At 36.8% G+C, this 144,179-nt stretch overlaps 11 protein-coding genes and 1 non-coding gene across 14 annotated transcripts in view; 8 read left to right on the top strand and 4 right to left on the bottom strand.

Moving 5' to 3' along the window:
- The window catches only part of LOC106138470 (trichohyalin-like), an 11,322-nt gene extending 10,263 nt beyond the window's left edge, over nt 1–1,059 (top strand). The window contains exon 9 of the mRNA XM_060951719.1: nt 946–1,059. Coding sequence (XP_060807702.1) covers nt 946–1,059 — 114 coding nt within the window. The remainder of the gene's footprint in view (nt 1–945) is intronic.
- A 2,256-nt stretch (nt 1,060–3,315) lies between these two features.
- On the top strand, nt 3,316–15,947 carry LOC106138469 (uncharacterized). The gene is made up of 10 exons (XM_060951720.1): nt 3,316–3,522; nt 4,002–4,148; nt 4,853–5,287; nt 5,555–6,197; nt 7,115–7,268; nt 9,866–9,957; nt 10,614–10,723; nt 11,104–11,199; nt 12,125–12,292; nt 14,680–15,947. The coding sequence occupies exons 1-10, from the start codon at nt 3,418–3,420 to the stop codon at nt 14,974–14,976; spliced, it is 2,247 nt and encodes a 748-aa protein (XP_060807703.1). The 5' UTR covers nt 3,316–3,417; the 3' UTR covers nt 14,977–15,947.
- A 2,826-nt stretch (nt 15,948–18,773) lies between these two features.
- On the top strand, nt 18,774–38,231 carry LOC106138467 (axoneme-associated protein mst101(2)). Its single transcript, XM_060951827.1, has 11 exons — nt 18,774–18,857; nt 20,465–20,616; nt 28,727–28,807; nt 29,898–30,062; nt 30,705–30,867; nt 31,745–31,925; nt 32,733–32,920; nt 33,470–33,634; nt 34,181–34,393; nt 37,647–37,738; nt 38,100–38,231. Exons 1-11 carry the CDS (start codon nt 18,774–18,776, stop codon nt 38,212–38,214), a joined length of 1,599 nt encoding a protein of 532 aa, XP_060807810.1. The 3' UTR covers nt 38,215–38,231.
- LOC106138508 (acyl-CoA Delta(11) desaturase-like) lies at nt 22,695–23,736 on the top strand. Its single transcript, XM_013339678.2, has one exon. It carries the CDS (start codon nt 22,722–22,724, stop codon nt 23,718–23,720), a length of 999 nt encoding a protein of 332 aa, XP_013195132.1. The 5' UTR covers nt 22,695–22,721; the 3' UTR covers nt 23,721–23,736.
- LOC106138507 (uncharacterized) lies at nt 34,840–36,955 on the top strand. 2 transcript variants are annotated; one of them, XR_009657406.1, is made up of 3 exons: nt 34,840–34,976; nt 35,413–36,640; nt 36,823–36,955. XR_009657406.1 is itself a non-coding variant. In XM_013339677.2 (2 exons), exon 2 carries the CDS (start codon nt 35,437–35,439, stop codon nt 36,550–36,552), a length of 1,116 nt encoding a protein of 371 aa, XP_013195131.2. In that variant the 5' UTR covers nt 34,840–34,976; nt 35,413–35,436; the 3' UTR covers nt 36,553–36,716. The 2 variants fall into 2 exon arrangements, 1 of the variants encoding a protein (XP_013195131.2); XM_013339677.2 differs by lacking the exon at nt 36,823–36,955 and having other exon boundaries at nt 35,413–36,716.
- A 2,175-nt stretch (nt 38,232–40,406) lies between the features above and the next one.
- On the top strand, nt 40,407–42,181 carry LOC106138515 (uncharacterized). The gene has a single exon (XM_013339685.2). The coding sequence runs from the start codon at nt 40,408–40,410 to the stop codon at nt 42,178–42,180; it is 1,773 nt and encodes a 590-aa protein (XP_013195139.2). The 5' UTR covers nt 40,407; the 3' UTR covers nt 42,181.
- Nucleotides 42,182–42,693: 512 nt separating this feature from the next.
- Nucleotides 42,694–45,853, bottom strand: LOC106138516 (adenine phosphoribosyltransferase). Its single transcript, XM_013339686.2, has 4 exons — nt 45,566–45,853; nt 45,140–45,377; nt 43,799–43,908; nt 42,694–43,079 (listed from the first exon to the last, which is right to left on the bottom strand). The coding sequence occupies exons 1-4, from the start codon at nt 45,658–45,660 to the stop codon at nt 42,965–42,967; spliced, it is 558 nt and encodes a 185-aa protein (XP_013195140.2). The 5' UTR covers nt 45,661–45,853; the 3' UTR covers nt 42,694–42,964.
- A 215-nt stretch (nt 45,854–46,068) lies between these two features.
- On the top strand, nt 46,069–69,397 carry LOC106138509 (trichohyalin). Its single transcript, XM_060951880.1, has 10 exons — nt 46,069–46,370; nt 48,933–49,109; nt 62,303–62,476; nt 62,920–63,107; nt 63,472–63,556; nt 64,088–64,244; nt 65,673–65,791; nt 66,622–66,716; nt 67,752–67,854; nt 68,402–69,397. Exons 1-10 carry the CDS (start codon nt 46,269–46,271, stop codon nt 69,242–69,244), a joined length of 2,043 nt encoding a protein of 680 aa, XP_060807863.1. The 5' UTR covers nt 46,069–46,268; the 3' UTR covers nt 69,245–69,397.
- A 4,000-nt stretch (nt 69,398–73,397) lies between these two features.
- LOC106138505 (NEDD4-binding protein 1) lies at nt 73,398–86,084 on the bottom strand. Of its 2 annotated transcripts, XM_013339673.2 has the most exons (7): nt 85,891–86,084; nt 85,520–85,576; nt 83,741–84,532; nt 82,969–83,144; nt 75,553–75,654; nt 75,067–75,186; nt 73,398–74,279 (listed from the first exon to the last, which is right to left on the bottom strand). In XM_013339673.2, the coding sequence occupies exons 2-7, from the start codon at nt 85,541–85,543 to the stop codon at nt 74,027–74,029; spliced, it is 1,467 nt and encodes a 488-aa protein (XP_013195127.2). In that variant the 5' UTR covers nt 85,544–85,576; nt 85,891–86,084; the 3' UTR covers nt 73,398–74,026. The 2 variants fall into 2 exon arrangements, with proteins under 2 accessions (XP_013195127.2, XP_060807800.1); XM_060951817.1 differs by having other exon boundaries at nt 85,520–86,084.
- On the bottom strand, nt 80,716–80,787 carry Trnaq-uug (transfer RNA glutamine (anticodon UUG)). Its single transcript has one exon. It is a non-coding gene; the product is annotated as a tRNA-Gln (tRNA).
- Nucleotides 86,085–97,670: 11,586 nt separating the features above from the next.
- The window catches only part of LOC106138499 (protein Wnt-5b), a 53,202-nt gene continuing 6,693 nt past the window's right edge, over nt 97,671–144,179 (bottom strand). The window contains exons 3-8 of the mRNA XM_013339660.2: nt 113,472–113,728; nt 109,811–109,991; nt 103,637–103,748; nt 103,156–103,258; nt 98,159–98,316; nt 97,671–97,943 (exon numbers count right to left, since the gene is read on the bottom strand). Coding sequence (XP_013195114.2) covers nt 97,746–97,943; nt 98,159–98,316; nt 103,156–103,258; nt 103,637–103,748; nt 109,811–109,991; nt 113,472–113,728 — 1,009 coding nt within the window. The 3' untranslated portion in view covers nt 97,671–97,745. The remainder of the gene's footprint in view (nt 97,944–98,158; nt 98,317–103,155; nt 103,259–103,636; nt 103,749–109,810; nt 109,992–113,471; nt 113,729–144,179) is intronic.
- Nucleotides 142,079–144,179, top strand: part of LOC106138501 (uncharacterized) — a 3,947-nt gene continuing 1,846 nt past the window's right edge. Inside the window, exons 1-2 of the mRNA XM_060951767.1 lie at nt 142,079–142,359; nt 143,769–143,944. Coding sequence (XP_060807750.1) covers nt 142,164–142,359; nt 143,769–143,944 — 372 coding nt within the window. The 5' untranslated portion in view covers nt 142,079–142,163. The remainder of the gene's footprint in view (nt 142,360–143,768; nt 143,945–144,179) is intronic.

Below are 144,179 nucleotides of genomic sequence, written 5' to 3' on the forward strand. Positions count from 1 at the left end.
GTAGGTTATCCCAAGTTAAATCCCAACTAATATTAAAAATGCGAAAGTAAAATTAATAATCTCTTTCTATCTTACGCGTTCTCATTAAACCATGCAATCTTCTTGAACTTTTACGTAGGTATGTAATATTAGAGATGATTCAGGCTCGACCGCCAGTAAAATCTTCCGGCAGTCTAGGTGTTATACATCTACCTACAAATCGTAGTGATACATCCTCTTTAGCTCTGACGATGTTGTGTCACAGGTTGTATATGCTCCAATCCGTGAAATCTTTTATTGGCTTCGCGTGATTGGCTGTTGTTACTTGTGGCCTAGAGATGTCGCTATACACATTATGAGGATTATTGAGAAAGACATAGGATACTTTCATCCTAGTAAAAACTGTTTAATTCATGTGGGATTTGCGAAAAACCTATAACCTTTTGTAGGCGGCGCCAAATATGTCGCTTTTTGAAAGTAGTGATAATTCCCGCAGGCGAAACTGCGGGTATAAGCCAGTAAAAATATATACCTACTCCAAAATTTAGATAAATGTACTATTCCTTTTTGATATTTATATACGTAGAATAATAATTGAGATATAAACTATACTTAATTACTTATACTTAGGTACATATGTCTACATACATACATACATATTGTCACGTCTATATCCCTTGCGGGGTAGACAGAGCCAACAGTCTTGAAAAGACTGAATGGCCACATTCAGCTATTTGGCTTTATGATAGAATTGAGATTCAAATAGTGACAGGTTGCTAGCCCATCGCCTAAAAAAAGAATCCCAATTTTGTAAGCCTATCCCTTAGTCGCCTTTTACGACATCCATGGGAAAGAGATGGAGTGGTCCTATTCTTTTTTTCATTGGTGCCGGGAACCACACGGCATTGCCGGGAACCACACGGCATATGGCTCACTTATGAAAATTCATGAATTGTTAACTTTCAGGATATCGAAGCTAATGAACTAGATAATAAATACAAAGCGTTCACAAGAAAGCCGGAAATGTTTAAAGATACAATGGCTGATAGATACAGGATGTCTTCGGCAAGAATAAGGTAAGTATGCGCATTTTGTAAGTTTGCTACTTTTCTTCCGCTTTCGTCTCGTGTGTTTTCCGGAAATTTAGAATAAAACAATCCCATATATTCATCCCATGGATGTCGTAAAAGGGGAGTAAGGAATAGGCTTATAAACTTGGGATTCCTCTTGTATAAGCGATGGGCTTGCAACCTGTTACGGGGGTTCGACAGATATATTAAAATTTGAAATACCGAATCGCCACTTTCAGCTGAATGTTAAATTACTTTAGTGGAGTTTGAAACCAGGCACTGAATATTTTAATTACTCGACGTTCTAATAATTAGTTATATTTAAATTTTTTTTCAGTACAAATCCAGTACATCCATTTAAGAAACGGATCGAAACACAAAACGCCAGAAATACTAACCTTTTACTGCCATCTATAGAATAAACTTGTAAACGTATCACTTTTATCACTTGTACACAACGCCATCTATCAATAAAAATAAACTTTTCCTAAGATTTGTTTTATTTTTACCGTAGTGACGTGCGTCATTATTTAGTAATCTTGGGTGTCCAAAAAGAAACGTCAGTCATTAGTCGCGTTAAAAAGGTTCTCAATTTGACTATAATATATATGTACCTATATTTATCTTATATTCGTTCATCCGCCATTTTGATGCGGTTTTCAGAAAAGTGTTAGTTACACTACACTTAGGAGAAGGTTTTAGAAATTTAACCAAGTTCAAAAAAAAGATATCGTTTAGAATCACTTCTCTTTTAATAACCAAAGTTATTTTGCTTCTTTATAATGACAAGTGACATCGCAAAAAATGCCTTTATTTGCGAAAACGCGGCATTTTTAAACAAACCGTTGTTAAGATGTAAGAAAATATTCTTTACTTTGGTTATAAACATTAATAATTGTCCACACTATAGTCTCTTCTCTTGCTTACGCCCAATTTTCCTTTACGCTTCAGTGCTTTTGTCCGTTTTCTAATATTTGTCTTTCATCGTCATCATTTCATCGACAAACTAAAAATTTAATGATGCTAGAATTATTTTTTATTGATATTCATCCTGTCTCGTTAAAGGCAATATTACACGGGTCAATTTTCTTTCAATATTGCTTTCAATTTAATTCTTTCTATATCATTGAGACATCTATTCATTGGAGGTTGTTCCAATCGCTATATTACGTATTTTTCAATGGAATTGATGCAATTTGATTAATCTGTGTCACATTGCCTACACTTGCTACAACCATTAACTTCGGCTCTGATTGGGACAGTAATAAAAATTTACGACTTTTTCCCATAAGTGTAGGTAAGTAACTAAGTACATCTTTCCGCAAAAGGTTAAGTCAGAAGTACCCGAATCCGACGACTTTATATGAAGAAAGTTATGAATGTGGATGAAGCAAAAGTATTTAGGGGTATGGGTATAATGCTTCACAAATCATTACACATTTCGTCCCGTTTAATTATTAATACTAAAACATTCCATGGTGACATGCAATCTCCACATTAGCTTTGACACCTGAACGGGCCGAGGGTCTGTCTGGGTCTTTGTCTAAATAAAAAAGAATTTAGCCCGTTTAAGATACGTCTTGTCGTCTCGTCGTCTTATGGTCGTCTCCTTAGTGTCCAAGTCGATTGTCCTTTTTTTCACAGTCTGTCAGTCGGTTTTAGTCATCTAAAATGTTAAGTCAAAGAGGCTCGTTTGTCCATGTAGGCTGAACGGCCGCTACATTCCCACTTGAACGGGCCGAGGGTCTGTTATCTGTCTAGTCAGAATAAAAAAGAATTTAGCCCGTTTAAGATACGTCTTGTCGTCTCGTCGTCTTATGGTCGTCTCCTTAGTGTCCAAGTCGATTGTCCTTTTTTTCACAGTCTGTCAGTCGGTTTTAGTCATCTAAAATGTTAAGTCAAAGAGGCTCGTTTGTCCATGTAGGCTGAACGGCCGCTACAACACCTTTTTATCATAAGAGGAACATTTCATTTGTGTCACATACTGAAGTCATACTGTATAATTTTATTGAATAAAGACGTGTTTACTGCGAAATGGATAGTTATTCTACACATTCTTAAAAATGGGTAAAATGAATCGAGTAAGTCGACTAATCGATTGATCTGATTTTTCATCTCCACTTTTGAACTCCACATCCCTAATGAAATGTCAAATTTTTTGTGTCATCTGTCAAAAATAAACAACGAAAGTTTTCAAAAGTTTATTTTTTCACGCTCAATTTGTAAATTTTTGTTATAAATACAGGTAGTTATATTATTACATGCTTGCAAGTAATTTTATTTTGTTTGTGGGTAATTAGACTTTTTCGAGTCACGCTATCATTTCTAAGGTCTTACCACAAGTTCGTGTCTGCATTTGGTTATCAAAATGGATTACGAAGACAGAAATTATTCGCTGGCCGAATTAAAAAATTGTTCGTATCGAATTTTGCAACAAATTGCCAAGTCTTTGTTGCTGCCTTCGAATGTAAAGGTAAGAAACTGGAAAATTGTGACTGACTTCAAAACTTATATGAAGTTCAAAGTGAACCAGCTAGAGGAAACCTTCGAGTATGACGATTGTGTGTCCCAGCGCATCGGCTGCCTAAGATAGGGATATCATTTTAACAATAATAACATATTAACAAATCAAAAAGTACATTATAGATGAGCTTTGTAGGAAAGCCTATTACAGCACAGAGGATTATATTATTGATAAACATGTGTGTCCCATACTTGACATAATGACCTCTTATTGCATGCATGCATTGCATTTTTGACATGGTATTAACATTATTTGCACAATATGTAAACATCTTATTTTATCTATTTGACAAAATATTCATACTGAAATCATTAGTTTTTTACTCATTTACATTTTTTTATGTATACAAGGCACATTCGTCTACAATTTAGAATTAAGAGATCTATATTTGTAAATTGACATTTTCGGTTATGGTTATCTAATTTCAGAAAATCTATCTTGTACAAATGATTCACGCGAAGAAGTTCAGATCGGAAGGCGAACTGAATTCTATCATACAGAAGGTGAAGCAGGAGCGCCAACAGGTCACACAGGAGCGGAAAAAGAATGAACACATGATGGAAACTTACATACAGGTGGCTCAGAATCTCTTTTTTTATTTATTAAATCCAACTTATTCTATTTTTACAGGTTTAATCCCAATACAAAAGAAAATCCTTCTAATAAACTAACTATTTACACCATTAACATATAAATAATAATAAATAAATATATACGGGACAAATTACACTGATTGAGTTAGCCTCGAAGTAAGTTCGAAACTTGTGTTACGAGATACTAACTCAACGATACTATATTTTATAATAAATACTTATATAGATAAACATCCAAGACCCAGGCCAATCAGAAAAAGTTCTTTTCTCATCATGCCCTGGCCGAGATTCGAACCCGGGACCTCTGTTGTCACAGACAAGCATACTACCGCTGAGCCACAGAGGCCGTCAATTATTAAATCCAACTTATTCTATTTTTACAGGTTTAATCCCAATACAAAAGAAAATCCTTCTAATAAACTAACTATTTACACCATTAACATATATTACATTAAGACCAAGTGCCGCGTGGTTTCTGGCACTAATAGAAAAAAGAATAGGACTACTCCATCCCTTTCCCTGTCGTAAGAGTTGACTAATGGATAAGCTTACAAACTTAGGATTCGCTTAATAATAGTATTGAGATTCAAATAGGGACAAGTTGCTAGCCCATTGCCTAAAAAAAAATCCTAAGATTATAAGCTTATTCCTCAGTCACCTCTTAATATATAAAATTCTAATTCCAGGCTGATGAGGTATCTTCAACCAACAGCAGGCAATCCCCATCCATCTCCATGACTCCTAAGCGACGCCACCCAATGGTGATCCGTTGTAGTGCCGAAAACATCCCCCACGCCATCGCGAAGTACAATCTGAGACAAAGCAATGTCACTCGCCACACAAGAAAAACTTACCCGTCCCCTAAAAAAAGCGACAGGATTCTACGTAGCTTCAATATTAAAACCAGAACTGACACTAAGACAGAAAATATTATAACAACGTCGCAGAGCAACAAAAATAATAATTTTGCAACTAAATCCGTGTTCAGTATAATGAAATCTCCAAATATGGCGGCGAGAGAAACACCAGATCGGAAAATACAAAACATTATGTATAAGCCTGTTTTGAATAACAATTTGGACTCAAAGAGAAGTCAGTTGACGCCGAAAGTAAGAAATGTGGTATGTATTATAGAACACTTAAAAATCAACTATTACAACTGTTTTGCCAGATAGTAGTAAATGTTAGACAGTTTGAACCGGAGTCACTAACAAAAAATACTTAAAATTTAAATTAATTTGTTTTTGTCATAAAAACAATTTTTTATCACACTAAACGTAGTTTACGCGGCTTTTTCAAACATGAACAAAGTAGCATTTCTGTGTGCCAAAAAAAAAAAAAACTTATCATTACATCATTTATTACAAAAAAAATACCCAATTTTTCAGGAACGTGCTCCAGTCGGGCCTGCAAAACGTAAAGCCCGCACCTACTCTGAATTATACCCTCTACCATTACAAGAACTACCAATGATCTCTTACGAATACGTTGACAGCATCGTATTACGTGGTGAAGACGGAAAACTTACCAAAATCAACGCGGTAGTCCAAAAACGAGGTGAAAAACCACAAATCGAGGTAACCGTACAAGACATCATAAACTGCAATATAGTGCAGACCTATAAAAACTCTAGAAATGATACAAAGACCTCAACTCATGTTTCATTTAACAAATATAACGGGACAAATACAAATTTAACTAATTCAACGAACAAATTGAGTAAAATCTCAAGGAATAATGTGAATGAAACGAATAGTTTAGTTCCTGCTTCTACCAATCCGGTCCAAGATAACGAATTGAAAAGTGAATACCTGAATCAAAGTGATGAATACGATGATACTAATGTAAACGATTATACACTACATCGTAATAAAAACCAAAATAAAGTGGGGAACCAGGGATGCTCTGATTTTGGTGGCACGAATGAACACGTCATGTTGCCGAGGATCAATGCGGTTTTCAGTAGATTCAATGAGCATAAGGATATCTCACAGCCAATTTATGTACAGATTACCAGTGATTCTGTGAGATGTAAGTTTTTAATTTTTATTATTTTCTTTATATTTCTTTACATACAACATTTATTTACATATTTCTTTATTCTTTGTGGTTCCCGAGACTTAAGATTACTAAAGTCTAAAGTGAAAGGGAACTTGGAGAAAGGCTTATAAACTTGGGATACTTCTTATAGGCGATGGGCTAATAACCGCTGTCACTATTTGAATCTCAATTGTATTGTTGACTGTATGTATGATATAAAACAGCAACCGATTCCTGGTACCGATACAAAAAAAGTATATTACCACTCCATCTCTTTCCCGTGGATTCGTTAAAGGCGACTAAGAGATGGGCTAACAAACTTGGGATTCTTCGTTTTGGCGATAGGATAGCAACCTGTCACTATTTAAATTCCAATTCTATCATTAAGGCCGAACAGCTGAACGTGGCCTATCAGTCTTTTCAAATTGGCTCTGTCTACCCCGCATGGGATATAGACGTGACATATACATACATAAAAATCACGCCTCTTTCCCGGAGGGGTAGGCAAAGAATACCTCTTTCCACTTGCCACGATCTCTGCATACTTCCTTCGCTTCATCCACATTCATAACGTGACATATGGTCACGTTTATATCCCTTGCGGGGTATGTTTGTAAAAAGATGTTTGTAAAACACCTTACTGTATTATGTGTTACTACTGCAAATTATTAAATACTAGAGGCCGCCCGCGACTTCGTCCGCATGGAAACCCTATCAATCCCGCGGGAACTCTGGGATAAAAAGTAGCCTATGTGTTATTCTGGGTCTTCAGCTACCTACATACCAAATTTCATGGTAATCGGTTCAGTAGTTTTTGCGTGAAAGAGTAACAAACATCCATACAAACTTTCGCCTTTATAATAGTAGTAGGATATTTTTTTTTTCAACAAATTTGTCTATATTCGTAGATCTACCGGAGCCTGTCTACATGCCGTCGAGCGGTCTCCTGCGCGCCGCCGCGGGCCCGCTGGAGAGCCTCTACAACCTGCGGCGGCCGCTCGCCCGCAACCCGCCCGCCGCCGACACCCGCTGCGTGTACAGCACCCCGGTCATTGCCACCGCGTGAGTTGTATACACAGACACACATACAGACATACATTACATACATACATTACATACATACATTACATACATACATTACATACATACATTACATACATACATACATTACATACATTACATACATACATTACATACATACATTACATACATACATACATTACATACATTACATACATTACATAACATACATTACATACATACATACATACATATGGTACCGTCTATATCCCTTGCGGGGTGGACAGAGCCAACAGTCTTGAAAAGTACTGATAGAGGCCACGTTCAGATGTTTGGCTCAATGATAGAATTGAGATTCAAATAGCGACGGGTTGCTAGCCCATCGCCTAAAAGAAGAATCCCAAGTTTGTAAGCCTATCCCTTAGTCGCCTTTTACGACATCCATGGGAACGGGATGGAGTGGTCCTGTTCTTTTTTTTAGTGGTGCCGGGAACCACACGGTACATACATACATAACAGTAGAATTGTAGGCGATGCGCTACACAAAGTAACCTGTCACTATTTGAATCTCAATTCCGCCATAACGCCATTAGCTGAACGTGGCCGCCTGTCTAGCAAAGAAAATAGACTTGACTATGTGTATAGAATAGAACGGAATAGATTTATTTCCAAAATTGGATACAAGGTATCACTTATTGACGTCGTCACATCACTTAAATCTAATTATAACTACTACCGCTTCCGAAGCGCACGTGTAGAAGAAGCGGCGGAACAAACTACACTGCAGCGTTTTCATCAGACGTCAATTTACAAATATAGATCTCTCAAATCTAACTCGTATAATCAATAACCCCTCTGTTCCGTTGTTAATACCGGCTATGCCCTTTTTTTTTTCCTAGCATGCCTGCCACTACTATATTTTGGTATTTTCTAGTGCGTCTGTAATATGTGCTTTCATTCATTCTCGTGTTTCATATATTATTTCATACATAATTATAATCACTCTTTTATTCTTTACCGGCAAGAGACTTTAAGGCCACATTCAGCTGTATGGCTTGATGATGGAATTGATATTCAAATGGTGACAGGTTGCTAGCCCGTCCCTTAAAGAAGAATCCCACGTTAATTAGCCTTTCCTTTGATCATCTTTTACAACCTGCATGGGAAGAGAATCAGCTGTTGCGCACTATGTTTTTTTCTTCACGACCAGACGAGCATGGCATGGAACCTTCATATTATTTTAATAAGCTTAAACTGTGAGAGGAAGTAAGAGCAGCCTTCAGTCTTATTTTTTTTCCATCGCATCTTCATTTCTTTTAATGTTTTCTTTATATATAACACGATATTTAAGCGCAAAAAGGTAGAAGTTTAAAAAAAAAATACACTAAAAAATATTCAAATTTGAAATGCGCTTGAATATTCTAAAAATGTATTTTATCTTTCTCCATAGACTTTTATCGAAATAGATAACTTATTTCACGTACTGAAGGTTTTTCCTGGACTGTTATGAATGAACAGTTACAAGGTTGAGACGTTTTCTGGCCGTCAGAAAATCATACAACAAACATACATTAAATCAAATTTTTCCACTTACCACGATCGAGAAACCTAATAGTTATGCAAATTATTTAACTTTACCAAAACTGTGTAACTGCTTTTTTTCTATTTTTTTAATCAAAATCTGTCCTTTTTGCGTGAAAGAGTAAAATCACAAATATATCTATCCTCACAATATTTATAAGTAGGATTATCCTCAAACTTAATATTTAACATACCTACTACCTAAGTAATTGGTATGTACCTAGATAGATTTCATCTTTCCACTTGCCAAATACATACATGTAATCACAACACAAGTCTACAATCCTAGCGGGGTAGACAGAGCCAACAGTCTTCAAAAGACTGAAAGGCGACGTTCAGCTGTTCACTTGCCACATACCCTGCATACTTTTGGCATCATCCGCATTCATAACACTATTCAATCAATTAATTAATAAGTCATCTATTTCGATTTATATCTATGACCGTTGCTTCTGGTTTTGGCACTGATTTTGCACTTTTTTCACAAAATGGTTGACTGTTTGACCGCTTGGCTGCATGTTTATGGCTTGCAGGCTACCACAGCCCACTGCAGTGTCTTCGTTATTCACCGCTAGTTGTGAGTTGCTTTTACTAATATATTATTATCATATATACTTCCATACTAATATTATAAAACGATTTTTTTTTAATTTATTTTACGAAAAATAAATATAGGTCCGATTTTGATGACATTTCGCATGATGCACAGACAACTTTCAGAACATTAGGTTACATTATTCTAAAAATTCCCACGAGTGAAGTCGCGCGATATACTTCTATACAAATATTATGAAATGTTTAAGTCTGACGTTTTAACTTTCAAAGACTACTGGACTGACTATATCCGATTATAACGTTCCATACAGGCAGACAGAAAAAAATTGTTTTACTCTTTCTCTCTTTTTTAGTTTTCCGCTACTCTTCTTTAACCATCCTCTTATCAGTTTTTTGGATTAATATTTAACGTACAGACATTCGATTTTTACTGTCTTATTATATGTATACTATTGATGATTATTAAATGTTATATTGTCATTATTATTGTTTTTTTTTTATAATACAGCGTCCCAGCGGGTTAATAGCTTTGATTCGGAGAATGCTGCGAAAATCCGTGACTTAATGGGAGCTGCTGACTTAACATCTGATGAAGGTATGTGTATTGATACTTGGTTTTTGATATATTGTTAGGTATGCAGATAATATAAATTGTGATACATTTTTTACAAGACTATCATTCTTTACAAGACTGTTGGCTCTGTCTATGTCTGCATGTGATATAGACGTGTATATATGTATGTATTTATATTAATTATGGAATCTTCAAAGACATTTCGCTGCTATTGGTTGAGCGCTTTTTTTTTTTTTTATATGGGACTAATTACACAGATTGAGTTAGCCTCGAAGTAAGCTCGAAACTTGTGTTACGAGATACTAACTCAACGATACTATATTTTATAATAAATACTTATATAGATAAACATCCAAGACCCAGGGCAATCAGAAAAAGTTATTTTCTCATCATGCCCTGGCCGGGATTCGAACCCGGGACCTCCGGTGTCACAGACAGGCGTACTACCGCTGCGCCACAGAGGCCGACAAAAAGGCTTTGTATTCTCACTGTGATTGGCTGATATCGTGTGACGTTAGTGAATGTCGCCATAACGTCAATAAGCGATACTTGGTATCCTTTTTTGAAAATACTTAAATCAATTTCTTTTTCATTCTGCCCAGTTTTTGGTCGGTTAGAGTCGGGTCTTAGCCCTATAACAAGGAGCATTATTTTATGATATCATAATATATTTTCAGAAATGAGTTCAGTTTCGTCGACCGATCTATCCGCCGCCCAAGACCTTAGGGCCACCGTCACTATTCCTGAAATGGTGGAGGATGCATTAGAGCTGATAAGCCAAGATGGGGTGAGTGTGAACCATCCCTCAGCCATCATCGTGAGTCTTTCCCATCCCATACCCTACAAAGGTTGCCGAAGTCTTTTCTTGTAAAAAACTGACTGACCCAATCCAGTATCTTGGTCAAAGGCGCACAAAGTGCTCTTCTCCAGAGATTTGGAGACGCAACTGGAACTAAAAATAATGTTAGTGTGCTAATTAGTACGTTTACAAAGTAACATAATAAGTATGAACAAGTCTCCCTTTTCCCGTAGAAATTTCGGGAAATCCACTATTAACTCATAAAGGAAGTACAGATATTTAATTATTTGTCTGGTTCTTAAATATGGTATAAGTCTTCATTGCTTTCATAACGGATCTGAGACTAAAATGTATCAAAATAATTTCAGGATTACATGGAGCGCATCGGCATGGATGTGAGAGTCACGTGTGTTATCTGTACATACGTGTGTCCGAAGTTTCTGCTGGAATATCACCTAAGAAAGGTACGTACGACTTCAGTTACATTTTTATTAGATGTATTAGTTCTGCCCATTTCTGATTGGCCTGGGTCTTGGATGTGCATCTATATGTATAAGTATTTATTATAAAACTAGCGGCCCGCCCCGGCTTCGCACGGGTGGACATATTTTTGTGTTTTATATTTTGAAATAAACAAAGAGTAAAAACAAATTTATGCTTATGTCACTTTTGAAGGTCTATTCTATATCTGTGCCAAATTTTATCAAAATCGGACCAGTAGTTTTTGAGTTAATTCCACACAAACATACAAAAATACAAATCTTTCTTCTTTATTATTAGTGTGGATATAGTATCGTTGAGTTAGTATATCGTAACACAATTCTCGAACTTAATTCAAGGCTAACTCAATCTGTGTAATTTGTCCCGTATATATTTATTTTATTCAAGTGACATTTTTTAATTCAAATGAGACATTATGTTAACTTACTGCTTTTCGGGTCAATATTTCCTGAGAATCGCCACTATTTTTTCCCGTCAATTCCGTTCGGAAGTAGTTGTCTTGATCACTTCGGGGACGTCCTTTGGGGCTAGTATGGCAAGTGCGATATCGTTTTCATCGCGCGATAAACTATCGCTGTCCCGTTTCGCGTCATAACAGAAAGCGAAACAGCGATAGTGTATCGCACGAAGAAAACGTCGTCGCGCGTGCCATGCTAGTCTCCCTGCTGTAAAGGCAGGTCAAGGTAAATTAAATCGAAGAACTCACAAGAAGAATTAATAAGAGTAGATGAAGCAAATGAGGAATGCAAGGTTCAAGTGGTTCGGCCGTTGCTCTCGCTTAATCCCTTAATCGCTTCTTACGATACCCACGGGAAAATAAGGAGTGATTCTAATCTAAAGCGCCAGAAACCACACGGTGTGTTGTATTTTACTATTTCCCTATCACAGGAGCACGCGAACGAGATCTACCACCAGGAGGCGGACTCGTGGAGCATGAGCTACAGCCTGGGCGGGCTGGTGCGCGCCGCCAGCTGCGCGCGCCTGCTGTCGCACGACGCCGCGCTGCTCGTGCTGCGCGCGCACTGCCGCCATGACTGCTTGCACGTCGTCCTGCACGTGAGTCTTTCTGATCTAATCCGTTGTAATCCTGCCAATCTTGATAGTTTATTGATATTTTTTGAGTAAATTAGGCAAAGAACAGAAGCAGGAGTATGATCAGGGTTTTATTTTTATTCCTGCTCTTGCACGACGCCGCGCTGTTAGTGCTCCTCGTGCATTGCCGCCACGACTGCTTGCACGTCGTCTTGCATGTGAGTCTTTCTGAACTAATCCGTTTTAATCCTGCCGATCTTTATCGTTTATTGATATTTTTGAGTAAATTAGGCAAAGAACAGAAGCAGGAGTATGATCAGGGTTTTATTTTTATTCCTGCTCTTGCACGACGCCGCGCTGTTAGTGCTCCTCGTGCATTGCCGCCACGACTGCTTGCACGTCGTCTTGCATGTGAGTCTTTCTGAACTAATCCGTTTTAATCCTGCCGATCTTTATCGTTTATTGATATTTTTGAGTAAATTAGGCAAAGAACAGAAGCAGGAGTATGATCAGGGTTTTATTTTTATTCCTGCTCTTGCACGACGCCGCGCTGTTAGTGCTCCTCGTGCATTGCCGCCACGACTGCTTGCACGTCGTCTTGCATGTGAGTCTTTCTGAACTAATCCGTTTTAATCCTGCCGATCTTTATCGTTTATTGATATTTTTTGAGTAAATTAGGCAAAGAACAGAAGCAGGAGTATGATCAGGGTTTTATTTTTACTCCTGCTCTTGCATGACGCCGCGCTGCAAGTGCTCGTGCATTGCCGCGACGACTCCTTGCACGACATCTTGCATGTGAGTCTTTCTGAACTAATCCGTTTTAATCCTGCCGATCTTTATCGTTTATTGATATTTTTTGAGTAAATTAGGCAAAGAATAGAAGCAGGAGTATGATCAGGGTTTTATTTTTATTCCTGCTCTTGCATGAAGCCCCGCTGCTCGTGCTCCTCGTTCATTGCCGCGAAGACTGCTTGCACGTCATCTTGCATGTGAGTCTTTCTGAACTAATCCGTTTTAATCCTGCCGATCTTTAAAGTTTATTGATATTTTTTGAGTAAATTAGGCAAAGAACAGAAGCAGGAGTATGATCAGGGTTTTATTTTTATTCCTGCTCTTGCATGACGCCGCGCTGCTCGTGCTTCTCGTGCACTACCGCGAAGACTGCTTGCACGTCGTCTTGCACGTGAGTCAACCTGAACTAATCCGTTTTAATCCTGCCGATCTTGATAGTTTATTGATATTTTTTGAGTAAATTAGGCAAAGAACAGAAGCAGGGGTATGATCAGGGTTTTATTTTTATTCCTGCTCTTACATGACGCCGCGCTGTTAGTGCTCCTCGTTCATTGCCGCGACGACTGCTTGCACGATATCTTGCATGTGAGTCTTTCTGAACTAATCCGTTTTAATCCTGGCGATCTGTATACTTTTTAATTGTTTAACGATTGTATTAAGTGAAGAACGGAAGCAGGTGCATGATCAACGGTTTATTTTTAATCGAATCGTTATAAATTGCGCTCAACCATGGTTGCTTGAGAATCAGCTACAGCCTTGGAAGTGCAATTTCCGTCTCTTGCATGACGCTGCCCTGCTCGTGCTCCTCGTACATTACTGCTTGCATGTCGTGTTGCACGTGAGTCTTTTAATCCGTTTTAATCATGGCGATCTTCATACTTCTTCAGTGGTCTGTAATATGAATATATAAAGAACTTGAGTAGGAATATACTGATGGTTTAGTCTTATATTTACTCTTCCTCTCGCACAACGCTGTCTTCTCATGCGATACCGCCATGATTGTTTGCACGTCGTCTTGCGCGCGTGAGTCTAATTCGAAATCCGTGGTAATCCTGGCGATACATACATACATAAAATCACGCCTCTTTCCCGGAGGGGTAGGCAGAGACTACCTCTTTCCACTTGCCACGATCTCTGCATATTTCCTTCGCTTCATCCACATTCATAACTCTCTTCATGCAAGCTCGGCGGTTTCGGGTACTTTTGACCTGACCCTTTACCAGGACGTCCTTAATTTGGTCAAGATACGTTCGCCTAGGTCTTCCCACTCCGACCTTTCCCTCCACACTCTCCTTGTATATCTGCTTAGTCAACCTGTTTCATTCATCCTCTCCATATGACCGAACCATCTCAACATACCCTTTTCTATTCATGTAACTACATCTTCTTTCACATCACAACATTCCCTAATCACGCTGTTCCTTATCCGGTCACTCAATTTCTAAATCCTGGCGATCTCCATACTTTTTAAAGGTTTTACGATTGTAATGTGTGAATAAATGAACCAGCTATGATCTAGTTTTTATCTTTTATCAAAAAGCTTGCACGCTATGTTGTTGGACATTAAGCTCCACAAATCCCATTTTTCAATAATACAAATTACTCTTGTTACCTTTCAGACTCTACAGGACGACACGAACCTCCCAAAAAGTGCTTCGATCACTATTTACAACAAGGTCACAGGGGAACCGTACTCCTGGGACGGTGAAATCCAACCTCTACCCCACGACTTAACATATAACCAAGAAGCAGACGGACTTAAAATACAAGTGTCAAGGCTAGACTTACTTCCAAATAGTGCTAATTTAAAACTATTAAACGGCGAATTGGTTTTGAAATCTCCAACAAAAGTGGTCGTAGGTCAACCAGAATTAGACGATATACACATCGTTTTACATGTTAAGATATTGAATTAAGTTTTTTGATTACGATCCAATCAGGTAAGGTTCCTGTGATAATAGGGTCACGGAGGTCAGACCGCAGTCGCTTTGTGTAATTACCTGACCTCCCCAAGTTCAGTGTTGCCTCCAATAAATTTAAATACTCTTTCAACCTCTTTTGCTACGATTTTCATTCTACAACATTTATATGAATGTAAAAAAAATATTATAATTTTATAAACAATAGGTTTATAATTATTTTATATATTTTATAAAATAATATTGTCCTTTATGCAATACTACATTGATGACTTTTAGATTATAGCCAGTTATTTAGATCATTTTTGTTTTAAATTGACTGACTTGATAGATATTACTACAGGTACAGTCAATAATAAAATTAATACTTAAAATATCCCTTTTCTAATAATAAGTACTAAATTCCTTAAGTTAACTTTTTCCAGTTATAATTTTAATTGTATTTAATTGAACACTATACTCAGTGATAGTTATGTAGGGAAAACGACGATGTCAAATTATTTTTTAAAATGTTTTTATTTTATTTTTTTGCATAGGATTACGTTTCATTTTTTACTTTTATGTATTAGTATTAGTACAAAAAATACTTTTATAGTTAGCGGTAACCTAACCATAGCCTAATAGTGGGAATTCAATTTTAAGTGTAATTTAGGGTAAAGGAAGGGATTATCTATAACTACTTAACACGTTAAAGATGTTCGCGGGATTTAAAGGTAGGAAGTAATTAAACTACCGGATCAAAATAAAAATGAAGAAAACTCATAAATATTTCTCCATAACCAAAATACGCGTTTAGTGTTTTTAAAAAAATATTTATATAAATTGTTATTAGTTTTTTAAGTAGATTCTTCGCAACTAGTACTTCGAAAACGAATTATATCTGAAGTACGCCCATTCTTTTTTCTTATACGTTATTTTAAAAATGAAACAAGTTTAGTTTGTTTTTAAAAAAAAGCTTTTTCTTTAAAAAACAGGTTTTCAACATAGTTCATAATGTCTTATTAAAATTTTATTGTATTCTGATAGTTGTGAGTTTTTCCTTTCCTACCTTATAATGGAATGGAATAAAAAGCTCATTATATATTAAATGACCATTGTTAATTCAAATATTTAACTTTTGAACATACCTGTTGGGTATTTATTTTATTTTTGTAGAATCAAAAAGAAGAAAGTAATATGTTTTATTATTATTTAAGAAAATCTTGTCAATTTTAGTATAATAAATGTCAGTAAATTTTTTACTCCCCGAAAATTAATAATTTTAATGTTTTCAAAATTTGTATTAATCATGTTTTGTAATATTCTCATGCTTTTGTAAGTACTTATCCAGATCTCTCAAACTGAATCGATCATACTAATTGTTCAAAATACATTTGTCTTTTGCGAAAAAATATATTTTGTTATCGTAAGCCTTTTCTCGTGTGCCATATTTTTCTATTTTTGTAGCAAATCATGCTGTTTTCAGATTTAATTTTTCAATATTATATGGTAAGGCTGATTTGGAGTTATGTTTGATCTCAGTGTCGCTTATAAGGTTCATTAAAGTTTGGTATAAAAAGAGTAGTTTGATTTTTCTTAAAATAATTAACATAACTTTGGTCATGGTTGTTTAGGTATATCTGGGTGTCCTATAACACATACATTTACTTTAGGTTAATTACCCTAAGTATCAATCTGTTTATTTTTTTACACTTTCCTGTCGTGGGCCTGCTGGAAGAAATTTCTCTAGAAATAAGTAGTGCCCTTGTACTGAATTTCTCTTTATTTTAAGTTTTATTCTTATTTTCCTTGATGTCCATATATATTTATATATAAATATACATACATACATACATATCATCACGTCTATATCCCTTACGGGGTAGACAGAGCCAACAGTCCTGAAAAGACCGAAAGGCCACGTTCAGCTACTTGGCTTAATGATAGAATTGAGATTCAAATAGTGACAGGTTGCTAGCCTGTCGCCTAAAAAAGAATCCCAAGTTTGTAAGCCTATCCCTTAGTCGCCTTTTACGACATCCACGGGAAAGAGATGGAGTGGTCCTATTCTTTTTTGTATTGGTGCCGGGAACCACACGGCACTGCCGGGAACCACACGGCACAATTTTCATACATATTCGGCACATATATGCTTGTGTCAGGATAAACGGAGCGCACACTGAGTGGTTTAAGATTGAGAAAGGCTAACGCCTTTCTGCCTAACGGCAAGGATGTGTTGCGTCACCGTGGCTGTTCAACCTATTTATGGATAGTTGTTTGACAGATTTGAAAGAGTCTGAAAGTGGATTAAGGATGAATGAGTTACTCGTCGAATGTCTGCTCTATGCCGACGATCAGGTTATACTGGCGTCATCAGCGGAGGAGTTACAGGAGATGGTAAACTGTATGCATGAAGCTTTAAAAGAGAAAGGAATGAAAGTGAACGTAAGTAAAACTAAAACACTGGTTTTTGAAATGGAGAAAGAAATGACAGCATGTAATATTTTGATTGGAGGAGAAAATGTTGAGCAAGTGAAAGAGTTTGTATATCTAGGATCAAAGTTTACATCAGATGGCAAGTGTGATAGTGATATTGAAAGGAGAGTGAACGCGGGGAACATGGTGAATGGAGCTCTGCATGCCTTTATGAGCAGTCAGAAACTATCCAAAAAGGCTCGACTGGCTGTGCACAGGGGCGTGTTGGTCCCGACATGCCATACCCAACTTTCACTCCCATACATTAGTATGGGAGTGAAAGTTGGGTATGGCAAAAGAAGCACGAAAGCAGAATAAATGCAGTGGAAATGAGAACGTTAAGGAGTATGTTGGGTGTGAAATTGAGTGACCGGATAAGGAACAGCGTGATAAGGGAATGTTGTGATGTGAAAGAAGATGTAGTTACAGGAATAGAAAAGGGTATGTTGAGATGGTTCGGTCATGTGGAGAGGATGAATGAAAACAGGTTGACTAAGAAGATATACATGGAGAGTGTGGAGGGAAAGGTCGGGGTGGGAAGACCTAGACGAACATATCTTGATCAAATTAAGGACGTCCTGGTAAAGGGTCAGGTCAAAAGTGCCCGAAACCGCCGAGCTTGCATGAAGAGAGTTATGAATGTGGATGAAGCAAAGGAAGTGTGCAGGGATCGTGGCAAGTGGAAAGAGGTAGTCTCTGCCTACCCCTCCAGGAAAGAGGCGTGATTTTATGTATGTATGTATGTATATATATATATAAAAAAAAAACAAAAAAAATACACAAGTTAAAATATAACAAAGGTACAGCCTATTAACTCGCTGTAGACTGATGTGTGAAGACAGACAAGACAAACATCTAAGGCCCAGAAACTGAACTTGACGTTACGAGAGATCGAACCCGGGACCTCGTTTTATATAATATGTTATTTAACGAATTCAAGAAAGTAAGTCAATGTTTTGATAGACTTAAACATCACTGTTGCCATGTCAGTTACTTTTCAAACGTAATGTAAAAAGCAATATTATTTACTGGCGAGAAATTTATTTAAAAACATGTAACTAACTCTAAGTGAGAAGTCTTTAGTAGGTACCTTGCAACTTGCTTTCGTTGTATAAAGTATTTTTTTTTTATTTACAAACATCAGCATCATGTTTTTATTTAAAACTTTTAGAAATATGTATGAAAATTAAATTACTTAAATACTTTTTTATTTACAATACTGACAATTAAAAAGTAACTATTTATGAAGGACATCAATCAACTTTCTATTCATTTACATTGTGTTGAAATTTGTTGAAAATTTTATAATAATCGCTACCAGTTGAGAAGTTTATTATAAAATGTTCGAGCCACCTCCGCAGCCTCCTCGTCAGAAGATCCCTAAGGATGGTCTTGGGCCTAGGGGCGTCCCGGATTGTTATTACGTAAGTACTACCTTTCATAAAAAGATATTTTATAAGTAAAATAAAGAAGTATTTATGCGAGTCATGGGAAGTGGAATAATGTAATATCTCACTTCGAGAGTGAGGCGTGATGCATCAATAATTCCTTGCAGACATTTATTATCCTCCCGATTTTTTTTTTATTTTGATTTATGTCGCACGATAAACTGTCGCTGTCCCATTACAAATCATAATTAGCGAAATAGCGATAGTTTGTCGCGCGATAAAAACGGCATCGCGCGTGCCATATTGTTATATTTTTACCGTCGGGAAGACTCACCTTTGTAAAGAGGAAAATAAACGTTTTATTTTATTTATTTAACTATGGACCCCGTTGGCTGGCGTAATATCTAATGATAACAGGATCGTCATTGTCGCAGTCATCTGGTTGAATCTGCTATATCATTAAATGACTACCCCTATTATAAAGCCGCAACGACCTACTGTTAAACAAAAAAATTAAGTGAAATTAGCTGAATATTAACACCAAAATCAAGGTTACTTAAGTAAGGATTTCGGTAAATCAAGTTCAGTCAAGATGTTTCAACATTACCTACATTCGACGACTTGACGACCTATCCTTTAGTCATCGTAGTAGTCATTCAATTGAATAGCTAGTCATTCAATCAAATACCAGATTTAACCAGATGACTGCGACAGATATATATATAACTTAATGGTTACTTAATTAACGAAAACATTTTATTCTCTTGATAAATTTTCGCGATAAACATTGTCTCGTATCATGCTATATCCGCTTTGCTTTTTAAATTTTCAATTGAGCTAACTTATTAGATGAGAAATGGGATCTTAATAACTAAGTACCTACAACTGATGATGTGATTTCCAAATTGTAAAACTCCATCGTTTTTAAACTCAATGTTTAAACTTGTCACATATTTCGTCTTAAGCTTAAGCGTTTCGTTATGTAAGACTCGAAGGCTACGTTTAGCTTAATTAAGTCTTAAGCTAAACGTAGCCTTCGAGTCTTGGTACTATGGCTCTACCTACCCCGCTAGAACTGGGGGAAATCAATAGCAATCCATACTAATATTATGATATGAAAATTTTCTATTTGGGTGAATAAATTTAACATCAAATTTTTCGATGGCACATTCAAGTCAGAACAGGCATTCAACAAAGTATAATCCCAACTAATATTCAAAATACGAAAGTAAATTTATTTGTTTGTCTGTTGTCTCTTCACGCGTTATCTACTGATTTTTTTTTTTAAATTTTGAGTAAGTATGTATAATAACTAGCTGTCCCGACAAACGTGGGTATGAAAAAAATGATGTTGGCTGATTCTCAGACTGAGTATGTCTGAGAATCGCCCACCATCTATTTTATGCTCACAAAATTTCATGAGAATCGTTCAAGCCGTTTCGGAGAAGCACGGGAACGAACATTGTGACACGAGAATTTTATGTATAAGATGAGACTAGAGAAGAACATTGGGTACTTTTTATCCCGATAAAAAAGTACCCGTGTGATTTGCAAGAAACTTTTATCCTTTTGTAGGTGGCGCTAAATTCGCGCGGGCGAAGTCAGGGTTAAAATCTAGTCTCATAATTAACAACTGATTTCAGACATCCAGGGTATTGAACTCTACGTTTCGCTACGTGAAGTTTGTGAAGAAACTGCGCGCGGAAGAAGAAGAACAGAGGAAGGGCGCTGAAAATAAACTTAAAGAGTTGAAGGACCAGCAGTTGAGCGACTTCTTCATCAGCTGTGATAGGAAGTAAGTTGGTGGCATAATAATCAACAGTAGGTAAGTCCCGAAATGGCCCGAGCTTGACATAATGGCCAATGTGAGACAATGTGCATTCTTCCACGATTTAGATTTAAGTGATCTATGTATATTTGTAAATTGACGTCCGATGAAAATGCTGCAGTGTAGTTTGTTCCGCCGCTTCTTCTACACATGCGCTTTGGAAGCGGTAGTAGTTATAATTAGATTTAAGTTATGTGACGTCAATAACTGATACCTTCTATCCAATTTTGAAAATAAATCTATTCTATTCTATACATAAGTATAATCACGTCTATATTTCTTTGCTGGGTAGACAGTGAGTCTTGTAAAGACAGGAGGTCACGTTCAGCAAATGACTTTATGATGGAAATGAGATTCAAATAGTGACAGGTTGGTTTGAATAGCGTATCGCCTACAAGAGAAATTTCTATGTAGTTTAAAAGATATCCTTTAGAATGTTAATCAAGTTATGGGTCAAGTTTCCCTGCAAAGGTTTCGGAGGTCAGACGGGAGTCGCTTCGTGTAAAAATCTCTTCATAACCTAGGTAATCTAATGTGCTTATTCTATTATTCGCGTCTCAAGACAATATCGTTGTATAACGTGAAGTGATTATTTAACAGATGGTTTTATGGTAAGTTAGAAGGTATTTATGTAGGTATAAACCGAAATACGGAATGAACTAGGAAATAAAATTATATATTTATTGTTTTGCATTATGTTTTGTATTCTCATAAATCTGTAATTACTACACAATTAGGCTCCATAAAACCATAGACAGTAAATGGTCACTTATTAGTTAGGTACACTAGTTGTGCCCGCGTGGAATAGTTATTTTGGGCATCATTCAAGGATGAATAATTTTCCCCAATTTTTCCCACATTCTGTATTATTATTTTTTTATTTATTCACTCCTAATAGTTGCAGCGTGATGTTATATAGCTTTCGTCGATAAGCGATCTATTCAACACAAAAAGAATTTTTGAATTCGAACCAGTAGTTCCTGAGATTAGCGCATTATTTCAAACAAACAAACAATCAGCTTTATAATATTAAATATAGATTATAACGCCTACGCTACGCAGGCGTTCTGTTTATTCTAAGAACTAGTTATTTAATCAATACACGATCTATACAAACATTGTGCAGAGTACATTGTCCTGTATTGATATTCATGTGTATGTAGGTATGTATGTATGTACGTGAACATGCAATGCACGCACGACTCACTATTTTTGTACTTGGCTCGCCAGCGCAGACAGAGTCAGGTTAAATTTAGGTCTTATGTTTTATTTTGCAAATTATTCTGTACGTAGGTACTTAATGTGTAGGCAGTTATTTCTTTGCCTTCAAACAAAAAAGATACCTATAGGAACTAATCAATTCAAGTTGAACAAATACTGCGATAAATTGTCTTAAAATTTTTGTGAAAATTATATCTGGGGAAATGGGTATATCTCTTTTTGGTATGACAATTTATGTATTTAATAAATTTTATCAGTAACTTAACTTTCTCCTTAACGCGTAGAGTTCCGCGGAAGAGATCATTCAATCTTTAATCTTTATGCAGCTGAACGTGATTATTTGTGTGTATGTTCCTTAGTGAATCTTTGCGTTCAAGCATTAACCATTCCTTACAATCTAAGTAGGTATTATTTATTTGTTCAATCGACCAATAAATATAAACAATTAAGTAACCGAATGTTGAACAGTCGAAAATTTCAAATGAATTGATAGCAAATTGATATTTTAAACTTGGTCGGGTTGCTCTGGAAATCAAACCCGATACCACTGGATTGTTATGATGACCAAACCACTGACGTGATGCTCAGAATCAAAGAGCGAGGAAATTTCCTCACACATTGAAATAACTTATTAAAGTTACAGTTATCTTACAAACTCAGCTTATTTATTAAGTAATAGTAATTCGATTGTTTATATAATACTAATTACATTAAAGATAGTTTCCCTTCAACTCTGCGCCCGATACGGAGAGTATTAATGTGATCTTTAACCTTTTTATCGGCAGCCGGCCGGCCGGCTTGATACGCTTCATTTATTTTAATTTGTTGCTGCCCCAAGATTGTCAGTCGCGATGGAGTCCCACAGTGAGGAGGCCGTGCCGTTCAAACATAAGTTAGTCAAACACAATGTCATCAAATTCGGTTATATGCACTTAGCAGCTCTGTACGGAGTGTACCTGTGTTTTACTTCAGCTAAATGGCAAACACTATTATGGGCGTTTTTGTTGTTGGAATTCGCGAAGATCGGAATCACTGCTGGGGCGCACCGGCTGTGGTGTCACCGGTCCTACAAGGCTAAATTACCTTTGGAAATCATCTTGCTGATATTCAACAGCATCGCTTACATGAACACGGCCACTTACTGGGTAAGAGATCATCGAGTTCACCACAAGTTTGCTGATACGGACGCCGATCCGCATAATGTTAATCGCGGCTTTTGGTTCTCCCAAATCGGGTGGCTTTTCGTCAGGAAACACCCAGACGTCGTCGAAAAAGGAAAGACAGTTTTCATGGACGACATACATAAGAATCCTTTGTTGAGGTTCCAGAAAAAATACGCTTTCTTCGTCATCGGATTATGGGCGTACGTGATACCAACTGTGGTGCCCATGTACTTTTGGGGTGAATCTTTGAACAACTCGTGGCACATCTGCACCATGCTTCGCCACGTTCTGACAATCAATCAGATTTTCCTCGTGAACAGTATCGGTCACTCCTGGGGGAACAAACCTTATGACAAGAACATTAGGGCGGTGGAAAATATCGCTGTTTCTTTGATGTCGACAGGGGAGTGCTTCCACAATTACCACCACGTGTTCCCGTTTGATTACAAAGCGTCAGAGCTTGGTATGACTAAATTCAATGCAGCTACTATGTTTATCAACTTCTTCGCGTGGCTCGGATGGGCTTATGACTTGAAGACAATACCTGATGAGCTGATCATTGCGAGATCTAAGAGAACTGGCGACGGAAGAAATCTGTGGGGCTGGGGCGATGTAGATCAAACAGAGGAAGAAACTAAAGGTGTTAAGTATTTGTATACGAAAGACGCGAAAAAGATTGACGATTAGGAGTTCGTGTTTTTTTTACAAAATATGTATTGTAATCTTTAATAATGCCTATTGAAACTTATTGTCATAATGTTTTTCGTGCCAATGATTTTCATTTTATTGAATAAAATTAATTAGATGTAAAATAATTGTTTCTTTTTAACCGCTTAACGCGCTTCGTAAAAAAATTCGTCATAAAAAAACAGTCTAGTAGCTTTTCAATAATGAAAGGAAAAGTAAAATTCAATTTATTACTTAGCTCAATAAATAAAATCATAATTTTTTTCTCTTAGTTTTACGATATTTTTTCTTTGTTGTAATGAGTTCACTGTAAAAAGAAACTGATGCATAGATATCACCAATTCATTCACAAAGAAGTAAATAGTCCCAGGCAGAAGCTGCCCAGTCTAGTTTCAAAGTACACATCTCAACGGGGCAAACGACCGTGCGCCTGCCTTAGCCAATTATAGAACAAACTCGTTCCAATGAATGTGGGTACTTACTCGCCATTTACGACGTGATCGAGATGCCTGCGATGAAAAATGTCCATGTCACCTGTTATAGTCAAATACGAGGGCCCGGTTTTTAACACCAACCTAATTTTACAAAATACCTTTTTAACTTTAGTACCCAAGGACATCGGAAACAAAAACTGCTTCCGATAGTATATTAAGTAGTATTTGTTACCTGTCACTATTTGAATCTCAATTCTTTTATTAAGCCTGTCAGCTGAACGTGGCCTATCAGTTTTTCAAGACTGCTGGCTCTATCTACCCCGCAAGGGGTATTTGAATGAAGGCTTGATTATATGAATGAATGAATGAATATTTGTAGTACATGTAATAAAAGAATACTTTCTTTAAAAATTGGCATCATCTGACACGTTGTATGGCATGGTGTAGGAAAACAAAAAAAGAACCTCTTTCAAAGAAACAAACGAAGTATTATTTAAAAGTTGATCAGATCGATGAATTTGCTTAGAAAATTTAGGTTGTAAAGAAAATCGAATACTGCGATTGCGTGATTGAGAATCGGGCTCCATGAAGTATAACTAAATATTTATAGGAAGAAAGTGAATGACTGACTGACATATCGTCTAGGGACTTGAAATTTGTGGCGTGTAGGTTATTTAAGTAGTCAAGGGTGCACTAAGAGATTTTCCAAAATTCCCGCGGGAACGGGAATCATGGTTATTTTTTCGTTTTGCGCGGGCGTCATTTAGTTTATTTACGAAAGAAAAATAATGAAATTATGAGAATACGACCATTCAATTCCTTCCTGTGACTCAAAAATTCAAATTAGATTTTTAACAATAACATAAGACAAAGACTTCATCTTCCTACTTCCCACGATCCCTGCATACTTCTATCACTTCATCCACATTCATCACTCGTGAACCGTAATAGTTAGGTACCTATACAAAAAATGTTTTGGTCGTCTTAAAAATTACTTGTCGTAACCTACTTATTTTACATACAAATTGTATTATAATGTATTTTCGTACATAGTTCTTTCACAAGAATTAATTCGAAGGCTATCAATCTGATTCATTGGAAGATTTACATACAAAAAGGTTTATTTAGGTGACATTAAGACAGTACATTTTTTTACTTACGGATCGCATTGGCGGTCGTGCGTGATGCGCATAAATACCTACACATGTTCACATTAGTTTGAATACCAACCGACATTTTTACATTGAGGGAAAACATCGTGAGGAAACTCTTGTCTTGGGCTACCAGCCTGTCACTATTTGAATCTGCCGCCTTTTACGACATCCATGGATGGAGTGGTTTTGTATTCTATCCTAAAGTGCTGAAAACCACATGACATTATTAAAGCAACCAATAATACTTTTATCCCATGTGATAATATTCATCGTTATAATTAGGTAGGTACTATGGAGTGGAAAGATACCAACAGCTTTCTGATAAAAAAAAATATAATAAATATTAATTGGGATACTTAAACAACTACTTAAATAGCGGGCTACGACATCGTGTGATAATCTTTCAATAAGGTCTTTATTGTATAAAAATTTTTGCACAGCCATATCAGATACCTACTAGTTTCTGCGCGGGAGTTCCCTCATACATACATATGGTCACGTCTATATCCCTTGCGGGCTAAACAAAGCCAACAGTCTTGAAAAGACTGAATGGTCAGCTATTTGGCATAATGATTGAATTGAGATTCAAATAGGTTGCTAGCCTATCGCTTTAAAAAAAAGAATCCCTAGTTTGTAAGCCTATCCCTTAGTCGCCTTTTACGACATCCATGGGAAAGAGATGGAGTGGTCCTATTATTTTTTCATTGGTGCCGGGAACCACACGGCACACAGAGTTCCCTCGCGTGGATATATCCAGTATTATTGAGTTAATTTGGGAATTTATGCACCAAGCGGTTTGTATTTTAATCACCTCCTACGGAGAAAAGAATTGTTATTCTGCCTGAAAATAGGTTACTCTAAATTATCTTATATATAAAATTCTCGTGTTCGTTTTCGTACTCCTCAGAAACGGCTTGACCGATTCTCATGAAATTTTGTGAGCATATTGAGTAGGTCTGAGAATCGGCCAACATCTATTTTTCATACCCCTTAGTGATAAGAGTTGTCCACCTTTAACATTTTTAACTAGAAATTTATATGGCAAAACAACGTTTGCCGGGACAGCTAGTTATTTATATTATTGGGTTAGTCAGGTTTTTATACGTAGCGTCTTCCGTCTGACCTCCTCAACCTTTGCAGGGGAATCTAAACCGAATTGGAGCGTGGTTTCACATCCAGTTGCCTGAATGCACAAGTTGCCTCTCAATTTTTTCCCTCGCCGTAAGAGCATCGGTTAGTTTCTCAAAATGAACAAAGATATTTAGCCCTTATCGACTCGTGCTAAAAACATTGTTTATTGTTAACTTTGCTCTCGCCGCGCACTTTATCAATAATCACGCGACTCAGTATCTAAGTACTTACATTATTATTATACCCACTTGCTAACTTATTCACGCGACTTCATTCGCATGGGGTACCACAAATAGCACATGTAATAAAAACTGAAAAACTGACAGACAAAACTGAAAGACCACGTTCAACTGGTTGGTTCAATACATAAAGTATGAAATCGATGTGTATTAAATAGTTAAGTTTGTTTAAAAAAATAGATAAATTTTAGTTAGGTACTTTCGCATGAGAGTGAATAATGCTAAGATTAATGTAGTCCTGACGATAAGAAGATTTAACAATAACAAAAAATGTACGTGACCGGTACCGGCTTAATTATAATTCATTAATGAATATTTATTTCTGAGAATAATCGCGGCATTTTGAAAGGTGACATTCAATTTAAACATTCGAATATTTCGAATTTAACGTGATTGGGTGATGGGCATATCACTTTGTTTTTTTTTATTATTTAATATTATGCTTTGTCCTCTGAGTCACGGTCACTGGTTTTAACCTCTGTCTTAAAAAATCACAACAAATTTGACAGACATTCTTTATAGCTTAATGATAGGATTGATACATATTCAAACAGTGACAGGGTGCTAGCAAGTTCTTCTTTGTTTTCCTATTTTAATTGTTTAGCGATGGGTTTTATTCGCAATGTTAGTGAATTTTTTCTAGCCTGCTGGTTTCTTTTGCTTTTTATGGGATACAAAATAGACCAGGAGTTTAAGGGTTTCATTTTAAAGTCATAATTACAATTTAATATGTATTTAAATCTACCCTTAAATATTGTTATTATATTATTTTAGATAGGAGAAAATATGTTCCACAAATTTGGTAAATAAGGCTATTGTTTGTGCTTTTGTCATAGCCTTTCCCTTGATTGTCTTTTACAATTTGCACGTTGTAAAGAGAAGCAGCTCCCGCACAATTTGTTTTTCTTCGTTAGAAGATCATCACGTTAACAATGGGTAGCAGCAGTAACAAATAGCATTGGAAATATTGGAATAATAACTAACCTATCTACTTTTTTCTGATGTAAACACCAGCAGAGCGGAAAGAGAAATCATGGAAGTGGCAACATCCGCATTATAAGAGTTTACGTGCAATGGGAATATAATTTTTACAACTAAAAAAAGCTAGCGAAATGCGGACGAAGCGAAAGAATGCAGGGATCGTGACAAGTGGCAAGATGTCTCTGCCTGCCCTTCAGGGAGAGGCGTTATTTTTTGTATACATACATACATACATATGATCACGTCTTTATCCCTTACGGGGTAGACAGAGCCAACAGTCTATATATATGTATATGTAAAAAGCTGGATTCTAGACTTAAATGAGGTAAAGTTCTATAACATAGGTAATACCTATGTAAAAATGAGCGTGGGTGGTCAAGTCGGTAAGGTGCCCGGTTAAAAAGCTCCGAAAAAGCGGTTCGAATCCCACCGCGGCCATGTACCAATGACTAGCTTCTTTTTTAAGTTATGTAAGTATATTAGTTCGAATAGGAACCGATGCTCTTACGGTGAAGGGAAACATCGTGAGGAAACCTGCACATTCAGACAACTGGGTGTGCAACCGTATGATCCAACATGGATTAGGTTCTCCTGCAAAGGTTGCGGAGGTCAGACGGAAGTCGTTTTGTGTAAAACCCTGACTCACCCAATCCAGGATCCATAGTCAAGGGCTTACCCCGGGCTCCTAGCCAGTGTGGTGAGGATGCAACCGGGAATAAAAAACCAGGAAGAAAAAACGTATAACCTATGTAAGTACCTAGGTGGTTTTTATGAAAGTTTATGAGTACATAGTTTTCTACATCTACGCTCAAATCATTCATTTTTCCAACGCCGGAAACCGGTGAACCGGATGAGTTTTACACTACTACTAAAAACTTCTATGCTACCTACTTCTATCATCAAGCCAATAAGCTGAACGTGGCCTATCAGTCTTTTCAAGATTGTTGGCTCTGTCTACCCCGCAAGGGATATAGACGTGACTATAATGTATGTATGTATGTAAAAACTATGTTCTGGAATATTCCTGAAATAGGTACCCTGTACCCTGTGTGTGTGTTAACTTGCAGGTCTCTCATCAACAACGTGGCTCGTCGAGTCGACCTGTGCTTGCAGTCGTACCAAGAAGATCTGAAGCGAAAAAGGATGAGGTATGAATAGATAACATACATACATACATATGGTCACGTCTATATCCCTTGCGGGGTAGACAGAGCCAACAGTCTTGAAAAGACTGAATGGCCACGTTCGGTTATTTGGCTTGACGATAGAATTGAGATTCAACTAGTGACAGGTTGTTAGCCCATCGCCTAAAAAGAATCCCCAAGTTTGTAAGCCTATTCCTTAGTCGCCTTTTACGACATCCATGGGAAAGAGATGGAGTGGTCCTATTCTTTTTTGTATTGGTGTCGGGAACCACACGGCACATGAATAGATAAGTTGATAAAAAGTATATCTTCTTTTTGACCATAGACAAAGATCACACATAAATAAAATAGACAAGAACATTATAAGAACTGAAGTTTGTGACTGCTTGCTGCAGCAAGAAAAAAAGGCTATAATGCTCAGTGATTGAAATGTCAATAAGCTAGCACGCACTTTTTTTTCTTCGCTGGCAGACAAGCATGGAAATTATGTATGGAAAGTATATAATGTTGCTATTGTCATTGTTGTACTAGGCCCGAGTTGTGTTATAATTTATAATTATTTATTATCACAACGAAGCTCCGGTTGAAGGTTGTTTAACTTTCGCTCACACGACCTGATAACAAACACGTGACTGTTTACTCTAAATAAATAAATGAGAACGTTATTTGATATGACGGACACAAGGGTACTATCAAAATCTCTCATTACTATTAATTAACTACGTACCTAATCCCCACTAATAACAAAGGGAAACGATTTGTATTTTTATATGTTTGTAACGAATAAACTCAAAGCTGCTGAACTGATTTTCACGAAATTTGGTACAGATATAGTCCTTAAGTCGTGACATACGCTATTTTTTTTTCTAAAATTTTACACGGTCTTTTTGCGTCCCGTCCCAATTTGTTTGCGATACAAACGTCATTTGTTCCGATTGGTAACTTTTTCTAGTATTTCGCACTATACCCATACCTCCACTACTTATAGCCCCACCACACATAGCTCCACCAATTTTACCTTCGAGCTGAATCTCTGCAGGTTTAAATTGCCCGCCCAGTCCGTCCAACACAACTTATGTTATCTCTTATACAGATTAATGGACCTCCTTCAATTCGAAGAGGAGGAGAACATACGTAAGTTCGTCGAGCAGACACAAGCGGGCGCCGAGGCCGTGTGGCAAGACAAGAAGGACAGGCTGAAGTATTTGCTGGAGAAGAGGAAGAAGGAACACGAGGAGAAGTATAAGGACACACCGCTGTAAGTATTGCTGGCTACTGCTTATACTGCTACAGAAGGTAGATTGTTGTAATCGCAAGAGAAGAAGAGTCTTAAATTTATTGCTGGAAAAGAAACATGATGAGAATTACAAGAATACGCCTCTGTTAGTAATTCTGGCAAAGCTGTACGTTGCCGCTCTTTGCCGTGTAACAATGACTCTTTGCTGTATTACATACATTAGTTTGTTTGCTAACAGATCCTCTAACGGTGAGGGAAAACATTGCGAGGATCTGTACGCACATTCAGGTAAAAGTTGGAAAGCCAAGAATTTCTTAAGTCATGTGGCTTTCTTATTTGACAGCAACAACAATTCAGCTTTTAAGTCATATGTGGATTCTGAGCTCCTCTCGTAAACGGACGTCTAGTCACGTCATCGGACTGACTCTTCTTCTTCCTCGCTTTAGTCCCGGTTACATCCTCACCACTCTGGAGAGGAACCTGGGGTAAGCTCTTGACCATGAATCCTGGATTTAGTGAGTCAGGTTACTACTCGAAGCGACGTAATCGGCACTAACGTCAGAAAAGTGATGACGTTGGAAAAGGGATGACTTTGGGTATAAATAGAATTAACAAATAATATTAAAACAATATAATAATTTTCTTCTATTTTTAAACTTCTAGGTCGAAATGCGTACACGTCCTACCGTGCATATACAAGTTGCGAGCGAAAGAGGCAGAAGAGATACAACTGTACCAGATGAAAGAGAAGCAAGCTATGAAGATGGCAGAGAAGGAGTTCGACAAAATGTGGTACGAAGTCACCATGAAAGAGTCTGAAGCTCTGGTGAGGTCATAAAATAAGCGATTGCTGTATTTTTGTACGTAAGAAGATTTGATCAAAGTACATTCATTTAAGGCACTTAATATGAATGTACCTTGATCAAATCGAGATGCCGTGTGGTCGCTTTAAAAATAGGGCATTATTTTTATCAGCATTATAAAAGTTTTAATAAACTAATGCGTACTCTTCTTAAGCCAAACAGCTGAACGTGACCTATTATTATTTTCAACACTGTTCGTTCCTGTAATACCCTCCTTTTACAGATTCCTGACTACCATTCTCAAACCTACGGTAAGTCCTTTTCCGTGTTGGCTGCTCGCCTTTGGAATAAACTGCCCCTTCTTATAAAATTGTCCCCTTCTTCTAATTCCTTCAAAAATAAACTTAATAAATTCTTTCTCGAGTCTTGAATTGGTTTTGAAGTTAATTTAGAATATTAAATGTTTATATATTTTCTTTATTTATTTATTTGTATTTTACGTATATAATTGTTGTGTCTTAAGGATAATTCTAGTAAAAGAACTGTTGTTCACCCTTGCCTCAATTTTGTTTATGATCCTCTTACTGTCAGGTTGGCTGGAAGAGATCCCACTTAGGGATAAGCCCGCCTTTGTACTGTACTGTTTTTATTTGTAATGTACTCCTTTAGTGAACAATAAAGCATTTACTTACTTACTTACTTACTGTTGGCTCTGTCTACCCCGCAAAGGATATAGACGTTATTATAAGTATGTATGTTTTTTTTTTATTCGAGCTGCTTCGCGGTATCTAATGGTATAATAATCAAAGGCGTTAGCCGCTCGTTATATAGAAAAGCTTTCGAGCGTTTGACACTTGGCTAAGGGGGCAGATCAGGTCAAGAGTACTGTTCTTATTCCAGGCAGCTAGAATGGAACAAGACGCGATAGAACGTCTCCGCAAAGACCAGGAATGTAAAGAGTACGCCGATTACCAGTTGAGACAGAGAGAGATACAGCGCGAGAAAGAGAGGGAGATGCTGAAACAGGAGGCGTTGTGGCTGAGAAGCATTTGGGACCAGGATATTAAGAAGGAAGAGGAAGGTAGACTTTTTAAATAATATCAAAATACAAACACATACATACAGGGTATATGATCACGTCTTTATCCCTTACGGGGTAGACAGAGCCAACAGTTTTGATAAAACTAAAGGCCATGATGAGCTGTATGGCTTTATTATGGAGTTGAGATTCAAATAGTGACAGGTTGCTAGCCCATCGCCTAAATGAAGAATCCCAAGTTTATAAGCCCATCCCTTAGTCTCCTTTTTGGACATCCATAGGAAATAGATGTAGTGGTCCTATTCTTTTTTTATTGGTAAGCTTATTTTTAGTATAAAAAATACCAAAGACCAATAACGCGAATTGAAATAAATCGTCAGCTAGACCCGACAAAGCATTCTAGCCTCAGGATTCAGGAAGTTATTCATAAGCGAAATAGCCCTAAAATACAACTATAATAGTACAATACGATACGCTGTGGCTATTGAGAGGTTCCTTATATAATCGAAATGGTGAATAAAGATAAACGTGACCGGCAGATTTATCAACGCAGGGTCTTCTTGGTACCAATTGCTCTCCCGTGTAAGTTTATTGTAAAAGTCGACTTAGAGAAAAAATACCTAAGGGTCGCAGAGGTCAGATGGGAGTTCAGTATTATCCATTAATGAATCTTAGTCACAGACATATCTAAGGACTAATTAAGGACCGTGGACGAATGATGTAATCAGGCTATATATATATTTTGGGCTAAAAATCTTTACGGAGAAATTTAAAGATCTCGGAATAACTTCGAAAAAAACAAAAAAAAAAACACTGAAAACCTTTTTCGTAAAAATGACTTTCTTTCAGCCGAACGAAAACGTGCCGAAAGCCGTAAAGTGATGGCCGACGAGCGCAAAGCCATGATAGAGGAGCGCCAACAAATCGTGGCTCAAAGGGAGGCTGATGCCAAACTGATTGGAGACACTTGGGACTCTTTAGCGGGACAGGGCCTTGCTGACGAACTGGCTAAGATTGAACTGGCTAGGAGGAAAGAGGTTGGTACACTTTTTTTTTTTTTGTTTTAAATATGTATCGAACTCTTGCATAACTGGCTAGAAAGAAAACGGATGCTATTTTTTTTTCCTGTCGTCTATTTGAACTGATCGAAAAGGTAAGGGATTAGTCCCGTGCTGTTTTTGTTTGTTGTTCGAAATTTGAAATTAAACAATGATAGAGCGTCAACGGGCCGTGGCTCAAAGAGAAACCGATGAAAAATTGATTGGAGACACTTGGGATGGCTACGAGGAAAGAGGTCGTTGTTCTATATTTGCTTGCTGTTCGAATTACAAATAACCCTTTCACTTCACTAACTGCCTCCGATTGCCATTGGCCCGCTTTGTACCCTGTTGATAATGAACTGTCTAGGACATAAGTCTAGGAAGTAGCTAAGAAGTTTGCTCAAAACAATTTAAAATTGAATGTTTCATGTCGCCAATATAACTAATTTCGGTTTATTAACCTTTTTTATTTTTGGCATTTGCATGCCAGCCTAATTCTTTTAAATGCATTAATAAATTAATTCTACTATAATCTTATCTTTTCAGCGCGAACTAGATGAATGCAACCGCAAAATGATCGCGTTGAAGGAAGAGCTAGCTCGCGAGGACGTAAAAGACGATCACATGTACGTGGAAGAAGCCCAAAGGATGCAGGAAGTCGTGGACAAGAAGAGGTGTGAATACCAGCTGTGGTCACAGAAGACCAACAGAGTATGTAACTTAGCTTTAATACATGATAAAGTATTGACGATCAGACAAAACATACTCTGGAAATGTGGCAATCGAATCTGTTCTGATCTAAACTGAACTGACCCAATAAGGGTTGGGCTCGTCCTACAATGGTTGTGGTGATCAAACGGGAGTCCCTTTGTGTCTGTCCTGTCTTAAGCACACACAGCAGGCTTCTCTTCAGATTAATTTTAAAATTAAAAAGCAGTGGACTGTAAAAATAACATAAAAACGTTAGTGTTTTCTTTTTCATTCCCGGTACCTATGTATGTTAGTACATTCTAAGGAGCCTGTGTGCATCAAAACCCTAGTTCAGCTAAAGGCAACAAGTGATGTTTTTTTCTTTTTAATTTGGAATATTTGTCTTTTAATTTATTCCTACAAAGAGGTGGAATTCAGAGTTTAAGTTCTCTATTCCATTGATTACATTATAACTAAACTGTCACTTATCCTAACATTTTATAACCATATAACTACTTAGGTAGGTATATATATAACTTTATGAAACTGATTTTTTTGTAAAAATAGGATGTCCGTAAAGCCATGATAGACCAAATCAAGGATCGCAAACTCGCTCGTGAGAATTTAGCGAAGAAGATGAAGGAAGAAGACGATTACCAAGAGCAGCTGTTTGATCAGCTGAACCGACTCGTCGACCATAAGAAGTTGACAGACGCGCAGACGAGGAAGGAACATCAACGGGCGCTGGTGCAACAAATTGAATATAATAAGCTCTTGAAGGTAGGTTATTGCGTAGTATCCATGTGTAACGTATAAAGTTATGTGTGAGTTTTACTTTCATAAAAAAACGATTTCGATGAAATATAACCTGGAATAATATGTATTTTTTATCTCGAAATTCCCACGGGAAAAAAACGCCGGGGCGCAGCTAGTATTATTTAAGTATTCAAACATCTCAGTTAAGTTTAATGATAGTACCTAACGATTGCTTGGAGATTAATTCCATTAATTTGAATTTTATGGAAATCTCATTATTCTCATCATTACATCTTATGCCACAATATTATTTTATCATAACAATATCCATTTGAAATTGGGAAACCAAGTCCAATTTGAAATAAAAAAATAGTTGTATCGTGATTAATATCACCATGGGGTTTAATAAACTGCTACAAATTTTGATTGCCGGCAACACCTTTAACATTTGACATTGACTTTTGATTTATGTGACATTGACAACATTATTTTCTGTCATTTTTATACAACTTTTGTTGATAAAAATATTTAGAAAATAAATAGCAACAAAGTGAAGAAATTTATATTTATATAGAACATCTTCAATTCTATCTATTTTAAATCAGAAGTAAGTATTCGTAATCGTAAGGTGTACCTATACGTTTACTCAAGTTGTTCGTAGAATATTGTGAAATATTTAAGCTGGCACTCATGTCAGACAAAAAGCTGAAATACCAAAACGAGATAAAACAAAATATTATTCACCTATCTACCTCTATGTATATAATCTAAATTATGAAACTATATCTATATTCCTATTTTTTGTATTAGAATGTAAAGATAATAATTACTTGATACTGTGATATTATATTTTGATAATTTAATACTTTGGTAAGTACCTACAAAGGATAGGAACCTACTTTAATATAAAATTAAGATAAGTACAGTAACTAATACTTAATGAAAACAGTTCACTGTAACTTAGGAAATATTACATTGCAACTTTTGTAAAGTAAATAAGAGAAGCTGTAAAAACTTCTTTAAAGAAAACATTTTTTTTGCAGGTCAATAACCCGGATATAATCAATATGGCCGAGCGAAACGATGATAATTTTAATGATATAATGTTTGAGATAAATGTTCAACAAATACCTAGAGTAGTAAACAACATTGCTGAACCAAATGATGACAATTTTAATGATTTGATGTTTCAAATAAATGATCAGCAAGAACACCGGGAGATCGCATCTTTATCCAATGATTCCAATTTAGGATCATCACTTACAAATTATGGAATAGATCGAAATAATCCAGAGGAAAATCAACAGTATATCAGAGAAAATGAAGATCCACATGCAATTATCCAAGGTATAGGTGTTGATGCTATGTTTATAGATGAAAATGTAAGAGATGATAGTGGTTTAGCCAGTTCAATATCTAAAACAAAAGAGAGTGAATTTGTACCTCAAATAATAGAATTTGAAAAAGAAAAAACTGCAAATACTCAATCTCTGTTGAATGAAAGTGACATTGAAGATGTAGAAAATATCCTAATAGCAGAAGAAGCTACCTATGATGAAATACATAATTTATCTGAAGAATTGCAAGATATGGGATTATCTACATTTGATTTGGCAATAGAAAGGGGGTTTCATGACCAAGCTAAGATTTATTATGATGATGTTATATCAAAAGGTCAAAAATTAAGAACAAAATTTTTGAAATCTGAAGATGAAATAAATAAAGCATCAAGTGAAAAAACTGGTCAGAACAATGTAACTGAAACAGATATTTCAGGTTTAGGAAATGGTTACTACAGCAAACAGTTTGTATATCAACAAATTTACATGTTACAGATGGATTTCAAAGAATACTTGAACTGTATTGAAAGTAATGATTATAAGAAATTATTGAAAAAACTCCAGTATAAAAATAATAGACTTAATGAAGTGGAAAAGAAAATTGAAAGGAATATTAACACAAAGAAAAAACGAAATGATGCAATGCTAAAAGAAGAGACAATAAACATGATAAGGAAATTTATAGAGCATTTGGATAGTTTTGAAAGTCAGTTCAAAGATTTTATCTTAAAACTAGCCAAGGATATGAATAGTATTCCTGAAGAGAGTGGATGTGGATCTGTGAATGAAATACAAAACAATGACAATGATGATAATGCTGAAGGCGCAGTTGGTTATTCATAACGTCTTTAAATTACAAATGAACAGGATACAAGTTATAAAGGAACAATTGCTTTAAAAAGGCAATTATAAATATTACCAAAATTCCAATCTGGTTATAACTTAAAATGTGCCTTTTTTAAAAAGGAATTTCATTGTAATAAATTAAGAGATTCATGTTTTTTTTATACCCATAAATATTATTTATACAGTATACAAACTTTAGACATTATGTCAATACTAGCATATAAAGTTATTGCACATTATACAATTATAAATATTACCAAAATCAACCTGGTTATAACATAAAATGTGCCTTTTTAAAAGGAATTTAATTCTAATAATTTAAGAGACTCATGTTTTTATACCCATATATTATATATACAGTATACAAACTTTAGACATTATGTTAATACTAGCAGATAAGGTTTTTTACACATTACTTATATACATATACCTATACATTTTTTATTATTTACACAAATTGTGGATTTTTACAATTAACAGCTCCCCAAACTACTAACCAACAATGACAGACTGGATACTTTATAATGTATCACTAATCCAAGTGGAACAAGTAATACGATAACTTGCATGAATCAACTACATAAGTGGATAAAATATTTATGAATTAATAACCAGCTATGTATAGAGAAAACAACAATTTTCGTAACTGGTTATGAAACATGGTTACAGAACGACAAGTAAATTCCATTTTCGTAACTATTTATCAAACAAAAAAGAAAAACATTATTTATTTTTTATTTCCTCAAAGCAAACATGTTCGTATCTGGTTATCAAAGATCAGCTACGAAGGTGGTCGGTGTACAAGTCAGTATGAACTTTGACTGTATTATATGTTCTAAAAAGAAAAAAAAATTCCATCCATCAGCTAGATGCAATAATATGAGGAGACTAATTATTTTTGTTAATTTTTCACCTCGCGTCCCGCTTGCATGAAGAGTTATGAATGTAGAAATGTGTAACCTATGTCTGCCTCTTCCAGAATTTGATAGCTATGTGTTTTTCGTAGGCGATTTGTGACAATGCAATATTTTTTCTAGAAACAAGGTTTTGCGTTGAATTAAGTAATTAAAAGTGGATTGTTTATTTTCTAGGAGCGCGCTAGACAAGAGGAGTTGGACCAAATTAAGAAGTGCCAGCAGGCCACCGAGGATTACCAGAACGAAATAAAGAGAATGCTGAACCGGTTAGCGTATTATATTTTTAATGCTCACAATGTATTACTTATTTTTAACTATTGCATTGCATTAATATGTACCTACTTAGGTACTATTTAAAAAAAAATACAGTTATTAAACGGGCACGTACTTATAACGTACCTTTATTTTATCTCTATAATTTCGTATCATGTTACAATAGTCACCGAGCGACTAAAACAGCGGACTACTGCTCCGTCTGTACGGACAGAATTTCTTCTACTAGTTGTTGTTTCATAACGCATTCAGCGATTTATCCGGCAAGGCGGGTTGACCACGCAAGCTCTCTTACTTTAGGTATATCTACCTACCTAATAACTTAGAACTACGATGAATAAATTTTATTTCCAGCCCATTCTTCAGTGATGAAGTGCATCCATTTATGAAGCAAATGGCTAAAGGGTTGACGTTGCCAAAGAAGTGTCCTTGCGGGAAGCCGAATTATTGTAAAGACTGCGATGAGTGATGTGTTTTCTGTATTTTAATCAATTGTTTCTATTGAATTCTTATTATTGTTGCATAAAGTATTTGCTTTGCTGCGATTTTCTCTCTTTCTCTTTTACCACTCCAAGTAACCTTATAGCTAGAAAGAGAAAGAAGATAAGGCTAGGTACAGGTAATACTTTCAAAATATTGCGAATATAGTGGAAGGCATTGGCACCGTTGGGTTTTAGTAGATTCGTATTTACTAGGTTCTTTTCTTCGAAGCAATTCTGCAAATAAAAAGTACCTATCGCTATCATCTACATTCATTCCTCCACGTGCAAGCTCGCCAGGACCAATCCTGACTACTCATCTTCTTCCTCCTGGCCTGAGTCTCGGTTGCATCCGCAATACTTTGGAGAGAAGCTGGGCTATGCGTTTGACCACGGATCCTGAATTGTGTAAGTCACGAAGCGGCCGCCATCTGACCTCTTCAATCTTTACTGGTAAACCTAACCCGTATTGGATCGATCTGGTTACACATTAAGTTGCCTACACAGATACATTAGGTTACACATAGTCATTAAGTAAGAGGTTAGTAAGCAATGGTTAGTACCCATTAAGACTACTGTAAGTACATAACGTTCTGTCTCTCTGCGCATCAAGCATTTTAACCGAGCATAGGCACCGATATGACCATCTACGCTCCTCAACGTCAACTTTTTAAATTAATGTTTTTAAATCTGTGTTTTAGACTTTATAAAAAAAACTGCCATGCGAGATGCATGGTCTTAGTATGAATTGAGCCTTACTCGTAACAATTATTACCTCTAAGTTATTACCCGTTGAACTTGACCCGCTGGACCTAAATAAGAGTGACATTGCAATGAGTACACAAAGCAAGGAAGGTCGCGACGGGTCGGAAGTACTGCGTTTTGTGTGAGTGTTTGCTTATCTGTCTCTCCTAAATTGGTTTTCATGCAGGTAAAGGTAATGTTGTTAATTGAATACCTACTTGTAATCACGTTTATATCACTTGCGGGGTAGACAGATCCAGCAGTCTAATACTGAAAGGCCGCATTCAGCTGTTTGGCATAGTGATAGAATAGTGACAGGATGCTTGCCCATCGTCTAAAAAGAATTATCCCAAGCCTATCCCTTATTCACCATTTATGACATCCGTGGGAAAGATATGGAGGGGTCCTGTTCTTTTTTTCTATTGATGCCGGGAATCACACAGCTTACTGTTGCAAAAAATAAAATATACCTAGGTACACCTACTTACATAAAATTGTACCATTTTTAAAAATAAAATTTAAATTCCAGTGGATAAAAAAAATGCATGGGGTCATCTTTCATTTCACTAGATAATCTCTTCCCACAAGTTCATCTTTCCGAAATCTACCTTTTTTGTCTTTAACTACTTACCCGGCACTACCATCTTTTCTACCTAAGTATATCATTACTATATTCACTAAGTAAATGACGTAAAAAATCATTGACAATGAATTTCAACGGACAAGATGTAGATATGGTCTAATTTTAATGCGCGGCGCGTGCTCGCGATCTCATCGTTGACGGTAATATGTTAAATAGACGTGCGATATCGTTGTACAGACAAACACAAATAGTACAAAGAATTATTAAAAACGATTTTAAAAAAAAGGAAGATGTCTCTTAACTTGAACAGACAAGCACAGAAGTGCGCCAATGAACTCAATACTGGATGCAGTTTAAAATACAAAGGAAATTGCGGTAATACGGACTACAGGCATCGAAGATCATCGACTGATGGCGCAACTGAAGAAATACGCACATAAAAAGGCAAAGACACAAATGTTTCAGAAAACAAGGTTCGTACCTACATACGAACTTAAATAAATAGAACTACTACACATACTTAAATAACTAGGCTACAACAAGAATATGAAGGTTTCTACCAAAAATAGTTTTGTTCAGATACAAAGGATTCAACCCAATTAATAATCTCGAAAATCGCTCTAGGTAGGAATCACTAACTCATAGATGATTAAAATTTGGTGTGGAAAAAAATCCTATAAACACTTTCGCTTCTGACTGTACCACATCAAAGTTTCCCTGTAGGAAGGCTTTGATGTAAACAATAAAAAAATTAAAACCGCACTGACTCATATCATAGTTACAATTTTCCTCAATATCAAGAGCTTTAAATACTACAGCTTTGTGATTTCGCAACATTCAACAGTTGCCATTCAACATGTACATACTACTAGTGTTTCTAGCTTTGACTTCGGTCAGAGCTCACGATATAAACATCGGATCCAGTCCAGGAGGGAAGAAAGTCTTCGATGAGCATTTTCAAGCGAGTCCTGCCGTTTGGAGACAAGCGCAAAACGTTACTATCAATACAACCGATGATGAAATTATTAGCTACATAAAAGTTACAGACTTAAGGGAAGAAAAGGACGGAGACGCGAAAATAGTAGACGGAGGACAGGGACAGAAAAAAGTGACTATAGAATTAAAGAGCCCTACTGTTCTTCGGGGATATGATTTCCATGTGGAAGTGTATGCTGTAGAGAACAAAGAATTTCAGACAAACCCACTGAATAAGAATGGACCAGTACATGCTGATGAGTTTAAAACGAATACTGGCGATTTAAAGTCTCCTAATACTGGAAGCAAAGTTACAACAGCGAATTTAGACATGACAACAAAATTGCCTGCAGCGCCAAAACCTCAAAGTTTACCATCAATTACTGAAGTTAATGCACAAGGCAACACTAGAGCGACTCGTGACGCAGGAATCAAGAAACAAGAAGAAAATAAACCTAAAATAGATGCGCCATCCGTGATTGGACTTCAGAGTAAAGATACAACTACCGTAAAATTAGGTAAGAATAGTAACATACCGGTTACTGTCAGTACTAGGTTATTTACTCAAGATTTTGAAGATGAAGAAAACACGACTAAGTCTGTTTTGAAAACACCAAGTAACAATAGAACAACTCGTGACGCAGAAGTAAAGAAGCAAGAAGAAAACAAACCTAAAATAAATGCACCTTCCGTGATCGGACATCCAACCAAAGATGCAACAACCGCGAAATTAGATAAGTATAGCAACACACCGGTTACTGTTAGTAGCAGCCTATTTACTGAAGATTCGGAAGAGGACGATAAGACAAGGAAAACTCTTTTAAAAACAGACACTCATAATGACGAAACTAGACATGTTCGAGATACCCAAGATATTGGTACAACACCCAAGGATCTACCAAAAAGTGGAAGCTTTGATAGTAAAACAATTACCACAACTTTCAAAACACCAAGTTCCAACTACGCTAATAAGAATAGTCCGACTATTGGTCAACCTGCTTTAATAACTAACGATAGAGATGCAAGAGCGACACCTAAAGAGGATGAAAAATCAAATCCTACTTTGGTACCAAGCCAACATAACCCAACTGTCTACACTCCAAATTTTGAAGGAAATTTCCCAACCCTTCTTAAAGACGCTGAAACTAATAAAAAAGATGAATCCTCAAATAATAAGAATACTAACGATCAAAAGAGAAATGCGCGAGAAACACATGACGAAACCAAAGGAATAGAAACTCCAAAAATGCTAGCTAATGATTTTAAAAACGCTGCAAATGTGACAAAAGATGAGGAAAGGAAGCCTCGTGGTGTTGAAGAACGACCTAAAATTACTCCTAATTTTGAGGATGACAAAGGAGTTTCAACTACTTCTAAATCTTTTGATACTAAAACAGCTGAAAATGATTCAGAAAAGGATAATGATAAACAACACGCTCTTAATCCTTCAGTTTTAACTAAAGGCCAGAATTTCCCTGTTCCGTACCCCTATGAAACTACACCTAAATTGACGACTACCACCAAATCACCACATAAAAGAGATACGGAAACTTCAGAGCAAACAAAATCTGATAAAACAAGTTTTAACCCTAAATCAATTAGTGGTAAGACAACACAAAATGGTCAGAAGTCACCAGTAGTGTCTTTGCAATAAGTACATTGTTATACTATGTAAAAAGTTGTAAACTTATCAATTGTAACATAGATAACGCATCTATTTTTTTAAATAAATGATTTATCAAACAGAAATGTTTTTGTATTGCAAATTTTAAGGTCGAAATCATCGTCATCCTATATAGGTAACTACGGTAGTATGATAAGCATAAAGGTGCACTGACAAGATAATTCTTACAATGACAATTTAAAAAGGTGATTCAAATGAAGTGGTTTTAAACATCATTATTTGGTTTATGTAAAAATTGTCGAGTTTTCTAAACATATAACTTTTAATCCCTCACGGGGTAGAAAAAGTGGCACATGTCTACAACATTCTGCTGGATGGCATATAATGTACTTTGTAGGTTGGCTTAAATTCAAAGATAGTTACAGGTCGCTACTCTAAAATTAGTTTTAATGAGTAAATAATAATTCAGCTTTAAATCTGATATTGCTTACATGTAACATTATCTTTAAGTTAAAATTATGTGCTTACTAAAATTTACTAATAAAAGCCATAGATAATTATACATTTTATTATTCTAAAATATAAACATACAATCTTAACGTATATATAATATAACTTATAGTGGTCCTTTACTCGAAAATTGAGCAATTATTTTATTATGGAATGAATTTATTTTTCTTACACTCCGTATTCAGTTCATAACAAAAACCAATAACAATCAACAAAACATAACAAGTAGGTATTATTTCATCAAAATTTTTTAACACTTTATCGATAAAGTATAAATGTATAAAGAAAACAGTATACTTCACAGTTAATCAAACGTTACTAAGGAATGTACGGGCACATCATTAGGAATGTTTTTGCGACCATTCAGTGAATTCAGTTCCATCACGACAAGACAACCAACCACTTCGGCGCCACAGGACCTGATAACATTCAATATAGTTAGTTTCTTGATGAATTCATGCAATAGAATGGCACGCGCGACGCCGTTTGATTGCGCGAATAATTATCGGTATTTCGCTTTTTATTATGAAATGAAACGGGACTGCGATAGTTTTTCGCATTATAAAAACGGTGTCGCTCGTGTCATGTTACGGTGGCTAAACTTTTCTACAAGGAGATGAGAATATAATCGGCACTAACGTTAAGAAGGTACAGTCACGCCTCTTTCATGAATGGGTAACCCCCAATCCCCACGAACTATGTAGGGATACCTACAAGGATATGGGTAGAAAGAAACCTACATTTTCAATTGCCACAATCCTCAATCTAGGATTAAAGTCACTGGTGGCATCCTTTAGGTGAGGATGCAACCGGGACTAACGCCATGAGGTTGAAGACCCATCATTTGGGTAACTAACACATACTTTAAAACTACTGTGCCATGTGGTTCTGGGCACTTTCAAATAGGACCACTCCATCCCGTCATCTTTCCCATTGATGTCGTAAAAGGCTAATGAACTTGGGATTTTTCTTCTTAACTTCGGGCTAGCAACCTGTCACTATTTGAATTTTCATTTAGCCATACAGTTCATTATGGCCTTTCAGTGTGTTTTCAAGACCGTTTGCGACATGACAGTTAGCTCTGTTAACCCCGCAAGGGATATGGATGTGACTATTATGTTTAAATGTATACACCTACTTTAAAAGATTAGTAGCTGCAGTAATGGAGCCCCCGGTGGCTATAAGATCATCCACAATGAGGCATTTCTGACCGGGACGGATTGCATTCTTCTGTATTTCCAATATGTCCTGGAAATAGGAACAAAAATGATAAAGTTTTTATATAATGTAATTAAGTCTTTCCCACAGATGTCGTAAAAGGCGACTAAAGAAAAGGCTAGTCAATTTTGAATTCTTGTAGGCTATGGGCTAGCAACCTGTCACTATAATGAATCTCAATTCCATATTAAGCCAAACAGCTAAAGAAGGTCTTTCAGTCTTTTTAAGACTGTAGGCACTGTCTACCCTGCAAGGGATATAGACATGATTATATGTATAATGTGTTACTTCATTGTCAAGCCATCCACCTTGAATCAAGAAGTTGAAATTTCTCAGGTAAAAAAAATAGTTTTTGACCATACAAGAACGGGCAAGCTTTTTTCTAATTCAAATTATTCTTTAAATGCTTCCTACTCATTAACATAGAAATTTCATTTCTATGTTAATGAGTCATGAAGTGGCCATTCAGGAAGACATTTCAGTGCCAACTGCAAAAGAGTATATTTAGGTGGTAATTTAGTTTTTAAGTTTAATTGGTACTGACCATACAAAAATTTATAATATGTCTATGCTGTAGGTATGTTAATTTTCATTATAATTATTTAATGTTTAAACAATTGTTGTTGGAAGATAAACTCAAGTTCAAGGTAGTAACAGCCAGTTCGGTCAGATAGACATAACATTCAAGATTACACAAAAGAAAATAAATCTATTGTTTATTTGACACATAGTTTGTTCCTACATTAGATTGATTACTGTAATAATTATTAAGTTAGCAAAATTTGTGATTAATTTTAGGTACATAAGTTAGTAGCTCAACATTACTTTATTATTTACTATTTCAAACAATGTTTATTTCAGCGAGCACAATCCCTCTCATTTTAAAGTGGTTCTTGTTGCACCCTCTATTTTTAAACATTGGGTTCATTAGGTGAATTTAAGAAATTAATGTCATTTCTAAAGTTAGTCACCTAGTTTACATTATGGGTTAAACAAAATTTTATAAATATATTACTGATGAAGCAGACAGCCACAGAAATACCTCACTTCTTTTTCAACAGTTAAGGAAAGCCATACAGATGTTATTATTTAAGATTTCAAATATAATGACAGGTTGCTAGTCCATCAGATGATTACCGTTTATATTTACCATGACTGTTGATGAATGTTGTATGAATAGAGAGGCAGATGGCACACACTTTTTCCACTACCAGATGAGTAAAGGATTGTGGGCCACTGAAGCAAAAAAAAAAAAACTTACCGTTCCATATTCCAAATCATATTTGCATGAAACAACTTCCCCAGGCAGTTTTCCTTTCTTCCTCACAGGCAAGCAACCAACACCAAGATCCATGGCTAGAGAAAATGAGAAGAGGAAACCTCTGCTCTCCAGACCAACTATAGCTTCGGTTTGGGGGAACTTCGCTCGGATTACTTGTAATAATAGACCCTGAAGAAGTTTGCATGTGGAGCCATCAGAAATGGCGGAGAAGATGTCCCTGAAATAAGAAAATACTTACATGTAATTTTATTTTAAATTAAAAATGTACGAAAATATATAGTAAAACCTAAGGACCGAATGAAACGTATTTGATGTGATTTAAATTATGATGTGGCAGACATGGTGGCGATGTAGTGTTAAGTCTTAATTCAATTTTATTTTAAATTAAAGAAAGCGTTTTTTTACCAAAACAATATTCCTTTTTTCGGGAAATCTGGGTAGCTCTTCAATTTACGTTTAAATTCGGCTACTTTCTGGTTATAATCGGCATCTCCTTCCATTTTCAATCAAGACAAACTTATGTATTTATTAGATAGATAAATTAATTTCAATATTTACTAGGGTCTGCAATTCACATTGTCCCAAAAATTATACCAGAAAATCAATCCTACATAAAAAAAAACACCGTTTTCCCACCGCACAAAAAGAAAACATGTGTTTTTCTCGTAGCCGTATCTGTCACTGTCAGTCAGTTCAGTATTAGTCAGAAAATGAGTGACAACCTTTGAATCCTTTGATACCTCGACATTGTCAAAACCATCGTTTTGTTGATGGAGCCATAAACGTTAACATCAACAACCTTTGTTATTAGTTAAAAATGATGTCGTTACGTCACAGTCAATGTCACAAAGTGATGAATCTGTCAAGTCAACCAACAAAGTAAAAAAAAACAAACAAAACGAACAAAACAAAATTTAAAAAATGCAACGGTACGAATCATAATTTAGTTGATTATTTATTTTATGCACTTTTTGTATACTAGTCAAATTTAACCAGTATCACTGTGCTAATTTTAAGCAGTTAATTTGCGCTCTATTTTTGCTATTGTTTAAGAACTGGTAAAATTTTCCCGCGTTATTATCGAAAGTAAACTTTCGCGCATATTACAATGCTGTCGTCGTCTGATATAGAAAGGCTAATTACGGTGAAAAGGTGTGAGATAATACGAGAAAAGTCGGCTCTCGGTTTGGCTCGTTCCACCGCAGTACAAGTAAGTATTCAAAAACTTGTAACCTGTTGATTTCACCACGAAGATTGGTAAGTTCTTACTTATCGATTTTTCGTCACCGCACGCAGTTCCGCTGTAAGTTTTTGATTGAAGTCCGTTGAAGTGTGTTTATATCGATTCAACTACATGTTACCTACCGTAATTGTCCTGGGATAATGTATTTAGGAAGTAAATAATATAGTGGTAGTGCAAGCAGTAATGTGCCGTGACAAATTACTTTACAGGCAGGCGGGGTTATTATGCGGCATTTGTATGTAAATAAGTGAGTGTAGTGCTAAGAACTGTGTGATGAAAGTTTTAATACTTCTAGGTTTCAAGTAAGTTACTTTCTTTTTAGGCACCTTCATATTATAAAGTCACCCCATTTTCTTTATCTATATGTATGTCGGAAATATTTTCTGGGGAAGGTTTATATATCTATAAATGAATAAATGATACCCGTTTGAAGCTGAGACGGGTTGCTAGTTGGTTGTAAAATATAGCAACTTTATAATAATTCTTATGTAATTTAAATGGTGTTTTACCAAAAATAACTGTCAGTTCTTTTGTGTACTAAGGTCAGAGTGTCAGAAAAGGTGCAGACATTTTTGAGAAATTTATTTAAAAAGATAAGAACTAAAAAATATAGCTGAGATTCTATTTGTCTGATGTAGCAAAGGTGATTGTAATCTCCAGAAAATAGACTGATTAAATATTTTAGTTTTTGTATTTGTATATTTCTTGAACATCAAGACAACACTTATGAAGGTGTCAAATAAGATATGAAAATAGCAAATCATTTTTTATATAGGTATAATGTTGTGGGCAAAAGCTATTCTATTAATAAATTTGATTAAAGTTAGATAACTTGGCAACCCAAGCACTAAACTTTAATGCCTAATCAATATGTCTTGGCATTTAGTGAACCCATTCCATGGAAAGACTTATTCTGTTACATAAAGTTCTATCTATCTTAGGGAAGATATATTTTCAAAGTTGATTAAAACTGCAATTTTTTATTCTGACTGATATTGCAGATTTTTGTTATAAATAAAATCATGCCTGTTTCCCAGAGGGGTAGGCAGATACTACATATTTACCACTTCCTGCTTTCTTTGTAGAATTATTAATAAAAAATAACTGAACATGGCCTATCAGTCTTTTCAAGACTGTTGGCTGTCTACCCCACAGGGGATGTGGATGTGATTATATGTATGTATGTATTATTAATAAATCATCAATATTTAAATAAAAATGTGCCTCCTTGTGCTTACTACTTAAGTAAGTTTTATTTCATATAACAAAGAAAAAATGGGGTCATTATCATAGGTACTTGAGTTATTCTCAAAATTTAGTTGGTGTTTATAAACCCATCACCAACAAACCCAATTACGTGAATTATAGTTGTGCAGTATCCTAAGTCTGTATGTAATCATATATCAGTGTGACATAAGCCAAGCATTAACCCAATAGCAAGGTTGTAATTGTCTAAAAATGATCAAAGGGTATTCGTATAATTTGATTAACTATTCACAAGTGTTCCTACGTCAGAATAGGTAAAAGGTTCATTAATATGTAGTTCATTAATACAAGACTGTAGGAAATTACAGTACTTAATAAAAAATAGCCATTTTAAGCTTTACAACTTTGAACCTTACACCTTTTGGACTAGATTTAAAATGAGTTAATTTTTTATTTAATGACTATGATGACCATCTAAGCGTATTGGTCATCTACCCTTACCTTGTAAAAGGCAGTCTTTTTATTTCGTTTAAAAATGTTGAGCCTACAATGCCTAAAGTGTTGTAAAAAAATTGTAAACGTCCATTAACAATAGAATAATTGTTATAAGTAAATCAGCAAAATATGTGGCCTTTCAGTCTTCCCAAGGCGGCGGGTACTGTCTATCCCATGAGAGATAAAGACGTGATTATGTGTATGTATGTAAGATTATTTGGTGTTATTATGAATTAATACAGTTTTTGATACCATGATGTGAGACTGAGTGAGACATAGTTTAAGTAATATTGAGTTGCGTTCTCACTTTTCCAGAGGTTAAGAGGAGTTTTGAAAATGAATAGATTGAATTCAGTTTAAACAGTTCTTCAACAGTCATTTATATAAAAAATTGGTCGTCAGAATTGGCTAGTGCCGTGTGGTTCCCGGCACCAATAAAAAAAAGAACAGGACGATTCCATCACATTCCCATGGATATCGTAAAAGGCGACTAAGGGATAGGCTTATAAACTTGGAATTTTGCTTTTAGGCGATAGGCTAGCAACCTGTCACTATTTGAATCTCAATTCTATCATCAAGCCAAAAAGCTGAACATGGCCTATCAGTCTTTTCAAGACTGTCGGCTTTGTATACCCTACAAGGGATATAGACGTGACTTTATGTATGTATGTATGTAGAATTGGCTACTACTTTCCTTTAAATTAAGCGTTCAAATATAGTTCGTAAGCCAAACGACCATCCATGGAGTCCGGATTCAGAATGTTTTTCAACATCAACTATACATAAATTCTGTAACTTATTACACAGAACACACAAAAATTGTTTCAGATAAAAGATGCAGACGATAACAACGTGCCAAACTTGAGAAGGGTTCAATTCGACAAATTGGCCAGCAATGGCGAGACGGAAGATAAGGAAGAAAGAGAAGACAATACTCGTGAAGAAGACAGGCATAACAGAGAAATAGACGAAAGAATTCCACCGGATTTGGAAAGGTATATCAGGGTAAGTGAATACTTCTGACAATTTTGTATAGAGCATCCGTTGTCCAATAGGTAATGTGCCCGGTTAAAAGCGTGGTGCGCATAAAGGCACAGGTTTAAGTCCCATCTTCTTTCTATTTACTAGTGCACATTAGTTTGAATACCAACCGATGATCTTACGCTGAGGGAAAACATGGTTATTAAATCTGCGCATTCGGAAGGGAGTCGCGTCGTGTTTACACCTGACTCACCCAATCCAGAATTTATCAAGGGCGTACCCCGGGTCTCTTTCCGAAGTGGTGAGGTGAAGGTGTACTTATCTGGTCTTAGTCTTTTTAGTTGGTAATTGAGTGGTAATGTTACTCTATTTAGTTCAGACTTTTTAGATTTTACCTGTTTCTCTTGCGTTTTTTTTTCGTTTGTCTTATTAATCTGATCCATCTGGTTTGGTTCCTAGCAAAACCCCAGGACAATATCTAGTATAGATATAAATTTCTTGCCAGATTTGTTACTAACTGCATCCTACAAGCGTAGGAGCATCATTGTAGTTAGTTGATTTGGCATTGCGTTGAAGTCACGCTCCATCAGTGAGACTGCGGTGTAAACCAACGTGAATATTCTAATAATAATTAAATAATAATTAAATAATTAAATATTCTAATAATAATTAAATATGTCATTTAATTATTATTAGAATATTCACCTACTAGGGATTTTGTTTCGGATACATTTTGAGCGGGATTGTGAGCCTGTAGTTAATACGTCACTATGTATGCATTCTGGTTGAAGTCGTTATTCTTCCTTGCATCAGCGCAGTCGGTTAAAGCACTTTTGTTTCTAGGAAATTGCATGTACCTACCTAATGAAAATGTAGGGCTATCACCATGTAATTTGTCATTGCTTATTGGCAATGTTCCAATAAGACCTTTGCAGTTGTGTTTTATTGTCAACAAAAACTAAACCTTTCGACTCAGTGATAAAGTATATTTTAATTCAAGCCACTAAGCCTTAATATATGAGAATAATGAATTTCCAGACACTCCTTACGGGAAGCCTACAAAACAAAAATTACATGCAAAATGGTTGCGGTAAATATGCGCATATCCGAACGGCACGCATTGTTTTGTAACTGCTATTGCTCACGCAGCTATTTAATATTTGTATTAATTAAAATCGCGGTCAAAAGCTATATTCTTCTACTGGATATTTCAAAGGATATGGTGTCACTTCTAACAATGCACAGTCGGAACTGTGGACTCGCCCCGTTAATACATACATACATACATACATATAATCATGTCTATATCCCTTGCGGGGTAGACAGAGCAAACAGTCTTGTAAAGACTGATAGGCCACGTTCAGCTATTTGGCTTTAAGATAGAATTGAGATTCAAATAGTGACAGGTTTCTAGCCCATCGCCTAAAAGAGGAATCCCAAGTTTATAAGCCTATCCCTTAGTCGCCTTTTACGACATCCGTGGGAAAGAGATGGATTGGTCCTATTCTTTTTTGTAATGGTGCCGGGAACCACACGGCACTGTAAAGTTACATCCGAACTTTGATGAGGCATTGAAAAATTGATTTTTCGCTCTTTATCATTATAAACGTGAAACGGGACTGCGTTTATTATACGCGCGATAAAAATGGCGTCGCGCGTGCCATGCTATGGAGGCATGACGGATGACATATGTCATGTGAAATCATATTAATGTCTGATTTCTAAACGTTGGTCTTACGGTGGGCGGAATCTTCACATTCACGATCACGATCCAATATGAGTTGGTTCCTATGCATAGGTTGCGGAGGCCCACCAGAGACGTTTCGTGTAAAAACCTGTCTTACACAATTTAGCATCGTTGTTATAGAAGACGCACCCTAGGCTCTTCTCTGAAGAGGTGAAGGCGCAGCAGGTACTAGTAACTATGGCCAGGAGGATGATGATGGTTCTCCATCGAAATCATGTCAAACGGAAGAGTAAGAGAGAGAAAAGATTAGAAATATGTCATATCAAAGATTGTGTATAGCCGCTTCTGGATATCCGTCAACCAAGTACCTACTCTTGGAACGAGGTCTGGACTCTTGCGAATCAGAAGCTCTTCTCCAGGTATGACACAAAGGGGGCAAACGCCGGAATAAATGAGAATGAATAAAGCAATAGGCAACATTCAAGAACCAACCGTTGTGTGAAAGTCTATTACTAATAGCTACCGGAAATTTTCAATCAATAAAAATCCACTAAAGATAAGATATGAAGGAAAGATAAAAATGTCTAATTTACTGCCTTCACTAAACGAAAAAGGTTGGCCAAATATAACAAAGCATGTATACTTAGCAACAAAAGTGTCAATTTTGTTACAAGTCTGTCTGGATTTTTGAAGGCGTTCAGGTAGCCACGTTGAAAGCTTCTATTTCTTCTTGACCGTGTTCTTCATTAGGACTGAAGGTCGAGTCCCTCCTGAAACTCTTTGACGGTTTTTGAGGCTATTCGCTTATAAGCTGTTCTGTCTTCGGCTTAGTCGTAACTATATTACTTATTTCTGCGGGAATTTCGGGAATTGTCGCTTAATGCACCACTTAATATACTTAATGAACTTACATGTCAAATATCAAGTTTCTAAACCCAGTATTTGAGCTGTACGTTGTCTGTCTCCGTCAGTTAGTCAATGAAATGCAGAAGAAGTTATGAATCTTATTCTATTGAATCATTTATATAAGAGTAACTTTCCTAAATAGCTGTTATTGTTCAAAATGCTCACTGTCAGTTTTCAAAAGTCCATTATTTATGTAATACATAACGTTGTTTGGGTTTGTAATGCGATTATATGCATTGTTTCGCACAAAAAGTGACGAAGCGTTGCGATGCTTTGTTCGTGCTGTGAATTTAGTGGAAGTACAGTTGGTGACAAAAGTTATTAGTTTAGTGGTATTTTCATCGGTCGTGTTACGTTTGCTTTGAAAAAAAAATCAAAATTTCATAGATCTGCTTCAATTATCATTATCCTACTGGCAATAGTCCTGTTTGCGTCCTCAGCTCTCGAGCCCGGGGTCCGCCTGTGACCATGATACTATATCTACTTTAAGACTTCAATTACCATTTTGTAGTAATTGTGTTCGTTCATTTTTATCTTTCTCACTTTGCGTGTTCCCAATTGCACCCTTCGCCACTATGCTTCGGACTTCTATTTAAAGACCATTGGCATGCATATTATCTTTTGCAACGTCAAGCCTTTTATTATACTGTTATACAAAATTGACATCTATATCATCCTTTTACAACTGAAAATAATATAAAAGGTAACTATCCAAAGTTGAGGGTTTAATCTAGAAATAAATTAGGCCATCTATATCGCTAAGTAAGGTCGCATTGTAATTGAAAAATGAATCAATAATTTCACATAAGTACAAACCAAAAGTAGTTTTCCAGCGACGAAAATAATGGAAATGGTTAAATTAATATTTCTACTTAATTAGCGTTTTCAATTACACACAACCTCAATATCAACGTCCCTTACGACCTCAATAGCGTGACAGGGGGTAACATTGTTTCGCGAGAAATAATTTTAACGATCCAATAATAGCCTAATAAGAACGCGATGTACTTACGCGTATATGTATGTGTGTTCAAACTTTGCTACTAATTTATTCCTCTTGAACTCATGAGTTCGTCATAATCGCTAGAGAAATAATGTTTAACAAAGTGATCAAGTAAGGCAATTTTTTTTAAATGACACGTCATATAAATTTCTATTCCCGCGGGAATTTCGTGCTGTTTTAGTGTACCTCTAAACCACACAAGGAACCTGCGTACCAAATTTCAAATCTCTAAATCTAGACCCCAGTTTGGACTATGCTTTGACTTGTTATGTCAGTAAGTGTCCTCTTTTATTTATTTCGATAGATAATTATTACTACTATCCTTACACTTTTAGCAATCCATAGGAGAGATTTCGTGAATAAGTGACGTAAGTGTTTAATTAATTAAAACAAGGCGTTATTGATTTTCTTGTTATATATATTTTAACATACATACATACATACATATCATCACGTCTATATCCCTTACGGGGTAGACAGAGCCAACAGTCTTGAAAAGACTGAAAGGCCACGTTCAGCTATTTGGCTTAATGATAGAATTGAGATTCAATTAGTGACAGGTTGCTAGCCTGTCGCCTAAAAAAGAATCCTAAGTTTGTAAGCCTATCCCTTAGTCGCCTTTTACGACATCCATGGGAAAGAGATGGAGTGGTCCTATTCTTTTTTGTATTGGTGCCGGGAACCACACGGCACATATATTTTAAAGTGATAAAATAATGTGAAAGACAATGAGCTGTTACTGTAAAATGTTCGTTAATATTTCTAGAGCAAGTTGTCTAATTAATTTAAACGTTCCATTATAAGCTTAGTTCATTTCGTGACGTGACGTATGAATTCCCCGAGGAATCTGCCTAATTGCAAAAACATTAACACATCTGGCGCTGCCTGTACCAGGCTCCCATACCAGCGTAGGAGTATGCGCGAATTTGAATCGTCCTTCAACCAACACCAGATATTATGTGATCGTCGCGACAGTCGCATGTTTTTCATTAAAATATTGCTGACTGTTACCTTCAGGTTACGATAGAGAGTGATAAAAGATGTGAATTTGTGGTTTACTCGTCTGAGTAAGTGTTTCAACTTTTGCTGTATAAGTATGTATTTAGCTTTTTAAGATGTTTTCGTTCTTATAGAGTTTATGTTTTAGATGTAATTCATTGTTGTTAGTCTTGGTTTGACTTAAAGGCAAATAAACAATATCAATGATGAGCGCTAAGCTGGTTTGCAAAGGCAAAACTTGGATTCTTTTAGGCGATTGGCTAGCAACCTGTCGTTATTGCAGATAACCAATTCCATCTCAATGCCGTTAAACTAAATGCGGCCTTCATCACCAGTGGCTCTGTCTATTCCGTGAGGGATAGACGTTGGACGTTGTAGATGGAATGTTAGCGTGTGTGTGGTTTGTAAAGTACTTTTTTTTCTTCTGCAAATTAGGCAATGTTATGCAAATGACAATGGCAATGCAAATGACAAACACCGATAAAAAAATAATTGATGCATTGATGCGAGTTAAAAAAACCTCGTGGGTTTTTTTGTATGATTTGTTCTCGAAATTCCCCGGGTCATTGAGCTTTTACAAGCTTTACCAAGAGCTTGACTTTGGAGTCGATGGTCGAATGGGTAAAGTGCCCAACTAAATAAGCATGATGCACAGGTACTTCTTCTACCGCTGCGACCAATAACTCCTTTCTGAGTTATGCACATTAGTTTGAATGCATACATACATATAACCCGTGTGTTATATACAATAACACCCAACACAAAAAGTGGTTCCCGGCACCAATACGAGAAAGAATAGGACCACTCCATCTCTTTCCCATGGATGTCGTAAAAGGCTACTGAGGGATAGGCTTACAAACGTGGGATTTTTTTAGGCGATGGGCTAGCAACCTGTCACTATTTGAATCTCAATTCTATCATTAAGCCAAATAGCTGAACGTGGCCATTCAATCTTTTCAAGACTGTTGGCTCTGTCTACCCCGCAAGGGATATAGACGTGACCATATGTATGTATGAGTGTACATATAATCACGTCTATATCCCTGAATACTAACCGTTAACGGTGAAGGAAAACATCGTGAGTAAACCTGCGCAATGAACTGCGGCAACTCGACGTCTAGCCATGATCCAATATGGTGCAGGTTTCCCTGGCAAGGTTATGATGGTCAGATGGGAATCGTGACGCGAAAAACCTAACGAATCCAAGGTCATAGTCAAAGGTGCACGCTGGACTCCTCTCTAGGAGAGGTGAGGAAGAATTCTAAGAGTAACATAAAAGAAATATACATTGCTGTGTGGTTCCCGGCCTTGAGAACAGGAACGCTCCATATCTTTTCCATGGATTCGTAAAGGAATACTAAGGGTAAGGCTAATTCACTTGGAATTTTTCTTGAAGGTGATGGGCTAGCAAACTGTCACTATTTGCATCTCAATTTCATCGTTAGGCCATACAACAGAAGGTGACATTTCAGCCTTTTCAAGGCTGTTGGTACTGTCTTTCCCGCAAGGCATGTACATTTTCACCTCACTTTACAAACAAGATCCTAACTGGGTTAGGATTCCCAAGTAAACAAGGTCACAAAAGTCAGACTGGAATGTAGTGTGAGTTTTGTTCTTTGTCGTTACCTATTCCTGGTTTGACTCATTTTTTTTAACTGTTTAATATTCCGACCTAAATGTTTTAATAGCGGCAATAATTTAAGCATGTTACCACACCTTTCAACAAAAAAAACTTCGCGATAGCACGCCAATTTCCGGTTACTGTATTATACTTCCATTATATACCCATTTGGGTAAATAATCGCTAATAGACTTGTATATAAATGTGCTGACTTAAGGTTATATTATACGTACAGGCCAGTGAGACGATGACGCATTTGATTTTTGTGAACACAGAGCAAAGGCCGCAGTAAACCCTAAGGGCGCAGTTTCTTTGCTTAAAAAATGTTTGAAGTTTTTTTAAGTTAGGCTTTTAGTTGTGATACTAGGTTAGGCCCCGGAAATCGACATCAATGAGAAAGCATACTTAAAGAGATTTATGAATGTGAATGAATGAATGATCCAAAGGGTCTTTTGATCTTCATGTGAACACAATGTTCGAGAGGTTGTTACAAGTGAAAGAATTGAATATCTGTAATATTTTAAATGCAAAAGTTTGTAAGAGTGTGTGTATCACATCCACGCAAAAACTGAACGGATTTTGATGAAGTTGAGTAGGTATTCGGATTAATATAACCTGGAGTAATATACAGGGTACATTTTATTCCGTATTTCCCACGGGTGTGAAGCCCCGGGCATCTCGCCTTCTAAAATATAGTGTCATCTAATTGTAGGATGAGAATTAAATAGATATTGTTTCTCTTAAAGAATCTAGATTAAAGTCGTTACTGGATTTGGGGCAAAATAAACTTATTGGACTAAAAGAGTGCTATGGATTCTACATTTCCTTTGTTCCATCAAATAAGATTTATGTGGGCGAGTCACGCGTCGCAAAATATTTTTATCCGCCATCGCAAACAAAGCCGGGTGCGGCCGGGAGCGGCCGGGAGTGGTGGGTGGGAAACATTACACAAATTAAATCTAAGTGACCTATAAAGAGGTAAAAGTAGGTGTTGTAGTTTTACGGAAAAATACTCACAAGTCTAAAGTTTCAGAAAGATGAACGCCCATAGAGTTAAAATGCCAAAATGTAGAATTTCCCAGACTGTTGCGAATTGTCACTATTTGAATCTCAATTCTATCATAACGCCAAATAGCTCAATGTGGCCTATCAGTCTTTTCAAGACTGTTGGCTCTGTCTACTCCGCAAGGGATATAGACGTGATTATATGTATGTATGTAAGTATGTTGTTTTTTAGATTCGTGTCAAAAAACACTTAGAATATTTCAAAATGCAGTCAATAAAGCTATGACGATTGAAGTGAAATATAAAAACAAATATCACAAAATGAAGTTGGCAACCGATAAACGTATATTAGGTACGGTTAGTGGTTGCCAGCAGTAACATTAGTTCTTCAGACAACTCCTTCCTCCGTCCTTCGACTCATCTTTCACCTTCTACTTTAATACCTTCGTGACTTACGATTTGTTTTACCGCGCCATTGTCCTGAAACAATACATCGCTTCCCTCTATTTTATAGCTTGCTTTCAGTTCGCGAAAACCTGCCGAGAAATTAACACGTTCGTTCAGGCGTTAAGAGAATATATTTATTTTACCTTAACCATGTCATACGTAATACTGTAAAGTTATTTTATAGTGAAAATTTTGACGTAACTGTAGTAAGAAAATCTACAGAAGAATCGATTCATTTGTTTAGGCGTTAAGACTCGTATATTATTATTATTTTATATACTTGAACTGTGTCATGATTTAAGTGAAAATTTAGCCTTAATTATGTTTAACTTTTAATGCTTTTAAAAGTTTAAGTGTAGATATTTATCTGTAGGTATAAATGTAGTGTAAAAATGGAATTAACCGATTGTGTATTTGGTTGAAAAGTGGAACATGTTGTGGTTTGTGGAAATGAAACAAAATGGACAGCGCTCAACGACCAAACGTAAGCTGCATGAGTTTGAATATTGTCACGTGTATGTATATCCGTTGCGGGGTAGACAGAGCCAACAGTCTTGAAAAGACTGAAAGGCCACGTCGGCTGCATGGCTTTATGATGGAATTGAGATTCAAATAGTGACAGATTTATCTTATATCTGTATGTCCGACTGTGTATATGTTTCTTCTTCCTCCTGGCTTTAGTCCCGGTTGCATCCTCACCACTCTAAAAAGGAGGCCAGGGTATGCCTTTGACAATGGATCCTGGATTGGGTGCGTCAGGTTTTTACACGAAGCGACTTCCTTCGCAGGTTAACCTAACCCGTATTGGATCGATCATGGTTACACACCCAGTTGCCTGAATGTGCAGGTTTTCTCACGATGTTTATTATCACCGTAAGAGCATCAGTTAGAAATCAAACGAGTGTACCTTCATACATACATACATAAAATCACGCCTCTTTCCTGGGGGGGTAGGCAGAGACTACCTTTTTCCACTTGCCACGATCTCTGCATACCTACTTCTTTCGCTTCATCCACATTCATAACTCTCTTCATGCAAGCTCGGCGGTTTCGGGTACCTTCATAACTTCGAAAAAGTACATGGCCGAAGTGGGATTTGAATCTGTTTCTTTCTGCGCGCATTTTAACCGGACGCCTTACCAATTCGACCATCGACGCTTCAAAATTTATGTGTGTAGGTATGTATAGACATACTAAATACACATACAATACATAGGTATTTAATAGAGATAACTGAATGGTAGGCACTTTTGTATGTTTGTCTGGAAATCGCGTATAGCTCGGAATCATTTGCAAAGAATCAAACTCATGACCTTTCCTGGGTTGAAAAACATATTTCTTTTCATCGTGTTACAAGACAGTTGCGTGCCGAAATAACATAATAAATAAATGATCGTGAACCGAATTGGAACCTACCTTGAAGGACTATGTCATAACTTATGGAACCGCCGACATAAATTGACGAGAAAACAGAAGACAGGTTAAGCTAATTGTTAACAGTGAGGTTGTTTGTGATATTTTTCAAAAACATTTTATTTTTAGACTTTTCCTTGGGCCTTCGTATTCCATGTTACTTCCGAAGATCTTGTTTATTTATGAAAGACATTAATAGGAATAGGCTAAATTACTATTTTTCTACAGCTGTAATAATTTTGTTTCACGTCACTTTTTTAACATGTAGAAGTACCTACCTTCTGAAATGAACTTTTGCTTGCGACTTTGCCGCGTGGTTTCTTTTACTATGAAAAGTAACCTATATTTGTTCTCAGGGTCAACTCTATAACTTTCTCATCTTTTATCAAAATCGGTTCAGTGGTTTATGTGTGAAAGCGTAACAGACAGAGACAAGCAGAGTTACTTTCGCATTTATAATCTTATTAGCTGGCATTGCTCTTAAGGAATTAAGCCAACATAAATAATCTACTGCTTTTAATTTCTGAAATCATTTTTGCACACAGAGGTCCTTTCCTCAACCCAATGGTAGACTGTCAGATAATGCTACTAGCCTTAAGCCCGCCTATTGTACTTTACAATTTGTAAATGTGACACCCGTGTGTGTGATTTTATGGATGGATAGATATCCATCCATAAAATCAGGTCTATATCCCTTGCGGGGTAGGCATAACCAACAGTGTTGAAATGTTAAATGTTACAATAAAGAATTAATAAAATAGAAAAAGAAATTAAGCGTCAATTCTCTCCTCTCGTTAATTTATGTCTTTGGTCTGAAAATAGGGAACACACGCCAAGCTAGAAGCAAAACTTCGTTAGATGGTATTCGATTAGATAAGGCGAAAACTTTTTATTGCCTCGAAAGTTGGTCGCGGTTTAACTGCGATTTGTAAATGATCCTTGAATCGATTTAAATAGGCTGTTGGTGTCAATTTTATTATAGGTAGATTACATACATACATCTAAATATAATACTCGTATACTAGAGGCCGCCCGCGACTTCGTCCGCATGGAAACCCTATCAATCCTGTGGGATAAAAAGTAGCCTATATGTTATTCTGGGTCTTCAGCTACCTATATACCAAATTTCATCGTAATCGGTTCAGTAGTTTTTGCGTGAAAGAGTAACAAACATTCATACTGACATACTCACAAACTTTCACATTTATAATATTAGTAGGATGTTTATATCCCTTGCGAGATAGAGCCATCAGTCTTGATGACTGAAAGGCCACGGTCAGCTGTAGGTATGACTTTTTGACGGAATTGAAATTCAAACAGTGACAGGTTGCTAGCCCATCGTCTACAAGAGAAATCCCGTTTTTAAGTAATCCCTTAGTCGCCTTTTACGACATCTATGGAAATTATATGGTTCTTTTCTTAAGTGTCGGAAACTACACGGCGCCAGAAAATATTCGATTTTATCAAGGTATGTTAATGCCTTTTCCACATAAGTACAACATACAGTTTTGATACAAATGTCACTCGCCGTCTTCAATTAACTTCATAAACATCTCAATTACACATCGACTTGCATTATACGACGCGTGAAAATTGCAAAAAGTGTACAACACATATGTAGTTTGTAGTGCGCACAAGATGTGCATTTAATTGAGCCGTTAATTGTACGTGAATTATTGGGTGTAGACACGCGAGTATGTGACGTTATGTGAAGACTATTGGCGCGGAAAAGTCGAGTGATTGATCGGTTTTTAATTACCAATAAAGTTGGTAATTAAATTGGCCGTGCGGTTCCCGGCACCAATACAAAATGTATAAGACCGCTCAATCTCTCTCCCATGGATGTCGTAAAGGCGACTAAAGGATAGACTAACTAAGATAGGATTCTTTTTTTTGGCGATGGGTTTAGCAACCTGTCAGTATTTGAATCTCAATTCTATCATTAAGCCAAATAGCTGATCGTGGCCTATCAGTCTGTTGGCTCTGTCTACCCCACAAGGGATATAGACATGACCATATGTATGTATGTATGTATGTTGGTAATTAAAATACTAGCTCTCGCCTGCAGCTCCGACCATATGAAAAGTATCCCATGTCATTGTCCGTACTTCATAGTAGCCTATGTTCTCTCACTCTGATCGAGGATAATTAACTATACATACATACATACAAAAAATCATGTAGAATATAAATTCCTTTCTAGGGGTGCTTCGATCAAGTCAGGAAACTTTAGATCAAAAAAACTTCCAAGTTTTTTTTTACTTGATCGAAGTAGGGGTACATACATACATACATAAAATCACGCCTCTTTTTCGGAGGGGTAGGCAAAGACTACCTCTTTCCACTTGCCACGATCTCTGCATACTTCCTTCGCTTCATCCACATTCATAACTCTCCTCATGTAAGCTCTGCGGTTTCGGGCACTTTTGACCTGACCCTTTACAATAATTATAACCATAACGAACCATCTTAACAACATAATTAACTATATTTATAAATAAATATATAATAGCCACATAATCTGAACTTTTCCTTCATTTCCTCGTCTAAATTTTTTACTGGATTCTGTCCCGCGCCACTCATCTCCAGAGATGGCCCGCTGTGAGCGTTAATTCGTCTTTTCACCTACTTTGTATTCATATAAATTGATCAAAACTGAGAGTCTCTCCCTTATCTTTACGCATTCCTGGTTCACAATCCACCATAGAGCTCCCAGGCCTGGGGTCTACTTAACTGATGGGTTATGCCAGTGCCTCTGCTTGAATTAAATGAAAATCCCTTAATTTTTCTGTTCCCTTAGGAATTTTGATGTATTAAAAGGGGAAAAAACATAGCATGTATGAGCATGAGCATAGCTGAACGTGGCCATTCATTCTTTTCAAGACTGTTGGCTCTGTCTACCCCGCAAGGGATATAGACGTGACCATATGTATTTATGAATAAAAACATTATGACGCTATAATTTATACATACATATAGCCTCTACAGATAGTTTTTAACTCTATGAGATTAATGTGATATCGATGAGTTTCTAAGAAACATGCGATTAAGTGTAACTAAATAAGAATTTGTAATTATCGGGTATGCTCTGATTAACTGCTAGTCTGCATCTAAATTACTTTCGCGTAATGACTGTACCCATTTGTAGATTGATTGAAGATTGCACCGCATATATTTATAACTTACTAGCTGTGCCCGCGACTTCGTCTGCGTGGTATAATTATTTTGGACATCATTCAAGCTCTCAAGGTTGAATATTTTTCCCCGTTTTTTTCACATATTCCATTTTTTCTTTGCTCCTTATAGTTGCAGCGTGATAATTTCAATTATATCTATTTAAAAATAATGAGATAAGTTGCTTTTTATAGTGGTTTACGAATCGAAAGATTTTTGAATTTCCAAAGTGAAAGTTTGTGGTTAAGTAAATCCATACGTAAGGGACAGGCTTATAAACTTGAGATTCTTCTTTTAGGCGATGGGCTAGCAACCTGTCACTATTCGAATCTCAATTTAATCGTTAACCCAAACAGCTGCACGTGGCCTATCGGTCTTTTCAAGACTGTTTGCTCTGTCTACTCCGCATGTGATATAGACGTAATTTTATGTATGTATGTTAAATCCATGCCTAGCTGTGTACTTTCTGGCGTTTTATGCGTGTGAACGGTCTGAAAACTGAAGTCGCCGCAGATCGGGGATAGTGGATAAAAATGTATGAGGTGCAACGGGAACTGCGCAAAAGTGAGAGAGAGAGTTCACGGCATTTTCAAATGCTATCATATAAACTATTTCTATTTACATATATTTAACGGCCTCTGTGGCGCAGTGGTAGAACGCTTGTCTGTGACACCGGAGGTCCCGGGTTCGAATCCCGGCCAGGGCATGATGAGAAAAGAACTTTTTCTGTTTGGCCTGGGTCTTGGATGTTTATCTATATAAGTATTTATTATAAAATATAGTATCGTTGAGATAGTATCTCGTAACACAAGTCTCGAACTTACTTCGAGGCTAACTCAATCTGTGTAATTTGTCCCGTATATATTTATTTATTATTTATTTCTACCTATGAAAATATTTTGGTACCGAATGTTTTGATACTTACATATCTAAATAAAAAAGTCTTTTTTTTTAATTTTCAGCGCTACATCGGCCTGCCAGTGATGTTGAAAGCAGGGGAGTACTCACCCAACAACCCACTCATAAGGGCTGAGAGAAGTTCGGGCGATGTGTTATTGGGGCTGGGGGAATATGAACGCAGAAGGAATACGCTGCGAAAACTCAGGCAACAACAGTATCGGGAATATCTGGATCAGGTAAAAATAAATACAATAAAATGTATATGGGTTCAGGTTTGTTACAATTCTAAATCTTTATTGCAGCACAATAAATGACAGCAAATATACAATCATGTATGAAAAACATAGCTGGATACATATCAAGTAACCTGTAAATTGCGTATAAAACTTAATAGGCCATGTTCCGCTGTTAGGCTTAACGATTATTTAAGTAAGAAATGATGAATCATTTCGCCGCTTGCTATCTGAATAAAAAAGAATAAACCTTCGGGACAAATAACACAGGTTGAGCTAGCCTCGAGGTAAGTTCAAAACTTGTGTTACGAGAAACTCAACTCAACGATTGTATATTTAATAATAATGCTTATAAAGATAAACATCCAAGACTCAGGTCAGTCAGAAATAGTTTGTCTCTCAGTCATATAATGCCCTGGCTGAACATTATTTGCTATATATTACAGCAAGCTAAAAAGAAGCAAGAGGAGAAGGAACGCGCAGAACGGGAGAGAAGAGAGCGAGAGGAGAAAGAGAGGGAACGAGAAGAGAGAGATCGCGAGCGGGAAAGAGAGAGGGAACTGTTGGAGCGAGACAGGGAGAGTCCGAGGCGGCGCATGAGCGTCGGCTGCGGCAATAGTCCGTATTACATCAAGTGAGTATTTTTATTCTATTTATTATTGGTTCTTGACACAATAGGACCACTCCATCTTTTTTCCATGGATGTCGTTAAAGACGACTAAGGGATAGGCTAATAAACTTGGGTTTCTCTTTTTAGGCGAGAGCTAAGAACCTGTCAGTATTTGAATCTCAATTCTATCATTAAGCCAAACAGCCGAAGTGTATGTGTGAAAAACAAAAAGTGGCCTATCATTCTTTTCTAGACTGTTGGCTCTGTCTACCCCGCAAGAGATATAGCCGTGACTATATACATGTATGAAAACTTAAATGTACAAGAATTTCCATATAGATTTCCATACAAATTGTGATCTTATAAGACTTTGTTATCTTCATTTCAGCAAAGTAGACACAGGAGTGCAAGTGGATTCGATTCGGTGTCCTCTATCTGTCGCTGTGCAGACCGACGATGCTGATCTTTATCAGGTGAGAAACAGCTGGTTTTTATGAAATAACAGTTTCTCACCATAATTCTCAGTATAATTAATAGATTTGTGTTCAACGATGCTCAGTTGATCTTATTTTGTTTTGCGCAAGAAATAGCTTTTGTATTATTTTAGAATCACATAGAGGAGTTTTATTGGAACTTATTTCTAAAAGAGATGAAGGGTTTGTATGTTACCTCATTCAGAGATGAAAATTTGTATCTTTTTCTACGAAATTATTCTTCCTAGACGCCTAGAGGTGTATTTTTTTAATCCTCGGCGTGTCGACATCCCTGCAACTATGAACATGGCAATACTTGTACATTCAAGTTTTCATACATGTATATAGGTCACGGCTATATCTCTTGCGGGGTAGACAGAGCCAACAGTCTAGAAAAGATTGATGGGCCACGTTCGGCTGTTTGGCTTAATGATAGAATTTTTCCACTATACAATACAATATTTTGCCACTTTGACTCAGCCTCATTTGTGATTGTAATTTTTTGTTTTTGTTTTTCTTTTTAATATCTAGATGCCCACATCGCCAACAAAAACTCAGTTGACGGAGGCGGAGCGCGAGCTGTCTCCGCGGAATGTCGCTCCGGACGAGCGGAGACTCCAGCCGGCGTGGGGGGACAAGTGGAAACACGATTCGGTGGAAAGGAGACGGAGTTATGGAGACTTCGATGGTAAGAAATTACATACATACATACATACATATTGTCACGTCTATATCCCTTGCGGGGTAGACAGAGCCAACAGTCTTGAAAAGACTGAATGGCCACGTTCAGCTATTCGGCTTTATGATAGAATTGAGATTCAAATAGTGACAGGTTGCTAGAACATCGCCTAAAAAAAAAAAAGAATCCCAATTGTGTCAGCCTATCCCTTAGTCGCGTTTTACGACATCCATGGGAAAGAGATGGAGTGGTCCTATTCTTTTTCATTGGTGCCGGGAACCACACGGCCCACACGGTAAGAAATTAAAATAAATAAATATAATTAGGTAAATCTATACTAGTATTATAAAGCTCAAGAGTTTGTTTGTTTGAACGCGCTTATCTCGGGAACTATTGGTTCGAATTGAAAAATTCTTTTTGCGTTGTATAGACCATTTGTTGACATCAACAATATAGAGCCTACATAGGCTTTAGGCTATATAACATCACGCTGCAACTATAAGGAACAAAGAAATAATGGAAAATGTGAATAAAACGGGGAAAATTTCATCATCTTTGAGGGCAATTTATTCAATGATGCCCAAAATAACTTTTCCATGCGGACGATGTTGCGGGCACAGCTAGTATATACATATGGGACAAATTACACTGATTGAGTTAGCCTCTAGACCCAGCGGTTTAGCTGCGAAAGCGGAAGAGACGTGATTTTTTTACAAACTTTAATAACATAACAAATGATCATGACCACTTCCCGTGCGGGGTAGACAGAGCCAACGGTCATTAAAAGACGGAAAGGCCACCTTCAGCTAACTTCATTCGGTGTTCACAAACTTTCACCCCCAATTTCAGTATTTTATGGGTTAATTTTTGAAAAAAAAAAGTATCCAATGTTACAATGTGGATTTTAATAATGTAAATATACGGAACATAAAGACTTTCCCATTTATAATTTATATTAGTAAGGTTTCTCTTTCTCACACCTTCCAGACTACATACATATATTTTTTTGACGGCCTCTGTGGCGCAGCGGTTATACGCTTTTCTGTGACACCAGAGGTCCCGGGTTCGAATCCCGGCCAGGGCACGATGAGAAAAGAACTTTTTCTGATTGGCCTGGGTCTTAGATGTTTATATATATAATTTTTTATTATAAAATATAGTATCGTTGGGTTAGTATCTCGTAACACCAGTCTCGAACTTACTTCGAGGCTAACTCAATCTGTGTAATTTGTCCTGTACATATTTATTATTTATTTATATTTTCGAATACATGATCTTACAAAACATTCAAATAGACGTCATTTTACGTAAACGTCAGTCAGTTTTACGAATTGTACACAATGAGACAATATTAGTAGGTGTAAGTTAGTTAAAAAGAAAAAAAAAATCATATTTATGTATTCTCTTCTACTAGCATTTTAACTATTGTTTCTTCAGAAGGACCTCCTTCGCCTCGCCGCAGTGGTTCCCGGTTCCCGTCAGACCTGAGGCACTCGCACACGCCGTCCATATTCGACGCGGACGCCATTCACATGAGGAACTTGCAAGCGGAAAAGGTGATATATATAAATAAATATAAATATATACAGGACAAATTACACAGATTGAGTTAGCCTCGAAGTAAGTTCGACACTTGTGTTACGAGATACTAACTCAACGATACTATATTTTATAATAAATACTTATATAGATAAACATCCAAGACCCAGGCCAATCAGAGAAAGTTCTTTTCTCATCATGCCCTGGCCGGGATTCGAACCCGGGACCTCCGGTGACACAGACAAACGTACTACCGCTGCGCCACGGAGGCCGAATATAGTTACATATATACAGATATATTCACTTCTATATCCTTTGCGGGTAGATAGAGGAAAAAGTCTCAAATATAATGAAATGCCATGTTCAACTGTATGGATTAAGATTTAAATAGTGACAGGTGGCTAGCGCATCGCCTAAAAGAAGAATCCCAAGTGGATAAGCCTATCCCTTGGTCGCCATTTCCAACATCCGTGGGGAAGAGATGGAGTGGTCCTTTTTCTGTTCTTTTTTTTTCTATTGGTGTCGGGAACCACACGACACTTTACAAAGGTTATATAGTAATCTACCAATCAACTTTCCAACCGTTGGTCTGATTTCGATAAAATTTTATATCTGTATGTCTGTCTGTATGTCAAGAAAATTGTCTTAATTCTGAAAATTAAATAATTTTAAATAAAGCAAAGTATATGATTCAAAAACTTACAAAAGTATGGTTTTTCCCACGATTTTTATACTTTATTATATCGCCTTGAATTGTATTTTATTAGGCGTTAATATATTATTTATAATCAAGTTGATACTCTCAAATTTTTATACACATCCAACGTAAATGCCATTTGATTTTCAGGAGGCCGCAGAGCGTAGGCAGTTCTACCAACAAGAATTGAAGAATCAAATTATGGAGCAGCAGAGAATTAAAGAAGAGAGAAAAACTAGAGAAAAGTACGTATACATTACACATTCATCTATACTAATACTATAAAGCTAAAGAGTTTGTTTGTTTAAACGCGCTAATCTCAGGAACTACTGGTTCGAATTGAAACATTATTTTTGCGTTGAATAGACTATTTATCGAGGAAGGCTTTAGACTATATAACACATCACGCTGCAAATATAAAGAGCAAAGAAATAATGGAATATGTGAAAAAAAAACAGGGAAAATTATTTATTATTGAGGGCTTCAATGATGCCCCAAATAAATATTCAACGCGGACGAAGTCGCGGGCACAGATAGTTAATTATAAAAAAAAACATTTAGTGCAAAATATATAAATAAATGGCCTTGTGGTTTCGAACCACTTCATATCTTATTCCTTTACGGTGTAGATAGAGCTTACAGTCTCATAAGGACTGTAAGGCCACGTTCAGCTGTCTGGTTTGATGATGGAATTGAGATTCAAATAGTGATAGGTTACTAGCCTTATAGCTAGCTATAGCTAGTTCATACTTTAATTCAAAATTTTAATTCATTAGGATACTTTATATCGCTTAATAATTGTCAAAACGTATGGTTTAACATTGGTTGACGTCAAATAAATTACTTATAACTAAGTTTACTGCCGCTTCCAGGGCGTCAGTGCAGAAGAAGCGGTAACAAACTGCACTGCAGCATTTTCTTCAACGACGTCAACTTCACAATTATCCAAACTTAGAATAGAATGTAGATTTATTAGGCCATTCCCTTGTCTAGACTCTCCTTGTTTAGTCCTTGTCTAGTAATTTTAAAGCGATAGTCTTGGGCTCGACCGCCACCAAATGGAAGATCTTCCTGTAGGCCGGAGTGACGCCTGGGGAAAAGCGCGACCGACTATGTTATGTCGGAGATTGTATCTATGCTCCAATTTGTAAAATCTTTGCTTGCGCGATTTAGACTGTTCGCTGTTTTTTTTTACTTATAGCGTCTAGTGATTGGTTGTTGTGACTTGTGACCATTATAATTTATATTATTATTTGAAGTAATAATAAAATATCTTTCAGAATGCTAGAACAAGCTGAAATGCGTCGCCTCGAAGAACAATTGCGGATGTTGAAAATGGCGCAAGAACGCGAAGTCGGGAAACAGAGGGAAATTAACGCCGCGGTAAGATATAAGCTATAGATATGATAGATTACATATATAATCACGTCTATATCTCCTGCGGGGTAGACAGAGCCAACAGTCATCAAAAGACTGAAAAGCTACGCTCAGCTGCCCGGTTTAAGGATAGAGAGATTCAAATAGTGACAGGTTAAGAGAGGAATCCCAAGTATATAAGCGTTTCCCTTAGTCGCCTTATACTACATCTACTCTTTTTCATTGGTAAATGTGATATGATAGATTGGCTACTTCAAAATCACATTGGACTTGCTGACGCCAAATTATAACTTTTTTAGTATTAGAAATGTCATATCGATATATGTAGATGATGATGGAAAGATTCACTCGATCTATAAAAAAAAAAAGAATTTAAAAATCCGTTGTAGTTTTAAAGTTCTAAGTTTACATTGAAGTGGGACAGATGCGGGAAGAAACTTTGTTCAAACTATGTAGTGATAGTGACAAAAAAAATTTATTATGTCTCAACACAACAAACTCAACGAAAACATTCTACACACAGATTTGGAACATTTCTTTAAAACTGTTACAGATAAACGCTGAGAACTTGGAGTACACGAGAAAGCGCAGCGAACTACAAAAGGAGATCGATTCAGAACAAACTTCCCTGTTCCGAGCCGCCACGCACCCCCCGCTACAGCCACTCAGAATGACCACCTCTCACAGTGACTCCTTCAACCCCACGAAATTACCATTTTACTACCCCCGAGTTAAAGATAAACCGTTTTCCATGAATGATAAACCGTTTTCCACGAATGATAAACCGTTTTCCATGAATGATAAACCGTTTTCCACGAATATTCCAGACGATTCCATATTCTCGCCTAACTATGATGTCGATAGTTATCTTAGAAAAAACCTTAATTTTAAGAACGTTAACCGTTTCGATGCAAAGAAGGTTGCTGTTAATGACAAAAATAAATTTGATACTAAACATTACGATGGTACGCATAAAATAACCGAATTACATGATAGGAATAAGTTTAATAGTAATGTAGATGACGTGTTTGGTGCTTTAGAAGAGAAAAGTAGGAATAAAAATTTAGATTTAGACAAAAAAGTGATAGTAGAAAAAGCGTTGGTACACGCGCCTCAAGTTAAACTACCGAAATTATGTTTAGAAGATGACACGCCAATTCCGGTTTTACGACATTCGCCCGTATCGTCAGGCGATAAAGTCGATAATAAGTTGAGCGATGCGATGAAAAAGGTAGAAGACAAATGGAAGGTGCCAGCTGTACAGAAGAATATATTGAGGTCTTTGCCAAACGACGAAGGTAAGAATGTAAGTATTTTGACGCAATTGGGTTCTATAAGAAGGCAATTGCAATTGGAACAGTTGAAATTGGACAGGATGGGGAATGGCGACGCTTGATCTCTAATTTGTAGTTTTAAGATGCAATAGACGCGTACAGTCAACCGCAAATGGAACTATGACGCGGTAATATAGACGAATCTGTGTAAGTGGATGTGATGTTCACTGTACTATACTAGCTTCAGGGAAAAGTGTCCGAAATTAACATATTCGCCCGTTCATTCGTAAATGGATCTTAGTTAGTGGTACTTATACAATAAAGCACACAATCTTCAAATGTTTCTATATTTAAGGATTGTGTGCTTTATCGCAACACTTTAAGATCCATTTTTGACGGTATTAAAGTGAAGATGGTTTGTGTTTGATTTTGTTCTGATATGTAAATATGAACGCTTCCAAGCCTTATTTTTATATATGAATGGCATAACTATTGAATTCGAATTTAACATAAACATACTATAATCCTTTGAACTGTACCTAATGAGAAAAATATCAATAATTTGCGATTCCCATGACATGACACACAAAGTGCATTTTATAATTTACCTTTTTTGATTGTTTCAATTTATTAAACATGCTGTAATGTGATATGTAAATATTTTATTATAAATAGCTCTTGAACCTTGTGACCCGCTTTATAAGTTTAGATCTGGGCCGTTAAGTATTATCCATTAATTTATTTTACTAGCTCTAAGTGATAAATTTAATCTTCCTAAATTACCAAAAACATGTCCATTTGAAATAAAGGCAATTCATAATTTCAGAATTGCGGTATACCTTAAGTTTGAATGTTTTACGCACTTTATACTTATGACGTAAGTTTATCTGTGTCCAAGGTTTTATTAAAATTTATTTCTGATCTAAGTTTCATAAATAGACTGTTTTTTTTTTGTATAGAAAACTTTTATACAAGGGGCTAGATACAAACTGTTTTGTATAAAATCGAAAATTTGATAGTCTACCCCTTGTCCTTCCTATTGTAATTTTATCTTGTTATTGTCGAAATAGGATTAATATAAGCGAGTTGTAAAGCTGTTAATTAACACTCAAAAATTGAGATACAACAGGCTATTTGACAAAGTTCTAACAACTATCTTAGGGTATTTATTTGTTTAAAAGAAGCCCTAAAAAATAATTTTCTTTCTTTATTTTAGCTATTTTATTAAAAAATCCAAAAAGAAAATGCCATATTCAAATATGCCGCCAAAACGCGACTTTTAGCAATATGGCGGCCATGGCATGCTGTGACGTAAATTCCGCATAAAATATCATACAGAGCTTGTTGGTGTTTATAATAGTTTTGATTTTCTCTTGTTTTATTTAACTTGTTTTATGTAACTTTAATTTTGATGTAACTTTTGATGTGACTTTAACTTTAATAATGACGTGGCGTCATATGTGTGAAAATTATTAAAATTAGTTCCTATAAATGTGGTGCAGTGCCTCAATGCACTAATACAACAATAAAAACGCCAACCATTATTGCATCTACTTTTGGTAGCTTTCGACTGTCAGCTTTCTCGAAATTGGTTTCCATTATAAATACATTATATAAATACCTATGTTATCTGAGCAATCCTGAGCGATAAAACACTTATAAAATCTTGAAAAATTATAGCGAACACCAAGGAACGGTACGATACACAGCCTGTTTATGCGTAATCTACGTCACAAGCCAATCACGGTCGTTTTATTTACGTGACAGCTGCATAAAAAATCTAATTTTCGGAGACGGATTTTGTTAAAATAATGCAATATTTTTATCTCGCGTTATTACAAATCGCTCCAAAAAAATAATATTAAGACTGATGACATAAAAGAAATGTATATTTTTATTACAGTCAAATAGCCTATTACAAGCATCAGTTGTGACTTCACATTCGCCAGGACTTAGTTTCTTATGTTATTGTGAAATTTATGATTAGGTACAAAAATGATCACGAAATCGTCAAATTACGCCTTTTTCCCACAGACTTACCATCTTTCTCCTTGCCTCGATACCTGCGTACTACTAAATAATTAATAAATGTTATGTACCTATTACGTATTCTCCTATTATTCTTGTATCGGAATAAAGCAGTAGGTTGAATGATTTTTATCATAAAAGCAGTAGATAGTTGGCTGTTAGCACAAACTTGGTAGTGCCAAAACTATACTTCCTTAGATGCTAGCGGTTTCATCAATTTAATTGCGATTTTATTATTCCATAGTTTTGTTTGAGCTACTTCTGTATCATGTAATAATAATGTACGACAAACCTCATATTCAATAGCTCCGTCGTTTTCAAACAGATTGTAATCTGTAACCATTCCGTAACAAAATATGAAAAACTGATTGTATTCTTGTTGTTTTTTTTTTACACAAATGTAAAGTTTTTGGAAAGACTAATGGATAGAGCTTGGTATAAGGAAAGTGATATTATGAATAAGGTAATGTTATTTTTATATTAGTCAATTATATTTTTACACGACAGCTTTTTATGATAGCGCCAATTTTGTAATTTAAGTGCACTTAAGTATATTTCAAAGGTCACATATGCAGTGATAAGCATAAATGCTTCTAGGTAGTAATATTATATTACATACAGTAATATATTTTTTAACTTTTGCGATTCGATATAACACTCCACCTGATAGCCGTAGTTAATGGCATGCATCGAAACTGACAAACGAAATTTAATTGTAGGTATACAAAGTACTAATTAAAATCTGCTACAATAATTACTGCCTATACAGTTAATTAAATATGATCAACCTTAGTATCTAATTTAAACAAAGAATTTTTGTGGAATACGGAATTTAAAAAGGAATAAAAATTATTTCCCGCTATGTGCAAATTACATGATGAAAAATGGCAGTTATGATCAATTATATTGTAATATTATGCTAAGCGAAACGAAACGTTATTTCTGATTTTTAATAAAGTTCAATTTTATAATTTGAAAAGTTGTTTTATTTTTTTTTGTATGAATTTAGACCAAAGAAATTCTGTACCTGAATATAGGAGTTTTTAGACTATTTTTGTTGGAAGATATTGTATTAAAATAAGAATTGTTTATCTGTACTTACCTGGCACAAAAATCTGTAGTCTCATAAGCTTTATTATTTAGATCTATGTATAGCTTATCAACTAATCATAATGGGCTAATGAAGAAAAAAAATCAATTTTAGACTTTAATGATAAAGACAAAAATATTTAAAGTATAAACCATATACTTAATCTACCAAAGAACATTTTTAATAAAACAACAAATCATTTAAGACATATTCCTAATTTATTAAAAAAAAACTAGATATTAAATTTAAACTTCTATTACATACTTCGACGTTTCGAAAACAAATTTTGAAAAACAACAGTTTTGATAGTGTAATCGAAGATTGCAACAGTATCAAAATATATTTATGCACATATTGTATAATATTCTTAATTACAATGGTTTTGATATACTTACTTATTTGACGGCCTAGCTAGCTAGCTAGTCTGTGACACGGAAGGTCCCGGGTTCGAATCCCGGCCAGGGCTTGATGAGAAACGAACTTTCTCTGATTGTCTAGGGTCTTGGATGTTTAACTATGTAAATATTTATTATAAAAATATAGAATCGTTAAGTCAGTATCTCGTAATACAAGTTTCGAACTTACTTTGAGGCTTAAACAATCTGTGTAATTTGTCCTTTATATTATTATACATATACTATATATATACAATATATTTATATTAACAATATATGACCAAAAGTTCTTAATAATAACTTAAATAATTGAGTTAGGAGAAATATTTTTTGTACTTTTCATTCGAATACCAGATCTATGAAGCACAAGATTTCAGCATATTGTTTATCCAAATATTTGTTTTTAATCATTTACTCTGCAAGATAAATTTAAAAGGGGCCGCCCTATTAAGACAACAATAAAATATCGTTTTGCTATTTTTTCAACTAAAATACTTAGGGACTTTTCACATAATAATATTTAACCGATTTAGAAAAGCTGTAAAATGGTACCTACACATGTACACGCGCAGCTTTCATTTTAATAAAAAAAAAAATCCCAAGCTTGGAAAATAATAAATTATTTTTACTTTCCAAATTTCTTTTTAAATAAGTAATTTCTCTTAAAAGTAATTGTAGTTGCCACGAAATGTAATTAACTCATAATGAATAAATCAGTTTATATGAGTTTTTTGACTATTATTTTGTAGGAAGACATTTAATTGCACAAAGAATACAAATTGGCAATAATTATCTCAAATATCATCAAAATTTTGTTAAGAAAATACTAAACAATCGTGCCGGGTAAAGTCTTCTTCGTTATAATTTAGTTGTTAAATTTGAAATTCTTGATAAATTATAATCATGGAAATAAAACAAAAAAAAAATACTTCTACTCTTTTATAGTTTTCATGTTTTAAACAATTTCTGCGGATCTTATAATTATTTGTACAAACGGAACATAATTCAAAAACTATGTTATTAGAATATTTATAAAATTATAGCCAATTTTAAGAACTTAACTTTTATGTATGGTTTACATTGCATTGTCAGGTAGATAAGAATGATGTTAAGTAGATCTCATAAAATGTATGTTTACAATTAAAACTTAATATTTCTCAATAAAAAAAAGAGAAAGCATGTCTGTCCCGCCCTTCCTTAACGTACGCAAGGAATTTCGGAATTATTCTCATTTATAACGCCCTCAAGGGGGGTCTTACATTGTTTAAGAATATGTAAAATTAAACCTCTTATTAATAACTCGTAATTTTTTGTATTGAACTAAAGAAATCTTCGTTACAAACAAAAATTGGTAACATAAAATTTTAAAAATCTTTGGTTTTCAAAAGGTTTCACAGAAAACTTGTAGGACAATTATCGGAGGTCATATTTGCAGGAGTGGGGTGCCTTAAGAACTCTTCTAACGTCGGCCCGTTTCTGCCCAAAGGGTCTCTCGGGAACATGATCATGTCATTGACCCAGGTAAATGGGAGGAGTCTGTTCTCTATAACGTACTGCCATCTTGGATTCTCACAATGCAAGTCCCTGTAATTGTCTCCGGATACTATAACGCCGTCGAACTCTGCGGCGCATTGTACTATGTACCTTGGGATACCATAAATTACCATTAACTGCAAATTACAAAATAAATACCAAAGAAACCACAATTCAAATCCATAACAATAAAAGAAAATGGTAGCGAATAAAAAAACGTAGTGCGCACGCGCTGCTGCTGTTCCCTTGTAGATTGTAAGAATTGTTATAAGAATTAAGGGAATGGCTCCAGACTATACTACATTAGACTATTGACGCGGCCTTCGAGTTCATTAGATACTTATGACTCTGTCTACCCGCCTCCCATAATCTTTTCGCATTCCCAGTTGCAGCCTCCGCCACTATCTAGACGGCTTTTCGACTCTGTCTACTCCGTGAGGCATGAATACGAATATGTAATTATGTATAAACAATGTGCGTCAAAAAACCAGTACAACATGCAACAACTAGGTTGCGGAGGTCAGACGGGAGTCGCTTCGTGTAAAAACGTGACTTACACAATCCACCGGACAGGCTCGTGGTTGTAGGTACAACCCGACCTCTACAGACTAGAGGACTCAACTGGGACTAACGCCAGGAGAACGATGAATTCAAACTTCAAAAAATATTTTATTATTCATTTAAATATAAGTACCCGGTTGACCGAGCTTTGCTCGGTCTTCCAGAGATGGCGCTGATATTGTTTTTTAAAACGCGGTTTTTAAAATGTTTATATATCTTTCTCCACTTTTATGCCATACAGCTGAACGAGGCCCTTCAGTCTTCGAGACTGCTAGTTTCATCTATCCCGTAATGGGTAAACATATAATTCATGTATGTACAGCTAAGAAACTAATACCTATCATCGTAAGAGCAGACGCGCCGTCCCTTGATGTCTCTCGACGGAGTGTATATAACGAGGCCCTGTCGCTCCAAATCGTCCAAAAGACGTGGGTCTGAACTCATCCCGAACTTACACCTGTTGGGGTTTGTGCGGAGGAGGCACGTGTGAAGACAACAATATTAAAACAATAAGTTAATGTACCAAATATACCCTAGTAGCGAATAGTCCGTTTTGCAAAATGTCGCTAAATATTTCCTTGTAGCAAATTAACCCTTTTGCAAAATGTCGTTATCGCAAAAATTCCTTTCATTAAATTTTTAAATTGAATTCCATCGCAAAATTATCAATTTCGAATTACCAAAGGTCGCTTTATCACGCTTTTCCACCTACTAGGACATTCAATAATATCTTTGAACTATTGTTTTTAAATTTTCCTGGAAAAACTTTAGTTACAGACTTTTTAATTTAGTTTACTTTTGATTTATTTTCGAAAAGACTTGCCTGAACCTTGGCACAAATGCCTTAACGATATGCCCGCGCCTTAAGAAGTAGTCTATGCAGATCTTCAGCGCTTTCACTGAAAACTGCCTACCTTTCGTGTATCTGAAACATAGTGGTAAGAAATTAGACAATTTTATAACATGAAGCATGGACGTAGCCAGGTATGGGCAAGGGGGATAGTAAAATTACGTTATGAATATTGTAAATTAAACAGGTTTTAACGTCGTCAATAGAAGGGTCACCTACCCGTTAAAACTTGTGCAATTTACAATAGATATCTTACAATGTGAATTTAGTTTAATAGAAAAAGAAAATTTGCATCGAGATTTCACAGCGTCTATAATATCTCTCTCTCAGACGCCTTTATTTATTATAAAATGTCATTAAAGTTATATGTTAATAGAAAAACAAAAATGGAACATTGTATGAAGTCGGTTTTGTTTCATCCCCTTGTATGGATTCCTGGCTACGCCCATGGCATAAGTCCGATCGAATAAATTGCATATTAAAAGGTCAAAACGCTGCATTTATATCAGAATAATAACAAATATACCCATAAAATGTTTGCAATTAATTCAATCGGGCCTGATATAGAGTGATTGACCACAAAAAGTTGACACAAAAATGGCGGCAATTTCATGTGTACTTTTTTTAAAATGTTGAAAGATTTTACAGACAATTTTCCCGCGGCTTAAGGGCTCAAAATTTGAACCTGTTCAATAAGTTTGAAGTAGTTACGCAATTCAGCCTTCATAACGTGATAAACAAGTACTTCAGAAGTGACGTATTTCCTATAGAATAGAATAGAATAGATTTATTTTCAAAATTGGATACAAGGTATCACTTATTGACGTCACATCACTTGAATCTAATTATAACTAAGTACTACCGCTTCCAAAGCGCATGTGTAGAAGAAGCGGCGGAACCAACTACACTGCAGCATTTTCATCGGACGTCAATTTACAAATATAGATCTATATATTACGAACATCCAAAAAAAATAAAGACATCACAGAGTCGGCTAAGATAACTTCGATTGCTAATCGGTAAATCTTGAGGAAACCAGCACATTCAGGCTGGATGTGAAACCATGATATGCATGGGTTAGTTTAATGTTACAATATGGCAAAGGTTACTGAGGTCAGACTACAGTAGCTTCGTGTAAAAACCTGACTTACCCAATCCAGAATCGTGGCTATTTACTCTACCTGGGCCCGAGTTTTTTTTTTTTTTTTCATTTTGCTTTTCATAATTACCGCCTGACTTGACTTTTATTAGACGCCACAAATGTGAAAACAAAGTAAAGAAAAAACAGTGACAAGAAATGTGGAATTCATTATAATCAGCCGTAAAAAGTCAGGACAAAGTCTGTCTGTTACAGTTTTATGACTAACCCGCTGCTGGACCGATTTTGATAAAATTTTGCATAACCCTTGGTCAAACATAGGCTACATTTTTCAGAAAATTCCCACGAACGTGATTTACGAGTGACTGCCAACGCACAGCTGAAACTACTAGGCATAGGAAGTTGAAACTTATTATAAAAGTGATTGGTTCAGCAGTTGTGCCGTGTGGTTCCCGGCACCAATACAAAAAAGAATAGGACCACTCCATCTCTTTCCCATGGATGTCGTAAAAGGCGACTAAGGGGTAGGCTTATAAACTTGGGATTCTTCTTTTAGGCGATGGGCTATGAAGTTGTCACTATTTGAATCCTATCTTAAAGCCAAATAGCTAAACGTAGCCTATCAGTCTTTAAAAGACTGTAGGCTCTGTCTACCCCGCAAGGGATATAGACGTGATTATATGTATGCATGTATGTATTGGTTCAGTGTATAGAGGACTTGCATACATATGGTCACGTCTATATCCCTTGCGGGGTAGACAGAGCCAACAGTCTAGAAAAGACTGAATGACCATGTTCAGCTATTTGGCTTAACGATATAATTGAGATTCAAATAGTGACAGGTTGCTAGCCCATCGCCTAAAAAAAAGAATCCCAAGTTTGTAAGCCTATACTTAAGTCGGCTTTTACGAAGAAAAATAAATATAAGTAGGTATAAGTATATAAATAAATATTAGTATATACGGGACAAATTACACTAATTGAGTTAGCCTCGAAGTAAGTTCGAGACTTGTGTTACGAGATAGTACTAACTCAACGATACTATATCTATACATATAATAAATCTGTAGAAAGGTCAATTCTGTACATTGAAAATATTGAAAAAATAAATAGCAGGGGGTGTTACTGGATCGATACCAAACACAAAAATGTGATTAAAAAAATTTTTGTCTGTCTGTCTGTATGTTCAGGCATCACGTGAAAACTAACGGTACGATTTTGATGAAACTTGGTATAATTATACCTTATTATCCTGGGCGTAAAATAGGATACTTTTTATCCCGAAAAAATACGAAGAAAAAAAAAATCTTAATTTTTCAGTTTATCCATAGACGTTGTTCTGTAGAACCGCAAACACACGTTGCGTTACCCGCAGTGGATTTAGCGCCGTAACCTGTAGCGCCTAAAGTCGGCTTTGGCTTGAACCGTTTGCTGCACAAGCGGGCCGCTACTAATTACTATGAAAAAAATACTACATAGCTACATTAATTCCCATCAAGCTGAAAATGAGTATAATTATTTAAAACACAATCAAAAGCATTATTTCAAAATTCCCCACGATTCCGGTTTAAGAAAAAAAATTTACTCACGGTCAAAGGTAAAAAATTAGTGTATCGCAATTTTCTTTAAAACGGTAAGTTTTTCAAATCGGAAAATTACCTCAGACATAAATTGTAGATCATTAAGTTTTCTTTAAAAAAGGTATCAATATTTTTTTTCAACAAAGCTACCGTTTCTGTGATATAACGATGCAAAAAGTTGCAAGCGTCATAATATGCATCCGTTTCCTTGCCACCTCTGAGGTAGTGTACTACTAGCGCATTTTTTTTTAACATTTTTATTATTAAACTTGAAAAAGTCTGAAATAGGTTAGAATAGACACGTGTTTTCACTACGCAGTGGTACTCAAGACTAACTTTCGCATTTATTATTTAAAAAAAAATAGAATAACCCTTAGTGAAGAAAATCATCTTAGGACAATAATAGAGATTACAATTATCAAATTCAATGCAATAATCAAATTAAAACTAAAACTACTTATAAAAAGAAAGAAAAAAGATGACTACAAACTAAAATTTAATTTATAAATTGTACAGTCCTTGCATAGCATCAACATGCGGGAATGTGCCCAGAAGGCTGGCAGCATTGCCAATTCGAATGGCAAAGCTGATTCTCTGAGCCAGATAATTTCCAGCCCTCCGGTCAAGAGATACCTCAATTAGCTTTTACGACAATTGTCGGAAAAGCTGATGGGCAGATAGGCCCCCCGGTCCCAGAGTTTCTACCCCAAAAGGTTCAAAAGTATAGATATTACCGATAACTAAATACATACATACATACATAAAATCACGCCTCTTTCCCGGAGGGGTAGGCAGAGACTACCTCTTTCCACTTGCCACGATCCCTGCATACTTCCTTTGCTTCATCTACATTCATAACTCTCTTCATGCAAGCTCGGCGGTTTCGGGTACTTTTGACTTGACCCTTTACCAGGACGTCCTTAATTTGATCAAGATATGTTCGTCTAGGTCTTCCCACCCCGACCTTTCCCTCCACACTCTCCATGTATATCTGCTTAGTCAACCTGTTTTCATTCATCCTCTCCACAAGACCGAACCATCTCAACATACCCTTTTCTATTCCTGTAACTACATCTTCTTTCACATCACAACATTCCCTTATCACACTGTTCCTTATCCGGTCACTCAATTTCACACCCAACATACTCCTTAACGCTCTCATTTCCACTGCATTTATTCTGCTTTCGTGCTTCTTTTGCCATACCCAACTTTCACTCCCATACATTAATGTCGGGACCAACACGCTCCTGTGCACAGCCAGTCGAGCCTTTTTGGATAGTTTCTGACTGCTCATAAAGGCATGCAAAGCTCCATTCACCATGTTCCCCGCGTTCACTCTCCTTTCAATATCACTATCACACTTGCCATCTGATGTAAACTTTGATCCCGATAACTACATATTTGCGCCTTTTGAGGTTTTTTGCCTCATTTGAAGCAGAACGGCCTTAGATTTAGTAAACTGAAGATGAGACGGCGCAAGTGTGTCGACACAAGTAGCATCCCACACCAAAGGCCGCCCCAATCTCCAGGGTACCAAAGTCATACCATCCGGTCTCTTGGCATCATCCCGAGCCAGACCGTTTGGTTCTAGAACGGCTGGAACATTGATGGTGGCAAGAGCACGGAGGATTATATAATTTAGGGCGGCATGGCGCCCTAAACGGCCGGCACTCCTAGGGCATGAGAGGCCGTGGTGTCCATAGCCGACAACGGTATCCCCGCAAGGATAACTATTATTAAAGACTAACGGTATTTCATGTGTTGAGCATTCTGAGATAAAGCAGCTATACGACCCTAGCCACGTACACAATTAAACAGAGAGACAGATGTTGTCTCAAGGTTTCACTACAGTATATATGAAGGGACTGGGTTTCATTATACTTATGTATATTATATATTTTGAATTCAAGTTAAAATTACCGACAGAACAATATTTTTACTTATATTACTGCTACATAGAGTATATACGAGACGTGCTTATGCATATTATGACGCTTGCAACTTTTTGCATCGTAATGTCTCAGAAACGGTAGCTTTATTGAAAAAAAATATTGATTCCTTTTTATAGATATCTTTATGATCTACAATCTATGTCTGAGATAATTTTCCTATAAAACTTACCGTTTTGAAGAAAATCGTGAAAATCCCATTTTCTTACCTTTGACCTTGGGTAATTTTTTTCCTTAAACCGGAATCATGGGGAATTTTGAAATAATGCTTTTGATTGTGTTTTAAACAATTATACTCATTTTCAGCTTGATGGGAATTAATGTAGCTTCATTCCTATTTTTTGGTCTAAATTGACCGGACTGAAAATAAAATGGAGAAATAAACCATCTATGCGAAGACCGTCATCCGCGCGGACGGAGTCGCGGGGGAAAGCTAGTTTTATAATAAATACTTATATAAATAAACATCCAAGACCCAGGCCAATCAGAAAAAGTTCTTTTCTCATCATGCCCTGGCCGGGATTCGAACCCGGGACCTCTGGTGTCAAAGACAAGCGCACTACCGCTGCGCCACAGAGGCCGTCAAATGGAGATGGAGTGGTCCTATTCTTTTCTGTATTGGTGCCGGGAACCACACGGCAGGATCAGGAGCCATAGAGAGGATTTAATGGGAAGCATTAAGTCTCTTTACACGGCGCAATTGATGCAATGTTTAAAAAAAAATGAGAAGTCTAATTAGCCCTTGTGGACTTTACTATTTTTCCGAAATTTCCACAACATGATTTTTCAGGATTTGCCAAATAATTTCACAACAAATACTATTTACGTGAAAAAGCCCAGATTCGAATCCCATTGCGGTCAATGACACGTTTCTTAATTCGGTTTATAGTTTCCACCAGACTAACCCACTTCTAAATTTAACCAATGCTCTTACGGTGAGAGAAACCTGCACATTCAGGCAACGGAATGTGTAGCCATGATCCAATGCCGGTTAGGTTCCCCTGCAGAGGTTGCGGAGGTCAGGTGGGAGTCGTTCGTGTAAAAACCTGACACACCCATTCCTGAGTGGTGGTCAAAAAGGCGAAGCTATCCCGGGCTCAAATCTCCAAAGAGGTGAGAGTTTAAGGTCAGGAGGAAAAAGTTATTTCTATGGTAAAACTTTGCTAAGCCATCTCAGATGTACTAAAATTAGTAGAACTCTCTCTCTCTCATCTTTGCATGTTTTCGCTTACGGTTTTATGAAATAGAATTAAAAATCTGAGTTATGACTTTTTGGAAAACACCTCCTGGGTTTGGCTAATAAGCTTCGGATACTTCTTATAGGCGATGGGCTAGCAACATGTCACTATTGGATCCTAAATTCGATTTTTAAGCTATAATAATTATAGTGAGTCCCGTCTGGCATCACTTGGATCATCAATTTGCACTAGGTAAAAGTGCTTCCTTTAGTCGTCTTTTATGACATCTAAAAACCAGAGTGATCCTATACTAATCACCTAGTTTAAAGTACTTCCTTTAGTCGTCTTCTATGACATCCAAAAACCAGAGTAATTCTATACTAATCACCTAGTTTAAAGTACTTCCTTTAGTCGTCTTTTATGACATCCAAAAACTAGAGTGATTCTATACTAATCACCTAGTTTAAAGTGCTTCCTTTAGTCGTCTTTTATTACATCCAAAATAGATCTATGAGAGTAGCGAATCACATGAATCAAATTCTTTTCATGGTTCTGATTTCAATAGTAATACTACCGTTTGGAATCTATGGGTGGATACTGAAATAGTATCAAGACAAGTGATTCCAAAAACATCGGTATTGAAATTACTTATTTATGTGCACAACATTTTGAACACATAAGAAAAGAAAAAAAGAAAAATCTTTATTTGGCGCAAAAGATAACATTACATTGTTCATAATCATAGACATAAAAAAAATAAGATGATGCGACCAAAAGGGTTTGCACTCAGCATATGCATGTGTATGATGAAGTTATACAATGCGCTGATCTGGTCTGATCACATCCTGTGCAGTGTTCAAATTGTAGTTCCAATTAGACTGTAGTCTATAGTAGTCTAAATCGAAATCGCTATTGGCGCTAACAGTGAAAAAAAAATGAGCAATCGATCGCTGATCGTTCGCTTGCTCATTGTTGGTTCCACTTTTGAAAAATCAATCCCAAACAAATGTTTCTGTCTTGTTGAATCCCATTTTAGTACGTCGTTAGTTCGGAAGAGGCAGCACTGTCGTCAGCTCTGCTTTTGGTGATACGCCGATAAGAATTTGGCATTTGGAAGCAGATATTGCTGAGTTTCGGGTTCCAATCCCATGTACCAATGACTATTTTCAAAGTTATGTACATTAGTTTGAATACTAACCGGTGTTCTACAGTGAATGAAAACATCGTGAGGAAACCTGCAAATTCAGGCAACTAGATGTGTAACCATGGATCCAATACGGGTTAGGTTTCTATGAAAAGATTGTGGAGGTCAGGTGGGAGTCGCTTCGTGTTGAAATCTGACTCACCCAATTCAGGATCCATGGTCAAAGGTATACCCCGGGTTCCTCTCCAGAAAGGTGAGGATGCAACCGGGACTAAAGCCAGGAGGAAGAAGAAACATACAGAAATTCTAAAAATCACAATCAATTTCGGGTTGTCGCTTCACCTCAGCAAGATGGATGAATGAATAACCCTGCTGATTTGAGTGAATTCCCGATAAAGCCCCTATATCCACTTGAACCCCAAAACAGCTTCATACTTACTCCATAGCCACATTGCTACCGTCTATAACGACCATCCGTAGCCCAGATTTGTTTTTGATTTCTCGTTGCGGGTTGTATATGTTACTCCCTATGCTATTCCTAGATGGCGTTTCACCTAAAATGACTTCCCGAATATATGTATGTTCTTGGGTTTCCGTGCCACGGGTTGTGCGTTCCTGGAATGCGTGAATTATTATTATTGTGGGAAATTAAAATTTGATTTTCCAATCCTAGTTTTTAGTTCGAGTATCTTTATATTAATCAAAGTTAGAGTTTAATTGTTATGTCAAGTGTTCATTCATAATTTATTACAAACATTTAGAATGGTGCCGTGTGGTTCCCGGCACCATTACAAAAAAGAATAGGACCACTCCATCTCTTTCCCACGGATGTCGTAAAAGGCGACTATGGGATAGTCTTATAAACTTGGGATTCCTCTTTTAGGCGATGGGCTAGCAACCTGTCACTATTTGAATCTCAATTCCATCACAAAGCCAGACAGCTAAGCGTGGCCTATCAGTCATTTCAAGACTGTTGGCTCTGTCTACCCCGCTAGGGATATAGACGTGATCATATGTATGCATCATATGCGTATGCATGCATGCAATGCATGCATGTATGCATTTAGAATGTTTTGGGTATAAACATTGTAAAAGTATGTAATAAATTATGATATGTGTTACCAATACAGAGGTCTCAAAGTATTTTTTATTGCGAAAAAATGCATAAAAAAAAAACAATTTTATTTCATTTTCACAACTCATTAACTTACCGCAACGTTATGTGAGCTCTCTACGGTGACAGGTAACTGACACCCACTGAATATATTCTTCGTGATCAGCTCCAACAAGCGTCCTTTCTCCGTAGAATTTAACTTCGCTATCCCGTTTGCAATCTTACGCATATTTTTATTCGTACTCTTCTTTTTCATCATATTGACCACAGTCACATCCGAATCACCACTCGACAAACTTGCATTACTAACTGATACTATACTACAATCTGGAGCATCGGACTTATTAACCAAATCTATAACAGTATTCTGTTTACTAGTCTCGCCCCTCAATTCACTATCAGTAGTCAGATCTATGGTTAAATATGAATCTTCGTTAATCTCTTTAGTTACGTTTACAACACCAAGTCTTGATGTGGAAGGTTTAGCTATGGGAGTGGAGCAATTAATTGGGTTTATACATTTGGCTGGACTATTTGTGTTTTCAGATGTCTTAGTGTCAACATCATCATCATCATTTATAACAATCGTGTTATCATTTCTTGGGCGTTTAGACTCGCTCACAATACATTCGTTTATTTTCCTTTTTTCTCCATGGTTGTCATTGTGATCTAATATTATTACAGTATCATCTTGAGCGACTGTGGTGTTTTCAAAGGAAGATTGTACTGATATTAAGGATGTATCACTCTCACTGCGTAGTTTTTCAAAAAGTTTTTTAATATTCTTATTTGTTTTCCGTCGGTTCACTTTGTACTCGTTCGCAGACTTTTTAGAATTTATTGAATTAATTGGAAAAGAGTGTGTTGAAGCATTCTTACTTTTCTTTCTCTGAAAACCAACACACAATATTTTAATTATTATGCATCCAATTTATATATTATAATTGTTTTTTAGGGTAAGCATACATTAAATATATAAGTACGTATGTTAGTTAGTTCTTGGACAACAAAATAATATATTATTTCTTTTTGCATTTTTCAAAAAGGTTACACTGAACTGGTAGAGAATGATATTAGCATTAAGTTAACCTGTTGCAGCTTTTAAAGGCTAATAAGTTTAAATTAAAAGAAATTATATGTAAACAAAGTTGAATATTCCACAAAGATTTCAACTAATTCGGGTGTAACAATGAAATTTGTAAACATACATATAATCATGTCTTTATCCTATATAGAAAAATACATGATTATAACATGATTTCAAGAAATAGGTAGCTAAGTCTAGAAGAGACGGTAAGTCCAAGTTCAGCTGTATGGCTTAATGAAGAAAAAGAAAAAAATTATTCAGCATTTGTTGAAATTTAATTTAATATGGTTAAATAATTTACATTACAGACATATATTTATCCCTTACTTTACATGGTAGAAGAGATTCTATTAGAAAGTTAATTAGGGAACATGCATTTATAGCAACTATGGTTAAAATAGGGTTAGATTCCTGGCCTGCCGACATGGTCATGGAGTAGAGCCATCATTTTAGGACCTTATTACTTGAAATCCACTCCTAGATTACCATAAACAATTTAATAAAAATTAATTTGTTTGAATCATTAACCCTGAACTAAGTGCCAGCAGATGTTTGACAATCATCATACATACATATAATCACATCTATATCCCTTGCAGGGTAGACAGAGCAAATAGTCTGGAAAAGACTTCAGCTGTTTGCCTAATGATAAAAATGAGATTCGTATAGTGACATGTTGCTAGTCTGTCGCCTAAAAGAAGAATCCCAAGTTTATAGGAGGAGACAATCATTATGTCAGTTAGAACCTACGCAAAATCATAGCTGTGTATTTAGTTGTTAAATACTTACTCTTGGCATGATGGGGAAAAACATTTAAATGCAACACTAAGACTAACTACACTATCACTACAATTGAAAAATAAAATGGATATAAATAACTCTTTATCTGAGACAATAAATCAACTGATAGAATACGGATTTATTGTGGTCTAAAACTGTTGATTTCATACAAAACCACACTTATTTCACATATATTAATACAGTTCACGATTAAATATTGCAATATTTGCAATTTTTTGAATGACCTTTACTTTTTCTGTATGCATACTTAGTAGAATTCGAACTAATATTTTCTGGTATGTAGTCTAGTTGTTGATTTATTGTAGAAAATGAACAAAACACAATAGTTTCAAATGAGAAAACGTTTTATATGAACTAACGGATAGTCGTGTGTTCGACGGCTTTCCCATTATGAATGGTGAATAATTTATACGATTATTAAAACACAATGTTTCTATCACAAATGTACATAAATAAATCACAAAAATATCTCCCAAAACGGCATTTAAAAACACGAGAATACAATTTGACCACAAAAAACAGATGCGATGTGGAAGTTGACAAGAGAAACAAAAAGTAGTTTTCGATCATGTTTATTTGACATTGACAAAATTGAAATTGTCATCTTGGGCGACTAGTGTTGCCCTACCACATATCCTATTTTAGTGTGAACTATGTAGATTTACCTTTTTATTTTTGCCTATGTCGAGTTCAGTCAGTCCTCGTTATAGAATATTTATACAAAAAATGGGCGTATGGGTTCCCGCCAAAAAAACACCCGCAGGACCTACCTTGGGCCACTCAGACTTTTTATATATGAGACTGGCCAGTTAAAAACATCTTTATAAAAATATTTGTTTTCCCTCCATTTTATTTTATAGGTATATATTTTGTTAAAATAAATGGATGAAGGACCATTATGGCAATCGTGTATCTATTTATATGCGAGACCTACCTAGAGGATCATAAAGAGATTTTATGCTACAGTTTCGTTCACAATGATTCTTTTCTAAATAAATAATTAAAGGTAAGATTGAGAATTGGAAATTGATTAGTGTTTTAAAATAAAATCAGATTTGAGTTTTCTTAGATCTATATTTTCTTTTTCTACAAGTTATGGTGTTGATAATCTGACATTGATTTTCTTTATATTAATTGTATTTTTATGTATATATAAAAGTATTAACTAATGTTTACGTACCTACTTAGGTTAAAGTGTATTACAATCACAGATTTGAAAACATTACTTGAAGATTACAATACATAGGTATATTTATTTTCCGTTCGTGAGTATTGCCACAATAATTAATTCAAATATTTCCAATCAAAAGGCTTAATAAGAACTGCTACCGTTTATTAGAGAACTAAGTACATACTTCCAGTTAATATTCTATTGACTATTATTTAATTATACTCAAATACCTAACAAGATTAGCACATCTTGTGGGAAAGAATTAATTTAGTAGAATTTTCTAATCAAGTCAATCCGCCAACACAATATTATTTTTTTAATTCCCCCTTATTTTAATCAATGTCCTTTTTTCTTATCTAACTCAATTGCTTATAATAATATTATTTGCAGCCTCATTTAAATAATATTTATGTACAAAAAATATATATAGGTTGGCAAAGGTACAATATGATTGCTATACCAACCAAGTTAAAAACAAAAGTAAGACCCAAAGGTGAGAGAGAGAGAGGTCAAAGGTCAAAACAGATTCAAAATAGTTCGTGTACCATTTTCCACAAGAAGTAGCTAGGAAAAAGTAAATTTATACTCAAAGCAGAAAACAGAAATATCTATATACATGGTTAAGTTAAACACAATTTATTAACGATTTACGGAGAGATCGCGTTACGAACTCCATTATGAATTGGCGGCAGTCTTCATGTCCGTGACATAGTTATCAGATAAAATGCATGGGAGCCGCCTGCGCTGGTACAGACATGACTTGCGGAAGCCTGCAAACTATCTGGGGAACTGTCTGTGGGGAATAGTCTAAGAATTGAAAACGCGGTAGACTGGAACAAATGGAAAGAAAGAAAGAAAAATAGTTTATTTGGTACATTAACAAAATATAAATTGGAAGAGAAAAGTAAGAAAGCGCACCCAAGGCTCGGAAGCGGAATGGCGGAGTGTGCAACTGGAAACATGCTGTTATGAGAGAGAGAATTTACTAATTTCTAGAGAGACTGTATTTGTAGGTATAAGTCAATAAAATTATATTTAATCAACGACCTATTTATAATCTATTTTATAAGTAGCTACTTATCTATTTTTATAGTAAACTAAATTAGATTGAAAGAGATCATAGTATACAAAAATGCCTCATAAATATGTTGAAATTCACGTTCAGTTCTTGATGAATGTAATAGGGATGTGGACTATTTTTGGGAAAGTGTTTAAAACCATGCATAAGTACCAAATATAACCCAAACTATTTATTATTATTTTTTTATTTCAAGTAATTCCTTTAAAATAATTTATTTAAAATTCCATTTAAAATATCGCGCCAAAACGTGGATACCTGTCAAACGGCCGCTGTGACGTCACGCGTTATAAAATATTGTCGAAGTTGTATGTATGTAATAGTTATTTCGTAGTTGTGTGATAATAATATGAATTCAAAATTTTATTAATATTGTGCAATGTCGCAGTGTAAAAGTACAACTATTAAAACATCTGAAAACTGTTTATTCACGTTCCACGTACAAAAACGATGCGGAAAAAGTGGCTTCAATTAGCCCGTCGGGATCCGGCACTTGTATCTACACAAAGTAAAATGTATTTCTGTGCGGATCATTTGATGTAAGTTTGATAATATTTGTTACATTTACTTGTACATATTAAAATAATTTTTCTCTTCAAGTTTTCAAAGACGAAAACTCGAATTTTTAGGTTAGAAATAATGTAAACAATGTTTCGTTCTTTCATTATAGTTGGCCAATGATATGGCAAAATCATATTATTTCGTTTTTACCTTATAATTTAAAAATACCTACTATTGCTATAATAATGTATCTTGAGTATATTACTTACATGGATGTCTTCACATTTCTAAATTCAGCAGAGCAGAAGTTACTATTTGTTGCGAAGAAATTAGCCACCGTAAAGCAATCAATTCTTGGCAAATTTGAACTATCTGCCTTAATATATCCACTTTCCATTATGGGAAAGCAAAATTTATTCAAAAAGATAATCGGTCGGAAATCACGGTAATAATATGATCCAAATATCAACAAACACCATAATACTTGACAGCGAAAATTCTTGTATTGCAACGCGTGACATCACGCGTTTTAATTGGTGTTCATTGTCACGTGACTTGAGGGTGAAATATTTGATTACATTTTGGAGAGAGAGAGATTCTCCAGGGTTTGTAGTTCAGAATAATACTCCGTTTCAGAAGGTGAGAATGGAATGATTTATTTACAAAATTGAGACATATTTATATAAAACTATTTACAATGGAAAATGCATGGACGAATCATAAATACGGAATTATTACCAATGATGAAGAGAGATTATTTTTAACAAATCAGAAATATCGAATTATAGCCAATAGTGTGAGCGTATTTACAAAAGGAAATCTATCTAAAAGTTTTTGAGGATAATAAAATTGATTTGCATAGATTTCTGAGAATTTTGCATTGCTGTCTCTTGAGTCTGGATAGCTCCATCTCGTTTCCGCTACACGTGTCGAGCTTGAGTTTCTGTGACGCCCGGTGCGGCCGCAGGCGCGCCGAGGGCGCTACGTGCGGTGTGCACGCGATGTTTGTTGGGTGAAACTTGCTTGCGTATAAAACCGTCTTGCTGCTTGCTCCCCGCCTCAGACACACAGGGCGGCTGCGATGTCCTTGATGTGTTGGTCTACAAAGGACTCCCAGCACCGCCACAACAGACGGTGCTCCCCGATCTGCCATCAGACCACCGGCCCGTCCTCGTCCTAGTCGACAGTGCCCCGGTCAGGGTCTCGCTGACCACATGCCGCCGCAAAACAAATTGGGAGGCATTCCAGGACGCCCTCCAAGAAGACTTTCCCACCAGGCCGATTGCAACAGCCGCAGACGTAGAGGAGGCAGCCTCCGATATGACCAGCCGCATCCAGGAAGCCCTTACCTCCAACACCAGAGAACTCGCAGCCGGCGCGAAACCCGATCCGCTGCCGCCGGCTCTCAAAAACCTGGTGGAGGAGAAGCGCGCAGTCCGAAGACAATGGATGCGGACGAGATGCCCCCTCCTAAAATCACGTCTCAATCGCCTGGTGGAAGACGTCAAGGACGCCATGAATGAGCACGCAGCCAAGTCGTGGGAGAATCACCTGCTGACTGTGGGCGATGGCATCCCCTCTGTCCATCGCCTATGCCGTCAGCTCTCGCGAGAGCCCCAACCAACCAGGCCACTGTTGGGCCCTGACGGCCTCCCACGATTTCGTGCGAAAGACCGCGCGGACATCCTTGTGGACCACCTGGAGCGCCAGTTCACGCCGAATCCCGTGACCGACCAGGAGCACAACCGGAGGGTCACCGACCGAGTGCGAGAGCTTCTCACACAGCCGCTCGAGCCGACGGAAGACCCGGTGGTCTTCTCTCCCGGCGAGGTGCAGCGAATGCTGCCGAAATTGAAGCCCAGGAAAGCCCCGGGCGCAGACCGAATCACCAACGAGGCGCTACGTCATCTTCCGCCGCGAGCAATCGCGGCGATCACGCGCCTCTTTAACGGCATACTGCGCTCGGGTCACTTCCCCTCAAACTGGAAGAACGCAAGAACCATTATGCTGCCCAAGCCGGGAAAGGATCACCGAAGACCAAACGGATTCCGGCCGATCGCGCTGCTGAGCAAGTTCTCGCAGCTCTTCGAGCGCCTGTTCCTCCGGCGACTGCTCCCATTCGTCGAGCCACGTCCGGAACAATTCGGGTTTCGGCCCGACCACTCAACGACGCTCCAGGTCGCAAGACTTCTCCACAGGATGTCCGAAAGCCATAATAAAAAGGAATGCGTGGCTGCCGTGTTCCTTGATATGGAAATGGCCTTCGACAGGGTATGGCACGAGGGGCTGCTGTACAAGCTGTCGGAGGCCCAAGTGCCCCCAAGATTGGTCAGGGTCTTGGCCTCCTTCCTCACTGATCGCCGAGTCCACGTCGCAGTGGAAGACGCCGTCTCCTCCGTGCGCCCTGTGCGCGCCGGAGTCCCGCAAGGAAGCTGTCTGTCCCCGGCCTGCTATGCCGCGTTCACCGACGACATCCCTGCCGTCGGCCAGGTGGAGCTAGCGCTGTACGCTGACGATGCGGCGTACTACGCGTCGTCTATTCGCCCGCTGTACGCCGCCAAGAGGCTGCAGCCCACACTCGAGGCTCTGCCGGGCTGGCTCTCCAAATGGAGGCTCTCGGTGAACGTCGGCAAGACACAAGCTATCATGACGGGGACAAGACCCCACCCGCCTCCACTGCGACTGCTCGGCGAATCGGTGCCGTGGCGGCCACATGTCAAATATCTGGGAGTTACCATAGATCGGCGTCTCACGTTCAAGAAGCACGTGGGAGACGTCGTCGCGAAGACCAAGGCAGCCAGGGGGAAGCTCTACGCAGTCCTCTCCTCCAGCCTCCCCCTGAGGACGAAGCTCGGGATCTACCGAACATATGTCAGATCCCGCCTCACGTATGCGGCCCCGGCGTGGTACGCCTACTGCTCTGAGACCAACAGAAGAAGACTCAGAGCCCAGGAGAACCTCAGTCTCAGAGCAGTCGTCGGAGCCCCGCGCTACGTGAGGAACTCGACAATCCTCAGGGACTTGAAGTGGGAGGGCCTAGACGACTTTGTGGCCAGGCTGGCCACGAAGATGTTTGAGAGGGCGGACGCATCATCGCACGCCCACCTGCGCGGCATCGCGCCGCTCCATGCCCGCCCTCCGGACCGTCGCGTGAAGCCCTCACCTCGCTGCCTTGCGGCAGACGTCGTCGCTCAGTGACGACGCCGCCGCCGATGGGAACTCCCAGAAGATAGAAGAAGATGACCCAGGCCGCCACGGCCGCCCCATTGACCTGCCTACAGCTGTAGGCAGCGATGAAACCAGTGAAGAGGGTAAAAAGACCCTGACCACTCGCTCCAACTCCTGCACAAGGAGTTTGGGAAGACCCCTCGTCGTCGTCCCCGCCTCAGTGGTAATTTGAACTCGCGGCGTGAGGTCGCGCTCGTGAAGCTCGCGCGAAGTGCAGTGTGTGCGTCGAACTCTTGAGTTTGTTGTGTTGTTTCGGACGGAGATCCGATGGACAATAATGCAGTGTGGAGAATTGGCGTGTGAAGATGCTGATGCTGCCTGGAAGAACTGCTGATGCACGATGTGTGGCATGTCCATGTGCACGCGCTCACAAACAGTTCTTTTCAGAACTAGCTTCTTCTGGTTTCTGGGCAACGAAGTCGGCATGATATTAAAGTGCTTGATTTGTTTTATTCATCTCTTATATATATATGTATTATATCTATTATATCCTGGTAATGTTTTGGTATTATGATGGTAAATATTATGAAGGTAATGGTTGTGCTCGGTAATGGGTAAGGTAATCTTGTTGGTAAGTATGTTGGTACTTGATGGTAAGTATGCTGGTAGCCACAGTACTCCCCCTCAAGTGAAACGTACCGGCAACCTGACGGCACGGCCGACACGAGTTTTCTTGTCCGTTTGCTGTGGTGTCATGTTGCTCGTATTAACCGGAGCGGGAATTTTCTGTGGTGAGGTACTTTCTTGCGCCTGTGCCTTAGTGATAGCTTGACCTTGACCTAGTGTAGCTTGAGCTTGAACTTGTGTTGACATTGTTGATGAATTTGCGATGTCGTCGTCTTGCAATAGGTAGGCAGGTTTGAGTCGGTCGATTGAAATGTTTGACTCGCGATCCGGTAGTTGAATTGTGTAGTACTTGTCCGTTAGTCTCTTGATAACTCGATAAGGGCCTTCGTATGGTGATTGAAGTGACTTCTTAACGGCGTCGACACGAACAAATACGTGTGTGCAATCTTGTAGGTCTTTATGAATGAAGATGCGTGGATTGCTGTTGTGATGTACTGTTGACTGTTGCGGGCTATGTTCTTTGATAGTAGATCGTAGTTTTTCGACGAAGTTGTAGTCCATTGATGTAGGTATTGATGACGTAGTGAAAAATTCACCCGGTAGACGTAAGTTATAGCCATATGTGAGTTCGGCTGGGCTAACTTCAGCGTCTGTGCGTAGGGTGGCGCGTAATCCGAATAGGACTGTAGGTAACTCGTCGATCCATGACCTTGAACTTGATAGCCGGGTGCGTAGTGCGGTCTTCAGTGTTCTGTGCCAGCGTTCGACAATACCGTTTGCTTGCGGATGGTATGCCGTAGTGCGATTTTTCGTGATTCCCATAAGCTTCATAAGGTTGTTGAAAAGTTGACTTTCGAACTGACGTCCTTGGTCGCTGGTGAGTGTTGTAGGGCATCCGAATCTCGTAATCCAGTGGTTGTAAATTACTTCGGTAACTTTGTCAGCTGTTATTTCTTCGGTAGGTATTGCTTCGGGCCATTTCGTTTCGCGGTCAATCATGGTTACTAGGTAGCGATAACCTTGAGGCGTCGTAGGTAGCGGTCCGACGATGTCCACGTGTACGTGTCGAAAACGTTCAGTTGGCGGGAATTTCGAAACTTCGCTGTAGGTATGGCGTTGAACTTTGTTTTTTTGACAATCGATGCAGCTTTTCGTCCATCTTGAGATGTCGCTATTCATTGACGGCCAAAAATATTTTTGAGATGCCATCTTCCGTGTTGTGCGTGTACCGGGGTGGTTGATGTTGTGTACACTCTTGAATACTTCTTCACGATATTGTTCGGGGATGTATGGTCGTATGTTCGATGTTGATGTTTCGCAGTAGAGTTCGACGTCGGTGTTGGGAATGATGATTTTCTTGAGACAGATGTTGTCTTGTTTTTGTAAGTCGGGTACAGATGTGTCTTCGTGTTGAGCTTTTGCAATTTCCTCGTAATTGATTGTAGACGGGAACGATACTGCTTCTATGCGACTTAGGGCATCGGCTACGATGTTATTTTTTCCGCTCACATGGCGTATGTCGGTTGTGAACTCACTGATGAATAGGAGTTGTCGGGTACGGCGTGGCGTTTCTGTAGTCGACGTTATTTTGTGCATAGCGAACGTAAGAGGTTTGTGATCGGTGAAAATGATCAGTGGACGTCCCTCGAACATTTTTCGGAAGTGTTTTACGGCCATGTAGATTGCTTGTAGTTCTCTGTCGTATGTTGAATATTTTGTTTGTGCGCTGGAAAACTTCTTAGAAAAATAGCCAAGTGGTTGCCATTTTTCGTCGATGTATTGTTGTAGCACGGCGCCAGCTGATTTATCCGAAGCGTCGCAAAATAGGGCGTAAGTAGCATCGTGGGACGGGTGGGCGAGTAAAGCAGCGTTGCATATGCTGTTTTTACATGCTTCGAATGCGTCCGATGACTCTTGTGTCCATTGTATGACGGTTTTGTCACGTTTCTTGACGTTGTGGAGATGTGCATTGAGTGGTGCTTGGATAAATGCGGCGTTAGGTATGTGATTGCGGTAGAAATTCAACATACCGAGAAAACGACGTAGCTCTTCGATAGTGTTGGGCTTGGGGTATTTGGAGATGATGTCTACCTTTTCAGCTGGTGGTTTGATACCATCTTTGGATACGATGTAGCCCAAGAACTTTACTTCGGGTTGGCCAAAGTGACATTTTGCTGGGTTGATGGTAATGCCATGTTCTTCAAGTCGTTCGAGTACTTGCCGTAGGTGTTCACGGTGCTGGGTTTCGTTCTCTGATGCTATGAGTACGTCGTCGATGAATGGAAAGACGAAAGGTTGTCCTTTGAGTACTTGGTGGATGAAACGTTGGAAGGTTTGGCCTGCGTTCTTGAGACCTGGACACATTCGTGGGAATTCGAATAGTCCCATCGGTGTGATGATGGCTGTCTTCTCGATGTCTTCCTCACGAACCATCAGTTGTTGATAAGCTCGATTTAAATCCAAAACTGAGAATATGGTCTTCCCGGCAAGCTGGTAGGTGAAGTCTTTAACCCTTGGAACTGGATAGCGGTCGGGTTTGGTGATCGCGTTTAGACGGCGATAATCACCACAGACTCTGATGTCTCCGTTCTTCTTTGGTACGACGTGAAGTGGTGATGACCATGGGCTCTTGCTGGGTCGACAAAGTCCTTGTTCGATCATGTTTTGGAACTCTTGTTTGACTTTCTCGTAGCGATGAGGTGGTATGGGACGAGCTCGGCAGTGGACAGGTTGACCTTCGGTTTCGATGTAATGTTGAACGTTGATCTTGCTATTGTTTATATTCATTGCGGTGAGACGAGTAATTCCGGGATAATCGGCGAGTATCGCGTGATACGAATTATTCGAGTCAATACTGCGTATTGTAGGTACAGATGTTGCTCGAACAGGGGCGTTGACCTTTAGACTTGTAACGTTGTCGATTAGTCTTTTGTTTTTGAGATCGACGATGAGTTGATGATGTTTGAGAAAATCGGCTCCCAGGATCGGCTTCGATACGTCTGCGACGATGAATTTCCACTTGTATGGACGACGTAGGTTGAGATCGAGTTCGAGTGTTTTTTCGCCGTATGTTGATATGACGGTGTTGTTGGCGGCGTACAGCTTGTAGGGTAGCGGCTTAGTTAGGCTGGTTTTTAGCCTAGGTATAGCTGAAATGTTCGCGCCGGTGTCCACCAGGAAAGATAAACCAGTTTTCTTGTCTGTGACGAATAGGCGGTATGTGCATGGGAGAACGCTGGGTTCCGCCTCGGCCAACGTTCGGTCTAGTTTTCCGGCTTCTCGGTTTTCGTGATGTAGGAACAGGGCGATGTACATTTTCTCGCTTGTGCTCCAAAACGTCGATGGTAGAAACAATACGGCGATGGCGAATTGTCACGTGAGTTGGGACGAGAATAGTTGCGGTTCCGGGACTGGGATCGTTTTCTTCGATAATTGTTGTTGTTGTTGTTGTATGGCGGTCTTGATTTCAGTTCGGCGATTTCGACGGAAAGTTTTCTTAATTCGTTTATGAGAAATTGTGTATCTGACGATTGCGATGATGACTGGGCTTGTGATGATGATGGCGACGATGTAGTACCTATTATTGACGGCGGAAATTTCCCGATGTTGCTCCATCATTTTGTCGGCAAGTAGGGCAAGCTCTTCTAGTGCGGTTGTCGTGCTGAATGATTCGCTTACGGCGAGGACAGAGCGAATATGTGCCGGTAGGTGGTTGGTCCACATGAGTCGTAGTGTGGTGTCGGGAATTCTGTCTCGAGCGAGATCGCGCATCCGTCGTAGCAGGTGGGTCGGCTTCTGGTCGCCTAGTTCCATTTCGGACAGAAGCTTTTGGAATTGCCGGCTGTCCGATTCTTCGTAGGCGGTGATGAGACGCTCCTTGATAGCCTGGTATGGGTTCGTCTCTGGCGGATTGTAGAGGAGGTCGCTGATTTGCTCTATGTCTTGTTTTTCGAGACGAGCGATGACCATCTGCGCCATCTTCTGTTCACCCTTCTTTTGGTCGTGGGTGGCAGCCTCGAAACTGTAGAACCATAGACGTGGTCGGTCGCGCCAGAATGGTGGTATCCGCAGAGCGAGGGATATGTTGGCGATTTCGGGCTGGTTGTGGACGTGGGCTTGATCGGGCTGTGTGGACTGCGATGCGGCGGCGGCGGCGGCATTTGCGGCAGATTTTTCGGCGTCCATGATGATTCCTTCTTTTGTTGCAGTCGGGCAGAGATTCCGCGTTGAAATTTTCTTTTTTCAGGAATTTTTCCGCTGAGCCGACGAGCAGGGATTCTTCTTCTTGATGTTGTTCAGTCGGAGGTCACCAATTTGGAGAGAGAGAGATTCTCCAGGGTTTGTAGTTCAGAATAATACTCCGTTTCAGAAGGTGAGAATGGAATGATTTATTTACAAAATTGAGACATATTTATATAAAACTATTTACAATGGAAAATGCATGGACGAATCATAAATACGGAATTATTACCAATGATGAAGAGAGATTATTTTTAACAAATCAGAAATATCGAATTATAGCCAATAGTGTGAGCGTATTTACAAAAGGAAATCTATCTAAAAGTTTTTGAGGATAATAAAATTGATTTGCATAGATTTCTGAGAATTTTGCATTGCTGTCTCTTGAGTGTGGATAGCTCCATCTCGTTTCCGCTACACGTGTCGAGCTTGAGTTTCTGTGACGCCCGGTGCGGCCGCAGGCGCGCCGAGGGCGCTACGTGCGGTGTGCACGCGATGTTTGTTGGGTGAAACTTGCTTGCGTATAAAACCGTCTTGCTGCTTGCTCCCCGCCTCAGTGGTAATTTGAACTCGCGGCGTGAGGTCGCGCTCGTGAAGCTCGCGCGAAGTGCAGTGTGTGCGTCGAACTCTTGAGTTTGTTGTGTTGTTTCGGACGGAGATCCGATGGACAATAATGCAGTGTGGAGAATTGGCGTGTGAAGATGCTGATGCTGCCTGGAAGAACTGCTGATGCACGATGTGTGGCATGTCCATGTGCACGCGCTCACAAACAGTTCTTTTCAGAACTAGCTTCTTCTGGTTTCTGGGCAACGAAGTCGGCATGATATTAAAGTGCTTGATTTGTTTTATTCATCTCTTATATATATATGTATTATATCTATTATATCCTGGTAATGTTTTGGTATTATGATGGTAAATATTATGAAGGTAATGGTTGTGCTCGGTAATGGGTAAGGTAATCTTGTTGGTAAGTATGTTGGTACTTGATGGTAAGTATGCTGGTAGCCACAACATTTTATTAAATAAAAAAATAATCCCTTGTTTTTTGAGGAAAATATTGTGTTTTTTATTATTTTTACTATAGAAACTACCTTTTCGTGGTAAAATTTTATACTTATTTGAGTACAGTCCACATCCCTATTGTGGATGTGTGTTTTAGGATGTAAGCGGCAGTTCTGGGCCTAGACTCACATCATCCACAACTTATCGTGAAGGTGACTTATAATAGTCTAGACTTTGATTAATATCATCATGATTTTCCGCCAGGCTAGGTGTTACGCTTGGCGAACCGCGGCTCCAACGATGTTGTGTCGGAGTTGTGTTAGACTCTTTGCTGTGTTCGACTGATAGCATCACGTGATTTTGTTTTTGTGACTTGTGGCGTAGAGATGTCGCCACATAATCATTCGATTACATGTAACAAAGAGAGTTCACTTGCAAGTGTGCATCTCCAACGTTTTCACACACGTATTGCATTCCACTCGGCAACACCAGTGGAATTTGCAGCCGCACCGTTCCTTGATGACGATCCTCTTGGTGTTGTACCCTCGACCACAGCAGAGCAATGAACAACCGTCTATACCAGCTGAAGTCCTGTTACATTCGCGGCCCGACGTACCGAGAGAACCCTGGAATTTTAAAGGGAAGAAAATAAAAAATGAACCTCTTGAGAAACCCTCTCACTCTTTTATTTGGAATAAAAACTACATACTAGTAAATAGTTAGGGGAGTCCTCCAGAATCAAGATGAGGTCACGAGGTCCTAGGCTTTTACTTTTGTCGCGGGCACAGCTAGGAAAATTATAAAAATAAATAAAATATGTTAATTGCACATAATGACAAACCAAGGAATCGTTTCTAACGCAGTAGTTAGGCGAGTCCTCCAAATACACGAGGTCCTGGGCTGTGGGCAGGCTGTAGTGAGGGTCGCTGAGGCGGAGCTTGCCACGCCGAGACACCTTCACTTCCGTGGCACCGTCATATTTGTCACGTAAATAGTCCCCTGGAAATGTATGAAAAATCATTCAAACATAAAGTATGCTTATGAACCTTATTCTCATAGACAATGTCATCTCAGTTCCCTAAATAAAGCTTTAAATAAAAAAAAACAAGCAGTATTACGCTAGTAAATTGTTTGATACATAAGGTAATGCAAAAAAATGCATGCAAAATTAATAAATTTTTATAAAGTTCTGCTTATTGAAACATACATTTACATACCATACATTTGTGATTTTTTCTATCGAGGCAAAATGTTGATATCATGTTTTGAGATTTGTAGTTTACTAACATATGTTTTTTTTAAAGAATCAATGCAGTGAATCATCTAGGCACACGACGCATAATTGAGACTTTTATAGTCTTAATTAACTGATATAGTCGTCTTAAAGCATGTTTTGGAAACACTGAAACGAGAACTAAGTTACTTTACGTCTGTAATAATAAGACATTCCTTCGAGATTTATGATTATTGCCTTAGAATCTGATATCTAATACGTAGATAAATTAACCGTTAAAAAAGGAACGTCGGAAAGCGGTCAAGCCCCAAACCATAATGGCGGAGGATGTTACTGAGAACACACAAATATGAGAGAGAGAAAATATGTGATAAAACCCACTTCAATTTAGCTCAATAATTGTATAGCTCACCATAATAATTTAACAACAAAATTTAATTTCGAATTGCAACATTACTTATCCTGTTGAGATAGTATTGGCAGATTGTATCTATGACACAGGTTATAGATATTGATTCTTGTTTAGTCGGAAGAGTGCGCAATGCAAATCAGACATCCATATCCATCTACTCGCAAAACGCGAAAACTATTGGTCCATTTTGAATGTATTTTTTTCACATGAATTAGGCAGACCTGAAATATATTTGAACCCCGCCCCTCAAGGAACAATACAGGGGATCAGCTTTTTCAGGGAACATTTACGGCGACAAAGTCGCGGTGACATGTTAGCTAGTTATTTCATAAACAAATGTCAGTTTTAAAACAGTGAGTAGAAGCAGCCAGTAGTAGTATTAGAACGGTGGAACATTGGTGAGGGTTCACAAGTCAAAAATCAAATATTCAGACTTTTGCCCTGGATGTCGTTTCTATAGGAATTCCCAGACGTAAAGTTAGAGGTTTGGATATTATTCATTAGCGATAGAATACTAATTAGTAACACATGTGTGTAGAACATTATTTAATTAAAATTGACAAGGCATCTTCCCATATCTAAACTTGAGGAACAAGAAAGAAGGTATATAAAGCCTTGTCAATGTTTTGATTGTGACCCTTAGAGCCCAACACGCGCGCTCTAATAGAATATCAATGATCTCTTCCTTCTATGCGTTGCGTGGGAGTTGATTTACTTGCCCACCCACAAGATGGCGTCTAAATATACACGTTTTATTTCTTGTAATTTAAATTGCAGGTATTATCTTAGCTTAGTTCAATTTATGTTTATTACTGTGGATGTAATACGGAACTAATAAATAGTTAAATCCGTCTATTGTAAAGTTTCGAACTTATATCATTTGTTTTTTCTTTTCGTTTTCATGGGAATTTATTTTTGGTGTTCGTAAAACTAATTTTTGCCCGGAACTACATTTGCGTGGTTCCTTTTTTGCAAAAATAACTCTTTGTCCTTCCTCAGAATCAATTCAGTCTTTGTGCCAAATTTTATTAAAATCGGTTCAATGCTGAAAAGAGGTTTCAGGCGTGAAAACATAACAGACAGACAGAGTTACTTGCGAATTTATAGTATAAATATTGAAAATTAGTAGCAAGTATGTTGTTAAAAACACAAAATATTTAACAAGTAATATGTTGTAAAATATTTTGTGTTTATTAAGAAGCTTATTTTTACATTGTATAATATCGAAATTCCTTTAACTGGTAACAAATGCTCACCAAATGGCAACAATTAGATGCAAGCAAAAAGCTAATCTAGCAGTTGCCGAGGCAAATGTCCCAAAAAAGGGAAAATTGATTCGGTGACCAAATTACCTCTATTAGATGCAATGCAACTAATAAGTGACCATTTACCCTCAATAGTTTTATGGAGCCCTGGTATCTGTGTAGTAGGTAATTATAGATTTATGAGAATACATAGCAATATGTATAACTTTATTTCCTAGTTCATTCTGTATTTCGGTTTTTACCTATGAAAACCCTCTATCTACCATAAAACCATCTGTTTATCTATTTATGTAAAGGTGACTGATTGACTGACTGATCTATGAACGCACGGCTTCAACTCATCAAACAACTAGACCGATCGAGCTGAAATTTGGCATGCAGAAAGTTGTTATGATGTGGGTATCTGCTAAGAAAGAATTTTAGAAATTTCAGTGGGAACGTTATTACCCTTTTTCGCAGGCGAAGCCGCAGGCGCTCTCTAGTATAATGTTAGGCACTTCTTCAAATAGTTTACTAGATTATAGATACTTTGATAAAATGTTAATTGTAGTGCATAGTTACTTACATCATGACGTGTTAGTCTAGCATACATACCTCTTAGATTATAAAGAATCTATGAAATAGTTAGAAAGTATAACGATTCACATTGCGTAAATAAAACTTACCTTCCATAATATTCATAACTTAATGAAGATTACTACAGTCTTACTAAATAACTAGCTTTCCGCCCGCGGCTTCGCCCACGTGTAATTCGGTTATATATAGCGTTTTTTAATGATCTCGACAGGGCTTTTTCTTCCACAGGCTGAAATCTTGTAGAAAATAAAATTCGGGTGTTTTATTTATGCATACCGATTACGCCGAGATTTATGGACCGATTTACGTGATTCTTTTTTTGTTCGGTAGAGTATACTTTCAAGTTGGTCCCGTTGTTACCTAGTCAGGATCTGATGATGGTATTCCAGGGAAATCAAGGGCAAACCTCAAATTTACAGGCAATTACGTTTTTGACAATTTCATAGATCTGTTTAAGTATTTGCGTCTGATAGTCATCATCCCATGTGAATGAGCTGATGATGGAAGGTACAACTCCTCAACGGTTAGGAGTTGAAAGAAAATTCTTACGAAGTTATACGTACATGTGAGGCTATTAGGTTGACCTGATAATAAAAAGTAAATCTCATTAACGTTAAGAATTTAGGTGAAAATGGATGCGGACAAATTTCGTAGCTGTTTGTATGGGTAGTGTTAACACAAAATAGGGATTTAAAGGCGTGATGTTATTAATGTTATGCATGTATGTACATAATTATGTATGTTATTATGTATGTTAAAGAGACGACTGAAAGTTGTCATACAAAGTCTCTTTTTTAAGGATGGGAAATCATCAAATGACCTCTCCCGCTCTGGGTGGAACGGAAGGGAGTGTCAGACTTTTACTGACTAAAACCCACCTCGTTCCTTCAGTTGCCCTTTGCGTTCCGGGGCCACGGTATCTCGTTAGAACTTTCCCGCAGCCCCGGCTCAGTTTATCCCGTTTCCCCCCCTTGGGGGTTGACATTTCAAAAATCCATTCTTAGTGCTCACTTATATTACTAAAGGAACCTCTGTTCAAAATCTCAGACTCCTATACCGAGCGGTTTCGGCTGTGCGTTAATAAATCAGTCACCCAATCGCACCCCCTAAATCACGATTGGAGGGTAGTTTGAAAAAACTTATAATGTCAAACATATTTACTTGCCTATGTACGTGTTCATGCCAAGTTTCAAGTTTATAAACCCAAGGAATAAGATTTTTCATAGAAACGTTTTTACCCCTTTTCCCCCCCTTGGGGGTTGAATTTCCAAAAATCCTTTCTTAGTGCTCCCCTACATATCCCAAGGAACCTACATTCCAAATTTCAGCTGTCTACGACCAGTAGTTTCGACTGTGCGTTGTCTGTCAGTCAGTCACTCAGTAACGGAAGAGTTTTATATATATAGATAATAAAGTCGGTTAAAACGCAGTTAAAATTAAAACCATAATAAAATTTAAATTAAGAATCCATTCGCATTCAAATAGCGACGCCAAGCGGCAAGATCGTAAAGTGAACGTAGTCTTTAAAAACGCCATATAGACTACATTAATTTTAAACTTCGAATAGTGGAATATAATTTAAATGTGACAATGAATTACGCTTTAGTTTTACTGCCGTTTAACCATAAAAGCAAAATGTAACTGTTCACATCATAGAGTTAGGAATAATTATAAGACAATAACAGAATGCGGCTTCGCCCGCGTTTATTGAGAAATCCTATCAATTTCCTTACCCGCAGGACCACATAAGAAACTAACATGCCATTTTTAACCATTAGTCAATCAATATTTTTTTTTTAGACGGTAATATATTTTTTTATCCTGAGATATTAATAAGTGATGTTTGAAATGTCCCATAATAATAAACATTTTAAGATTTATTATGGCATTTCTATTGCCTAATACGAGTATTATTCAGATTTCTATTGTTTTTATGCCTTACGAAGTAGAGAGATTGAGTGTGACAGGTGATATTGTTGATGCCGTGTGGTATTCGACACTTTAAAATACGGCCACTTTTACGATTTTCGTGGAAGTAGTAGGAGGCGACTGAGGGAATTAGCACTTGCACCTAGAAAAAGTGCCACTAGGTTCTTTAGTGGCATTTAACGACATCCATGAGAAAAAGATGCAGTGGTTCTTTAAAACGTATGTACATAAAATCACGCCTCTTTCCCAAAAGGGTAGGCAAAGACTACATCTTTTCATCGATCCCTTCTTACTTCTTGCGCCTCATCCACATTCATAACTCAATTACACCTTTTATAAAGTATCGAAAAATACCTCGTGCACGAATTAATAAATATGTTGTTAAATAAATTGCCAGTGACTAAACAAGTAATCCCACTCACCAATTTCTCTCAGTGTTGCCAGTTGTTGCCAGCACGTGATCAAACTGCAGGACCCCGATACGCCGTGGCATTTGCAGTTTACCCGTGACTTCTTTATGACCGCCTGGTGGTATTAAACAAGTTATTATAAATATATAAAAAAAATACATCTAATATGTACATAAAACAAACAAATAAACTTATTTTACTAGCTGTGCCCGCGACTCCGTCCGCGTGGAGTAGTTATTTTGGGCATCATTGAAGCCCTCAATGGTGAATAATTTTCTTTTTCCATTATTTCTTCGCTCCTAATAGTTGCTGCGTGATGTAATATAGCCTTATAAAGGCTTACTAGATAAATGGTCTATTCAACACTAATAAAGGAACTAGATAATTATGTAAAAAAGCGGCATGAAATAATAATATACTGACACTTAATATAATAATGTATACAATTTTTTCATAAATAAACATACATTAATTAAGATAATTAATTTCATACCCGTCTCCCAGCCTCGTTGTTATGCCTGTTCATCAGCTGTCTCCCTTGTTCGCGGCTGCCTCTTTTCACTTTCCTCTCCCGCTCCCTAATGTCGACGAAGCCTTCAGTGAATCTTGAAAAGAATAATGTATTTAAAAAAATATTTTAAATCTATTATTTTCTGTCTAATAGACATTTACAATTTATTTTTCGTATACCATAAGCAACAAAAAAATATAGTCTCTAAAACCAAGAGCCTAGAAACTTGAAATAATTTGCTGTGTTCTAAACACTTCCATAACAAGGAACTTTTCCAACTAATTTATGTAGCCCCTGGTACGAACTGAAAGCTTTTCCGACCGTATGAAAGAGAAATCGCGTGGAAAAGGGACGGTTATTTATCCAAAGACCCGGCTACGCCCCTCTACGAGGGTCTACGCGGTATTGATTCGTAGCAAGCAATACGTTTGTTCAAATATGAACCGTTTTCTTTTCGCATTTAGATTTACATTTGTAAAAATTGTTACATTGGGGTGAGTAACTAGAAATAAACCTCTTGTTTGTTACTCCTAGTAGCTTCGAATTTGGATCAAATATGTATTAAAAGGAAAGAATTTTCATTAGAAAACCAAATATGTTATCAGATAATAGTCGTAAATGATATCGACACTAACGAATTCCCTTTTAATAATTTTAATTTTTGCTTTCTATTACTATGACATAACCCGGATAAATCTGGGTATAGTTTTGTATAAGATAGGATTAAGAACCCTCTTAGGTTTATGGGATCTTAGTCGATGGTAACGGATTTAAGCATTCTTAACGTGCTAAATCCGGGTTATCCGGGTAAAATACCCGCTTTAGCTCGTTGCTTTTTTCTGCAACTTTCTAAAGAATACAGGTACAATGTGGTAAAGATTCAATTAATAATTATTTTTACCTACTTTTCCATACCATCATAACCATTTTTTATAACAATTTTTTGTAATTTTATTTTATTACTAACAATTATTTTATATACTATGTCGACTTAACTCAAGCGTTATAGATTTTTTTGTACTGAGAATTCGAATGACATTTCAAGCATATTTGAAATTTCTTGCGACCCTTTTCGGCTCATGTTCGCCTAGTGAAAAGAATACTCGAATGCGGGAAAATCTCCTTTATGGAGCAAGTTCCATTCCTTTCCCTGGCCATCCCCAAATCTGAAGCGTTCCAAACCTGCATTCCAATCATTCTTTAGCTACTGCTAATCATGTTTTCCCAGTAAAGAAAATTCAAACGGACGCATCAGAAAAGCTTTTTTTAAAGTACCGTATAAAAAACTTAAAAGCTCCCTCGGAAAATTCTCATTTAATTGTGTGCGTGCAGAAGCTCCGCCTATTTGTGTTATCACGGCACACTTAGATTTGATATGGCATTAGCTTTTTTACAGGAAGCATCAGCAATTTTTAACGTGCTGGAATGTTATGAGCTCCTAGTTACTAAGGCATGGATTTTTACAAAGCCTCGTCTTAAACATGGAAGGAGAATTGGATGCGGAGGTAAAAACGTCTTTCCTGAAAAATTTGGCTTTTTTGAAGAAAGTCGTATGGCAAACCAGGCAACGCTGTTTTAGGACATAATAAAATTAATTGTCTCTTTTGGTCATGATTGCTTAGTAATATGGCCAGAAAGTGTGATATTTCGGCAAAGAAAAAAGCGGTTCGTTCAAAAAGCTGCGGGACTGGGCGGGTGTAAAGTAAGCACAGTAAGCAAAGACTCTTCAGAATCCTGTGGTCCCAGTGAAGTCGACTCAAAATATGCAGAAAATTCCGTGTTTTTGTGAAAAATGTGTGTATAAAGGAAAATTATTCTTAATTTGAACGTCAAACTTTTGCAAAGTTCGAAAATATTTTATCAATTTCGCTTTGCATAACACCGTGCGTTTTATATTACCCTAGTACTTTCCTTTATATTGGAATAAAATACAGCAGCGTTATTTTTTTCCAGTTGTTTTTTTTTTGTAGGTATGATTTTTTATTTTATCTTATTGTTTTCTAATTATCGTACCGTTTTCGTAAAAATGCAAAGCCACTTAGAAAACAACCTTCGTATTCTCTAAGCATCGGTGGTCGTTATTAAAATTGCGTGATGTGCTATATTGGCCATGTACCAATGACTATTTTCTGAGATACGGTTCGAAATGTAAATTTGTTTGAGTGCTTACCGACTGCTTGTACGTTTACTGCTGTTTACTTACGGTCCCTCACCGTAAACTAACATCTTGAGAAACTTACACGTCAAGTTAAGTAAAAAATGTGGCACGTCTTTTATTTTTTTCTTATTTTTCTTTCTTTAGACAAATAAAAACAATGGAAAAAAAATTAATTATGCCTGAAGCCCATTGGTATTGTTATAATAATTTATCAAATGTCTACCCTAGTAGAAAAAATCTTTTCATTATTCTTTAGATTTTTTTTCAATACCCCGCATTCAGAAGACGCAATAAAGTCAATCCTTGTTCAGGCCGCGGTATAACCCTTTCAGTACGTGAAAACGTTCTAGGGCTGCATGCCTACGAAGGAGGTCGTCTACGGGCTACGAGGTGTTACGAACTGCTACGAAGCTACGTTTGCTACGTAACTGATAATGCGGTACGAAAATTGGGCAATCTGCTTTCATTCATTATATCGTGCGGCACGAAAATTTCGGTTTCACGGTAAAATTTTAGAAGAATTACGCTGGTAGAGATGGTACTCATCCGAAATGCGAGTCAATGAAATTAAAATTTTAAGACAAAGACCGGACTAAGAAGAGAAAGAAATTTCAAAAAGCGGACTCCTAGCTCGGAAGCATATGGATGAGGGTACAATTAACTCAGAGGGTATACTCAAAAATGAGGGAGAGAGAGTTTTTTAGGGCAGCCTATTTCATTTTACTATTACAATTTGCTTAATTGTATTCATAAGCATAAAGCGTAAAATATTAAATAAGTTTAGACGTTTTTACACTGGGTGTTCATAATCTACATTAAGAAGGTACATACTTATGTAGTGAGTTTGATCCATATTTTTTTTTATTCAGCACAAATTCGACTATACTGCTACGAATGCGACGGTGCTACGGTTGTAGCTTCGTAGACCGGCGTAGCGACATCGTAGGCCCGTATAATGGTTCCACGGATATATTACGTTTCAGAATATTCTCTTCTACATTTATGGCGGCCTGGTACCCGACCTGTCTTTAGCCATGCTTTGACACCCGTGAGGCTCAGTTGACTGACAGCTGAATTTTTCAGAATCATTTTAATGCGATAGGTGGTACATAAGTATTAACTAGAAAATTTTTTTTTTTCCTAAATTCTACACTTTACATTCTTAAACTAACGTTATTGCTAATTTTTCTCTTTCATGATTATATTAATAACAATGTATGTAATTAAATTTTTGATGAAGCAAATTTTACAACATTATTATAACCAGTTAAGTCTTATTGTGCATATTAATTACTAATATTTTTTATGTTTTTAACATTATATTACGTATTATTAATGTTTTTATCCAAAGTTACCTTTCCTTTTACCGGTAAGGATAAGGAAACACCGTAGATAATAAATACATCGAAGAGAGCAGGTAAATTTTTCACCTGTCTTACCTTTCACCTGAATACTAGGGACTAAGAAACGCAGAGGAGGAAAAATGAGTACACCTTTCTCCCGTAACTTCAGGAAAATTCAGGTGCGTCGCACACATTGATGCAAAACGTGTAAAGAGTTCGGGATATCACCAAAGGGAACGTTAGACAGAGACAGAATTTCCTATGTTATATAGGGGAAAGCGGTACACATTGGCATTTTATTCCCAGTGTGTATGCTACGTAAAATCCTCACAACCGTGTAGAATGAAATTGCTTTCAGTTAAGGTAGGAAAAGGTAAGTGTGTGGGCGAGGTGACAGGTAAAGACACCTTCAACCGGTTGTTGCGATCCTAGTACACAGGTACGTTGTGAAGCAGGTGAGTTCTACCTGAAGTTTCACGATTTCAGGTGGGTTTGGTTGTCATTTGTCATTGATAAAAAAGTAATTACAAAAAAATATTCGTTAGTTTGTTGAGGTGTGGTGGTTACACCACACACACGACATAAAAAATCACAATATGGAAAGTAGGGAGTAAGATTATTGAACTGATTTTTTATACACAATCATCACATATTATTTTTCTGTTGAAAAACTATGTAGGTATTTGATTAGAGATAAATTTATCATTCAAAATTTTGGAAGTACCATTTGTTCTTTTGTTTCCGGAGATCGAATTTCTCTTGATTTTTCCGCGGGGAAATTTTCGATAAAGTGGGGGAAAAGTACTAGGCGCTCATATTCTATGAAGAGGTTGGGATAAACCTCATTACTCCCGATCCGCGCCCGCGAGGCGTATTTAAATAAAATAATAATCTAGGGTTAGGGCAACATAACACTTTGGTGGTGTGTTATAGAATTCCTGTTCCTAGTAGTTTTACTACTAAACTATTCAAGAAGAACGGCGATGTTGTAGTAGAACATAGTAGGAGGTATAAGGAGAGCAGAGCTTGTTAGAAATTGTATTTGTATTTTCAACTATGACTAGATTTTCCTTTTGCTATGCCTTACTACAGTTTGTTTTGCATTGTTTTACCAACGGGGTAAGTTTCAATTTACTAAGAAACATACATCGCCGCAATATGACAATATTGTTTGCAAAACATAGAAAATAGCATGAACTTGTTTGCATTTATTCGGTATCCAATTATGATTATAATATAATAGAAAGAATAAACATTCCTTATTAATTAAAAGAATACTGTTTCATGATATCGAATAATAATAATATAAAACATTTAACTACCTACTTATACTTATAGCCTAAAGAATGTGTAAAAACTTAGAAAAAATATTTTACAAGACAAATTTTTATTATATATTTTTGTCCATCGTTTCAGTCATTCTAAATGAGGTTTCCATGACGACAGGACGTCGAAACTCTGTTCCAAACTGAGTCGCTGAAAAAGGTATAACGCCCCGTAAGGTACTAGGATCACATATATTATCAGAAGTTAAGTTGCCCCGCGCACCTGAGTAGGAGAGTATTTTCTTTATACTTAAAATATACTTATTTCCTAACTTGCTTATCCTTTTGATATTAATACGATATATATTTTAAGATATCTTTTGTTCATTACTCATTAATTTCTGTGTAATCTTAAACATAGCATTTATCAAAATTTAATTTATCTTTTGAAAAAATAAAGAACACAATTTTATTTATTCAATCCTTAGTTAGGACTTAATTAAAACTAAGGATGCCGAACCCTGGCTCCAAAGCATAGCGGTTGGAGGGTGTAACGGGAAAATGGACAAAAAAACGCAGGGAACATCAATTAATGTAGTTTCAAAAATAGGAAAATGGAATCCTTATTTCTACAGACTTCCTTTAAAGAAGAGAGAACTTTGCGTGTACATGCAAGAGACTAAGTGTCAGTATCTACCTAGCCTTTTCGTTGAATACTAGGACGTCAGGCTACGTTAGAAAGTCGTTTGATGCCACAGAGAAAAGCAAACGATAGATACCTAGATATTCTGTGAAGATTGATATCATTGATATATTGTACGTACTTACATTATCGTCTATTGAATCTTTTTAGTTCAAATCTGCCAAGGGCCATAGACAAATTCTAGTCATTATTGATGACAGAATCATTTATAAAGACTATAGTATTACCTAATATTTTTTAAAATTGATAAAATCACTTGAAATTTTCTTGTCTCTTGCTGAGACCGTGCACCCTGTAGATAGTATTCGTCGTTGGTCTAAGTAATGTTAAAAAAACATAGCCGAAGTCCATTAGAAACTATTGGTGTAAAAAAAAATTCCCGCCGAAATGTTTGTATTTGGATTTTCGATTTACGCATGCGTACTCTAGTATTATAGCTTTTACCGGCAGTGAATTTAGCGCCATCTGAAATAAAACTACAAATTAAGCGCCAACTGCAAAAAGCAAAAAATTTTGCATCAACTACAAAAAAAAACGAATTTAGCACCAGCTACAAAGAATTTTCGCAAATTCCACAGGGGTTGTAGTTTTACCGGGATAAAAAGTACTCTATTAAAGACAAAACAAACAAATACTTTAACTTACTTTCGCATTTATAATATGAGTATTATTTATTGTTAAACTTACTTATAGCCATACTCCAAGTTGTCACCGCAGCCACCCCAAACCCACTCTTCGTGCAGATTCCTCGGTCTCCTAGCACGGCTGCAACCACAGCTTGACAATCTTCCATCTCTACACGCGCGGGAGACGGAGAGCGAGACGGATGCTGACGTGATAGCGTGCGTGAAGGCCGTTTCTCTTGACGCTGAAAATTTTGATATGGCCTCTTGTGGGTTTTGTAAAATGTTTCAAATGTTTTTTCTGTGTCAAGATAATTTAATATACATACAAGCTTTTATATTTCTGAATAATTAAACATTGCTGAAATGACAAGTCATGGTAAAAGTGGCTCATATACAATCATACATAAGTATATATAATCATGTCTTTATCCCTTAAAATGGGTAAACAGAGAAAGTAGTCTCCCGAAGACTGAAAGGCCTCGTTCAGCTGTATGGCTGAATGATGGAATTAAGATTCAAAATGACAGATCACCTAAAGAACACATACATAAACACCGGAGTGGTAGGCAGAGACTACATCTTTCCATTTTATCTCTACATACTTCTTTCGCTTCATCTACTCTCTTCATGCAAGGTCGCCTTTTTCGGGTACTCTTGACCTGACAATTTGCCAGAACGTCTCTGATTTGATCAATCGTTTGCCTAGGCCTTCCCGCTCCAACAGTTGCATTCACACTCCCTTTGTTTATTTGCTTAGTAAACCTACTTTCATCCATTCTCTCGACATGACCAAACCATCTAAAAAAAGAATCCCAAGTTATTATCAGTTAAGCTACATATATAGTCTATCTCTTAGTCGCTTTTTACGACATCCATTGGAAAAAGATGGAGTTGTCCTATTTTATAGTTCCGAGCACCACACAGAGTTAAAAATAGATCTTTTAATAAAAATAGAGAGTTCTCGAGATAAAATCCACGACTGTTGAATTGTTTTCTAGTGTGAAACGGCTTGTGAAGCTATAAATCTAGGACCGTGGCAGGCAAAGAGATTTAGAGCTGGAACTGTCCTACAAGTGACAACTTGTGTTTCGAACTATTTGCTGCACTGGCTGGAACTTCAGCGTAAATATCTTCAATAGTTATGATTTCCTAGTAGGTAGTCCTATTGGAGCCTTTTGAAAAATCAATAAAACTAAGATTTGTTTGTGATGATTGAGGTCGGGCGATTTAAGGTGTAAAGCGAGGACAGGTCACGTCGGTGAATAAAAGTTTATTTATGTATTTATTTAAAACTTAATTGCACAAAAAAAATGTACAAAAGGCGAACTTAGTGCCGTTTGGCATTCCCTACCATTCTGGCTGACCAAACAGAAAAAGAACTTTAAGTTATTGTTGAAGAGTTTCGTTTTAAGATTTTTCTGTGATCATCATGACCATTACAAATTTTACAGTAACAAGGTATGGAGTGGTAGGAACATATTCCAAAAACGAAAACCATGTTAAGATAACGTGTAAATGTAAATAAGTGCCGTGTGGTTCCCGGCACCATTACAAAAGTGCCGTGTGGTTCCCGGCACCATTACAAAAGTGCCGTGTGGTGCCCGGCACCATTACAAAAAAGAATAGGACCACTCCATCTCTTTCCCATGGATGTCGTAAAAGGCGACTAAGGGATAGGCTTATAAACTTTGGATTCCTCTTTTAGGCGATGGGCTAGCAACCTGTCACTATTTGAATCTCAATTCGATCATTAAGCCAAATAGCTGAACGTTGCCATTCAGTCTTCAAGACTGTTGGCTCTGTCTACCCCGCAAGGGATATAGACGTGACCATATGTATGTATGTATGTATGTTAAGATAACCAGAAGTTGGTGAAAATAGTAACAAACATAAATATAGGTTGATTTTTTAAATTTTTGGTTTTCTATACAGATTTTTCTTAGGACCATTTTGCCTACGCCAACGGAGTTAATAGGTACTTAGGTATATCAAAAACAAGATGTTTCAAGTAGAAAATAATTGGCCTCAGGATTAAGTATCAACATATTTTTTCTTTACGATTTTTTTATTGTGCTCTGCCGACGTTTACCCTAGTCCAGTCCTTCTCAATATGTCGATGTTAATTTGTATAAAGTTAAGTAGCACTTACTCCGTGTAACTATTTTCGGTTGCACATTTAAAAATGACTAGCTGTGCCCGCGACTTCGTCCGCGTGGTATAGTTATTTTGAGCATCATTGAAGCCCTCAAGGATGAATAATTTTCCCCGATGTTTTTCATTTTCTCCATTATTTCTTCGCTCCTAATAGTTGCAGCGTGATAGTATATAGCCTAAATCATTCCTCGATAAATGGTCTATTCAACACAAAAATAATTTTTCAATTCGAACTAGTAGTTTCTGAGATTAGCGCGTTCAACAAACAAACTTTTCAGCTTTATAATATTAGTAAAGACGAGCCCCCGTAGCATGGCACGCGCGACGTCGTTTTTATCGCGCGAATGAATATTAATGCTTTAAATACAAACAGAAAGCGGACGGTAAAATCTTAGAGATACCTTTAAATAATCCAACTCAAATAATATAAACATTGCATTTTTTAAGATTGAGTAAATATTACTCTTGTGGTTTAATTCCTGTATGGTACTACGTACGACGGCTTCTGTGGCTCAGTGGTAGTGCTCTTGTCTGTGAGACAGTAGGCCCCGAGTTCGAATCCCGGCTGGGGCATGAGGACAAACGAACTTTTATTAATTGGTCTGCGTCTTGGATGTTTATCTTTTTTTAATAATAATATATTGTATCATTGAGTTAGTGAAAAAAATTTGTCTCTGCCTACCCCTTCGGGAAAAAGGCGTGATTTTACGTGTGAATGAGTTAGTATATTGTAACAAAAGTCTTGAATTTACTAACTTGTCATTTTTTTTTTTTTATTGATAGTTTTTATTAAGTCGTGACCAAAACAGTTTGGGGATCACTGTCCTAAGTCAGTATATTGTTAGTTTTATCGTGTATTATCTTGACTCATGTCTCCCATATTCTCGGGGCAATATGTCTGATATATTTCAAGGACACAGCTTTTTCTATTTTTTCCAAGATAATGAGACATGTATCCTGGCTTATTAAGGAGATCGATAATACTTTTACATTTTTTTCAAAGAAAATAATATAGTAAAATTGGAACCAATTTATTTTACTGTTTGTTATATATAATACAGACATATTTAATATTAATTAAAAAAAAACAAATAGAAGATACAAATCTTTTACTTAATGTAAAGATAATGGGGACATTCATTAAGGTCACGATACATAGGGAGATATTCTGCCTCTTTTTGATTAGAGTATTTGTTTCTTTAGTCTACCCCGCAAGGGATATAGACGTGACCATATGTATGTATTTGTTTCTTACTAAACCAGCGACCTGCCCCGCTTCGAATGAGTAGCATTATAAATATGAATCTTCCTCAGAAATCCCTCTCTTCCAACATCTCTTTCAACATTTCAAACAGGAACAAAAGCCGTCCCCAACTTTCAGAGAGTGAAAGTCAAGTAACATATTGATTTTCAAATTAACATTTAACTCATTAGCGTTGTTTATAGTACGTTTATGTTAATAGCATGCTACTGCTAGCAGTCTGTTTATGCTTCGCCTTGGTTGTAATTTTACTAGGGCCACGGAGTGGCCAACATAAGTTTGAACCTATTGAAAAAAAAATACGCACCAATCAAAGTAAGTGGTCCAAAGACAGTTTCATCTCCCGACACTGTACAATTCCACCTTCTCCCTCTAAACTGGTATTGGCACTCTTCTATCCCTTTCTTCACCCCTCCACTCACGGCGGGCATGTGGTCTTTATGGCGTTTGCATACACGTCGCTGGCCAGATGTCAAGCCGTGTATGCGCGCGCACAAGCGAGATGTATCCGAAAACAGGTCGGTCCGGTTGGACAATTTCTCTAATTCCAAGCGGGCGATGTTGCTGCAACAATGAATGAATATTTGAATTGTAAGTATTGTTTTACAACACACACACACACACACGTGGTCACGTCTATATCCCTTGCGGGATAGACAGAGCCACCAGTCTCGAAAAGACTGAATGGCCACATTCAGCTATTTGGCTTAATGATAGAATTGAGATTCAAATAGTGATAGGTTGCTAGCCCATCGCCTAAAAAAGAATCCCAAGTTTGTAAGCTTATCCCTTAGTCGCCTTTTACGACATCCATGGGAATGAGATGGAGTAGTCCTACTCTTTTTTGTATTGGTGCCGGGAACCACACGGCTGACGGTGGCGGCTTGTTTTACAACGATCGAATGAATTGAATATAGTTTTCCGCTCCTCGTAATCGTCGAGAATGTGTGTGAAAAGTGGGATGTGTGTGGATGTGACAAGAGGAATCTGTAAAGATTATAGCGACATTGACTTAATTTTATTGAGAGTGGATTTTATTTTGATATATAAGTAAGGGATTCTTCTTTCAGGCGACAGGCTAGCAACGTGTCAATGTTTTAATCTCAATTCTATCATTAAGCCAAACAGCTGAACGTGGCTTATTGGTCTTTTCGAGACTGTTAACTCTGTCTCCCCGCAAGGGATAGACGTGATTATTTGTAATATGCATGTACAAATGATTAGTCATTAGCACTGCATATATAAAACAGTATCATAATAATATTTAATATAGCATCAACTTGTTTCAGATAACTATATGAATATCAGTTTGTCACGATCTTGTTTATATAAGACTTGGTGATAATTATTTATATGTAAATATGACGAAAGTGTACTGTCAATCAGTTTGACATTGTACCAAGATTTATAATGTAACAAAATTTGTGAAAAATAAAGCTAATTAAGTATAACACAGATGTTAATTAGACAGCAATGAAAAACATAGTGTATGCCGCTTCTTCTTTTTCGAGTATCTAAACTTAGTAATATAAAGCTGAAGAGTTTGTACAGTAGTTCCAGAGATTAGCGCGTTCAAACAATTGAACGCGCTAATCTCTGGAACTACTGGTCCGAATTGAAAAACTATTTTTGCGTTGAATAGACCATTTATCGAGGAAGGCTTCAGGCTGTATAACATCACGCTGCAACTATAAGGAGCAAAGAAATAATGGAATATGTGAAAAAAACGGGGAAAATTATTCATCCTTGAGGGCTTCAATGATGCCCAAATGACTATTTCACGCGGACCAAGTTGTGGGCACAGCTAGTATGGTATCAGTCAATCAAGGGAAATGCTTATCAACTTGGAACTTTTCTTTAAGGCGTTGCGATGGCTAGTAATATGTCCCTATCTGAATTCCATCTTAAACCCACATTAATCGGAATAATATAGTACTAATAGCCTTACAGCTGAACGTGGCCTTCTGTTCGAGATTGTGGGCTCTGTCAACCACGTTAGAGATAACAATGATGTATGGTATTTTAATACATATGTAATTTCAATTTTTATGTTACTCTCTTTTAATTTTGATACGATCTTAAAATTGCAAAATTTAGAAAGACTTTAAGACAACTACCTATTTCATACAACGACTAGGTATATCGATATTTATGAGATCTTTATTTTTGATTTAAATTAAAAAAGAAATAGTGAAACCCACTATTAACCTGTGGGCCATTAACTTGTCACCTTATCTAACACTTATTTACCCCTAGATAAAAAACAGGCGGCAGGTTGTAAAAAAATAGATGAGTAATTTATGAGAGTAGTAAAGACAATTTTAATGAGAACAATTGATCACACAGAGGTTCCGTACATCAGATTTTTGAAAATAAATAAATTTACACAGATTGAGCTAGCGCCAAAGACGGTTCGGTACTTGTGTTAAGGGTTATTGTAACCCATCGATCAGATATTTGCTTAAACAAAATATCCAAACCCAGGTTATTCAGAAATTTTATTTTTTATGCCTAAACTAATCGGAGATAGAACCCAGGACCTTTGTGACTTGGAAACAACCATTGTGACAAACGTCAATATGTTTCTTAAATATGACTTTTTATAGTCCGTTTAAATTTGCAATGTATAAGATATTCCTGCAATACAAACAATTTTCTTGAATAACACAAGAAATAACTCTTATTTTTGAGAACAGGGGATTACCTTACTTGTTATCTTTTTGCTGATAACCTCAAACTAGATTAGGTCATACAAACCTTACACAAACATATCTCTATTATAACTGTTTTTATATGTTAATATATAAAGTAATGTATGCCTGGGTTATGGACTGCGTAAATAAATAAGTGCTTTTTATTTCCATTCCCGCGGGAATTATTTACTCTTTCAATCAACCAACAGAATAAAACATTTGCTCATTAGGTAGATACGTTAGTTTCTAAAAAGAATAGTCTATGGTCTATTGATAAAGCTGAGGAAAATTATCGCAGTGAAACCTGTACAAATAAACATTTGGATGTGTAATCGTGAGTGTTTGTTTCTGTAAGTAATTTTTTAGTTTCTTGTCCATATTATACTTTTTCTCTGTCCGTTGTATTTGAAATGAAGACTGTCAAGATTATATTTTGTTATTATACATATATAAGAATTTCTTGCCAAATACTTTTAGAGGTGTACTACTATCGTTGTATTATTGGCGTAAAAAAATAAATAAATGATTCAATATGGCGCACGCCGCTCTCCACAGAGTTGTTGGTTTTTCATTAATAACTAAGTGGATGAATCACATACGAGTATAAGACTGAAAATGGATAAGGTTGCATTGATGAAAATGGATATCATGCACATAAATTATGTGTATTTATTTAATTATAATACAAAAACTGATGTTATAATTACAGTCGGAAATAAATAAATATTATTTTACAATAGGTATGTAATATAAGTTTTGTACATAAATACACATTAGTGTAAAAAAGTAACGTAATTAAATTATTACAAACACAATTTTAGAAAGACACCTTCTAAAATAAACTTTTCACGGAAGCCCGTGGAAACATTAAAATTTGGCACTAAAATACTGATCAATTTCGTTAAAGTACTAGGTCAGCATAACCAATTAGGAGTTCACTCAATACTGTCCGTAAATCGTTATGGTAAAGTTGAAACCGCTGCCTCTTTGGCTTTTCAGCTTAATTTTCACAAACTTCTGCCCCACACCTCCTGCCGAAATTGTAGGATACCCTCCTGAACCGTCGTAGTAATTATCCTTTATATATATCGCTTTAATATACGCCAAGTTATAATGTCCTGGTTCTGGGTACTCGATGATCGAAGTCCTGATGAAGAATGGGAATCCATATTTGCACTCGTTTGTCCTGTATATGATGACGTCACCGTATCCAGGCTTCCCGATGATTAAATCATGACTTTGGCAGAACGCGGCCGCGATTACGCAAAGTAACGTGAGGAATGTTAGAGCGCGCATTTTCGTTCGTTCGTTTAACACTGTTACGCTAATTGCTTGTACATTGTTTTATATAGAGAGTGATGGCGTTATGCGGTAATGAATCAAGTTGAATATTTGTTATGAAGGCATTATAGGTTGGTGGCTACTTTTTAATATTTTTAATTTATAGAAGGAAAGGGGATGATAATAAACTTCATTTTTTCAGATAATATACTTAAAAGTTCATCATAATTGAACTTTAAACTTTTCTGGCATTATTCTTTTTATTATTCGCATCTTGAGGGAATATGTCTCTTCTCTATGCAGCTCAAAACATTTGAAGGTATAATTTAAAAATGAATAGAATAGGACCACTAAATAAATCTCTTTCCCATGAATGTCGTAAAAGTATTCCTTTCATAGGCGATGGGCAAGCAACCTGACACTATTTGAGTCTCAATTCTATCATTGGGCCATACAGCTGAACGTGGCCTTTTAAGTCTTTTCAAGACTATTGACTCTGTCTACCCCGCAAGGGAAATAGACGTGATTATATGTATGTATCTAACTTTAATATAAAAGTTGATTGAAAATTTGAAATCAGTTATTTGTTTTCACAAATGTCATTTCAACACACCAAGCATTTTACAGTGCTAATTTGTAATATTATAATTATGACAAAAAAAATCGCTTATAACCACGATTCATTGGGTAGTTATAAGTTTTTTACAAAAAGTAACTCCCGTCAAATCTTTTCAGCTTTCTCTCTAATATAAGATCTCATATAATATGGAAGTGATATCGGTTTCTGACGATGTTTTCCCTGATCCATTTCTTGGTTCCATTTTACATAACGCCATTCGACCTGACAATGACAGAGAACTGTCATCTATCGATCAAGGAGACGACAAGTCATGAGACATTTGTGTGTTTGTGACGTCACATAAACATGTTTACTAGGTGTTCCCAGATTTCCACATTCATCATGATTGCTAGTGCTAAACATACATACATATATATAATCACGTCTTTATCCCTTATTGGGTAGACAGAGCCAACAGTCACGAAAAGACTGAAAGGACGCATTCAACTTTATGGCTCAATCTCGACCACCACTAATGACTCTTTTCTGATTTATGCACGTTAGTTTCAGTGCTAACCGATTCGTAACGTTAGATACAGTGTGGGAAAATCATCATCAGTCATCGACTCAAAACCCGCCCGTTTTCCCAAGTTCATTAAAAAATCATAGATTTTCTGCGAGTTTATTAAATACTCCGTGGCCTGCTTCCTATACAATTTGATTAAATAATATTTATTGTTTTTTCTAATTTTTCACATCGTAAGTACATGACTTAAAGCTTTAAATAATTTAATAAATATATACGGGACAAATTACACAGAGTAAGCCACGAAGTAGACCTTACTTCGTGGCTTACTCTGTGTGAGACTCTTGTTATCAGATACCAAATCAGCCATACTATATTGTATAATAAAAGCCAATTAGACAAAGTTGGTTTCTCAGCGTACCTCGGCCGGGATTTGAACCCGTGACTTACTGTGTTAAAGACAAGTACACTACCGCAGTGACACGGTGAATTTTACAATTATTGTTAAAGACTTTGAAAGCATTAAATGAAAATCATTTCATTATTAAAAATTATTAATAAATAAAGGCCAATTATAAATATTGAGTACGATTGCAAGAGTGTACCTAAGTGTGCATGAAAAATAAAAATTGTTTTATTTTCTCTCATTTTATAACAAATTAGCTGCTAGCTCGCAGCTTCGCTCATAAAGTGATCAGTAATCGTATGTGTGTTCAATATTCGGCGTTCGTAATAGGTTTGTATTATATACTAGCTATTGCCCGCGACTTCGTCCGCGTAAATTTCGAGTTGAATCTTGATCATACAGTCAGATACAGACAGACAGACAAAAAATGTAAAAAAAAAAAATTGTCTATCCGTTTCTGTCAAAATATTAAATGTACAGACAAAATATTTTTACCGTTTTATTATATATGTAGTATTTCGATTTTCAGTTTTTTAAAATAAAATACCCAAAAAAATCATTATTTTTAATAAAAAAAACTTGTTTATGTTGGGGCTCGAACTTGGACCGCCAACTTCACAGTCTCACGCGCCAACCACTGGCCCATCGAGGCCGTTGCGGTGGTGTCGAAATTAAAGAAGACTACATACATACATATGGTCACGTCTATATCCCTTGCGGAGTAGACAGACCCAACAGGCTTGAAAGGACTGAATGGCCACATTCAGCTATTTGGCTTAGTGATAGAATTGAAATTCAAAAAGTGATAGGCACGGCACACGGCACCTTAAAAACTGGGCTTATAGATTTGCTATCTGGTGAACAAAAACAATCTGGTCCTATTCTTTTTTTGTATTGGTGCCGGGAACCACACGGTACTAAAGTAAACTAACAAACCAAATCTTTTTACGTGAGACTTACGCATGTTATGTGCGGCAAAACCAGAATATTATCAAACTGATTTTCACTTATATTTATAAATGTTATATTATGCTGTCGTACAATGATAAATGACTTTGAATTTTTTATTTCGTAACTTATTTGCAGGCAAACTCATGCCTTGAGTTCATTCAAATGACGATAACTTTTTTTATTGGACCGATTTTGATGAAACAAACTTTAAATCTTTTTCTGAGTTAAGACAAAGCAATTGGTGAAATTTTGAAGTAAATCGGTTCAGTACTTTCGGAGATAATCGTGATCATACAGACAGACAGACAAGAAATTAAAAAAATATATTTTTACGGTTTTATTATATGTATAGATTTATATATTTTTTTCAGTATATTGCTTTGTCGCACACTTATACAAAACAATATACTTACCAAGTATCAAAATATAAGGTCAAAATTAGATAATACCTATATCTAACATTAGCTATTGTCCGCGACTTTGCCCTCCTTTTATTTTATTATTCCAATGTTACTCGAGTTTCATGAAAATTCGTTTAGTAGATTTTGCGCGAACGAGTAACAAACATACATCCACACAAACATTATAATTAACATGGAATATTCAAATGAGGTAAATTAAAACACAATCACAAAATTTAATAAAATTTGTTTACTTCATAAAGTCATCATCATCTTCATTATCCAGTTCCTGTGGATTGTATCTTTCTAAAGGATCATTCGAGAATACTAGAATATAAAATTTATATCCTCTCAGTATAGAAGGACTCTTCAGACGAATCGTAACACTATTGAAACCAATACCTCCAGTCTCTATATACGCCTCTCCATTGCGATCGTCTCTCAAATCAGTCACAAAAATGCCACATGTAACTTCGTTACCGCTAGTGCTCACAGTAACTTGATCTGACCTCTTCCAAAGAGCCGGATTTGCCTTCCTAAATTCATAAAAAATTCTCCTTGAGTGTGGTGTAATCAATCCAAGATGTATATGGTTAGCTGACACTATCACAGTTAGACAAATTAACGCAAAAACACTTAATTTTAACATCTTGGATATTTCTTCGTGCACGATAAAGTTATGAATGTCGAGAGATCACTCGCTACTCACTTATATAGATGATGATTTCATCAATAAAAAAACATTGAAGAGACCTCACAGATTTGTTTTAACCCTATCATGATAACACTATTTATAGTTCATGTTGTGAGTAAAAACTTAATATTTTCCGCCCTATTGTATGGCAGTATCATAATACTTTCCGAAACAAACTTTAAATGGTTTTCTGAGTTAAAACAAAGTAGGTAATTGGTGAAAATTTTAAGTAAATCGGTTCAGTACTTTCGGAGATAAGCGTGATCATACATACAGACAGGCAGACAGACAAACAATTCAAAATAAATATTTTTGCTTTCTATTATTTATTCTAAGTGTCCCTCTATCCATTTCAGTCAAAAATACTAAATATACAGACAAAATATTTTTACTGATTTATTATATGTAAGATGTAGTGTCGTTGAGTTATTATCTCGTAACACAAGTCTCGAACTGGTGAAAGTTTTAAGTGAATCGGTTCAGTACTTTCGGAGATAATCGTGATCATACATACAGACAGACAGACAGACAAAAGATTCAAAATAAATATTTTTGCTTTCTATCATTTATTCTAAGTGTCCCTCTGGTTGGACCGATAAGTCCCTTCTTTTCATTAATATTTTATTTACCCATATGTTTAGGTTCTTCAATTCAAGGCTTGCACCATCTAGGTAGTGGCGAGGTACCTCCTACTAAAACCTAATGTGGAAGGCCTCTTTGGTTAGCGTCTGACTGGCCACATGAGCGATAGTATATTGTTTTTCTTTTTAAAAACGTTATGTCAAAATCCCTTATGTCGGAATCTTCCGAATTTTTCTTCTCTCCGCTCTTTTAATTGATCTTCGACTGGAACTGTTAATTTATGAGTTTTCTTTAGCCGTTAGTCATTATTCTACTTCGATTTGTGAAGTGCACATACATACATTTGGTGTAATCAGTGTTATTCAAGGACTTTACAATAGCCGGCCGGCAGAACTTAGAAGCCTCCCAGAGCCCTTGTCAGCCTCACTGCGAGGATTTCTTCTGCACGGTGGATGTTGGTGAGTACCTTTTAAACTGCCTAGTTATACGGTCGTCTTGACTTACTTGACTTAAGGTCCTATGTCCCCTAGCTGGGGCAGAGGGCATCCACAGTGCGTCGCCATCCCGCTCGGTCTCTAGCCTTGAATAATATCTGGGGGCACGGTAGTGCCCCCGCCAATACGAGCCAAGCGAAGCGCAAGGGCACTACCTACCTTTTCTCGAAGTGGTTCGTCGTATTTTTGAACCTTCATAACTTGAGTTTGGGTTATACCAGATAAACAAAATTTTGCTATTCGTTATATGGGCTTGAGCTTAAAAATTTATTCAATCTTTTGAACTCTTTCCGTGCGGCCAACTCGCCAGTTACGTCCACGGTTTGCACGCCTACGAGATTATAGTGGCAAAACTCTGCTACGCGCTACGAGCTACGCAGTACGAGCTATGGATGTAGTATTTCCCTGTAACTTGAGTGTAAAATTAGGGCTTATCGATTTAGGGCTGGGCATGTGGGGTTAAAAATTTGGCTCTACACGAGATCTGATTACTTTTTGACAGTGCGGGCTATATGGTCTCGTATTGGCAACATGAAATGTTTTTGTGGGATCATATTTTTCCATTTCCTTTTTCTCATACTTTTCTTTTCGGTTACGCTCCCCGCAGGATAGGCCCTATTTACACGGGCCATCCATAACTTGTTACCGTTGAACAATCGAATATATCGTATCCATTTCAGTCAAAAATACAAAATGTAGGTACAGACAAAATATTTTTACTGTTTTATTATATGTATAGATTTATATATTTTTTGCAATATATTACTTTGTCGCACACTTATACAAAACAATGTACTTACCAAGTATCAAAATATAAGGTCAAAATTAGATAATACCGATATCTAACACTGGCTATTGCCCGCGACTTTGTCCTTCTTTTATTTTATTATTCCAATGTCAAAGCTATTTACTGGAGTTTCAAGAAAATACGTTTAGTAGATTTTGCGCGAACTAGTAACAAACATACATCCACACTAACATTTGCATCCTACTATTAAAATTAACATGGAATATCATACTAAGAACTTTTTATCCAGAAATTCCCACGGGCGCTTCATCCTGGAGCGTAGCTAGTTTCTATATAAGTTATAAGTTCTATATAAGTAGGATTCAATCAGGTAAATTAAAACACAATCACAAAATTTAATAAAATTTATTTACTTAATAAAGTAATCTTAATATTTATCATCTTGTTCCTGTTGATTGTAAAATCTTTTGAAAGGATCATACGAGAATACTTGAATATGGAATTTATATCCTCTCAGTATAGAAGGACTCTTCAGACGAATTGTTACACTATTGGAACCAATACCTCCAGTCTCTATATACGTCTCTCCATTGCGATCGTCTCTCAAATCAGTCACAAAAATGGCACTTATAACTTTGTTACCGCTAGTGCTCACAGTAATGTTTTCTGACCTCTTCCAAAGAGCCGGATTTGCCTTCCTAAATTCATCAAAAAATTTCCTTGAGTGTGGTGTAATCAATCCAAGACGTATATCGTTAGCTGACACTATCACAGTTAGACAAATTAACGCAAAAACACTTAATTTTAACATCTTGGATATTTCCTCTTGCACGATAACGTTATGAATGTCGAAAGATCGCTAGCTACTCACTTATATAGATGATGATTTCATCAATAAACAAAAACATTCAAGAGTTCTCACAAATTTGTTTTAACCCTATCATGATAACACTGTTTTATAGTCCATATTGTTAGTAAAATCTTAATTTTTTCTGCCATATTGTATAGCAGCATCGTTATACTGTCCGCCTTTATTAAAATATCTTCCATTTGTATCATTCGCGTACACTTCAATTTCAAATTTGTATCCCCTGAAAATTGTCGGACTTGTAGGCACATATACACAAACTAAATAAATTATACCTAACACATACAACTTATAAACAAGACTTAGATATCTCTAATAATATATTAAAAACAGTTACACAAATAAATACATATTTATATATTTATTACTTAATACGATATCACTCTTACCGTATCGTCATTAAAATAATGCAGTGGAACCATACACGGGGCGTGGCTTTGTATGCCTACTCCGTCAGCGACCGCTGTCGCGCGCTCGCCAGTCGAAATTCATACGAAATAAAAAAGTACGCACGCATGCGCTTCACCGCTGTTCGCCTAAAAATTTTCTCGGTTTACGCGCCACATTTTTTACGTTTGCTTTATAACTGTTTCTTTTCTTTCGCTTTTCCTTGTGTGTTGTGAACTTTCTCTATTCTCCTTCAACCCTATGCTTCAACTATTTGTGCTTGTGCTACCGTATAAATAAACTTCACCGTATAATTAAAAAAATTCAGAAATAAACAAAGTGAACTGCAGTTTGACTATTATTTGCCACTGACTGAAGCCGGGAGCCCTAGGTAGGCATAGCATACCATTACCTATCATCCTAAAGACTCTTCAAACCGATTGTAACACTTCTTGTGCTAATGCCACCACTTTCAATATAGGCTTCACCATCACGACTATCTCTAAGATCCGTGACATATATTGCATTTATAATGTCATTACCACTTGTATTTATTTATGATAACATCGTCTGTTCTAGTCCACAACGCCGAATTTGCTTAATAACGTCACTTCCAACTAACTATTCACCATCAAGCTAAACTTTATTGATATTTGCCTTTGTAATACGATCAGTCGACCACATATTAAGATATTTATTGTTTCCATTTATGGAAGTCACATTTTCACACGTAAATGTTAATTATTACTTAACGATAATTTTCTTGAATCTTCTCATTCCCATAATCAATATCAATAGCTTCTAACTACAGTCTTCTTTCTACAGTCGTTTCTAAAATGGCTTCGATCTCATTTTTGATATTGACAATATTATTTTCAAGTATATACACGCACGATTTATTCCTCTGATATCCTGAATTAAATTCCAATTTGATAAACAGTAAAGTTCATCAAGTGCCGTGTGGTTCCCGGCACCAATACAAAAAAGAATAGGACCACTCCATCTCTTTCCCATGGATGTCGTAAAAGGCGATTAAGGGATAGGCTTACAAACTTGGGATTCTTTTTTAGAGGCTAGCAACCTGTCACTATTTGAATCTCTATTCTATCTTAAAGCCAAATAGCTGAACGTGGCCTATCAGTCTTTACAAGACTGTTGGCTCTGTCTACCCCGTAAGGGATATAGACGTGATGATATGTATGTATGTAAAGTTCCCTGCTATTTGAATAAGTGTAAAAATTGTCTAAAGCTGTATATATTTGCTTGGGTTTGAAAAAAAAAAACTAGACTAACATATACCGCCCACCATAAGGGCTATGAGACCTTTTCTAAACATATAGATAACATCTCTTAAGGTAACAATGCAAAATATGTAATATACAGTTAACAATGTTCATAAGTAAATTTAAGAAAAGATATGTAATAACGCTATTCATTGTTCTGAAATAGGCAAGGGGCATATTTTTGAAACGGATCGCCTGGTTAACTTCCCATTGTAACGTACAGTATGAACTCTCGTTAAGTCATCATGTCCAGGGTGTTTTTCTATTATTCGTGCCAAAGCCCATTTGCTCCGTGGCGTGTTTTCTTCTTTCAACAAAACAATGTCACCAATCTTAAACTCTGGCATTCTTTCCAACCATTTCAGCCTTAGATTCAGACGTGACAAATATTCAGTACGCCAACGTTTCTAGAACAATTGAACACATATTTGAATTTGTTGCCATCTCGTCAATAAATTTCACATAAGCTTGAGAGTAGTCACGGTCTCGAACTGCCACCAAAGCTTCCCCGTAAATGAAATGTGTGAGCGAGGAGTGAGCACCTGGATATCATCTAATACATCCTCATCCGTATTAATAGGCGTCAATGGCCGAGAATTTAAACAGGCTTCGATTTGTGTAAGCACTGTAGCAAACTCTTCAAAAGTCGAATTGGCAGTCAACGTTTTGCGTGGATGCTGTTTAACAGATTTGACTCCAGCTTCCCAGAGACCAGCAAAATTAGGGCTGTGTGGTGGTAAAAAATGCCATTGTATTCACTCTTTAGCTAGTTTATCAGCAACCTGTCCTGGGATCTCAAGTCCAAAGTGAACTTTGAACATGACTGACAATTCCTTATCCGATGCCACAAAATTAGATCCGTCGTCACTCCAAATTTCATGATATCTACCTCTTCTCGAAACAAAACGTTTAGAGGCTGCGATGACTGCGCCTGATGTTAAGTCGCTTACCAACTCCAAATGTATTGCTTTTACCGCCAATAAATATACAAATTTAAGACTTACTAGTCTTTGCCCCTCTTCCCTTGTGATTAAGCACATGAATAGGTCCAGCAAAGTCGACTCCACTTCGAGAGAAGGGGCGTGCAGGTGTAACACGTTTAATCACGTGTAAGTCACCCATCAATTGCTGTGTATTATTTGCTCTCTGGCGCGCACAGATAAGATATTTTTGAATATAATATTTGACCAAACCTTTGCAGCCAATGATCCAGGATTTGCTCATCAGGTAAGTATTCATTAATTTTATACCTCCATGTTTTGTTTTCAGGTGCGCATCCTTTAAAACCAACGGTACCAGTTCATTCCTTTTGCCTAAAATCACAGGATGCTTCAAATCTTCTACGTCTGCGTTTCTCAATCGACCGCCCTGACCCTGAATATATTATTGTTATCAATATACGGATTTAAAGTCTTTAACTTGCTTTCTTTGCTTACTATCTTGTTTACCTTTAACCTTTTAATATCTTTTAAGAACTCTTCTTCTTGGCTTTGCTTTATTCAAATATCTGAAGCGTCCTGTATTTCTTCTGTTGTTATAGCGTGACTTGTCTGGATGTCATCTCCTATTAAGAAATCTCTTACAATGTACTTTCACTCACAATAACTCAGTAAGTGATTCATAATTCTCATATTAATGCATTTCTCCTCCGGTGTTGTAATATACCTAACCCTTACCGCATCGCGGATCATACTTTAATGAACCAAGCCATATTTTGACGATTATCTTCAATTAGAAAATAATATGTTCCATTCCTCTGTCATAATAATATGACCACCGCCATCTATGAGTAACTCTACGAACTCGCTCATCATTCAACATCGACGAACAGGTTGCCACTTGAGCGCGTCGGTTTCTGTTAGTTGAAAAAAATATATAAAACCTGTAGTTACCGCTATTACATAAATATTACAAAGAAGTAAAATACTTATAGATTATTGCAATAGCATGTTTAGTACTTACATAGTAATAAAAGTTTCTTCTTCTTTTTCGCGGCTCTCTACGTTTGTATGTAGTGCTACATGAGGTTGTTTAGACGTCTCAGTATTACCTGATGACCTGAATTCTAATTGCTTTCTCTATTTTCGTGAAGAAGAGAATGATGGCGCCTTTTGCATAATCTACAGCTTAATGATACTCGACGTTGCCTCACAGAGTGTCCTTTTATTATTAATATTTAATATTATTAATTATTTGATTGAATGTATTCGCTTCTCTGAGTAGGTGTGCGTTTTCTAAATTCTTTACAATGACTGAGTGAATGATTCTCGTTGCATAATGGACAAATGTTTGCTTTTCTACACTTGCGGCAATATGAAAAGATTTTTCTTTAATTGGGACTTGGGTTGGTTTTTGTCGGGCTGGTTCAACAAGTTCAAGTTTACGGAAGCGGTTCTCAAGGAATTTGCGACACATTTCAAGTGATGGTAGGTTATCAGGATTTTCACTATTGTTGCTAAAATATTCCTCCCAATCTTTGTGTTTATCTGTATCAAGTTTCTGAACCCTGAGAATTTCGTTTCGAACAGTTTTCCGTATTAAAGGTTAAATTATTCAAATGATGTAAGCACTCAAATGTGGTATTCAATAAATTCTTTTTGTATTAGCAGATACCCTTTTTTGTGAAAACAGCCTTCTCATGATAGAATTAACTGTTTTTTTTTTGTTGAATTATTTTATTGCCATACCTAGACTTTAGTAGCATCCAAGCCTGATCGTAGTTAGATTCAGTCACTTGTATATGTTTGAGTATTGAAGCAGCTTCTCCGCTAAGACTTGTTTTTAAATAGTGCAACTTCTGTACCTTCGTTAATGTTGTATTATTATGTACCAAGGAGTTGAATAAATCGTGGAATGATAACCAGTCTTCATATTGCCCACTAAAAATTGGTATTTGTATTTTAGGTAACACAACTCGAGTAGGTTGTACGTCACTGAGAATTGATGATGGAGCCGCCGCAGATTGTTTTTGTTCACCAGATAGCAAATCTTTAAGCTCAGTTTTTAAGCAAATGTATAATTCCTCGTGCTCATAGAACTCATTGCTTCGTAAATACGGCAACTCAGTTTTCTCCTTGATTGCATGACGTAAATTAAATGACATGACGTTTTGTTCCCAATGATCTTCAACATTTATCCGAGATTTAACATAATTTCGTATCAATCTTGCTTTAGGGATTTTTTTTAAATTCATTTGCGTTTTATGAAGGGTTTGTTTACATTGTGTTCTCTCAGAGATTCTTGCAAAACTTTAGCCATTGTATTGCATAGACATAGTATTGTCTTTTAAACCAAATAATGCAAATGTATTGTCATACAAGGATATACAAGGAGAGTGTGGAGGGAAAGGTCGGAGTGGGAAGGCCTAGACGAAACGACGAACGAACAGACGAACTTGATCAAATTAAGGACGTCCTGGTAAAGGGTCAGGTCAAGAGTACCCGAAACCGCCGAGCTTGGATGAAGAGAGTTATAAATGTGGATGAAGCGAAGGAAGTATGCAGAGATCGTGGTAAGTGGAAAGATGTAGTCTCTGCCTACCCCTCCGGGAAAGAGGCGTGATTTTATGTATGTATTGTCATACGTCGTAATATTGCTATATTGTATTCACAACAAATTCACTCCCATTAAAATTGATATTTAATGGCCGCTTGCGTGTTTTCTTTGTTTTTCGAAATTGTACTCAAGGCGTTGGGCGCCGGGCGGCCGGCTTTCATTGGGTCTTTTGCTGATACCCGGCTCGAAGAACCATGTAAAAATTATTAAAAACTGTATATATTTGCATGGGTTTGAATTTTTTGAATAAAAGACGGTGATTTTTGTACCCGAAACCGCCGAGCTTGCATGAAGAGAGTTATGAATGTGGATGAAGCGGAGGAAATATGCAGAGATCGTGGCAAGTGGCAAAAAAAAAAAAGGTTTTATTGACTCATTTCAGCAACATATTATGTACATACCTACATCGTTCATATAAAAGGTGTTAATACATTTTCTAAGCTGGTCCAACGCTCAGCCATCCACCATCAAACTAAGAATAAACCTGTATCTTGATTGATAGAAGGCATCACGGAAGATCCAGTAGGATGTAATGATGTTTGTTTATTTGAATTGAAGTAAAATGTACACTGATTTAATAATTCCCAAACGAATCTGTATTCTGGGAATTATTAAATTATAATTAAAGAGGTAGTCTCTGCCTACCCCTCCGGGAAAGAGGCGTGATTTTATGTATGTACTACTCTGTCAAGAAAGTAGCAGGAAAAGATCAATAATACACAAACTGTTTGTTATTCATCCAAATTTATTTTATCACCTTCAAAATATGCTCCTTTAGAAACGATACACTTACGCCAACGAATAATCCAATCATCAAAACATTTTTTAAACGCTGTTTCCGGAATTGAGGTCAGTTCTCGCCGCGAATTCTCTTTTATGTCTTCTACCGATTGAAAACGGGTGCCACGAAGTGGTAATTTGAGTTTAGGAAAAAGAAAAAAGTCGGCTGGAGCCATATCTGGTGAATATGGTGGTTGCTCGATGGTATTTGTTGAGTGTTTGGTTAAAAATTCGTTCACAATGATGGCCTTGTGCGAAGGTGCATTATCATGGTGCAAAATCCAAGAATTTTCTTTCCACAAATCTGGCCTTTTTCGTCGGATTTGCTCTCTTAAACGCCGCATAACACTCAAATAATATTCCTTATTTACCGTTTGACCTTCCGGCAAGAATTCCGAGTGCACAACACCGCGATAGTCAAAGAAAACAGTCAACATGACTTTGACTTTTGAACGACTTTGGCGTGGTTTTTTCGGTTTCGGTTCAGTTGGAAGGCGCCACTCCGAAGCTTGTTGACTAGTTTGCATGTCAAACTCGTAAACCCACGTCTCGTCACCAGTAACAATGCGTTTCATGAATGTTGGGTCGGAATTGACTCGTTCTAGCATGTCCTCAGCGACTCTCATGCGATTGAGTTTTTGAAAAAAATTCAGGTCTTTTGGGACTAGCCGAGCGGCAACATGTTTCATACCCAAATTATTAGTTAAAATGGTACGGATCGACTCGTGAGATACAGAAAGTTCGGTGGCTATCTCTCTCAAAGTTGAATGAGGATTTTCAGTCACTATTTCCTTCACTTTTGCGATGTTAACTTCAGTTGCAGACGTTGATGGCCTACCAGAGCGAGGCAAATCTTCCATCACATCTCGACCGCTTTTGAACGCTTTGTACCACTCATAAGCACGAGTTTTTGATAAAGTCGATTCACCGTAAGCCTTCTATAACATTTTCAGTGACTCCGAACACGATATTCCATTGGCAATGCAAAATTTAAGACAAACTCTTTGTTCGATGTTTTTATCCATTATGAAATTAGCAATACACACTAGATATGATATAACTAAAAATAGCACTGTATTTAATGTAAACAACAGATGCAACTCAAACTCCGCGCCAAAATGGAAAACAGTTGTGCCAATCTAACAACAACAAAAACAACAAAAATTTGAATTTGGAACCATAAATAAATAATCCATTCCCGATACTTTTCTGACTGAATGTATATATTTTTGCTCAACAATCTATTGGACACTAGATGTAGGTACAGACATGACATTGTCATAATATGAAAAAGAAATAAAAACTAGACTAACAATAAGATCTGATGTTTTCACCGTGAATTGTTCAAGAAATGTACTATTATTATATTAAAATTGTAGGCAACCCGCTTCATATACGCCATTGCAACGATTGCCATGGTTTTGTTAGTTATAAAAATGTCAGATATACATGCCAACAGTGTTGAAAAGACTGAATGGCCACGTTCAGCTATTTGGCTTAATGATAGAATTGAGATTCAAATAGTGACAGGTTACTAACCCATCGCCTAAAAGAGAAATCCCGAGTTTATAAGCCTATCCCTTAGTCACCTTTTACGACATTCATGGGAAAGAGATGGAGTGGTTCTATTCTTTTTGTAATGGTGCCGGGAACCACACGGCACGGCATTTTTATTTTATGTTCAATAATATAGTAATTTTAAACTGATTATTTCTCTCCTCTTTTCTCCTTCTATCTTCTGTAGGAATAACTAACTTTGCAACTATAATTTCTACAAATAGCAACTAGAAATAACATAATGTGCCGAGTGGTTGCCGGCACCAATAGAAGAAGGAATAGGACCGCTCCATCTCTCTTTTCCATGGATGTCGTAAAGGGCGGCGATGGGCTAGCAACCTGTCACAATTTGAATATAAATCTTAAAGCCAAATGGCTAAACGTGGCCTATCATTCTTTTCAAGACTGTTGGCTCTGTCTACCCCGCAAGGAATATAGACGTGATTATATGTATGTATATGTATGTATGTAATAACATACTAAAAACTTTTTATCGAGAAATTCCCACAGGAGCTACACCCGGAGCGCAGCTAGTTTCAAATATAAGTAGGATTCAGTCAGATAAATTAAAACACAATCACAAAATTAAATTAGTTTTATTTACTTAAAATTTCCTAGAGTACTGTGTATCTTCATATTCATTGTACTGTTCCTGCTGATTGTAAAGTCTTGCGTTAGGATCATTCGAGAATACTTCAATGTGGAATTTATATCCTCTCAGTATAGTAGGACTCTTCAGACCAATCGTTACACTATTGGTGCCAATACCTCCGTTTTCTATATACGCCTCTCCATTGCGATCGTCTCTCAAATCTGTTACATAAACAGCACTTATAACTTCGTTACCGCTAGTGCTTACAGTTATTTGATCTGTCCTCTTCCAAATAGCCGGATTTGCCTCTCTAATTTCATTAAAAATTTTCCTTGAGTGTGGTGTAGCCAATCCAAGACGTAGATCGTTAGCTGACACTATCGCAGTTAAGCAAATTAACGCAAAAACACTTAATTTTAACATCTTGAATATTACTTCTTGCACGATAACGTTATGAATGTCGAGAGATCGCTAGCTACTCACTTATATAGATGATGATTTCATCAATAAACAAAAACATTGAAGAGACCTCACAGATTTGTTTTAACCCTATCATGATAATACTGTTTTATAGTCCATATTGTTGGTAAAATTTTAATATTTTCTGCCATATTGTATAGCAGCATCATAATACTGTCCGCCTTTATTAAAATATCTTCCATTTGGATCATTCGCGTACACTTCAATTTCAAATTTGTATCCCCTCAAAATTGTTGGACTCTTCAAACCGATTGTGACACTTCTTGTGCCAATGCCACCACTTTCAATATAGGCTTCACCATCACGATTATCTCTAAGATCCGTGACATATATTGCATTTATAATGTCATTACCACTTGTATTTATGATAACATCGTCTGTTCTAGTCCACAACGCCGGATTTGCTTCTTTAATTTCACTATAAATCTTTCTAGAATTCGGTGTAGCTATCCCTAGCCTTATATCATTGGCTGATACGACCACAACGAAACAAACTAAAGCGCAATAACTTAGTGTATACATTGTCAGTGTTAATTATTCTGCGACAAAAATACAAATGGCTAACCATGATCAAGAACTTGCTTATATAGACAACGGTTTGGTCAACACAAATTTCTGAGATCATGCACGTTCTAAGGAATCTAATAATGAAACTACTATTTAAAGATGTATTATTGTCCATCTAATTTTACGAGGAAATAACGTCACTTCAAACTAACTATTCACAAGTAAGCTAAAATTTATCGATATTTGCCTTTGTACTACGATCAGTCGACCATATTTTAAGACATTATTTGTTGTTTCCATTCATGGAAGTCACATTTTCACACGTTAATGTTAATAATTACTTCACGATGATTTTCCTGAATCTTCTCATTTCCATAATCAATATCAATAGCTACAGTCGTTTCTAAAATGGCATCGATTTTATTTTTGATATTGACAATATTATTTTCAAGTATATACTCGCACGATTTATTCCTCGGATATCCTGATATAAATTCCAAGTTGATATATAGTAAAGTTCATCAAGAGAATCCTGCTATTTGGATAAGATCTGATGTTTTCACGGTGAATTGTTCCAGAAATGAGGTTATTAATGCTATAAAAATCCTGGATTTGAGACAAGATAAGTGGGGGGAGGCGTATGTGAAGAGTGGGGGTATTGGCGAGAGGTTTGTCACGATAGAGCTGGATAGCCCAAATGTGTTCCGAGGATTCAACTTTTGGGTGGAAGTGTATGCTCTACAAACAAACAATTTCTTTTATAACCATGGCAAATAGTTTTTGATATTTTTTATTTATTAAATATACATTTATTTATTTGTTCAGTTGTGTGTTTTCTTGATAATATACATAGAAAACAATAACTTTGATTTAAACCTTATACATATATATTTACCACATTTATATATATTTTACCACAAATGTTTACAAAAATGTCTGATAAATGTGAGAGGAAACGCTAGTTTTAGTGATATATTGTATTCACTCGTTACAGCTTTAATTATATGCTAGATTGGTTTATTTTTATAAAAAGTTCAGATCTTATATTTTCGTAGTTTGAAATTCTTATTTCTTATTTAGAAAAACTGCTTTAAAATCATAACTTATATTGTTTATAAATTTTCGTAGGATAATTTATTCGTCGCATAACTCTAAACCAAATAATTTTTTTTTTCTCTTATTGGTCATTTCTGTACCACTACCATTTTACGGGTTATGTTAAACAATCACAATCAAGCTGTTTACTATCGCATACCCAGAATTGATTGATAAATGTTACAAGTAGTCTTGAACTATAGACCTCAATATTTGTATCAGTTACTTTGCCGAAAACATTCCAATTTAATTATAGGCGATTGTTTTGGCTAAATTACCTACATTTCTTTAATTGGATCATTTAGGTTACTTTCTTGCCTCAAAATCTAAAATCGCAGATCAAAATTTGGTCAAAATTAAAAAAAAAACGATCCTATGTCCTAAATTTGGGTACCTACTAGTATAGTATCTACTAGTATAACCTAAAATATAACATACGTATCTGAATCACAACTCCATGATAATGCCGTTCAGCTAAATGTGAACTTCGAGACTATTGGCCAAAGTCTACCCAATAAAAGGGATAAATACATGATTTTTGTATATTATTATTACTAGAGAACCATTATATTAATGATTCATATTAGTTAAAAATCAAATACAAATTGCCCATATATCTCTATTCCATTGCTCTATTCCTTTGTAAGTGATATAACATCCAATCATCGTAATGGATGGTTCAATAGCAGATTGTTTGACAATGAAGAGAGTAGTATCTGTCTGTTAATTAACTCCAAATCAAATACCTTTGATCAATCATGGTTCCCTAGTACATGCGAATTGAGGTTACATGTAAATCATAAATGACATACTACAATCACGCCTATTACCCGGAGGGATATACAAATTACCTTCATCTTTCCGCTTCCTTGAAATCCTTTCAAACTTATGTTGTTTCTTTGGCATTCATGATTTTTTTTAATGCAATATGCTTTGATTAAGCTTATGAACATGGATTAAATCAGATACGTTCTGGCAAAAGATAGGCCAGGTCGACGAAGAGCTTGCATGAAAAGAGTTATGAATGTGAATGAAGCGATTAAAGAGTTCGTTGTAAGTCGGAAGAAATGATAATGAAATATGTATATAGGTATTATTGATAATGAGGTTATCTGTATGTAATACAAGTTATACTCGTATATGGACAAAACTAAATTTAATGTATACTAATATTATAAAGCTGAAGAGTTTGTTTGTTTGTTTTTTTGAACGGACTAATCTCAGGAACTACTGGTTGAAGATGAAAAAATATTTTTGCGTTGAATAAACCATTTAACTACATGTAGCAAAGAAATAATGGAATATGTGAAAAATTTTTCATCGTTGAGGGCTTCAATGATGCCCAAAATAACTATTCCACGCGGACAAAGTCGCGGGCACAGCTAGTGTATGAAAAGAAATAAAATGGAAAATGATGTCACATTCGCATCACATGCATGACTAACTACAAGACAATAAAACAAGTCGTAAAATAAAACGAATTAGTTAGTACTATATTGTTATGACTAAATGCGCAAATGGAATACCTATTCATAAATTAAGTTTATGTGTATGGTACCTTTATGTATCTAAACAGGTGCAATTTTAAAAGTTATGGTTGAGTCACCGTTGCCACAAGGCTACTATTGTCCAACTGTTCAGCAAAGTTCTACACATGCGCTTTGGAAGCGGCAGTAGTTATAAAGTGATGTGACGTCAATGAGTGATACCTTACATATCCAATTTTGAAAATCAATCTATTCTATTCTATTCTATTCTAAAAAAAGATAAGTTATGTTTTCAGCGACCATTTAAGTCGAAAATGTTACGACATATTGCCACGTTCCTCCTAACGGAGTCACGTAATCACGTCTTTATCCCTAACGGAATGGACAGAGTTAACAGTCACAGGGCTCGAAGACCAAGTTTCCATAACTGTATGATGAAGAGATCGTGCCACATGGAAAGATGGTTCATGTTAACCTATTCGGGAAAGAGGCGTGATTTTTTTCTTATATGTAGTTGTAGGAAGTATAGTCGCAAAGTTACTTTATTAACTACGGGAGACGGAAGGAGAAAAGAGGAGAGAAATAGGTTATCAAATTTAAAATACTATAGTATCAGAAATAAAATGAAAATATTTTACAATAAAATATAAACTCTGACATTTTTTTCGAACTCAACAAAACCATAGCAATCGTTGCTATGGCGAACACAAAGAAGGTTGCCTACATAAAATTAATGTTTATATTGAAAACTCCTGACCGATTGCAATGGCAAAATTACAAACAAGAGTTTTAACTGCTCATCAGGAGATTAATTCTTGAAACCAAAGAGCTTACTTGAAAAGACTGAGGAATGTGGATGAGGCAAAAAAAGTTAGCAAGAATCTTGGCAAGTGGGAACTTGTAGAGGTACCTACGAGTAGTCTGTGGCTACCTCTCCATGAGAGGTTATATCATTTGTACAGTCACAAATATAAATTTGTTTTGATTGATACAAAAATATATAAATACCACAGCCCTGTACACTGACTATGTGTTGTTTTAAAACTGTACTTAAAATTAAGTCAGGATCTTTTCACATTAACCTAAAGTTAAAAAAACTGATAATAAAATGACAAACTTATCCTTTTTGAGCGGTTTAAACATCTCTACATTAATTCTATCATTTTAATTGACTATCTTTGTCAATTTAGGCGTGAATATAATGGTTTATAATAGTGTTTAAGTAGCCCTAATGATAGGCTTTGTTCAAAAGGGTTCGAAACCCTTTTTTGTACTTGAACCGGTTCGGACATTATTTATTTACTCGTTCCCGCCTGTTTGAAGGGATTTCCTTTTTTTTTTAATTTTAAAGGAGGTTTTAGTTGGAAGGTCAACTTTTTAATTGAGTGGTGCTTAGATATGTAACTTATTATATTATAGTACAAGGTATATTTTCGTTTGAAATTATTTTGCAGTTTCATACACAAGACCAAATTATTCTTTATTCTTCCTCTTCTCGTCATCGTTCTGGTTTGCGCCTTTAATTATTTATTTATTCAAAAAATACATACAGTTTTCCTGACATGTATGTGTTCCGTGTGGTTTCCGGCAGTTTAGAATAGAACCACTCCTAATCTTTCCCACGGATGTCGTAAAAGGCGACTAAATGATAGGCTTATAAACTTGGGATTCCTCTTGTAGGCGATGGGGTAGCAACCTGTCACTATTTGAATCCATCATAAAGTCATACAGCTGAAAGTGGCCTTTCAGTCATTAGAACCAAATTAAAAAAATTACCTTCCCGGTAATTACTAAAAACACGCCACTAGTATAAGATAAGGTTATTGTCATATTTAGTTTGGAAATGGAAATCAAAAGTTAAATTTAATGATATAAGTAGCTATAAATTTTTTATATTAAGAAGATGAGAATTCAGCGCCTTTTTTAGTACAAAGGTACGCTACTTAGGTGACTTGACAACTTAACATATCTTTTTGATTGAAAACTCTAAGTGCATATAGATAATTCCTAATCCATCGTTATTTAATACTTGGGCCATCTAGATATAATGATTTATTATTTTTCCGTAACTACAATATATATACATTAAATCTTGCGATTGACGATATCATTGTTTAATTCTTATATCTGTGATATCATAAACTTATCATATTAATTAGATTAAATATGTCGTAATTGAAAGGCAGGTTGAACCAAGACCAATTTGTTTATTCAATACCCACAAATAAATGACATGCACCAATAATAATCACAACATCTTTCCCTCACAAAAAAAAATTAACAGAAAAAAAAAATTAAAATAATTTGTTATGTTATGAGTCAGCAACTTAAACAATAATATACATAGAGAAAAAAAAAACAAGAAAAATAAACATATAACCGACTTCAATACTACATACCTTAATATATATATATTATATATCTAGATTAATGTATATTTTTACAGTTTTTTATAAAGGCTAATCTTATCATTGTAATTTTTATGGGATCACCGCTGATATATATAAGCCCTTTTAAACAAAAATATATTAATCGAAAATTTGGAAAAAAAAATGACTAAGAAAATTGGTGAACATACATACAAAAATAAAAATACTTACATACATTTAATTTTATGAAGTCGGACAATTAACAATAACAGCTTGGGTGAAGTAACATAGTACAATCTTTTATACCAATTTTATACAATTCTAATTTTAAGCTCAGATTGCATTATGATTTATTTTTCCCTATTTAGTTTGGCAATAATAGTGCGGGCCGCCTCAGCCGCCGGTCTGCGCGCGCGATCTAACCGGCCTTTCAAAATATCACCCCGGGAGTCCTCAGAGAGACGCGACCCATCCCCGCTGGTTAAAACAAACGTAGGATCATCTGCGTTGTCCTCACTTTCGGCCATGGACCAATCCTCTTCCTCGTAATGTTCTTGCTCCTCGGGCGTATATTGGGATGGAGAAGAAAGAGCTGCCTCCACATTAATTAAATGGCGTCTATTTCTTCTGTACCGCTTTCCTGTTGAGTCTATTACGAAGTAGGAGCGTGGTTGTGGCGCCCGCGCCTGGACGCGCGCGTGCTTCCTGTCTCCGGCGTCCACCATCACCACACGTTGCCCAGCCCGCAGCTCCGGCAACGCTCGTGCTCGTTTATCATAGTGCTGTTTGTCGCGGGCTTGCTTGCTTGTGATAGCCTTATAATCGTCACGGTTGTCACGGCTGGGTTGCAGTTTACAGTCGTGAGATGGGAGCCTGGAATTAAGCCTGCGTCCCATAAGTAACTGAGATGGTGAGCTAATTCCATCCCTGGGAGTTGTTCTAAGGTTTAGCAACCCTAAATAGAAATCAGAACCAGATGACAAAGATTTGGTTAACATATTTTTAACTATGTGTACTGCCTTCTCACTTCGTCCATTTGATACCGGATATTTCGGCGAACTCGTAACATGTTTGAACCCCCATTGCTTACTAAATGTAGCAAATTCCTTCGAGGCATACGCTGGCCCATTATCAGTTATCAGTTCCTGTGGGATGCCGTGCCTTGCAAATTGATCCTTCATCGCTGTTATGACTGTCTTGCTAGTAATGTTCAGCAGTGGACAAACTTCGATATAATTCGAAAAATAGTCGACTAAGATTAAAAAATACTTGTTACCGTTCTGAAATATGTCCGAGCCTATTTTAGCCCACGGCAGGCTCGGGATAGGATGTGGCAAGAGCGGTTCCCGCGCGGGCCGCGCCACCCTCTCGGCGCACGTCGCACAGCGGCGTACTGCACTCTCGATGTCTCGAGACATCCCTGGCCAGAACATCACATCCCGCGCATGCCGTTTGCATCTATCTATACCCATATGCCCATCGTGAACTCGCTTTACCATTTCGTACCTTAACTTAAATGGAATATAAACCAAATTATCTTTAAATATTATACCATCGACATATTCAAAACTTTCCTTATACGACCACTGCTCTTTTACTCTTTCATCCACTTCATACTTATAATTTGGCCAGCCATTTTTTATATATCTTATAATTAACTGACATTCTTCATCTTTCATTGTATGCTCCTTTATCATACTCAATTTACTGTCACTAAACCTAACATTTTCTATAAGAAAACATGATTGCTCCGAAATTTCATCACTTACTTTTTGTTGTAACTGTTCAGGTAAAGGTGCCCTCGAAAGGGTGTCTGCAACGAACATATATTTTCCAGGTTTATACGTAACCTTGAAATCGTATCCCTGTATACGTAACATCATGCGCTGCAGTCTGGCTGGAACGGAATCCAACGCCTTATGAAATAGCGTTTCCAATGGCTTGTGATCCGTCTCCACTGTGACATCTTTACGGCCATAAACATATTGGTGAAATCGTTCGAGCGCAAACACGATCGCCAACAGCTCTTTTTCAATTTGAGCATACCTGCATTGCGTGTCGGTGAGTGTGGATGACGCATACTCGACCGGCCGGCCGCCCTGCATGAGCACTGCGCCGAGCGCGCGAGAGCTCGCGTCTACTGATAACAGCACCGGCTCGCGCGCAGAATACAAAGCCAGTACAGGCGCGGCGCACACTGACTCTTTTAAACGCCGCACGGTCGCTTCATGTACTTCGTCCCAATTCCATACAGAGTCTTTTTTCAAAAGGATACGTAGAGGAGCCGCTATCTCTGAATAATGTGGTATAAATTTTGATAAATAATTTACCATGCCCAAAAAACGCTCTAATGAACTCCTGTCTTGCGGATTCGGCATGTCACGAATTGCCTTAAGTTTACTTTCATCTATTTGCATACCTTTGGAGCTAAAGGTATGTCCAAGGTAAGTTACCGTTTGAACACAAAATTCACATTTTTCTTTATTAAATTTAATACCAGCATCACGTGCCCTATTTAATAAAAGCTTAAGCCTCTCGTCATGTTCTGAAATTGAAGACCCCCAAACTATGACATCATCAACAAATGAATCTACGCCCTCTAAGCCCTCTAATATTTGACGTATTTTTTGATGAAAAACTTCAGATGCACAGTTTATACCATAAGGTAAACGTAGATACTGGTATCTGCCATATGGTGTTCCAAACGTACATAAATCAGCGCTATCATCATCTAACTGAACCATCCAAAATCCAGATCGAGCGTCTAATTTACTAAAATACCTAGCTCCTTCTAATTTAGTCGCGATATCAGTGAGCGTCGGCAACGGGTAGTGTGCGCGTCGCACGGCCCTATTAAGCGGCCGCGGGTCGAGGCACACTCGAATGCTGCCATCTTTTTTCGCCGCCACTACGATTGCATTCACCCACGGGGTCGGGTGCGTCACTCTTCTAATAACGCCTAGATTTTCCATTCGATCTAATTCGATTCGTAACTTATCTCGTACGCCCACGGGTATTTTTCTAACGGGACAGACTGACGGCTGCGCGCCCGGAATTGTTACTATTTTGTATTTGCCAGGCAACTTTCCCAAACCTTTGAAAATATCATCATACTGGTTAATATCTATTGAATATAAACGTTTTATTAAGCCTAGTTGTTCACAAGAAAATTTGCCCAGCACATTTTGACAGTCGTGTTCAGAAATTATGAAACGTAATTTATACACTTTATTTTTATAAAACCAATTGATGTAACATGATCCAACAATAGGAATAAAATTGCCACAAAACGATAAAGCTCTCGTATTATCTGATGTTAACTCTGATAAGTTCAAACCCAATTTACAATATGTTTTCAAGGACATTACATTTAAATCCGAACCAGTATCTAGCTTAAATCTTTCTTTTAAATCACTACCATATAAAAATAAAGTCTCATACCATTTGTGGCTGTCCATACCGTCACCGAAATTGTCGACCGTGGAGACGTAGTACAAATCTGAATCGTCAGTTGATAACTCTTCCTCAATTTGGTATACTCTGCTCTTTAACTTAGGACATGCACTTTTAAAATGTCCCCGTTCACTGCACCAAAAACATTGAGCATTTCTAGCCGCACACTTATAGTCTCCGTCACACTGATCCTTCATGCAAGCCCGACACGCACTCCTAGAAGCTGCCCCGCGTCGGCCGCCTGCAGTGGCCGCTCCCCGAGCGCCGGCCGCACGGAGCTGGCCCCGCGGCCGCGGCCGGCCCCAGCCGCCACGCGCCGCTCGCGACGGTCCGCCTGCGCCGCCGTACACCACGTCCACGGCTGCCGACGACGCGCCCCCGTCGGTTACCGCCTTGGTTCCTTCTATCTGCCGTTTTTCCTCTGTAGACATCTCACTAGCTTGACAAATCTTCACAGCTCGTGCGAGGGTCAGATCCTCAGCTCTCAGTAATCGATCACGTATTTTTCCATCGGTGACCCCGCAAACAACACGATCGCGTATCAGACCTTCTTCGAGATGCTCGAATTCACAATGCTGCGAAAGTATTTTCAATGCTGTGACGTACTCATCGACAGATTCACCATTTTCTTGATTTCTTGTAAAAAATTTGAAACGAGCCATGGTAGTATTTTGTTTCGTACCGAAATGCTCATTAAATTTGCTGACCAACTTGTCGAAATTCTCCCGATCAGTCTCCTTTTCGAATTTAAACGTAGTATATACGTCGTAACCTTCTGAGCCTATCAGGTTAATGAGGAGACTGGCTTGTACATCTGTCGGTTCTTTATAGACTCCCGAGGCCTTCAGGAACACCAAAAACTGCTTGTACCATTTTCGCCACGCGTCAGCGCGGTTTGCCGGCCCGCCCTCTAGGCATAATTCCGATGGCGGACGCGCGTGTTCCATAGTAATAATAAAACACTATCACTTTTTCTACGTACGAACACTTAATTTTAGCTTAAAGTCGACTTTTTATACCGAAAATTAATTATTTTAGACGACACCTGACACCATGTCGTAATTGAAAGGCAGGTTGAACCAAGACCAATTTGTTTATTCAATACCCACAAATAAATGACATGCACCAATAATAATCACAACAAAATATTTCCGCTAATATTAATTACTTTTAAACAAAACACATTTGGCATTATCTATATAGGTACTTCGAGCGTGTGTGTGAAATTTAAAAAAAATAGTAAATGTGACTATGAATGGAAACCTTTCTTTAATATTTTTAATCTGTATCAGTTATGGTTCCCGCGCAAACGGGCGGTGGTTAAAACCGCGTTTAGAAAGTGATGAAGTATCTGATGATGTTGATGAGTTTTATGAGGCTATACAACAAGTGAGCTCAACTGTTTCCAAAACGGTGACGAAGTTTTCCTGCATGGCTGACGTTGAAGGTACAATATTTTAACTATCGATTTATTAAGATTGGTGACATTTGTTTTAAAAAAATATTTTTATGTCTACCTATGGCTTTTAACTAATTGTAAACTTTCGCGTTGCGATATTCTATATTTATAAATAGTATTTATGGTTTTTCTTGAATAAACTATAGTAAAAAGTCCATGATTTCCCAATGAGTATATTTACTAAGAGTACCTACCTAAAATTTAAAAGTTTCAAGGCGGACTTCAATTCGTAAGTTTTCAAATCTTTCGATGGTGATATCAATAATGGGAGAGTAAAAGCTACTAAAGATTTACCTCCGTCTTTTTAAAGAGACCAAAAGTTACTTATAACCCTTTTCAACACTCATGCTTATCCAGGAACACTATGATCAAAATCGACAATTATCGAAAAATATTTTACATTTAATACAAACATAGCTTTTGATTTCCCGCCAAAGAACGTCAAATACTTTCCATAATCATTGTGGATAGCATTTAGCGAAAATTAAATTATTACGCGAATTTAAAAGTGACTGTTTTATATTTTGCAGATTAACTGACTTATCTTTAGGCTTTAAACACACAGAGATATAAAATAGATAATCTAGATTATGTTAGCGCCACTTATAATTATTACGTCATGTTGCAACGGCCTTTTTCAAAACTAGCTTTTGCCCCACTTAGCTTCCGTGGGAATTTTCAGAATGTAGCCTGTGTTTTCCTCTAATTGTAAATACAAATATTCAATTATATTAAGTAGTCAGTCTTGTTTATTACTGCTTACTGCTTTTATAACTATACGTCCATACACACATATAACCACGTCTTTATCCCTTACAGAGTAGACAGAGCTCAGTGTCGAAAAGACTGCAAGGCAACGTTCAGTTGTATGGCTTACGGAATTGAGATTCAACTAGTGTCTCTAGTTGCTAGCCTATCGCCTCACAAAAGAATCCCCTGTAGCCTTTATAAACTTAAAAAATTCTACATTTTGGAATTTCAAATGTATGGGAGTTCAACTACCCGATACTAAACATATATACATATAGTCACGTCTTTATCCCTTACGGGGTAAACATTCAACATTCAGCTGCTCGGCTTAATGATGGAATTGAGATCCAAATAGTGATAGGTTGCTAGCCCATCGCCTAAAAAAAGGATCGCAATTTTATAAGCCTTTCCCTTAGTCGCCTTTGACGACATCCATGGGAAAGAGATGGAGTGGTGCTATTCTTTTTTGTATTGGTGCCGGGAACCAACCGATACTAAAGGCTATTTTTAACAATAGTGCAATATTGACAAATCACTTTACTATTAGTCAATTATAAGTCATACATAAATTTTTGGTTTCGCTAAAGCGCCCTCATTTATATATCAACTAAGTTACTTGTCAAACTTTAACTTCTGTCTCTTAACAGAAGCGGAACTCGTAGTGTACGGGACAAAAGCATGGAGGTTCCCTGAGCAAGACATCAACCTCACATTGACCTACCCACCGGAAACTGGTGATAACCACAGACAACCATCTAGGAAAATACCACTCCATGCCTCCTTAGAGCAACAGAATATGCCTGATTTCTATTTCACTGATGAGGTAATTTTGTCACGTCACGTCTATATCGTGCCGTGTGGTTCCCGGCACCAATACAAAAAGAATAGGACCACTCCATCACTTTCCCATGGATGTCGTAAAAGGCGACTAAGGGATAGGCTTACAAAATTGGGATTCTTTTTTTAGGCGATGGGCTAGCAACCTGTCACTATTTGAATCTCAATTCTATCATAAAGCCAAATAGCTGAACGTGGCCATTCAGTCTTTTCAAGACTGT

The sequence above is a fragment of the Amyelois transitella genome, chromosome 26 (assembly GCF_032362555.1).
Source record: "Amyelois transitella isolate CPQ chromosome 26, ilAmyTran1.1, whole genome shotgun sequence".
Classification (NCBI taxonomy): domain Eukaryota; kingdom Metazoa; phylum Arthropoda; class Insecta; order Lepidoptera; family Pyralidae; genus Amyelois; species Amyelois transitella.

What these genes read in the sequence shown, in the direction of transcription:
- LOC106138509 (XM_060951880.1), top strand. Translation starts at nt 46,269, where the DNA reads ATGCTGTCGTCGTCTGATATAGAAAGGCTAATTACGGTGAAAAGGTGT. An exon ending in ATTTGGAAAGGTATATCAGG is followed by an intron (nt 49,110 to 62,302) that starts GTAAGTGAATAC and finishes TTTAATTTTCAG; the next exon opens with CGCTACATCGGCCTGCCAGT. An exon ending in GAGTTATGGAGACTTCGATG is followed by an intron (nt 64,245 to 65,672) that starts GTAAGAAATTAC and finishes TTGTTTCTTCAG; the next exon opens with AAGGACCTCCTTCGCCTCGC.
- LOC106138516 (XM_013339686.2), bottom strand. Translation starts at nt 45,660, where the DNA reads ATGGAAGGAGATGCCGATTATAACCAGAAAGTAGCCGAATTTAAACGT. An exon ending in AAAAAAGGAATATTGTTTTG is followed by an intron (nt 45,378 to 45,565) that starts GTAAAAAAACGC and finishes TTCTTATTTCAG; the next exon opens with GGACATCTTCTCCGCCATTT. An exon ending in ATGATTTGGAATATGGAACG is followed by an intron (nt 43,909 to 45,139) that starts GTAAGTTTTTTT and finishes TCCTATTTCCAG; the next exon opens with GACATATTGGAAATACAGAA.
- LOC106138515 (XM_013339685.2), top strand. Translation starts at nt 40,408, where the DNA reads ATGTACATACTACTAGTGTTTCTAGCTTTGACTTCGGTCAGAGCTCAC.
- LOC106138507 (XM_013339677.2), top strand. Translation starts at nt 35,437, where the DNA reads ATGGCCGAGCGAAACGATGATAATTTTAATGATATAATGTTTGAGATA.
- LOC106138508 (XM_013339678.2), top strand. Translation starts at nt 22,722, where the DNA reads ATGGAGTCCCACAGTGAGGAGGCCGTGCCGTTCAAACATAAGTTAGTC.
- LOC106138467 (XM_060951827.1), top strand. Translation starts at nt 18,774, where the DNA reads ATGTTCGAGCCACCTCCGCAGCCTCCTCGTCAGAAGATCCCTAAGGAT. An exon ending in AAGTATAAGGACACACCGCT is followed by an intron (nt 30,063 to 30,704) that starts GTAAGTATTGCT and finishes TTAAACTTCTAG; the next exon opens with GTCGAAATGCGTACACGTCC. An exon ending in TATTAAGAAGGAAGAGGAAG is followed by an intron (nt 31,926 to 32,732) that starts GTAGACTTTTTA and finishes ACTTTCTTTCAG; the next exon opens with CCGAACGAAAACGTGCCGAA.
- LOC106138505 (XM_013339673.2), bottom strand. Translation starts at nt 85,543, where the DNA reads ATGTTTTTCCCCATCATGCCAAGA. An exon ending in TTTTCCCCATCATGCCAAGA is followed by an intron (nt 84,533 to 85,519) that starts GTAAGTATTTAA and finishes GTTGGTTTTCAG; the next exon opens with AGAAAGAAAAGTAAGAATGC. An exon ending in GGTAGCAATGTGGCTATGGA is followed by an intron (nt 75,655 to 82,968) that starts GTAAGTATGAAG and finishes ACTATGTTTCAG; the next exon opens with ATACACGAAAGGTAGGCAGT.
- LOC106138469 (XM_060951720.1), top strand. Translation starts at nt 3,418, where the DNA reads ATGGATTACGAAGACAGAAATTATTCGCTGGCCGAATTAAAAAATTGT. An exon ending in TGCTGCCTTCGAATGTAAAG is followed by an intron (nt 3,523 to 4,001) that starts GTAAGAAACTGG and finishes ATCTAATTTCAG; the next exon opens with AAAATCTATCTTGTACAAAT. An exon ending in TGGAATATCACCTAAGAAAG is followed by an intron (nt 11,200 to 12,124) that starts GTACGTACGACT and finishes TCCCTATCACAG; the next exon opens with GAGCACGCGAACGAGATCTA.